The 144,179-nt window shown below is 44.0% G+C and overlaps 2 protein-coding genes across 2 annotated transcripts in view; both read right to left on the bottom strand.

Moving 5' to 3' along the window:
- The window catches only part of LOC137520779 (vitellogenin-A2-like), a 68,716-nt gene extending 65,545 nt beyond the window's left edge, over positions 1 to 3,171 (bottom strand). Inside the window, exons 1-2 of the mRNA XM_068239133.1 lie at positions 3,116 to 3,171; positions 2,852 to 2,872 (exon numbers count right to left, since the gene is read on the bottom strand). Of these exons, the coding sequence (XP_068095234.1) occupies positions 2,852 to 2,872; positions 3,116 to 3,155 (61 nt within the window). The 5' untranslated portion in view covers positions 3,156 to 3,171. The remainder of the gene's footprint in view (positions 1 to 2,851; positions 2,873 to 3,115) is intronic.
- Positions 3,172 to 66,932: 63,761 nt separating this feature from the next.
- On the bottom strand, positions 66,933 to 136,259 carry LOC137522037 (vitellogenin-A2-like). Its single transcript, XM_068242056.1, has 34 exons — positions 136,208 to 136,259; positions 132,318 to 132,484; positions 128,354 to 128,605; positions 122,990 to 123,151; positions 122,769 to 122,905; positions 119,479 to 119,629; positions 116,707 to 116,864; positions 112,588 to 112,753; positions 108,215 to 108,346; positions 106,067 to 106,285; positions 105,762 to 105,985; positions 100,528 to 100,625; positions 100,323 to 100,447; positions 98,030 to 98,131; positions 94,402 to 94,521; positions 94,119 to 94,308; positions 89,946 to 90,039; positions 89,646 to 89,831; positions 88,573 to 88,720; positions 88,280 to 88,487; positions 88,013 to 88,185; positions 87,296 to 87,889; positions 81,596 to 81,646; positions 80,724 to 80,810; positions 80,419 to 80,631; positions 80,179 to 80,321; positions 78,565 to 78,703; positions 77,577 to 77,712; positions 77,305 to 77,491; positions 74,348 to 74,448; positions 74,154 to 74,251; positions 73,199 to 73,358; positions 69,169 to 69,324; positions 66,933 to 67,192 (listed from the first exon to the last, which is right to left on the bottom strand). The coding sequence occupies exons 1-34, from the start codon at positions 136,257 to 136,259 to the stop codon at positions 67,077 to 67,079; spliced, it is 5,445 nt and encodes a 1,814-aa protein (XP_068098157.1). The 3' UTR covers positions 66,933 to 67,076.
- Positions 136,260 to 144,179: the final 7,920 nt, after the last annotated feature.

Raw genomic sequence — 144,179 nt, 5'->3', positions numbered from 1 at the left:
AAAAACGCAAAACGCTACGCACCCGCTGGGCAAAAAAATACAATGTTGCAAAACACGACCAAAAACGCGCATGAATCTGCTTGCAAACCGCTTAGACAAAACGCTAGCGGTTGCGTTTTGCGTTTGCTGATTTCAGTGGGTTCCAGGCCTGATTGTGAAATGCTCAGATCAAGACCCGTTGGCACCTTCCTTCAATCCATTCTATTTAAAGAGCAAATGAAGTGGGAATAATTGGAGGCTGCCATATTTATTTCCTTTTAAACAATACCATTTGCCTGGCAGTCCCGATGATACTCTGCTATTAACCCCTAAACAAGCATGCAACAGTTCAGATGTTTCTGACATTATTGTCAGATCCGACAAGATTAGCTTCATGCTTGTTTCAGGTGTTATTCAGACACTACTGCAGTTAAATAGATTAGCAGGGCTGCCAGGCAACTGGTATTGTCTAAAAGGAAATAAATATGGCAGCCTCCATATTTTTCTCACTTCCAACAATAACAATAACCTTTCTATAATGCTTTTCTCCCATAGGACTCAAAACGCTTAGGCTCTCTTAGATTCAATATTGTTTTTGTAGGATGAAATATTAATACAACAAAAATGTCTGAAAATGCCAAACTGAAAAGGTGGGTTTTCAGTCTGGATTTAAACATATAAAGAGATGGAGCTGTCCTGATCTGCTGAGGTAAGGAGTTCCATAAGCTAGGAGCGGCATGACAGAAGGCTCTGGGACCAAAAGTTTTCAGGTAGACTTTCAGTTGTCTTTTAAGGTTCCTAAGCCTACCTACAGCTGAGACTTGATGTCACAGCTCAGCCTATAAGATATATTATGTTCTATGAGGATAGAGTAACTTTCCTTTTCCTAGTTAATTGATAATGATTAACCATAACATGAATGAAAGTGGAAATAGGGCCACAGTGATTTAATTGGGAGGGCACCAAAAGCACAGTTTGCACTCATTAATATAAATGTTGCAGCATGAGGCTGGGAACAGGTTCACTTGAAAGTTAAATGCCAGCTAAAAACTTTTCTTATTCAGGACAGTTTATTCCCGAATCCCTATACATTTTCTATTGTTTCCCTATAACTTCTTTTTTTTTTTTTACTGTTGTCTACACCCCTTGCACCCCTTTGGGGACAATTTTACTTACTTCCTGTATCAGAGCCCCACCCAGGAAGTTAGAGTAAATTCCCCAAAGAGAGGGAAGATCCTGTATTTGATACTTGTCAGTGAACCAGATGTTTCATTAGAAGATTAAGCTTTGAATCCTGTTCTGGTGACATGACAGCTATAAAATTTTGGAATACCCTTTTTATTGATATATTTAGGTCGCATTCGCAGTGGGACGTTATGGTCACACGTTATAAAGTCTTATAACGCAGCTTTCCGAACTGCAATGCTAATCCTATGGGCCGTTCACAGTGCAACGTTAATTGTCGCGGTAAAAAAAATGTTGCGTTGTGGTAACTTACTGCTTGCAGTGCGTTACCTCTTAACGCAGACACTTTGCGACTTTAACGTCGCATTAAACCGCAACGTCCCACTGTGAATATAGCCTAAATGTTCCAGAGATGAATCTCACCGTGTGAAGATCGTTACAAAAACCTTACGGAGTCGGAGCATGTAATTATTCTCCATGTTAAAGGTCAACTGTTGCAAGAGGGCATGAGGGCTGCCATCTTTATTTCCTTTTAAACAATACCAGTTGCCTGGCAGCCCTGCAGATCTATTTAGCTTCAGTAGTTTCTGAATCACACCAGAAACAAGAATGCAGCTAATCTTGTCAGATCTGACAATAATGTCAGAAACACCTGATCTGCTGCATGCTTGTTCAGGGTCTATGGCTAAATGTATTAAAGGCAGAGGATCAGCAGGACAGCCAGGCAACGTGTATTGTTCAGAAGGAGATAAATATGGCCGTGGCAGCCACCATATTCTTCTCACTTTAATTGTCCTTAAGGGCTGGTGCACACCAAAACCCGCTAGCAGATCCGCAAAATGCTAGCAGATTTTTAAACGCTTTTTTTTATTTTTATGAGGCGTTTTGCTAGCGTTTTGCGGATTGCTGCTGCGGTTTTCAGTATAGTAGATTTCATATATTGTTACAGTAAAGCTGTTACTGAACAGCTTCTGTAACAAAAACGCCTGCAAAACCGCTCTGAAGTGCCGTTTTTCAGAGCGGTTTGCGTTTTTCCTATACTTAACATTGAGGCAGAAACGCACCCGCAATCCAAAAAATGCCTCACCCCGGCATTTTTCGTTTCTGCAAAACGCCCCCCGCTCTGGTGTGCACCACCCCATTGAGATACATTGACCAAGCAGATCCGCAGCCGCAAGCGGATCTGAAAACGCCCAAAAAGCCGCTCGGTGTGCACCAGCCCTTAAAGGGGAACTGAAGAGAGAGGTATATAGAGGCTGTCATGTTTATTTCCTTTTAAGCAATACCAGTTGCCTGGCAGCCCTGCTGATCCTCTGCCTCTAATACTATTAGCCATAGCCCCTGAACAAGCATGCAGCAGATCAGGTGTTTCAGATTCAGTCAGATCTGACAAGACTAGCTGCATGCTTGTTTCTGGTGTTATTCAGATACTACTGCAGAAGGGAAGACGAGCAGGGCTGCCAGGCAACTGGTATTGATTAAAAGGAAATAAATATGGCAGCCTTCGTATAACTCTTACTTCAGTTCCCCTTTAAGCTAAGAAAAACGTCTGATTGGAGTTTTACTTGAACCCCATACTTTATATCTATAGGGTAAAATTAATATAACATTTTAAAATATTTTATGCTTTACGTCTGTGAAATAAAGCACCATATAAAGAAAATTATATTAAAAAAAATGAACTCACCATTTTGTGACTTTTCACTACCTGTTAAAGAGAAACACAACACAGTTAATCCTGTTTATTTCAAACCTAGTACATTCAATCATTTAAATTTTGGCATAAATGCAAAATATATGCGAAAGAGAAATTAAATAAAATAAAAAAAACAATAATACTTAATAAAAAATAAACTCATTACTATAAATTAAATCTAACTAAAATATAATTTAATTATTAAAGATTGATAGAAGATTGATAAAAAGGCTATACTATCGCACAATCACTTACTCGCTAGTGCGAGCAGCAGTGCTAGGATGATTCCCCTCATGATGATGGTGAATACTTGACTGGGATCCGTCCACAATATTTATAGTGAATTTTTCCTGAATACGTCACGCCGGGTGCTGCCAGTTCTCATCAATAATTAACTTTCATGTCAGTTTTCAAACTTGTTTTTCTTTAAAAAAAATAATATTTTGCAGTAGTACAAAATTTGAAATCTTCAACATGCATCCAACATGAACATCATAGCCTATGTCAACTTATGTGTATAATTAAATATTTTTAGTAGTCTTTAATTTTATTGTAGTTTAATATCAATAGTTAATCATCGGGGAGGTCAGGATAACTTTGTTTGCCTTTGGTCACTGTGACAGAATCTATCAGATCTAATCTTACAGATAAGGATGGCAGATGATTCGGCCAAAGGATTGCATTATTTGTCCTACTTTTGTCATATTATCTGTGATTAGTAATATAAGAAATTTGGTGGTTTATATTCTAAATACTTACAGCCATAAATTACAAACCTAGTAATCAATGGATTACTGTGAGTTAAATATACCATTAACCTATTTTACCAGTACCCTGTATAAAATTTTAACAATATATTTTCTGCTCTTAATTAACTAACTTTTTACCCCAACTAGTTATATAGGTTTTATCATTTTCTAATCCACTAAACTCTGAGGGCTGGAACCCACTAGAACAATTTTTGAGCGTTTAGGGAGCGTGAGAAATCGCTAGCGATTTCCCTAAACGCTCTGCCAATGTAAATGGATGGTGCAAATTACACAGAAACGATTGCGATTAGCAAAATCGCAAACGCAGGACATGCAGCATTTTGTTAGCGTTTGCGCTTCAATGTAAAGTATATAATCGCTGGCGTAATCGCTAATCAAAACTTGCACGGATCGATTTTGCCAGTGTTTTAAAGTTACTGCACACTGTAACAAAATTACAATTAATAGAAAGGACCAATCAGACTTTAAAACACTAATTGCTACACAACCGCTGGCAAATTGATACACTTTTTAAAATCGCTCCCTAAAACGCTCAAGGAATCGCTTACAAACTGCTCATACGAAACGCTAGCGATTGCAATTAGCGATTACGTTTTGCAGTGAGTTCCAGGCTTGAAGCTGGGTTCACATTTGACATAGCGTAAAAAAGTAGCGTGGTAGGATGGTGCGTTTGGGATTATCTATCGCAGATGTGTTTTTCATGCATTTTGCGTGTGTTTTAATGCGTTTGCGGTTCGCTAATGTAAAATGCATATGCGTTTTCTATGCGTTTTTAATTTAAATTTATGCAAATCACTAGGAAGACAACAGGAAGTGGAAACGCATCAGAGATCTTTATTTGTTAATCAAAAAGGCATTAAAAAACATATGCAAAATGCTATGCATATGCATTACCATAGACTTTCATTATGTGTGTTTTTGGCAACCATCCTGCATAATATGCAAAACTACCAGCATTTGCGAAACGCATACCGTAAAAACGCAGTGCAACGCAGCTTCTTCTTCGTCCCATAGACTAACATTGCTGCATATGCAGCATATGGGGACAGCACAGTGGCATAGTGGTTAGTGCTCTCGCCTATTTAAGATATTCACAGCTGCGCCACTTGCAAACGATTCTTCAATAGGTCTCACTCCAGCAGAACTAGGAGAAAACACATGAAGCCGCCTCTCATGGCATAAAATCTTTTTTTAATATGGCTAAAAAAGCCCCACATTAAAACTGCGTACCAGATAAAAGAAAGGTAATAACATATCTCACACATCCAATAGACGTCCGCCAGGTTCCCCGCTGCGGTGCCGGCAACCCTCGTCTCTGGTGTGTTTTCCTGGAAGCGTGCGTGTCCAAGGCTCCGCCCTACTGATGTGTCACGCTCTCTAATGACGAAACGCGTACCAGGAAACCAGGAAAACACACCAGAGACGAGGGTTGCCGGCACCGCAGCGGGGAACCTGGCGGACGTCTATTGGATGTGTGAGATATGTTATTACCTTTCTTTTATCTGGTACGCAGTTTTAATGTGGGGCTTTTTTAGCCATATTAAAAAAGATTTTATGCCATGAGAGGCGGCTTCATGTGTTTTCTCCTAGTTCTGCTGGTGAAGTCTATGTCTGATACGCCTGTTTGAAAGAATATCTTTGGTGAGCAGGGGGTTTAGGGGGGGGGAGGGTGACCCCCGTCCTGCATGCGGTGGAGGTTTCCTAGCACAAAGTGGTTTCATACACAGGGTGTACTAGTGCTGGAAGTTTACCCGCTATGTGCGTATATGTTTTATTGCTATTATAGGACCTGGAGTGAGACCTATAGAGGAATCGTTTGCCAGTGGCGCTGCTGTGAATAAGTTAAAGGAGAACTGCTTACTCTTTGGACAGCTAGCAGCAGACTGGACATTTAAAGGTGTAGGTGTGGTGAGCGCTGAATCATATTTCTCGATTAGTGCTCTCGTCTTGCAAGCGTTGGGTTCCCAGTTAAAATCCCAGCCAGGTCAACATCTGCAAGGAGTTTGTATGTTCTCCCCGTGTCTGCGTGGGTTTCCTCCGGGCACTCCGGTTTCCTCCCTCTTCCCAAAAACATACAGATAAGTTAATTGGCTTCCCCCCAAAAAAATTGGCCCTAGACCATACATGCACTACACGCTACATACATATGACTATGGTAGGGACTAGATTGTGAGCCCCTCTGAGGGACAGTTAGTGACAAGACAATATACTCTGTACAGCTCTGCGTAATATGTTGGAGCTATATAAATACTTAAATAAATAAATAAAATATGCGCTAGCGTTTCTGCTATGTGTGCACCCAGCCTTAGGAACCTGTTTGCAAACGGTTGTGATCGATGTAGGGAATGGCTGTATTTTTCCTCCACTTCTTAAAGGGGAACTGAAGAGAGAGGTATATGGAGGCTGTCATGTTTATTTCCTTTTAATCAATACCAGTTGCCTGGCAGCCCTGCTGGTCTATTTCTCTGCAGCAGTATCTGATTAAAACCAGAAACAAGCATGCAGCTAGTCTTGTCAGATCAGACTTATAAGTCTGAACCACTGAAACACCTGATCTGCTGCCTGCTTGTTCAGGGGCTATGGCTAATAGTATTAGAGGCAGAGGATCAGCAGGGCTGCCAGGCAACTGGTATTGTCTAAAAGGAAATAAACATGACAGCCTCCATATACCTCTCTCTTCAATTCCCCTTTAAATTCTTTTTGTCATTTTTTTTTTAAAAATACTCCGTGGCCCTGACCCAATTCACTTTTTCTCCTATGAGATATTTCTGCAATATAAATAAAATTAATTTTAAGACACCATAAAGCAAGAGAATGCTCAGGATAATGTTGACAGTACTTTTCCACCCACTTTTTGGTACTTTTTAATGTGTTTAGTTCCTGGACGTAGTTTCTACGTCCAGGAACCATGCGCGTTCCCGCGGCCGATCGCGCACGTGCACGCACGCTCCCGGCCCGTGGTTCGTTAGCCAGGCAATCAGTGAATCGGGCTATGGTGCCCGATCACTGATTCCTCTCCCCCGCTGAAAAAGCGACAGCTTCTCTCGGAAGCTGCACTTTTTCTGGCTGTAGCGTCCCCCATGCGTCCCTCTAAGCGTATGTTACGCTTAGAGTGACGTCATGTAAACAAACTCATGGCCGCCATCTTGTGGCCAAAAAGTAAAACTACAACTAAAAGTAAAAAAAATAAAATTCAAACACACATTTACATTATAAATCTCTTGTTTACATCCCACCCTCCCAAAACTACCCAAATAAAATGTTTAATATAAAAAACAAAAAACATTACAATAAAAAAAAACACGTAAATATTTACCTAAGGGTCTAAACTTTTTAAATATCAAGATTCAATGTAAAGATGAAATATTTCTATATTTTTTTTTATTTTAAACTTGTAAATAATGATAGATGCAAAACGGAAAAAATTCACCTTTATTTCCAAATAAAATATTGTCGCCATACATTGTGATAGGGACATAATTTTAACGGTGTGATAACCGGGACATATGGGCAAATACAATACGTGAGTTTTAATTATGGAGGCATGTATTATTTTAAAACTATAATGGCTGAAAACTGAGAAATAATGAATTTTTTCAGTTTTTTTCTTATTCTTCCAGTTAAAATGCATTTACAGTAAAGTGGCTCTTAGCAAAATGTACCCCCCCCCCCCCCAAAGAAAGCGGTGGCGGAAAAAAACAAGATATAGATCAGTTCATTGTGATAAGTAGTGATAAAGTTATAGGCTAATGAATGGGAGGTGAACATTTCTCAAGTGAAAACGACGGAACGGGAATGGGTTAAATTGCAGAGTACAAAAGTTATTTTAAACAGAAGATGAAAAAATTATCTCATAGGTAAAAACAGGAATTGGATCAGGTCCTATATACTCAAATGTGGAAAAAAGTAATCTTAAGGCCCGGTTCACATTAGCGTTCGCTGTCCGGATTCGCCTGATCGGATCCGGACCATATACTGTACAAACGGAACGTACGTTCCGCATAGCAATGCAAAGTCTATGCGGACGTTCACATGCGTCCGTTCCGTACAGAATGGAGCCGGATCGGATCCGGACTCCGGACAGTTTTCCAACATGCGCTATTTTTCGGGTCCGGTCATCCGGCCCACGCACCTGGGCCGGATCCTGACCCTTCGCATGCGGCCATGCTGTGCAATGAGAAATGGATGTTTCTCATCACACTGGCAATAGGACCGGATGCTTCCAGCACCGGTCCTATGCCACTTGGGGGGCCCGGACTACACGCCGGTATCCCCCATGCTTGCGGTGCCTTTCTGGCACTGCAATGTATCTAGTTACGGCTACTTTATTGTAGCCGGAACTGATACATTCCGGATCCGCAACTGGTGGCAACTTGTGGCCACCGCAGAGACCCGTATGGTCTCTTTGCGGCCCCCGGACACCGGACACTTGCGGACTCGAACTGCAAGTGTGAATGGGGCCTTATTGAAATACACTGAAAATAAAAATTAACAAAGTGTAAAAAAATGAAAAGTGAAAACAAAAAGAAAAGAAATTCCATCAATTCACAGTGAAATAGCCAAAATATAAGATTAGGCCCATATGCAATTCACTTTTTCACCTTAGTTTTCTCCAAGTTGACATTTTCACATCTTGTGATAAAATCCCTATTAAGCCACCAGCGGTGCGGATGCTTATGCCTTTATGCGGAGAAATGTCCGCAATAATCCGCAAGAAAATTCGTATGCGGACGCTCATGCCCTTATGCGGAAAAATGTCCGCAATAATGCGCAAGTAATGCGAAAATGACGGGCATTAGGTGAAAATTAACGTGAAAAAATTCAATCGAAAATTCGCCTGTCAAAACAAAATGAGGCGAAAATTCGGCGAAAATTTGGCAAAACAAATTAATGTGTCTGTTTTCTCTACAATAGCACATTTTATTTTTAAACAACAATGGATGAAAGCTGAGAAAATGTAATTTTTTTTTTTCATTTTTTTCTTCTTCTTCCCTGTCAAATGCATATAAAATAATATAATTCTTAGAATAAAGTACTGCCCAAAGAAAGCTCCCCCCCCCCCCGCATACATTACCTGCTCCACCGGCGCGACTCCCCCTGGTCTCCGCTGTCTTCTTCTCCGCTCTGGTCTGGTCTCCGGATCCAGCAGGCTTCACTTCTTCCTGTCTGGGGGAAGTTTAAACAGTAGAGCGCCCTCTACTGTTTAAACTTCCTACCGGGACAGGAAGAAGTGAAGCCTGCTGGATCCAGAGCCCAGCGCGGAGACGGAGCAGCGGACGGTGACCTGGGGGATACGTGCCGGCCGGATCAGGTAATGAATTGCAGCTGTATTGCGTCGGTCATCGGGCACTCGAACGCCGCTAGCGACGCGCTCCCTACCCGCGGGCGATCGACGGCAATTTCCCGCACTGAGCGATTGACGGGACCGATCTATTTCGGGCCGAAATAGATCGAAATTTAGCGTTTAGTGTGAACGATGTGACAGCAGATTCGACCCCTGTAATCGAATCTGCTGTCGATTGGCGGGGAATCGGCCTAGTGTATGGCCAGCTTTAAGGACACATCCGAGCTATGAAAAAAAACGTAGAAGACGGCCTGGTGAGTGGAAGACGAGTAGAAGCCGGCCTGGTGAGGTGCCGAGAGCCAGCGGCAGAGAGTGGAGCTGCGGCATGGGAAAGATCAGCTGCTAGGGGCTGGAGGAAGCCCCGTGTAAGTAGATTTAATTTTAATTCATAGCTCGGACCTTGCCTTTAAGTGAACCCCTTTGTAGTAAAGTTACTTCCTCTGTAGTTTAGTTACCTCCTCTGTAGTTATTTTCACATGCAGTTAATTAACAGCCTGTCTTTAACTTTAGAATTCTGCAGTTATTTAAGGATTGAAGAGTTAACTTTGGAGATCACACCTTAACTTAAAGACAGAAGAGTAGAAACTTTATTAAAAACAGGAGATAAGCTTAGTGAATTGAGTGAATCCAAGAGCCGAGGCTGCCATACTATGGCACCACCAGTCTCACTTTGTGTCATCTATTATCCCTAAGGAGACATTGGGGGGGGGAGTTGAAGGTTCAGCAGTGATGATCCAGTTCTTCATGAAATAAATCTGCGGTGATGGCTGAAGCTGCTGAGGATCCCGATTGCTGACATCTGGCAGTGCCGGCCAAGGTGCTCCAGTTCAAAAGGTGCAGTAGTGTTTATTTCTGTGGTGGGCCCCAACTCCTGGGCAACAATCAGCAGTGCAGGTCAAGATAATCTGGCTGTCACAGAAGCATTCGGCCTCAGCGGCCCTTACTTCCGGATTAAGCAGCTGGAATCATGGAGGGGTTGATCCAAAGGAGTCCCTGCTACGGTGGAGCAGCAGCAGCCGATGGATGGATGGATAGATAGATGGATGGAGCAAGGCCATCCAGCAAGGGCAAAGGTGTCCCAATCGCGCGGTGTCTTCCAACCTCAGTGGAACCCTGACCTCTTGGGTAGCAGGGGTGAACTGCACAGTACCTGCACAGACAACGAACCCAGGCGGCGGCAAGCAGGGGCGTAACAATAGACCATGCAAGGGGTGCAGCCGCAGGGGGGCCCAAATGCCACAAGGGGCCGGCCTGAGAGACTGACAACTAAGGGCAAGGAGAGAATAAACGTTCTCCTCTCTGCACAATTGTTCTAATGACTGCATCTGCTCAGCCACTGATAACGAATCATACAAAGTTTTGTAGACAACGATTTGTAGACAGTCCCTATTTAGTGTACAGGGGGAGGGCGCCCCATCCAAAGTTTTGCAGGGGGGCCCACTGATTTCTAGTTACGCCACTGGCGGCAAGACAGAAAGAACTCCAGGTCTCGACTCCCACTACCAGCACTAGCGTCCCAGGCTACACTAGACCACACTGCACACCTTCAGGGGGGGGGGGACAAGGTGAATTGGTAGGGAAAATGGAAGAAAAACAAGAAAAGGCCAGAATACTCTGGCCATGGCTGCCAATTAAGGTGCCATCTCCCTGAATGGGACACCTTTGGCCTTGCTGGATGCCGGCTCTAAAATAACAATAATAACTATTATAATTTTGTCGAAGAAGAAAGGGTACAGATGCAAAAATGTAAATAACCAGCAGATGGCACCATAAGACTGCTTCAAATTCAGCTACAGGAAAAGTATCCAAGGTCTCCTCATTTTTTTTAGTGATACTGTTGAGGATTTTTTTTGCAATCATTGATTTGTCTGATGAGATAAAACTCTCAGAGGTCTAACAGAAAAGGGGAAAACACATTTCTAGAACAGTTCTGATGGGATTAATCTCCTACATTCAAATCTGCAGAGGAGGAAAAAAAGAGATTACCGTAATCACCAATACTTCTGTTATCCAGGTTATCATTTATATATTAAAAAATACAGCTTCAACTAAAAATCTATCTTCTGATCAAGAAGACATATAAATGCTGCTGGACTGCGCTCTCCACCTCCTAGAAAATGACAAGAAAACTTCACATAGCGTAACTCTGCAAGGCCCAACTTTTACACACTACACCCGTGTTTCAGTGAAAAAGTGCTCCACACGTGATCACACACTCTTTCCAAGATTGCGCTCACCAACTCGTAGCCACCTCAGACAACAGGTGGGTCTAGCGCTCAAAGTAATATCCACAGGCACTTGATACTGTTCTTCACCTTTTTCTTTAATGTTAAAACTTCTGTGATAAGCCTGTGTCTCCCTCCTGGTGACAAGCAGGGATGATGATAATAATCCTTCCTTGGGTGATAAGGAGTGGCAGAAGTAATGATCCCGGCAGCCGAGCTCTCTCTCTATCTCCGCTGTGCTCACATGAGCAGGATGCCGGTGTGTGGCTGCAACAGCCTGGAGGTTAGGGACAAGCCTCTAAGGGATGGCCAGCGGAGATAGAGAGAGAGCTCGGCTGCCGGGATCATTACTTCTGCCACTGCTTATCACCCAAGGAAGGATTATTATCATCATCCCTGCTTGTCACCAGGAGGGACGGGAGACACAGGCTTATCACAGAAGTTTTAACATTAAAGAAAAAGGTGAAGAACAGTATCAAGTGCCTGTGGATATTACTTTGAGCGCTAGACCCACCTGTTGTCTGAGGTGGCTACGAGTTGGTGAGCGCAATCTTGGAAAGAGTGTGTGATCACGTGTGGAGCACTTTTTCACTGAAACACGGGTGTAGTGTGTAAAAGTTGGGCCTTGCAGAGTTACGCTATGTTAAGTTTTCTTGTCATTTTCTAGGAGGTGGAGAGCGCAGTCCAGCAGCATTTATATAACTTTAACTGGAAAAGTGACAGCGATCCCATTGTTGTGTTGTAAGGACTTTAATTGTGGTGGACATTGGGTTTGTGACAGCGCAGCCTATTCGTTGAATATTGATCAAGAAGACAGTTCATCACTCCTACTGAGTAACTTCCACATAACTTTTTGTGGCCCTTGCATCAGGAAATTCCCCCGTCCCAAACTGTTACCCAAGATGATGTGTAACAATTATACTCAGTGTCAGAGGTGGGACAAGGTCCTTCAGCACCCAAGGCTGAGACACCAAAGTGCGCCCCCCCATCCCTCCCACCCCAGCCGTCACACACTGATTGCTATTAGACTAATAGGTGCCCCAAGGCCCCCAACCTCCCCAACACCTTAATCTCTAGTTATCTGGCTTGCAGTCACTGTCATATATCCCCTCTTCTTATTTCTTTCTGCTTCAAACACAATTGGGAATGACAGCTGAATGAATTGTGCGCCCCCTCCTACACTGCGCCCTGAGGCTGGAGCCTCTCCAGCCTATGCCTCGGCCCAGCCCTGCTCAGTGTGTATTTAGCTTTACTTATGTTATAGACAGTATTATGTTATGTGTTATGTTATAGACAGTACATTGACTGGCAGAAAGCTAGGTGACTCCCATATCAGATTCAGAGCCTCTGTTAGGAAGACTGTGAAATAACTTGGGTTAAAATGCGTATTTTGCCAGCTTCCATGAATGCAAGCTGAAGTAATGTTTGCTAGTTATTGCTATAATCTATCGAGCTGAACTACAGAGAATAGCTTTTTCTCAGCAATTTTTCAGCTTCATTTTAAAGGACGTGTTGTGATAAGAATATGGAAGCTGCCGCATTTATTTCCTTTTAAACAATACCAGTTGCCTGGTAGCCCTGCTGGTCTTTTGGGCTGCAGCAGTGTCTGAATAACACCAGAAACAAGCATGCAGCTAATCTTGTCAGATCTGACAATAATGTCAGGAACACCTGATCTGCTGCATGCTTGTTCAGGGTCTGTGGCTACAAATATTAGAGGCAGAGGATCAGCAGGGCATCCACGCAACTGGTATTGCTTAAAGTGAACCAGTGACGAAGCACCCTCATGTATTTTACCATATATATTACTGGGAACATTAGAGAAAACACCTACCCTGCTGTCTGTTTCATTCTGCACTGCACTGCACAGCTTGTTTCTTATCAGACCTGATAAAATCCCCGACTGAGCATTCAGTCTGGATTTGCTATAATGACTCAGCTATAATGATTCCTGAGCAGAGCCAGCAGGGGGCAGGCTTGGACTTGAAAAGACATGAGAGAACACAGACTGAGCTATAAATATTCCTGAGCAAAGCCAGACTGAATGCTCAGTCAGGGATTTTATCAGAGCTGATTAGAAGCAAGCTGTGCAGTGCAGAATGAAACAGAAAGCAAGGTAGGTGTTTTCGCTAATGTTCCCACTGATATATTTGGTAAAATACATGAGGGTGCTTTGTCTCTGGTTCCCTTTAAAAGGAAATGAACATGGCAGCCTCCATAGGTCTCTTCTTACAGTTGCACTTTAATCTCATTAATTGGGGAAAACTTGAAAAATCTGAAAAAAAATTAAAATTTTTTATTCAGTTCCCTAACCACTTCAAACCGCTCATAGGCGTCAGAAACAGGGCAGGTTCTTCTACACTTTTTGCTGCCTGAGGCATACTTCTTTGTATCCCCCCCTCCCCCCCCCCCCCATTTGGAATGAATGCACAGTAGCCGACAATTTACTTTGTTTCATTTAATTCACATGGCATGTTGCAGCTCGACACATAGCACACTGGCTAGCTGTGAGTTTGTAACAAACAAACTGCTCACCCTCAGCCACTCCATTCCTCCTCAGTCAGGACAGCAGTGCCACCTCCTCCCTTCTGCTGTGCAAGTCAGATGGAACACTGCTGCTCTCCAGCCTCCTCCCTCCTCACTCACTGTCAGACTCCTCACACAGCACAACAAGCTGCTTTTCCCCAATGATGACCTCTTTACCTCGCTCTCCTCTCGCTTCTCCTACTTATCTGACTTCATGCTGTAAGCATAAACACAGTACAAACATGCTGCCCCAGTAATCTCTGCACCTGATGCAAATGTTCACCTTGCTTCATGAGAGAACTGGCCCTGGCTGGAAAGTGGCCGAACACGTGTGCACGCAGGCACATATACGTGCACCCCACACTGAGGCACCCGTAGTTGTATCTCAATCGTCTGCCCTGCAAAACGGATCGTTTTAAAACGTCCGTTTGCAGGAAGTGGTAACATTTATTGGATAGATATTGAAAATTTAAGAACTTTATTGTCATTGTGTAATGCAACAAACATACACATATATATTTTTGTCTAGGAAAAACTGTTTTTCCTTTGGGAAGTTTATGACAATTTCCATCACTTCCTGTTCAGGGAGGAAGTGAGAAATTCTCCCCTAGAGAGGTATCCCAGAACAAACAAACAAATATATATATTTGTGGCAGCACAGTGACGTAGTGGTTAGCACTCTGGCCTTGCAGCGCTGGGTCCCCGGTTCCCCAGGTCAACATCTGCAAGGAGTTTGTATGTTCTCCCCGTGTCTGCGTGGGTTTCCTCCGGGCACTCTGGTTTCCTCCCATGCCCGAAAAACATATAGATACGTTAATTGGCTTCCGCCTAAATTGGCCCTAGACTAGAATACATGCACTAGGTCCACTGCCTCTGTTAATGCACACATTATGGGCTAATGCACACGGATAGTGTAGGGTGTTGGGTCCACTTTGAACATTGCATAAATGACTTTCTGCATTAAGATGCCCACAATAAAGTCGCTCCATAAAGCATAACTGTGAACATAGCAAAATTGCTTTAAAAAAAAAAGGAATTCTCAGTATTACCTTTATTCTTAAGTACTCCTTGGATGGAAACTATACAAAGACGTCGACCAGCTTGCCTACTTATTTGCAGCACAGTGGCGTAGTGGGGAGCACAGTGGCGTAGTGGGCAGCACAGTGGCATAGTGGGCAGCACAGTGGCGTAGTGGGCAGCACAGTGGCGTAGTGAGCAGCACAGTGGCATAGTGAGCAGCACAGTGGCGTAGTGGGCAGCACAGTGGCATAGTGGGCAGCACAGTGGCGTAGTGGGCAGCACAGTGGCGTAGTGGGCAGCGCAGTGGCATAGTGGGCAGCACAGTGGCGTAGTGGGCAGCACAGTGGCGTAGTGGGCAGCACAGTGGTGTAGTGGGCAGCACAGTGGCATAGTTGGCAGCACAGTGGCGTAGTAGGCAGCACAGTAGCATGGTGGGCAGCACAGTGGCGTAGTGAGCAGCACAGTGGCGTAGTGGGCAGCACAGTGGCATAATGGGCAGCACAGTGGTGTAGTGGGCAGCACAGTGGCATAGTGGGCAGCACAGTGGCGTAGTGGGCAGCACAGTGGCGTAGTGGGCAACACAGTGGCATAGTGGGCAGCACAGTGGCATAGTGGGCAGCACAGTGGCATAGTGGGCAGCACAGTGGTGTAGTGGGCAGCACAGTGGCATAGTGGGCAGCACAGTGGCATAGTGGGCAGCACAGTGGCGCAGTGGTTAGCGCTCTCATCTTGCAGCGCTCAGTCCCCAGTTCATATCCCAGCCAAGGGCACTATCTGCAAGGAGTTTGTATGTTCTCCCCGTGTCTGTGTGGGCACTCCCACACCACAAAAACATACAAAGTTAATTAGCCCCTACTTACTTTCATTAGCCAAGCGGGTTTCCCCCTGCAACGCTTCAGAACTGCTCTGGTGTGCAACAGCCTTTCAGAGCGATTCCTAGGCATGTTTTTGGAGCGTTTTTGTGTAGCAGATTTCAAAATTTTGTTACAGTAAAGCTGTTACTGAACAGCTTCTGTAACAAAAACGCCTAGAAAACCGCTCTAAGGCCCAGTGCACACCAAAACCGCTAGCAGATCCGCAATACGCTAGCGGTTTTGGGAGCTGATTTCAGAGCGATTCTAGGTATGTTTAGAGAGGTTTTCTAAACATACCTAGCGGTTTTGGGTGCGTTTTTGTGTAGCAGATTTCATATATTGTTACAGTAAAAGCTGTTACTGAACAGCTACTGTAACAAAAATGCCTGGCAAACCGCTCTGAACTTGCGTTTTTCAGAGCGGTTTGCGTTTTTCCTATACTTTACATTGAGGACGAAACGCTTCCGAAAACCGCAAATGCGCAGCAGGAGGCGCGTTTGCGGCTTGGCAAAAACCGCAAACCGCCGGTGTGCACCATCCCATTGCAATACATTAGACAAGCGTTTTTAGAGGCGGATGTGGCCGGCGGATCGCTCCAAAAACCGCTCGGTGTGCACTGGGCCTAAGGCCCAGTGCACACCAAGCGGTTTTAGGAGCGATCCCTCAACTGCATCCGCCTGTGAAAATGCTTGGCTAATGTATTTCAATGAGATGGTGCACACCGGCGGTTTGAGGTTTTTAGCAAACAGTAAATGTGCCTCCTGCTGCACGTTTGCGGTTTGCAGAAGCATTTCTGCCTCAATGTAAAGTATAGGAAAAATGCAAACCTTTCTGGAAAACACTACTTCAGAGCGGTTTGCCAGGCGTTTTTGTTACAGTAGCTGTTCAGTAACAGCTTTTACTGTAACAATATTTGTAATCTGCTACACAAAAACGCTCCCAAAAACGCTAGACATATTTAGAAAACGTCTCTAAACATGCCTAGAACCGCTCTGAAATCAGCTCCAAAAACCGCTAGCGTTTTGAGGATCTGCTAGCGGTTTTGGTGTGCACTGGGCCTGATCTAGCGTTTTTCAGAGCTGTTTTCCACTTTCCTATACTTAACATTGAGGCAGAAAAGCCTCAGAAATCTAAAAATCGCTGCAGGACAGCAGTTTGCATTTGGGGAAAAAACGAACCGCTCTGGTGTGCACCATCCCATTCACTTTCATTAGCCAAGCGGTTTTCTCCTGAAAGCATTTTTAAAAAAGCTCAGAACTGCTCTTGGTGTGCACCAACCCTTAGGCCCAGTGCACACCAAAAACCTCTAGCAGATCTGCAAAACACTAGAGGTTTTTGAAGCAGATTTTCAGAGTGATTCTAGGCATGTGTAGAGAGGTTTTCTAAACATGCCTAGAGTTTTTTGGAGCGTTTTTGTGTAGCAGATTTTATATTTTGTTATAGTAAAGCTGTTACTGAACAGCTTCTGTAACAACAACGCCTGGGAAACCGCTCTGATCTAGCGTTTTTCAGAGCTGTTTTCCACTTTCCTATACTTAACATTGAGGCAGAAACGCCTCAGAAATCTAAAAAATGCTGCAGCCTCTGAATTTGCGTTTGTGGAAAAAACAAAAATCAATTAACCCTTCGCACTCTCACATGCAAATGCTCACACAAATGCATTCACAGATTCACTCATCCAGGCACAACTGTTATCCCTACAGCTAAGTTAAAAGCCAGGGATTTAGTTCACAGAAGAATGCATTCTCTTATGCTTAGTCACCTATACTGCGTAGAAGTACCCAGGTAAACATAGGTGTCCCAACTCTGGCCCTGTAACATGCACAGTGCAGACATGCAAACACATTCATTGCATCAAACCTATCAATGAATTAGGAGCACACATCCTGACGTCCTCTCCTGGGACAGATAGTGCATCTTGCCAATCGCACAAGGGAGCTAACGTTATGTGTCCATGTGCACCATGCGCATACACCAGCATAAGCTGTGTGCATGCTGACAAACACATACAGGGGAAGGAGGGAGTGCACTGCTTATGCTGTGTGTATGCGCATGGTGCACATGCACACATAACGTTAGCTCCCTTGTGCGATTGGTAAGATGCACCGTCTGTCCCAGGAGAGGACGTCAGGATGTGTGCTCCTAATCCATTGATAGGTTTGATGCAATGAATGTGTTTGCATGTCTGCACTGTGCATGTTACAGGGCCAGAGTTAGGACACCTATGTTTACCTGGGTACTTCTGCGCAGTATAGGTGACTAAGCATAAGAATGCATTTTTCTGTGAACTAAAACCCCGGCTTTTAATTTAGCTGTAGGGATAACAGTTGTGCCAGGATGAGTAAATCTGTGAATGCATTTGTTTGAGCATTCGCATGTGAGAGTACGAAGGGTTAATTGATTTTTGCTGTTTCTAGCCACACCTCCTTCAGCACCTCCCTTTCCCTAATAATTTATTTAATGTCCTAACTAGAGGCGATGTGCCTGGATATATGTATTTTTATTCTTGTGGAAAAAACGAGCCGCTCTGGTGTGCACCAGCCCATTGAAATACATTAGCCAAGCGATTTTCAAACAGCTAGTGTTTTTAAAAACGCTCCAGAACCGCTCTGTTGTAAAAGTGCTAGCGTAATGAAACCCTATGGGCCCGTTCTTACGCCAAACGCAAAACGCAAACGCGTAGCCTGCACCATTTTCAGGCAAATTCCAGGCGAACGCGTTTCAGTGCTATAGAAGCGCAAAACGCGATCGCGCCAAAATCGCCGCAGCGTTCAGTGTTTTTTCCACGTGAAATCACGGAAAAATCACTCCTGCAAAACGCAGGTGTGAATAGAGCCTCTATGTACTTACAGGGTGCATTTCTATATGTTTGCCTTCCGTCCTGTGCAAGAGTTTAGGTCCACTTTAATATTTTTAGCCATAGATCCTGAACATCCAAGCAGATCAGATGTTTCTGAGGCCCAGTGCACACTGAGCGGTTTTAGGTGCGATCCGCCGGCCGCATCCGCCTGTAAATACGCTTGGCTAATTTATTTCAATGGGATGGTGCACAACAGCAGTTTGAGGTTTTTTCATGTTTGCGGTTTTCTGAAGCGTTTCGTCCTCAATGTAAATTATAGGAAAAAGGCAAACCACTCTGAAAAACGCTACTTCAGAGCGGTTTGCCAGGCGTTTTTGTTACAGAAGCTGTTCAGTAACAGCTCTTACTGTAACAGTATTTGTAATCTGCTACACAAAAACGCAGCCAAAACCGCTAGGCATGTTTAGAAAACGTCTCTAAACATACCTAGAATCGCTCTGAAATCTGCTCCAAAAAACGCTAGTGTTTTTTGTATCTGCTAGCGGTTTTGGTGTGCACTGGGCCAGACTGAAGTCTGATTGTATTAGCCACATGCTTGTTTCTGGTGTTATTCAGACACTACTGCAGCCAAAGATACCAGCAGGGCGCCAGGCAACTGGTATTGTTTAAAGTGAAACAAATATGGCTGCTTCTACATCCCTTTCAGTTCAGGTATCCTTTAAGAAATAATATGCTGCTATATGTGGTGATGGCTGGCAATCGTACAGTGCTTATACAGCTGTGTTGCAGAATCAAGTTGGTGAACAATATGTCCAGTCCGTGACACGTGAAATTTCTCGAAATGTTATGAAATTCCTAAAACTGCTGTGATTTTTGGAACACCAGCTCCTGCCAAGCGGGTACACAAACCCTGTTTATCTTTCAAGATCATGACATGCCCACAGGACAGAGTGACCCAGCACCTGATGGCACAGGTCCTGACTGAGGGGATGGAATAATTATTGATGAGAAAACATAATGTGTAGTCAAACACCAGGGGGGCAGCGTGCAGAATGTTTCAGATAAAGGAAACTGGTTCAGAGCTACTAATTCCACAACTGGATTTTTTATTACATAAATTCATATTATTTTTTACTTATAAAGCACTAATATCTTCCATAGGGCTGTACGTAGTACAAAAACATACAATAATGAGGAGCATAGATACATATTTTACATATTTCAAGATACATATTTTTTAATAATGCAATGCGGCCCTGGATTTATTATGAAGGCTGTAAGGCTTGGTGGTGTATTCTCCACAGTCAGCATGCAACGCATGAGCTGGCGTGGAGGAGGTACACACACTAGCACCAGGAAACAGGCTATCCCTAGTATAGTGGAGGGGAGGACTGACTCCAATAGGAGATTGTGGCGCACAGAGCCGGTGCAGATCTGACAGCCACAAACAATGCTTTCGTTATAACGTCTCAGCGCAAAGTAGCGCTGAGCGCATAAACCAGAACTGAGGAGATCAGGACAGGTAGTCAGAATGAACGCTTGCTAGCTAGCGGCTACTTAGCGACAGCAAGCGTCCACAACAAGACAGACTGGAATGAGGCAGCCAATGCGCTGCGGCAATGGCGTGCCTCACAAAGACAGGACAGGACAGTCAGAAAATAGCAGGATTAAGATAGATGAACGTAACACAGATAAATATACAATAAGTATGTTTTCCTAGCGTATTACAATTACAGCTATCAATGAAACTATTTGTAACTTCTGACTAACATATGTATATGTCGGCAATGAACCGATATATGACATAAGCAGGAACGCTGACTAGGACTGGAGTAATACAGGGAACAGGACTCAGAAGGATTCGCTATCTCTTCGCAGAGATGAACGCAATCCACAAACAGTAACAGAACAGGATTCAGAAGGATTCATTATCTCTTCGCAGAGATGAACGCAATCCACAAACAGGACCAGGAACAGGATAACTAGCTCACCACGGGTGATCACGGTACGCGCAAACTACCAAAACGTGCTGGAAAACTGACTAACTGAACACAGGAAATAAACAGTTCGTGTACGTATATATCAGCAACACTGATATATCAACGTAACACAAATACAAGGAAAATAATAAACGTGCTGGTATGCATATATATTGGCAATGAACCAATATATGATGCAAAGACCAGCAAAGTATCTTTAACAAGAAACACGATCGGGGGCTGAAGCGACAGCAAGGCAGGCTTAAGCTGAAGCTATGAAAACCCAAGGAAACCCTGCTGGAAGCAGATCTTTATACTGAGGTCATCCAATGGGAGCAGACATGCAGATTCCCACACAGGTGAATGATAATCAGTCACAAGCTGACAGCAGGGAAAGACAGACAAAGCTATGCAGTTTGCATGGAAATAGATCAGAACTGCCTGAGCTGCAGCACTACTACTTCCAGCAACAGCTGCTGCAGCAGCGATCATCACAAAGGCATGATGGATTTATTATGATGGCCACTGTAAGCATATCCTTAGGCTTCTCTCTTTACAAAGCATTACCTCAGGGGCGTAACTAGGAATCGCCGGGCCCCCCTGCAGAAATTCTGAGTGGGCCCCCCTCCCCCCTGGGGCCCACTCAGGACCATTTTTGGGGGGCTGGAGAGGTCGCAGCATGAGGGGAGAGCTTGGTGGCACGTTGGTGGGGAGGGGGGACGGTCCCCCCCTCCCTCACCTCGGGCTCTCCCGTCTGTGCTCCCCTCCAGCATTGAATAAAGTGTATGCAGGCGGCGGGGCAGCGGCAGATACATACCTTCCGTGCGCTCCAGCGCGGACGTTTCTCCCTCTAGTGTCTGACGCGACTTCCTGTTTATACAGGAAGTCACGTCAGAAGCTAGAGAGAGGAACATCCTTGGAGCGCACGGAAGGTATGTGTCTGCCGCTGCCCCGCCGCCTTGCCACTAAGCTCTCCCCGCATGCTGTGACCCCTCCAGCCCCCCAAAACGGTTCTGAGCGGGCCCCAGGGGGGCACGGGCCCCCCGCGAGAGCATGGGCTGCATCCCCTATTGTTACGCCCGTGCCTTACCGCATGCAGTAATGCAGAAAACAAGTGGCTTTACCAAAACATATTTTTGTGTGAAAAAGGCTGTTAACTCATGGAAAACTAAAATGACTGACTAGTGAGGTAAACAGCTCATAAATGTCAACTCACAAAGAATCCAACATGTGGTGAAACAAATGAGATGTTCTGTATTTATCTCCAGCCTGGAGCTATAAATAACAAACAGCCATTGGGAAGGTTATAAAGAGGAAACAGAGCAGAGAAAAGGGGAAAGCACCTGAGCGTTCCATAACCGCCGCGGTGGATTGCTCATCCCCTGGTGTACTGATTTGCATAATTTTTTTTTTAAAACACGCAGCTAGCACTTTGCTAGCTGCGTGGTTTACCCGATCGCCGCCGCTCGCCGCCGATCCGCTGCTACCAGTCGCGAAAGAGGGCCCCCTCGCAGACCCCTTGCGCAGCCTGGCCAATCACCGCTAGGCTGCGCTATGGGGTGGATCGGGACTCCCCCTGACGTCATGACGTCAATGACGTCATTCCGATCGTCACCATGGCGATGGGGGATGCTTATACAGGAAATCACGTTCAGGGTATGATCGCTGACGGCGATCGGAGGGGTGGGAGGGATGCCACAGGGAGGGGGGAATCATGTAGCTAGTGCTAGGCTAGCTACATGATAAAAAAAAAATTAGGTAAAAAAAAACACCCACGGTCGTGCGCCGCAAAAAATCAGAACGCCAGGGTGGTTAAACTATTCAGGAAATTAAGAAAGTTAATAATAAAACATAATTTTCTCATTTTTACAAAATTGTTATGTAGTAATTAAAAACTGCTAAAACAAGACTAATGGTTTAGAGTTGAAACAATTTTTTGTGCATTTTATGTACCTTGGACTTGCACTTGGACTTGCCAGTATCATAAAGTAATTATATTTGTATCACATTTTTCTTGTCAATTACCCTTTAAACCACCAGCAAACAAGAAAATACTCAAAATAATTACTTTAGGACCTTTTGACATACTTTTTGGTACTGTAAAATTGCTGAAATGATATTTTAAATAGAAGATGAAAAATGATCTCCCAAGAGAAAACTCAGGAGAAAAAGTTAATTGCATATGAGTCTGAGTTATTTGTTGAGAGATAATTTTCATATTTTCTTTAAAATAACTTTTTAAGCATTTTGCAATTGAAAAAAATACCCAAACGTTGGTGAAAAATTACTATCATACTTATTTGGAGTACTTTTTTTTGCTTACTGATGGTTTAAAGGCATTTAATGACAAGTTGAAAATATCACTCAGGAGAAGAAGTAAATTGCATATGGGCCACTATGTTTTAAGATGATCCAGGCAAATGTTTTCTATTTTAAAACAATGTTTTATTTTAAATAAACAATCTGGTCTTGGTCACTTATGATCTCTAGACAAAAATCAACCCCAATATTTGTTGTTTTAAGTAGGAATAATAAATCCTAAATGTGCATCTTCATCTTCATGCAGAGGCTCATTTTCTCATCCAGGTTTAAAAAATGTCATATTTTTCTCTCCGGGAACAACATTATGGCCCATATGCAATTCACTTTTTCTCCTTAGTTTTCTCCAAGTTGAAATTCTCACACCTTGTCAATAAAATGCCTTTCATACCCCCAGCAAGCAAGAAAATACACAAAATAATTTTGACAGTACTTTATCTACTACGTTTTGATACTTTTTCATTTGCAAAGACTGAAAAGTTATTTTAAAGAGAAGATGAAAAATTATCACCTAGGAGAAAACTTGGGAGAAAAAGGAAATTCCTTTGGTATAAAAGATAGCGCTCCACACAATTTTTTGATCTTATATATGTGATCAAAAAATTGTGTGGAGCGCTATCTTTTATACCAAAGGAACTCTCGACTAAGGTGAAGCTGACACCATTAAGAAGTGCATACCAAAAGGAGGAGTGTGTTTATAACAGACTTTTTTAGCTAATTTCTAAACCTATGGTGCTGATATGGAACTTTGTAAAGTGAACTTTTAGCCTATGTTTGGCATATTGACTTCAGGGCCGGGCCAAGGCAGAGGCAGGAGAGGCTCCAGCCTCAGGGTGCAGTGTAGGAGGGGGCGCACAATTCACTCAGCTGTCATTCCCCATTGTGTTTGAAGCAGAAATAAATAAGAAAAGGGGATACATGGCAATGACTGCAAGCCAGATAACTAGAGATTAAGGGGTTGGTGGGGTTGGGGGCACTCGGGCACCTCTTAGCCCAATATAAATCAGTGTGTGACGGCCGGGTGGGAGGGATGGAGGGGAGCACTTTGGTGTATCAGCCTTGGGTGCTGAAGGACCTTGTCCCGGCTCTGATTGACTTAACCCGCTTATAGAAAGTGGAGTGTGTGGAAGTATTTCATATGTCCTATTGTGTGAACACCTATCTGTAGCGCTTATATTATATCTTTGCAGAAAAAGGAAATTGCATATGGGCCTATATTCAAGTTACATTTGTAAAAACAACATTTCAGGCCAATTGGGCCCATATGCAACTGACTTTGGCCTATATGCAGTTCCCTTTTTTCCCCTGAGTTTTCTCCTAGGTGATATTTATAAATGTGTCAATAAAATGTCTTTTAAACCACCAGCAAGCAAAACAATACTCAAAATAGTTTTGATAGTACCTTTTCACCTACTTTTTGGTACTTTTTCAATTGCAAAGTGCTGAAAAATTATTTTAAATAGAAGATGAAAAATGAGCTCCTAGGAGAAAATACAGGTGAAAAAGTGAATTGCATATGGGCCTTTTTTCTCCTAAATTTTCTCCTATGTTATATTTTCATATCTTAGCAATACAATACCTTTTAAACCATCAGCAATCTTTGCATAATTTTTTGTTATTGCACGCAGCTAGCACTTTGCTAGCTGCGTGCATACTACGATCGCCCCCGCTCGCCCCCGATACGCCGCCACCCGCCGCGCCAACCCCGACCCCTCCAGACCCATGGCGACCGGGGATGCCCAGCAGGAAATCCTGTTCTAAACGGGATTTCCTGCTTACTCTGATCGCCGGAGAGGGAATGCCGGGTGAGGGGATGCCGCTGCTCAGCGGCTATCATGTAGCGAGCCCTGGGCTACATGATTAAAAAAAAAAGTGGACTGGCAAGGGGGTTAAACAGAAAATGAAATATGATCTCCTAGGAGAAAACTTAGGAGAAAGAGTGAATTGCATATGGCCCCAAGTGTCAAAAATAGCAGTTTTAAAAATTAAACACCCAACTTTTAAAAGGTCATCTGTAATAGATAGCGGAGATGCCGCCGCAGCGGTGAGCAGCTTGGCGGCTGTCTCCGCGTCTCAGCTGGCGGCCTCCGCCGCGCTATTACATGGTGGAGTTTTGCCTGGTCCTTCAGTTGCACATAGACTGAGGGCCAGGCGACAGGACCTTTATGCGAATAGAAGGGGAGTCAGCTGATCGGCCGGTCAGCTGACTCCAGCAGTGCTCCTGATTGGCTGAGTGACTGGGGCAGCGCTACGGGGCGCTCTCAGTATATATAGGACCTGCCTGTCAGTAGCTCCTTGTCTGCTGTTGCAAATGCTACGTGTTAGCACTCAGACCTTAGTCAGATTCCAAAGTGTGCTAGAACCAGCAGGAGCTGGGGATCCACACTTAGTCAGATTCTGTTGATAGCTAAAGTACTAATTGAATTGTATTATTTGTTATGACCTTCTGCTAGCCTTGACTACTCTTCTGCCTACTGATTCTGTGCTTCTGCCTATCTGATCCTGTTGCCGACTCAGCATGAACACTACTCTGATTTAGCCTTCTGTCTTTGTACCAAATCTGTCCGTTTGTTGCCGAATCTGCTTGTCTGACTCTCCTGCCCTCACCAGTAAGCCTAGTCCCTGGTGAGGGATTCTCTGTACAGCTTAATCACCTGCTCCTCAGGTGACCAGTAGCTGCAGCACAGTCTGAATCACCTGCTCCTTAGGTGACCAGTAGCTGCAGTACAGTCTGAATCACCTGCTCCTCAGGTGACCAGTAGCTGCAGTACAGTCTTAATCACCTGCTCCTCAGGTGACCAGTAGCTGCAGTACAGTCTTAGTCACCTGCTCCTCAGGTGATTAGGAGCTGCAGTACAGTGTTGATCTCCTGCCCCTCAGGTGACCACCGGCTGCAGTGCAGTCTGAATCACCCGCTCCACGGGTGATCAGTATACGTTGTATTACTGTTGCACCAAACACCTATCTTTACATCTGGTTGTCCTGTGTCTCGCTATACTCGCATTATTGGTGATTCAGCAGATCACTACATAATCAGGTATAGCATCTGTATTATTGGTGATACTGCAGATCATCAATAATCAGAAAATCTGTTCTTGCTGACACCAATCGTTACATCATCATACACTGATGCACTGATCCCCTTGATCAACCTTGGAAAAAAAAGGTCTCTCTTTTAAAAATATGGCGGTTGTAAAGGGTGATCTGATGTTTTTTTTTAAATGGTCAATGGTCAATGACAATGAGATCCTGCTCATTTTCAAGGGATGCTGAATCTATGCAAATGTTATGCAAATTTCTGCAGCTTTCAGCTGCATATAGTTAGTCCATTTTCAAACTGCACAATTTTGCATTTAGCTTTTCATTTGCTTCACCTCTGAAATATTAGCATTGCACTGATCATCCCTAGTGGTGGTGACCCATTCTTTGCACATGGGGTTATGTACTGTATGAGCCCTATCCCACTTTTTTGCACTGGAGATGTTCCAAAACATACCAGGTTGTATGTTACAAAGCTTTTTTTTCCCCTCTCAATAAATACATGACCCCGTAAAATAATTTTTGTTGGACCTGATGGGGAACTGCCATGTACGCATAACAAAATCACGTGACGAGTAAAAACATACGCATAAATAGTATTCCAACACGTAAGAACATGTGGATGATGTGTAAAAACGTATGCATGAATACTGGCAATTTAAACACGTGTAAAAAACATGGGAATGGCGTAAACAAATACGCAAAAGAATTTAAAACAGACAGTGCATAAATTTGTATGCGAAAAACGAAAAATGTAAGCCAAAAACGTAAAAAGTCACAATATTGAAATGCTTAAAATTGGTCACTCCTCATAAATACAAATACAGAGCAACTAATCACATCAAAAATATAGACAAATACAGAAATAATCTTAAGGAAAAATGTCATCTCAATGTATAAATACTAGATACATCCTATAAATTATCCCTAAAAAATGCGGAAAATACCTCTACCTATTGTACACTGACCCCAATGACCACACAGACCTGACCATCATCAAATACAAAAGGATAAGTCATACTCCCTATTTAAACCTCCTCTACCTACAGTTCCTAATCACCTAATCCAACTTGCTTCACATTTTAAAAGTGCTTTCAATCTATCTCCACCACGTAATGTCCTAGGTACACTATCTATGACTTGGATCCTGAGTTGTGAAACTGAATGCCTGAACTCGACAAAATGGGATGACACTGCTTGTTCCTGATTTTGACCACGGATCGCACACTTGTGCGATGAAAGATGCACGCGTAAAGGTTGTGTCGTCATACCGACATAAGCGAAGCCACAAGGGCATTTGTGGAGTCTGTAAATCAGAATGTGTTAACAGAAAAAAATCGACAGCCTCTACACCCCCATCATGTGGGATGGAGGTGTAGAGGTTCTCAACATCCAACGTCACAAGAAAAACCTCCTCATTCCCAACATCCAGTGAACTAAGTTTACTAAGGAACATAGAAATATCCTTCAAATACGAATTCAGCCCAGTTACTAAAGGCTGTAGGAGTCTATCCCAAAAAATGGTTAACGGTACAAACACAGAATCCACGCCGGCCACAATGGATCGCCCCGGTGGCCGGTGTGGATTCTTGTGAATTCTGGGAAGAATATAGTAAGTAGGAGTAGCTGGATAATATTTTTAAAGAATTTTTCTCATTTCACTATCAATGATGTCCTGTTGGATAGCTTTATCAAGCAGGTGATCAATTCTTCAAATAATATTGGCTAAAGGATCACCACTAAATCTCAAATAGACCTCTTGTTGAGCCAACTGACTCAAGATCTCCTCTTGATAATATGATGTATCCAGCACCACCACCGCACCGCCTTTATCGGCTGCGCAGATAGTGATAGCATCATTGTGTTGTAAGGCTATCAACACCTCTCTTTCCTGTTTGTTCATATTAAAGCTGACTTGAGTTTGTTTCTGTTTGAAATCTTGCTCCACTTTCTTAAGATCGTCCATAACATTCTTGGAGAACAATTCCACAATAGGATGATTCGGTGGCATAAACGAACTCTTGTTCCTAAGTCCAAAGTCTCGAAGATGTAAAGAATCGTCATCACTTGGGGAGAATGTATTCGGTATTGGATTGTTGGAAACAGGGTCGGACTGGGACACTAAGGGCCCACCAAGGAAGTTTTGGCCCCTCTCCTCCTCTTCCTCCCCCCCCCGAACCCCTCTCATCCTCCCTCCTCCCCCATTTTGGGCTCACATACACATGTACTCTAGAAATTTTGCATGACTTTATGGTAGGGAATAGATTGTGAGCACTTCTGAGGACAGTCTCCAATAGGAATATGTCCACATGTGGTGCGCGCAGCGCGCTGCAGCAAAAATAAATGGGTGTCACCACGCACTGGAACATCAGCGTGGTCATGATGAGTCATGGGCAGACTTAAAAAAAATAAAATAAATAAGTAGCGGTGTTATTCACAGAGATTAGGTCTGACCAGATACATTTTCGATAAAATATTCAAGTAGTTACATGCCTCATGATAATTCATCAAGTAGTCAAATGGCAGCAGATTTTCCAACACAATGCAATCAAATTTGCGGCAGATATCCCCACAAAATGCAATCAGATTGGCAGCAGATATCCCCCCACAAAATGCAATAAGATTGGCGGCAGATACCCCCACAAAATGCAATCAGGTTGGCGGCAGATACCCCCACAAAATGCAATCAGGTTGGCGGCAGATACCCCCACAAAATACAATCAGGTTGGCAGTACATACCCCCACAAAATGCAATCAGGTTGGCGGCAGATACCCCCACAAAATGCAATCAGGTTGGCGGCAGCTACCCCCACAAAATGCAATCAGGTTGGCGGCAGCTACCCCCACAAAATGCAATCAGGTTGGCGGCAGCTACCCCCACACAATGCAATCAGGTTGGCGGCAGATACCCCCACAAAATGCAATCAGGTTGGAGGCAGATACCCCCACAAAATGCAATCAGGTTGGCGGCAGATTCCCCCACAAAATGCAATCAGGTTGACGGCAGATACCGCACAAAATGCAAGTTCCCCCCAGCATGGATGGGGGGGGGCAGCGGGCACAGATCAGTGGGGAGGGGGGTAAGCCTCCCCGCCCTCTCATCTAGGACCCCCCCCAATTAGGTAGGCAGCCGCAGGTCTCAGCCCCCCATGCTGGAAGGGGGGCAGCGGGCACAGAGCGGCGGGGAGGGGGGAAGCTTCCCCCCCTCCCTCACCTAGACTAGGGCCCCCCCTTCTGCGCTCCCCCCTGTCCAAAATAGCAGCCAGCAGTGGCAGCGAGCACAGGAATCACTTACCATCCGAGAGTCAGATCGATAGCTCTGCGTGCCGCTGCTGGTCTGGGCTTCTGCACAGCACTGTCCAATCACGCTCTCACAGGAAGTACTGCGAGAGCGTGATTGGACAGTCAGTGCAGAAGCCCAGACCAGCCAGCGGCATGCAGAGCTATCGATCTGACTCTCGGTCGGTAAGCTATTCCTCGCTGCTGCCGCTGGCTGCAATTCTGGAAGTGGGGGAGCACAGAAGGGGGGGCCCTAGGTGAGGGGGGAGGCTTTCCCCCCTCCCCGCCGCTCTGTGCACAATTTTTCAATTTCCCCCTTCCTGCGTTGAGCCCCCCCCCCCTTTTCAGCATTGGGGCCCCCAGGAGGTGGGGCGGCCGGGGCCCACCGATGGGACCATCGGCACTTCGGAGGCTCAGTACGAGCCTGGTTGGAAAAAAATACTTTCAATTTGATAGATCTAAAAAATCGGAAACACTCCTGTTCAAGTTGGAAAAAATTGGGTAATCTTGTAGGACAATAGGACAGTCCATGACTGAGGGCTCGTATCTCAATATCAGTAAGAGGGTATGAAGAAATATTAACCACTAATTCTTGCGTTGTCTCAACACTCTCTTGGGGGGTTGCTGCGCACCTTTGCTGTTGTTGGTGCTTCCATCGGACCCTCTTGCCCCCTCGTCGTTTTTTCGTTGTGTGGGGCTAGGGGAAGCATCTCTAGAGGATGATTGACCCTCGCTCGAAGATCCACCCGCACCAGATGCAGAGGAACCATCACTGGGTTGGCCCGGCTTCTTGGGCTTGTGTGGTCTACCTCCAGGGAAGCGTCTACGGCGTGAGCCCGATGTCTTTTGCCAGGCATATACATATCCGGAAAACTCGAGTTCCTCCTCGATGTTTTGAATTTAGTGTCCAGAATAGGTAACTCATGTTTAATTCTGGCTGCAGTATGAACCAAGGCATCAAAGCTTGCTTTATTCCATATACGCTCCCAGATATTAACAAAGTCAGTATCTTTAGGGAAGAGCAGAGGGGCTACATTGGCCCTAACATGACGAGGAATGCGTCCAGCATGAAAGTATTCCACCAGAGCTTTCGCATGCAAATCCAGATCGATGCGATGCCGCTTTAAATATTCAAGATCCCTCATTAAAGGCTTGGGATCTGGTTGAGAGATTAATGAAGTGGTTCCTTCAGTTCTGGTCATGATCTGTGCAGCCTCGTCGCCAGTGTAGGCAAAAGTAAGAACCGATGTGTTTTTCTCAGCGTCAAGCTGTAGTTGCCCTCAGCCTATTCTTGACATGTGATTTTATTGCACAAATAAAAGAGCTAATTTTTTCCCTATAGCGGTGCTGCTGACATTTCTTTTTTGCTACTTTTGAACTTGGTGAGCAACGAGTTCTAATCAGCTATAGCACGCTGGTCTCCATTTTAAGTGCTGGGTCTAACATTTTTTGCATTACTACATTGCTCGAAGACCATTGGCACCATGCCAATGGTCTTCGAGCAATGTAGTAATGCAAAAAATGTTAGACCCAGCACTCAAAATGGAGACCAGCGTGCTATCGCTGATTAGAACCACATGTCACATGTCAAGAATAGGCTGAGGGCAACTACAGCCCGCTGTTTTGAAGCGACATGCTTCTTCTTCAAGTTGCAAGCTCATTCTGACAATGATTCTGCAAGCTCATTCTGACAAACAGTGCTCACATACATCCCTTTATATGGCTACAAATTCAAATGTCAACCAATCCACAAACAGGAGTTTGAAAAGCGACCAATCAAAGACGGTCAAGAGCAAGAGGACCTGATGGGGAACTTCAGTACATCCCACAAGTGACATCACTGTCAGGAAGCACTACCATGGGAAAAATGGCTGCAAAACCACGCCCAACAGGAAAAAACAGACCTGATGGGTCGTTTATGCCACCAAATCATCCCATTGTGGAATTGTTCTCCAAGAATGTTATGGACGATCTTAAGAAAGTGGAGCAAGATTTCAAACAGAAACGAACTCAAGTCAGCTTCAATATGAACAAACAGGCAAGAGAGGCGTTGATAGCCTTAGAACACAATGATGAGATGGGCCAAACCTCCGATTTTCGGTTCACGAACACTGTTTGCGAACTTTCGTGGAAGGTTCGGTTCACGCAAACTTTTGCGAACCGCAATAGACTTCAATGGGGAGGCAAACTCAAAATTTTAAAAAATGTCTGCTGACTGGAAAAATGATTGAAAAGATGTTTCATGGGGTCTAATACCTGGAGGAAGACATGGTTGAGTAAAATACACATCAAAAGTCCCAGAAAAAAAATCTGGATTTAATACAAAGCAGTGTTTTAAGGTCAGAAATCTCATTGAATTCAATAGGCCTACACTGCTTTATGACATCAAGAATCTCCCTCTCCTTCCTTCCTTCCTTCTCCCTCTCTCTCCTCCCGGAGGGAGGAGGGTCTCATCTTCCAGGGAATTGTAGTATTTCAAAAGCCAGCTTACATACCATGGCTGGGCATTGAACCCAGGCTGGGCATTGAACCCAGGTCTCAGTGTGCAGCAGGTAACTCATTTATTGATGGGGGTGTAGAGGCTGTCGATTGGTTTCTGTGAACACATTCTGATTTACAGACTCCACATGGAAAGTTCACTGTTGAATTATTACGCATCATTTTGGAGGAAAATTATTTCTTTTTTGGGGGTCATTTTTATAGACAGCTGAGAGGTACGGCAATGGGCTCTAACGTGGCCCCCTCCTATGCCAATCTCTTTATGGGTTTCTATGAGGAGGCTTTTGTGTATCAAAGTCTGTACTTCTGCTGGCATGTTTTATGTTGGTGGAGGTACATTGACGATATATTTTGCGTGTGGAGGGGGCCATGTTTGGAGCTCGATTTATTGATACGGGAATTGGGCAATAAGTGTCCATTTATTAGATTAACTGCTCATTCAGACTTGGAACGTGTCCCGTTTTTAGATACAATGGTGATCCGTCAAGGAAAGCATTTTATCACTGACCTTTATGTTAAATCAACTGACCGTAATTCCCTCTTAGAATTTACGAGTTTCCATCCCCGATCTGTGAGAGAACACATTCTATGAGGACAATTTTCTAGAATTTCCAAAATCGTTTCAGATCCTACTATGCGTGACCAACGACTTCAGGAGACTGTCTCTAAATTTAAATAACGAGGTTACCCTGACCATACTTTTAGGGAACGGGACAATAGACCTAGGTGCCAGCAGGGCCTTAGACTCCCCTTTGTTTCCACTTATAATGCCTGCAGCGCTCAGCTGGGGTCCATTATATGGAAACACTGGGGCCTCTTAAGCCAATCCTTCCCACAAGTGCATGAATTTAGATATCCTCCACTTCTGTCCTTCAAAAGATCCCCTACGATTAGGGATAAATTGGGACGAGACAAATATGGGACGACTACTGCAGTTGTTGACTTGGCGAGTAAATTTGGCACTTATCCATGTTTAAGTTGCCATGCTTGTAGCCATATTGTGAAGGGTGATAGCTTTAATCACCCATCTTTGGGAACTGAATTTAAGATTCATAGACGCTACTCTTGCGACTCAACGTACGTTGTATATCTTATCAAATGCCCTTGTGGATTAGCTTATATCGGTATGACGACACAACCTTTACGTGTGCATCTTTCATCGCACAAGTGTGTGATCCATGGTCAAAATCGGGAACAAGCAGTGTCATCCCATTTTGTCGAGTTCAGGCATTCCCTCACAACTCAGGATCCAAGTCATAGATAGTGTACCTAGGACATTACGTGGTGGAGATAGATTGAAAGCACTTTTAAAACGTGAAGCTAGATGGATTAGGTGTTTAGGAACTGTAGGTAGAGTGTAACGATCGGTGTCAGCAACCAGAGAGAGAATCTGATCCTTGGCGATCCGCAGTATCCCCAAGAATACAGATATACCCGATCATTGAGGATCTGCGGAATCGTCAATAATCAGATATGTCTAACCTCTAGACATCAGAGAGAGTGTAGTGTTTGGTGCAACAGTAACAACTCTGAGTAAAGACCACCAGAGGAGCTGGCGGCCTATACTCCTGAGGAATTCACCCCTGAGCGGTGGGTGATATTCCTGTAGCCTGTGGACCCCTGAGCAAGGGACCAAGGCTGGGACGCAGGGAGCCCTGCTGCTAATATGTAAGGATTTGCCCTGAACTGGGCTAACGTAACACAGTAATAACACAACCTAGTCTGGGTGTGAGGTCCGTATTCACAACACCCTGGAACTAGTCTGGAGTATAACATAAATGATAATACAGTTCCCTAGTCTTGGGTGTGAGGTCCGTATTCACAACACCCTGGAACTAGTCTGGAGTATAACATAAATGATAATACAGTTCCCTAGTCTTGGGTGTGAGGTCCGTATTCACAACACCCTGGAACTAGTCTGGAGTATAACATAAATGATAATACAGTTCCCTAGTCTTGGGTGTGAGGTCCGTATTCACAACACCCTGGAACTAGTCTGGAGTACAACATAAATGATAATACAGTTCCCTAGTCTTGGGTGTGAGGTCCGTACTCACAACACCCTGGAACTATGCTAGAGAATACACAGAAGATACACAGTATTCCTAGTCTGGGGTGTGAGGGCCTTGATCTCAACACCCTGGAACTGGTCTAACAAATAATACAATTCAATTAGTACTTTAAAGGGATACTGTAGGGGGGTCGGGGGAAAATGAGCTGAACTTACCCGGGGCTTCTAATGGTCCCCCGCAGACATCCTGTGTTGGCGCAGCCACTCACCGATGGTCCGGCCCCGCCTCCAGTTCACTTCTGGAATTTCTGACTTTAAAGTCAGAAAACCACTGCGCCTGCACGCCCGTGTCCTCGCTCCCGCTGATGTCACCAGGAGTGTACTGCGCAGACACAGACCATACTGGGCCTGCGCTGTGCGCTCTTGATGACATCAGCGGGATCGAGGACACGGCAATGCAGGCGCAGTGGTTTTCAGACTTTAAAGTCTGAAATTCCAGAAGTGAACTGGAGGCAAGGCCGGAGCATCGATGAGTGGCTGCGCCAACACAGGATGTCTGCGGGGGACCGTTAGAAGCCCCGGGTAAGTTCAACTTATTTTCCCCTGACCCCCCTACAGTATCCCTTTAAGCTATCAAGAATCTGACTCAGTGTGGATTCCCAGCTCCAGCCGGTTCTGGCACACTGTCGGGTCTAGCTAAGGTCTGAGTGCCTTCACGCAAGTGTTAGCAATGGCAGACAACCAGCAACTGACAAGCAGCAGAATATATAGTTGCTGGACTCAGTCGCCCCGCCCGAGCCATTCAGCCAATCATGAGTCCTGCAGGAATCAGCTGATCTTCCTGATCAGCTGACACTTCCCCTGCTGGTATAAAGGTCCTGAGTTCAGGCCCGCACGCGCGTAGCTCTCTGTCTGCCTATGTGCACTAACAGACCCAGCCACACCAAGCGCATGCTGCTGCATGCAAACCGCCGCGTTGGACGTGGTAACAGCCGCTTTGCTGTCAGGACATGTGGCGGCTTTTCCGCATTCCACCATACTACCAGACGCGTGCCCATGCATGCAAACTGCCGCTTTGGACGCGGAATCAGCCGCCTCGGAACCATTCGAAATAACTGTACACTGTCCTGCTTTTCCTGTGACCTGTATCCTGGTTTTATCCACCTCACCCTTCTTTAAACAGTGCTCATGACAATGAGCTGACCAGTTCAGTAACTGTCCTGAAGCCCAGTCAATCAGTGGAGAGTGGAGTTGAAACCAGGGCATACCGAGAACAACAGCAGACCCTTTCATCGGCAGAACCAGGAACTGTAAACTCTCTTCATGCACTGCCCCTAAACAACATGACAGTAGGGGGGTTTGGGAAAGAAACTGGGCACTGCGCAATGGAGAGTCGTCCACTGCAGTGACCGAAATCTGCCGGTCGGGTGCAGATAACAGTATCCCCAGACTTTTGGCAAAATCGTAATCGATGAGGTTCGCTGACGAACCCGAGTCCACCATGGCTTCTGCGGACTTGGTCTGACCTTCCCACGTAACCGAACAAGGAAGGATCAGCCGACCATTGTTCAGGGATGAACCCTGCTCACCTATGATTTTGACTAATCCTAGGCGATAGCTTTTGTCTGGCCTAGTGGAACCATGTAAAGCGTTCTTCTTTGGGCTCCTGTGACTCCTTACCCTCAGACTCAACCTTGTGTACCCAATTTGCATAGGTTCGCCTGGAGGTGAGGGAGACCGAGAAGAGTCGTGTAAGATAGACCTTCTGGCCACTCTACAACGAATCTGTCTCTGGTGGCGCAAACGGCGATCTATCTGTATGGCCAAAGAGATTGCCTCATCCAATGATTCGGGCTCAGGATGGCCTATCATTACCTCATGAATATTATCTGACAATCCGGCCAAAAAACAGTCTAGGAGGGCGAATACGTCCCATCTAGCCGAGACTGCCCACCTCCTGAACTCCGCAGCATAATTTTCCACCGGACCTTTGCCCTGACGCAGAAGTTTGAGCTTCCATTCAGAAGTCGAGGCGATGTCTGGGTCATCGTAAATCATAGCCATAGCCTCAAAAAATTCATCGACCGAGGTCAGGGCCTGATGCCCAATAGTAAGACCATATGCCCAGGTCTGGGAATCCCCTGACAACAGAGTCTTAATGAACGTAATTCTCTGTGCCTCGGTTCCAGACGAATTAGGCCTTAACTCAAAGTATGATAACACTCTATTTCTAAAGTTCCGAAAATCAGATCTGTCGCCAGAAAATTTTTCAGGTACAGGCATACGTATGTCTGTGCTAAGAGGAGATCGCACTGATTGAAGTCCTGAAATAGCCCCAAATATCTGACATATCTGGGTCTGTTGGTTCAAAACTGCCGCGGAAAGTTGGTTTACCGCGGTGGTCAGGACTTCAACATGGCTATACAGTGCGTCCATCTGCCATTCTGTAACGATCGGTGTCAGCAACCAGAGAGAGAATCCGATCCTTGGCGATCCGCAGTATCCCCAAGAATACAGATATACCCGATCATTGAGGATCTGCGGAATCGTCAATAATCAGATATGTCTAACCTCTAGACACCAGAGAGAGTGTAAGTGTTTGGTGCAACAGTAACAACTCTGAGTAAAGACCACCAGAGGAGCTGGCGGCCTATACTCCTGAGGAATTCACCCCTGAGCGGTGGGTGATACTCCTGTAGCCTGTGGACCCCTGAGCGAGGGACCAAGGCTGGGACGCAGGGAGCCCTGCTGCTAATATGTAAGGCTTTGCCCTGAACTGGGCTAACATAACACAGTAATAACACAACCTAGTCTGGGTGTGAGGTCCGTATTCACAACACCCTGGAACTAGTCTGGAGTATAACATAAATGATAATACAGTTCCCTAGTCTTAGTTGTGAGGTCCGTATTCACAACACCCTGGAACTAGTCTGGAGTATAACATCTATCTATATATATAATAGACTAAGTGCCTCAACCTTCAAACAAGAAGAAGAAGTACTTTGCATGAGAAAATGTATGCGTGCTCAAACACCAAGTTTAAGGCCTCTTTTCCACGGACTGTTGAGCTGTGTGCTCAGCAAGCAGTTATCAGTCAGCAGTGAGCAGATACCAGGCAGCAACAAGCAGTTACCAGGCAGCAGTGAGCAGATACCAGGCAGCAACAAGCAGTTACCAGGCAGCAGCAAGCAGATACCAGGCAGCAACAAGCAGTTACCAGGCAGCAACAAGCAGTTACCAGGCAGCAGTGAGCAGATACCAGGCAGCAACAAGCAGTTACCAGGCAGCAACAAGCAGTTACCAGGCAGCAGTGAGCAGTTACCAGGCAGCAGCAAGCAGTTACCAGGCAGCAGCAAGCAGTTACCAGGCAGCAGCAAGCAGTTACCAGGCAGCAGTGAGCAGTTACCAGGCAGCAGTGAGCAGTGAGCAGTTGTGAGAGTTTGAGAGGAATTTCACTGCCTATTCACAGTCCATGGAAAAGAGGCCTTACCCTAGCAAGTCTGACATTGCAAATCTGGCCTAATTGGCTATTCATGAGGCAATGCTCATGCAAATGCATGCACAAACCAATACCACAAAGCAGTCACCCTGCTACATGCTACATTAGCACTATCTGGCTTAGTGCACACCAGAGCGGTTCGGCAGCGTTTTGCGATCCACTTGCGGCTGCGGATACGCTTGGGTAATGTATTTCAATGGGCTGGTGCACACCAGAGCGGGAGGCGTTTTGCTGAAACGCATACTCCCGAGGTGAGGCATTTTTTTATTGCGGAGGCGTTTCTGCCTCCAATGTAAAGTATAGGAAAAACGCAAACCGCTCTGAAAAACGGCAGTTCAGAGCGGTTTTGCAGGCGTTTTTGTTACAGAAGCTGTTCAGTAACAGCTTTACTGTAACAATATATGAAATCTACTACACCAAAAACGCTTTACAAAACCGCAAAATGCTAGGTGAAATGCTACAAAAAAATAAGAAAAAGCGTTTCAAAATCTGCTAGCATTTTGCGGATCTGCTAGCAGTTTTTGGTGTGCTCCAGGCCTCCAGGAGCGCCACGGGGAGGATTCCCAAGGCCCCCTTTTTATACAACTGGGGGGACCGCAGGGTCCCAGGCTCTCTCACTGCCTGGAAACCACAGCGGCACCCCGGAGGGGGAGGCTGGGTGGCGTGGACGACCCCCCCCCCCAATTGTGGCCAGCGCCGGGGAGAGCCGTCTGCACCCACCTCCCAATATTAAAAACAGGCACTTACCTTAACATCCATTGCGTTCTGCTACATGCGCATAAATTTGGGGGCACCACATGAGAAAGGAGAGAAGCATGGGTCACCCCGAGCTTTAGAGCTCAGGGCTGGCTCACATACAGCACTCCAGAGGGGGGGGGGGGAGAACAGGCGCACTCACTCCAGGGTTCACACCACCGGAGCAAGCCATCCACAACCTGCCTCCAAAGGATACAAACTGCACAAAATGCTTTCCATGAGAAAATTAATGCGCATGTAGCAGAACCCAATGGACGTTAAGGTAAGTGGCTGTTTTTAATATTAGGAGGTGGGTGCGGACGGCTCTCCCCAGCGCTGGCCACGCTTGGGGGGGGGGGGGGGGGGCGGCTGCGCCACCCAGCCTCCCACTCCGGGGTGCCGCTGTGGTTCCCAGGCAGCGAGAGAGCACTTTGCAGTATTGGTTTTTTGACCCTGCATAGTTTGGCATGCGAAAGCAAATGCATATTTGCATGAGCATTGCCTCATGAATAGCCAATTAGGCCAGATTTGGAAAGCCAGACTTGCTTGGGTTAAACTTGGTGTTTGAGCACGCAAAATTTTTCACATGGAAAGCATTTTTTGCAGTTGTATCCTTTGGAGGCAGGTGGTGGATGGCTTGCTCTGGTGGTGTGAGCCCTGGAGTGAGTTGTCTGCGCCTGTCCTCCCCCCACCCCGGAGTGTTGTATGTGAGCCAGCCCTGAGCTCTAAAGCTCGGGGTGACCCATGCTTCACTCCTTTCTCATGTGGTGCCCCCAAGTTAATGTGCATGTTGCAGAACGCAATGGACGTTAAGGTAAGTGCCTGTTTTTAATATTGGGAGGTGGGTGCGGATGGCTCTCCCCGGCGCTGACCACACTTGAGGGGGGGGGGGCAGCTGCGCCACCCAGCCTCCCCCTCCGGGGTGCCGCTGTGGTTCCCAGGCAGTAAGAGAGCCTGGGACCCCGCAGTCCACCGGTTGTATGGGGGCATTCGAAATCCTCCCCGTGGCGCTCCTGGATAGTGCTAATGTAGCATGAACTAATACCCGCAGGGCGATCGCTTTGCGGTATTGGTTTTTGGACCCTGCATAGTTTGGCATGCGAAAGCAAATGCATATTTGCATGAGCATTGGCTCATGAATAGCCAATTAGGCCGGATTTGCAAAGCCAGACTTGCTAGGGTTAAACTTGGTTTTTGAGCACGCATACATTTTCTCATGGAAAGCCTACTTCTTCTTGCTTCAAGGTTGAGGCACGTACTCTATTAGATAGATAGATGCGGCGTATGCTACGACGCGGGTTGGCTAGTAAATGATAATACAGTTCCCTAGTCTTGGGTGTGAGGTCCGTATTCACAACACCCTGGAACTAGTCTGGAGTATAACATAAATGATAATACAGTTCCCTAGTCTTGGGTGTGAGGTCCATATTCACAACACCCTGGAACTATGCTAGAGAATACACAGAAGATACACAGTATTCCTAGTCTGGGGTGTGAGGGCCTTGATCTCAACACCCTGGAACTGGTCTAACAAATAATACAATTCAATTAGTACTTTAAGCTATCAAGAATCTGACTCAGTGTGGATTCCCAGCTCCAGCCGGTTCTGGCACACTGTCGGGTCTAGCTAAGGTCTGAGTGCCTATGCGGCGGCTTTTCCGCGTTTTCTCACATAGAGGAGGTTTAAATAGGGAGTATAACTTATCCTTTTACATTTGATGATGGTCAGGTCTGTGTGGTCAATGGGGTCAGTGTACAGTAGGTAGAGGTATTTTCCGCATTTTTTAGGGATAATTTATAGGATGTATCTAGTATTTATACATTAAGATGCCATTTTTCCTTAACCACTTCGCATCCAGACCTTGTTTTCAACTTATTGACCAGAGCAGTTTTGACAGTTTAGCTATGTCCCTATTTAATCAGAAATAACTTTATCCCTACTTATGACACAGAAATGAAATATATATTGTTTTTTTCAAGACAAACTAGGCTTTCATTGTATGTCATTTTTTTCCCTCAAACAATTTTGTTTTCTATGAATTTTAATGGGAAAACAAAGAAAAACATAGAAAAAAACATGTATTTCTCAGTTTTACCAATTCCAGTTTAAAAATAAAAAGTGCTACTGTAGATAAAAAACACAGATTTTGTTTGGCCATTGTTACGGCTTATCACAAAACTTAGATTATGTTCCGGTCACAATTTATGATGAAGATATTTGATTCTGAAATAATGCTACAGAGTGTATTTTTCACTATGAAATGAGAAAATAAAAGTATTTTCAATAGTTAAAATCAATCTCATTAGCTCAGGAAACATATATTCCTGTTCACCAATTAGTGCTGCATCAGATATTGGCAGAAATGTGCACAGGAGCAAGCCCAATCCTGCACAGTACTGCTTCTGCTACAAGACGTATATCTACTGACTTGTGGCTTAGATGAAGTCACAGAAGACGTATATCTACTGACTTGTGGATAAAGTGGTTAAGATTATTTCTGTATTTTTCTATATTTTTGATGTGATTAGTTGTTCTGTATTTGTATTTATGAGGAGTGACCAATTTTGAGCATTTCAATATTGTGACTTCTTACGTTTTTCGCGTACATTTTTTCTTTTTTCGCATACAAATTTATGCACTGTCTGTTTTAAATTCTTTTGCATATTTGTTTACGCCATTCCAAGGTTTTTTTTTACGCGTGTTTAAATTGCCAGTATTCATGCATACGTTTTTACGCATTATCCACATGTTCTTACGTGTTGGAATACTATTTATGCATACGTTTTTACGCGTCACGTGAGTTTTTGGCTATTATAGTTTGAAATTAAAATACGCTACCGTAATTAAAACTCATGTATTTTATTTGCCCATCTGTCCCGGTTATTACACCGTTTAAACGACATCCCTATCACAATTTATGGTGCAGATATTTCGATTAGAAATAAAGGTGCATTTTTTCAATTTGTGTCCATCACTATTTATAAGCTTATAATTTTAAATAATATAATAACATATTCTCTTGACATGCATATTTAAAAAGTTCAGACCCTTGGGTAACAATTTATGTTGTTTTTTTTTAATAAAAAAAGTGTATGTGGGTAATTTTTGGTGTGGGAGGGAAACTGCTAATTTTAAATGTTAAATAATATTTTTTTTTTATTAAAAATGTATGTGGGTGCAGTTTACTATTTGGCCACAAGATGGCCACAGTGAAAAAAGCCCTGGATGCGAACGATCTCGCATCCAGGAACTAAAAGGCTGGGGAGAAGTTTCCTGGGGGCAGAAATACTGCGCTCTCTGGAGAGAAAGCGTCGGTATTTCTGCGGGGAAGTTAGATCGGTGAATGGGAATTATATTCCCATTCACTGATCGGGGGGCTAGCGGCAGGCAGCGGGAGAGCGCACGGGGGCGCGCCCGATCGCGCGTACCAGCCGGCGGCAGCATGAGTGCCTATCTGGACGAGGAAGCTCGTCCAGATAGGCCGAACTGGTTAAAGGAGTTATCAGGGCACAGTCCGCTCCGGCCCACGTGGAGGGGATTGACAGCGCCGATCGTGCAGGGGCAGTACAGAGCGACCTCCGGGTCGCTCTGACGTCATCGCCGGGGACAGGGCCGGAGCTCCGGCGAACAGCTGCAAGCAGAGCTGCGGCGAGGGAGTTCCTGGGAGCTTGGGGCTGGAGGTAGCCCCCGGTAAGTACCATTCATTTTACTCTCTGTGCCCCGATGACTCCTTTCAATGTTACATTTAGAAATAACAACTGAGCCTTAAAAGTTTTATGCACAGCATGCTGTGGCATGGTACACAAAAACGGGGCCCCTCCAATGACTCTCTTAGATTTTAGAGCTGTCATGCTTTGTTTTTGTGTGCAGTTTCACTTTTATTACTCCTCTACAGATGTACTGTAAGTGGATGAGCCTTCTGAGCAAAGCATAATGTACATCATTTCTAATAAGGGCTCACTGGGACTACGTTCCTATGAAGATCCCCAGGCACCTTCAGCGAGGATGTCCTAAGTCAACAACATGGACAGGATTGCCTTCTTGTGCAGGGAAACTTTCTGGGTGCTTTCAATTCATTATGGCGTAGTGTGTTACCAATGGCATCCTTGATGACTGTGGCCCCAGCTGCCTTTAGATCATTAATAAGCTCCTACCATGTAGTTGGGGGTTGATCCCTCCCCATTCTCATGATCATCCACGCCCCATGAGGCAAGATCTTGCATGGAGCTCCAGACCGACAGTGAACGTGGTCATTTTATATTTCATCTATCTCTGAATAGTTCCACCAACAATTGTCACCATCTAACCAAGCGTCTTACTAATGGTCTTGAAGCCCATCCTAGCATGGTGCAGGTCTACAATCTTGTCCCAGACGTATGTTATTCAACAGTTCTTTGTTCTTACCTATGGCGGTGGAGAAGTTGTAAAGGAAAGGATTCTGTGGACAGGTGAGCTTTATGCACATAATAAGATGAGATCAGGCGTATCTGTAATTGATTGATTGTAATCTGTGTGCCCCATGGGCAAATGTAGGATGATGTAGTTTGATTGGCGATATAATCATACCTTATCAAGTTGCAAGTGATATTGTATATACATTTTAATACATATAATATAGTGCCCATTACCAGTATGTGAATAGATAGTTCTGCCACTGCAGAATTAGCCATTTCCTTATACGGAACATCCCTTTACCTTCTTGGGCAAATGACCATAGCAATATAAGGGAAGATGTCTGAAAGACGTCTAGGATTGGCTTTCGGACTGTCCTTGTTTGTATGGGTATGAAAGGGAGCCAACACCCTATATTGATAAGGCACACAGAAAAAGTAGGAGGCGCTCAAAAAGGTCGAAAATATTATGACTCTAAATGCAAGATAGAAAATAATGGTCCTACCTTAACCTATTTTGGTTCCTGGACGTAGAAACTACGTCCAGGAACCATGCGCGCTACCGCGCGCCCCCGCGGCCGATCGCGCGCGTGCACGCGCACTCCCGACCCGCGGTTTGTTAGCCAGGCATTCAGTGCCCGATCACTGATTCCTCTCCCCCGCTGAAAAAGCGACAGCTTCTCTCGGAAGCTTCGCTTTTTCTGGCTGTAACGTACCCCATACATCGCTCTAAGCGTGTGTTACGCTTAGAGTGACGTCATGTAAACAAACTCATGGCCGCCATCTTGTGGCCAAAAAGTAAAACTACAACTAAAAGTAAAAAAATCAAATTCAAACACACATTTACATTATAAATCACATGTTTACATCCCACCCTCCCAAAACTACCCAAATAAAATGTTTAATATGAAAAAAAAAAATTACAATAAAAAAAAAACAACATGTAAATATTTACATAAGGGTCTAAACTTTTTAAATATCAATGTAAAGATGAAATACTTCTATATTTTTTTTATTTTAAACTTGTAAATAGTGATAGATGCAAAACGGAAAAAATGCACCTTTCCAAATAAAATATTGTCGCCATACATTGTGATAGGGACATAATTTTAACGGTGTAATAACCGGGACATATGGGCAAATACGTGAGTTTTAATTATGGAGGCATGTATTATTTTAAAACTATAATGGCTGAAAACTGAGAAATAATGCATTTTTTCCGTTTTTTTCTTATTCTTCCTGTTAAAATACATTTGCAGTAAAGTGGCTCTTAGCAAAATGTACCCCCCCAAAGAAAGCCTAATTGGTGGCGGAAAAAACAAGATATAGATCAGTTCATTGTGATAAGTAGTGATAAAGTTATAGGCTAATGAATGGGAGGTGAACATTTCTCAAGTGAAAACGACGGAACGCGAATGGGTTAAGAAAGGATGCTCAGTACAAAAACAGATCAACTTTTATTTAACACTTTGGCCAATGCGTTTCACGGCGTAAGCCGCTTCTTCAGGTCATGTAATGTGCCTATAGCTGTAGTAGGATGAATCCTGGGCACCTTTTCTAATTCTAAAACTTGTTTCCAGGGTTGCTCATCACGACCTAGTGATCAAGAGTGACTCGTGATCACGAGTCGTTTTTTGCAATCACAAGGTCATAATCAGCATTCGTGATCGGCTATCGATCAAGAATGCCGATCTCGAATGCACTCGTTATTGCACTCATTAACCGACTCGTGATCACTAGTTACTCGTGATCACTAGTCGTGATTAAAAACCCGCCAATTTTAACAGTTAATAGCAAAGCCCTCTTACATGCTAGAAACACCAAATTTTCCAGATATGTTAAGAAGAACAGAGGGAACAAGAAGAACATTTTTTTTTTCAAAAAGACCTGTTATTTGAGAAAAAAAATACATTCAAATGCAGTAAATGACAGTTAAAGAGACTCCGTAACAAAAATTGCATCCTGTTTTTTATCATCCTACAAGTTCCAAAAGCTATTCTAATGTGTTCTGGCTTACTGCAGCACGTTCTACTATCACCATCTCTGTAATAAATCAACTTATCTCTCTCTTGTCAGACTTGTCAGCCTGTGTCTGGAAGGCTGCCAAGTTCTTCAGTGTTGTGGTTCTGCTATGAACTCCCCCTTCCAGGCCCCTCTATGCACACTGCCAGTGTGTTGTTTAGATTAGAGCAGCTTCTCTCTTCTCTCTTATCTTTTACAAGCTGGATAAATCGTCCTCTGAGCTGGCTGGGCTTTCACATACTGAAGAATTACAGACAAGGGCAAAGCTGTTTGCAGGAAGAAAAGAGCAGCCTAAAACTTCAGTGCATGAGAGATGCAGGGGAAAGAAACACACAAATGATCTCTTGAGATTCAAAAGGAAGGGTTTATACAGCCTGCTTGTGTATGAATGTATTTTCTATGTGTGGACATACTGTACATCAACCTACTTCCTGTTTTGGTGGCCATTTTGTTTGTTTATAAACAAACTTTTAAAAACTGTTTTTAACCACTTTTAATGCGGCGGGGAGCGGCGAAATTGTGACAGAGGGTAATTTGAGATGTCCCCTAACGCACTGGTATGTTTACTTTTGTGCAATTTTAACAATACAGATTCTCTTTAATGTATTTACCGCATTTAAATGCATAATTTTTCCATTGAAACTTTAAAATCGATTTTCTCAAAAAATATAAGGTCTTTTTCTTGTTCCCACTGTTCTTCTTAACATATCTTGCAAATTAGTTTTTTCTAGCAGGTAAGGGGGCTTTGCTATTAACAGCTAAAGTCAGTGGGTTTTGGCGGGTTTTTTTTTTTTTTTTTTTAACATAATTTTTATTTTCGTTTTTTAGATGCTTTACAACAGTTTATCCATACAATTATTATTAACTTTCCTCATACACGTTCACTTGACTGTCTATGTGCTCATATATCCAGAAATTAGGTTTCAACAGTAACATGGACAAAACTCTTCTCAATATTAAAACATCTTTTTTCCCCCTTTGAGAGTGTGGGCTTGCTTCTTCCAATATGTGTTATCTAATTTTGTGTAGAATCCCATTAACTTATGATAAACATTGCTCTTCTACCCTCCCCCATCCCCTCCCCCTCCCTTCCCCCCTACCCCCGGATCACGGGCTGTTGGACTGTGTTCATTATTACCTGAGATTAGCATTTGTATCGAAGGTCCCTACCGTGCTTATAAATCAAACTCATGTAGGATTCATCCCATATAATTTCTGTATTCTACTGAATCTTTATAGTCGATCCATAAGGCCCAGGTTTGGTAGTATTTTTTGTATTTATTTTTGCTGGTTAGCACTGTCTCCTCAGTCATCTGTATCTGGTTAAGTCTCCGGAACCAGTCTTTTACAGTGGGGATGTATCGGGATTTCCAATGTAAGGGGATTAGACCTTTGGCCGCGTCTAGCATATGAGGGACCACTGTTTTCCTATATGATTTGCTTTTAGATAGGTGTAGGAGGACTACCCACGGATTATCCTCAATCTTACGACATGTTATTTTTTCAATTACCTAAAGCACCTCGTCCCAGTAATTTACTAATTTGGGGCAATTCCAGAGTAAATGCAACAGAGTACCCCTGTTGCCACATTCTCTCCAGCATTCATCACTCTTTGTACTATCTATTGTTGCCAGCCTTGTTGGTGTCATATACCACCTGGTCAACATTTTATAATTGCTTTCTTGTGTTCGCGTGCTTATTGAGGACGAATGAATGTTGTCTAGAAGGAAAGGCACCTGTATGGGTTCTAGGGGGATACCTATTTCTCTTTCCCATGCTCTCAAGAATGTTAGTCGGAGAGCTACTTATCTGCTCTAAGAGTATCTGATACAGTTTTGAAATTGAGTGATCTATTTTATCTTGCTTGATATATAGCCCTACCCATTCAGAAATCCTTTCTTCATCATTGAAATGCAATGAGTGGTCCGCACACCACGCTCCCACTTGTCTAAGTCTCCAAAAGTCAAAGGGTAATTGCCCATAGTCCTCCCGTAATTCTGGCAGTGTCTTTAATCGGTGTTCATGCCATAGGTGCCCTAGACATAGTTTATCTCCTCCTCCCCAGGATCCAAAAAATCCCTTCTCCAGGCCTGGTGTGAATAACGGGTATCCTGTCATTGGGGACATTAATGAGATTCCTGGGAACCATTTGTGCTTTTGGTTTATGTTGTCTATGATTTTAAGGGTATTGTGTGTCCAATCTGGGCACATGTCTGATAAACCTCTGTTTGCTTTCGGAACCCATTGGGCTGTAGCCAAATCTCTACCCCCTAAAGTTTTCTCTAATCTAACCCAGCTTTTCGTCTCGTCCCCAAATTTCCAGTCTAGGGCTCTATTTAATGCTACTGCCTGATAGTATGTTTTAATATCGGGGAGGCCCAGGCCTCCTTTCTCTTTTCTTCTGATGAGGATGTTGTAAGCTAATCTGGGGTATTTACCTTTCCATATGAATTTAATAAATTGCGTCCTGATTTTAGAGAAAAATTCTTTGGGGAGGGGTATGGGTATCATTGACATGAAGAAAAGAACTCTTGGCAACACATTCATCTTCAGAATGTTCTTTCGCCCGAACCAGGTGAAGCTATCCCTATCCCATTTCCCTAAGTCTTTCTTCAGAGCCTCCAGTAGAGGTAAGAAGTTTAGCTTATACAGTGTCTTAAGATCCGAAGGCAATTTAATCCCTAAATAACGTATTGCTTCCTGTTTATACGGAAAAGGATAGTTCTCAGAGATTAGTTTGATTTCCCTTGGATCTATGTTAATTGCTATAAACTCTGATTTGGACATGTTTATTTTAAAATTAGAAATTAGGCTGTACTCTTTCAAGATTTTAAGGAGGTTTGGGAGCGTGGTGTGCGGGTCTCTTACATAGAAAAGAATGTCATCTGCGAATGCTGACAGTTTGTATTGTTGAGAGCCTATCTCTACCCCTTTGACCTCCCGGCTCTCCCTGACTTCTCTTAGTACTGGTTCCAGAGATAGCACAAACAGCAGAGGAGACAGTGGGCAACCCTGCCTGGTGCCATTGCTTATTGTGAACCTTTCTGACAATATTCCGTTCACACGGACCCTCGCATTAGGCTTTGAATATAATGTCATTATCCAATTTTGCATTCTTGGCTTCAAACCAATGTGTTGTAGAATTACTCTTAGCAAGGTCCAGCTCACCCTATCAAACGCTTTTTCCGCGTCAGTGGATAATATCATCAAGGGCGAGCTGGACCTCTGTGCCCAGTGGATTACATTTAATGCCTTACTTGCATTATCCCTGGCCTCTCTTCCTTGTATAAAGCCTGTTTGATCAAAGTCTACTAATTTGGGGATTACTTCTTTTAGCCTATTTGCAAGTATCTTTGAAAAGATTTTTACATCTAAATTGATGAGCGAAATCGGTCTGTAGCTTTGGCACCAGGCAGGGTCTTTCCCCTCCTTAGGAAGTACTACAATATGTGCCTCTAGGGTTTGTGGCTGAAAATTATCTTCATTTGCCAGTTTGTTAAAAAAGGTGAGCATGGGATTCATGAGAGTATGAAGAAATGTTTTGAAATATCTTTTAGTGAGACCGTCTGGTCCCGGGCTTTTACCATTGGGTATGTTTTTGATTACTTCCCCAATTTCTTCCGCCAGGATGGGTGCATCAAGCACTTCTGAGTCATCTACCGACAATTTAGGCATGGCTACCTTGTGTAGGTATTCTTTTATTTTTTGTATGAAAGTTGATTGTTCATGGGGTGTCCTCTGTGTCTCTATATTATATAGTGAGGAGTAGTATTGTTTAAAAATCTCTGCTATTTTCTGTGAATGATTTATCATTTGCCCCTGAGGGTTCTTTATTTGGCTTACAAATGCTTTTTCTCTTTTTGCCGCCATGGCCCTAGCCAGGATCTTCCCCGTTTTATTGCCATATTCATATATCTTAGCTATCCAGAGTCTCTGTTGTCTCTGCACCCTCTGGTTCATTAACTCTAATAACTTATACCTTTCTGTTTTTAATGCTTGTATTCCCTCTCTGGTTTGGTTTCTCTTATGTATCTTCTCCATATTAGTTATTGAGTCAATAAGTTTTTGGTATAATGTGTTATATTCTCTTTTTTTTTGTGTGCCTATTTTTATCAATTCTCCTCTTATTACTGCCTTATGGCATTCCCATACCGTGCTCGATGCTACCTCATCCGTGGCGTTTTCCCAAAAGTAGTTTTTTAGGGTTTTTTGCAAAGATTTAATTGTCTCCTCATCATCCAGAAGTGACTCATTCAGGCGCCAGTGCCATTGTTTTCTAGGAATGTCCTTTAAGGTAAGTTCAAACCACACTGCTGCATGGTCAGATATTGTTTGACACTCCATTCCTGCTTTTAGTACCGCCCCTAAAAAATATTGATCTATATAACATCGATCTATTCTTGTATATAGATTATGAACTGGGGAATAGTAGGAATAGTCTCTGTTTAATGGGTATAAGTACCTCCAACAGTCTACCAAGTGTTGCGCTCTTAAAAGTTGATTTAATCTCCTTATTGCGGAAACTGGCGTTGATGAGACCCCTGAGGATGAGTCCAGAGACGGATTACTTAACATGTTGTGGTCTCCTCCCCATATCAGACATCCCTCACGAAATCCCCGCAATTTGGCTAGAACATGCCTAAAGAAGGGGATCTGTCTCTGATTGGGGGAATAGACATTCACTATCGTATATTTTTGTCCTGCGGCTTCCCCTTTGATCATCACATATCTCCCTAGTTTGTCTATCAGGCTTTCTGTTATCTGGATTGGACAGTCTTTACTAAGAGCAATAGCCACACCTTTCGCTCTCCTTATTGGAGAAGAGCCCAAAAACCATCTATCAAATTGTCTTGTTGGTAAATAAGGAGGGAAGCCTATTTTGAAATGTGTTTCCTGCAAAAGTAGAATTTGCGGCTTTAACCTCCTCATCTCCACCCAGAGCTTCGATCTCTTGTTTGGGGAGCTTAGTCCCCTTACGTTATATGTAAGAACCTTTAATTTGTCACATTTATTTTCCATCTCTATAGCCTTTGGCATAGTTTAGTCCCTTTAGCCCGTGATCCCTATATTGTGTCTCCAGTCTAACCCATTTAGTACTAGAAGTGTATGAGCTTATCGCTCTCATCCACCCCGTATATCGGGGAGACCTACTGGGGGTATATGACCGCATGGTGAGGAATCTGTCCCTCCCGTCTCGGAACCTCTTACCCATCTATATTTAACACCTTGTTTCCTATCTTACAACTATAACATATTTAGACACCTGTGTACATGTACCACTCTACATATGCAACACACAACATTTATATGCATAAAAACCAGAAAGTTCTTAACATTGAATTTCTTACCCTATGCCCGCACGGATGCCTGGGTATTATATTACAGGTCATCCATGTTTGCCTAGAGTTTGTCAGCGTACCTTTATATTGATTGTCCGCTTGTTACTGAAAAGTCCTATTTGTTACGCGACTATGTGATTTCTTATGATGTTCGTAACAAACAGATGTACCAACTCATAGTCTGACCTTAAGCGTCTGAATGTACGCTCTTGCTCCTTCTAATCTTTTCCTGTTCGCAGGCTTTGCCATGTGGTTATCCTTATGATCCTTGCTGAGAGTTGCTCTCGGATCTGCTCTTCCTTTTGTTTTGGCCTTGTCGTTGCCATCTTTCTCTCTGGGCCATTGGTGGTAAGTCCCCTGTTTCTCTCCAGTCCTCAAAATCAACTTTAGATAGATCAAGTTTTTCTAAAAATTCTTCCAGATCATCCTTGGTGCGAAGTGTGGCTGTCTTACCCGCCACCGTTGCGATGAGTGCAAACGGGTGTCCCCATTTATACACACCTCCTGATTTCCGGATCTCCTCCAAGAGAGGTTTTACCGCCTTTCTTTGCAGTAAAGTGCGTCTGGAGATATCCGGGTAAAAATAAAGCTTGGCCCCGTCAAAATCTAAATGATCTCTGTCTCTCATTTTTTGAAATATCAGTTCCACTTCAGTAAACCTCAGTAGCCTGCAGATGACGTCTCTGGGTTTTGCTGGGTCTGTATTTCGCGGCATGAGGGCTCTATGGACCCTTTCTATGTCTATAGGGTTTTGTGCCGGGCGTTCCAAAATTATGTTAAATATATCTGTAATTGTAGGCTTTAATTCTTCTGTGCCTGTTGCCTCTGGGAGACCCCTGATTCTTATATTTTGTCTCCTAGCTCTGTTTTCTTGGTCATCCATTTGTGTGCGTAGCAAGTCCAGTTCTTTATCTTGCTGCGTCACTTTCTTTCGGACGGCTTCCATGTAAGTGTGGGCCTTGTCTTCGTTTTCTTCCAGGTTCAGCACTTTTTGCCCTATGTAAGAGATGTCCTTATGTAGACTATCTAATTCCCTTCTAAATGATTTCTCGATGCGGGCAGCGAAGTTCTCTAGATCATTTAATGTGGGGAGACCCTGTATGCATTCTCTCAACTCTTTTACTTCAGAGGCCAGATCTGTCCCCTTACTTAGTCTTCTCCCGGAATATGCCTGCTCTCTGTCATGTCTTGGGGAGTCACCCACCTCAGAGCTGGGTCTCTCATAGTCCTCCTCCGAGTCAGTGCGGTATTCCGGTGAGTCTGTATGCTGGCTGCAAGTTGGTTGTGTGTTCCTGGATTTTCTTGTTTCCCCGCTCTGTTCTCTTTCGTTGCGCTGCGAGTTCCTGTCGGGCGCCATCTTAGATGAGGATGCTCCGGACTCTCTTTTATTGTCTCTAAAGAAGGTGCCAATCCCCGGAGTATTAGCCGTTTTTTTCCCGGTATCTGTGTTCCCCTTCTTAGGTGGCATCACTCCTTCGTATCAGGGCTCTCAGACTTGCTTCGATGTCAATGCTGCTGCTTAATTTCTCGGCTCCGGGACGGGAGCGATCACAAGCGCGTCTTCACTCTCCCATGTCCGGACACGCCCCCTTGGCGGGTTTTTAAACACAAATACTTTTTTCCTTTAAAACTTCAAAATCAATTTACTCAAAAGCTATAAAAATATTTTTTTCATGTAAGGTTGCTTTGCTATTAACCGTTAAAGTCGGCGGACGGCGGATCACAAGTCAATTCGTAAGTGGGTGAAGTCGAATTCGTGATCACTTGAATTCGAGTTTGGGGGTATCCGAGCATCACTGCTTGTTTCAGTTATTTAGTTATCTTTCTTTTTACAAAAAACATTTTTGTTTTTTCTACTCACATATTTTTGTTGTTTAAAGAGAACCCGAGGTGTGTTTAAAGAATGTTCTCTGCATACAGAGGCTGGATCTGCCTATACAAGCCTGCCTCTGTTGCTATCCCAAACCCCACTAAGGTCCCCCTGCACCCTGCAATCCCTCATAAATCACAGCCGTGCTGTGAGGCTGTGTTTACATCTGTAGAGTCAGTCTCAGCTGCTCCCCCGCCTCCTGCATAGCTCCGGTCCCTGCCCCCGTCCCTTCCCTCCAATCAGCAGGGAGGGAAGGGATGCAGGCGGGGACTAGAGTTCTGCAGGAGGCGGGGAGAGCAGCAGACTGACACTATAGAGATAAACACAGCCAGCTCTGACAAGCTGTTTGTCAGCAGCGTGGCTGTGATTTATGAGGGATTGCAGAGTGCAGAGGGAGCTTAGGGGGGTTTGGGATAGCAACAGAGGCTGGGCTGTATAGGCAGATCCAGCCTCTGTATGCAGATAACACTCTTCAAACCCACCTCGGGTTCTCTTTAAGGTCCACAGGATTCTGTCTGCTTTTGACCAACAAAATGAGCCCCAAAATATACAAAGTTGCGTTTATTCTATTTGCTTTTGCTCGTAAGTGTTTTCCAATTCCTAGGTGATTTTTCACATCTTCTTAAAATACCACCAGCAAGCAAGAAATACTAAGAATAATTTTGCCAGTACTTTTACACCAACTTTTTGGTACTTTTTCAATGTGTTAAAAAAAAGTCAACCTAAACAGAAGACAAAAAATTATTTCATAGGAGAAATCTTAAGAAAAAAAAAGTAATATGAATAAGGGCAAATATGTGAATACATGAGTAGATCAGGAATGCTGCTTGGAATGGGGATGGGGCACTGGCCCATATGCAATTCACTTTTTCTCCTGAGTTATCTCCTAGGAGATACTTTTTATATTCTCTTTAAAAGAATTGCTCAAAAGTTGGTGAAAAAGTACTACTAAAATTACTGTAATTATTTTTTTGGGTGCATGAAAAAAGGGCACCAGGAAAAAAGGGCCCATCTGGATAATTAAATGGCGCTGGTGGATAACGAAATCTCAACAACGATAAACATCGTTGATTAACGATAAATACAGTTTAAAAAAGACAGGAGTTGATAATGAGAATATATTAACGTTAAAAATTGTAACGTAATGCAACAATACAGCTTAACCCAACCCTACTCTCCCACAGAACCCTCCCCTGGTAGTGCCTAACCCTAAGACTTCCCCTGGTGGTGCCCAACCTTAACACCCCATGTGGTGCCTAACTCTAACCACTCCCCCTGGTGGTGTCTAACCCTAACACCCCAGGTGGTGCCTAAGCCTAACCACTCCCCCTGGTGGTGTCTAACCCTAACACCCCAGGTGGTGCCTAAGCCTAACTACTCCCCCTGGTGGTACCTAACCCTAACTACTCCCCCTGGTGGTACCTAACCCTAACTACTCCCCCTGCAGAAACACCATTTTACACATAGAAACGATAATATATTTGATAATGTAAAGTCTGTACATACAAACTAAATAATATGACAAAAACTATAACATTGCAAGCTTCCAAAATGATAACATAGTTCAAAAACTTTAATGTTCTAATGTTGTTAACGATATTTATCGGGCGCCCTTTTTTCTGCTTTTTTCACCATATTAACAATAATGGCATTAGAGTCTATGGCGGCGCCCTTTTTGTGCACCAGCCGCCGGCGCCCTTTTTTCCTGCTACCATTTTGTTGCTTGCTGGTGGTTTAAAAGGCATTTTATGGCAAGGTTAGAAAATATCACCTAGGAGAAAACTCAGGAGAAAAAGTGAATTTCAAATTGCCCAGGAGGAGGCTTTGCACTATATTTTGGAGGTAGTATAATGTAAGTGGGGGAGCGATTTATGAAGCATCCATTATAAATTAGGAGCAGAATGATGGGGGCACTACATAGGGACATGTTATCCAGGGACACTGTACATTTTAAGGATTGGCAGCACCAAGGGCCTGATTCACAAGCGGTACTAACAGTTAGCACGCTAGTGAAAAGCCCTTTATCACGCCTAAACTCAGTTTAGGCATGATAAGTTTAGGTGTGATAAGTTTAGGTGTGATAAGTTTAGGCATGATAAGTTTAGGTGTGATAAGTTTAGGTGGTGTGATAAGTTTAGGCATGATAAGTTTAGGTGTGATAAGTTTAGGAGTGATAAGTTTAAGAAACAACGGGGTTAGCACCGCAATGCACAGCTGATCAAAAGTTTTGCGCTAGCAAAGTCTGGTGCACTTCGCATATAGTTTAATGGCGCTGCTTTGCGTGCGGGACTTGGTTCCAAAATCCGGATTGGATCCGGATACCCAGATAGCCGATCCGGGTCGGATATCCGAGTTCAAAATTTTCCAATTCGGATTCGACCCTAGTATCCGAGGTATCCGTATGGATTCAGATATCTGGATAGAAAAACTGTAAGTGGCCTTTAAATTGCTTTAAAAACGTTTTTTAGGGTAAATGAGGCATGTAGCATTATTATTTTGTAAAGGGGAACACTAATTGTTGATGTGGGGACTTTAACACCCCCCCCCCCCCAAAAAAAATGGCTGTCAATTAACATCAGGCCTAGGTTCCAGACAGCGGTTGTGCAGCCCACATTGTGTCCAAAGTCCAACCGCACAACTGGGACATGGCAATTTTCAGCCCAGCCACCTCCAAAAAATTACGCAGGAATTCTGTTTTGGGTTAAATATAGGTGGCATCGGCAAAGCAGCAGTGGCCTGTGGCACCCTGGAGGTGGGAGCAGCAAAGGCAGCAGGAGCAGGGCAATGCAGCAGCAGCAGCAGATGTAATGTCTGCCAGGAGCATGCCGGACGTGGCCCTTAACATGTAGCACTTGGCTCGTGGCACTTGGCATTTGGCACGTAGCACTTGGCACTTGGCATTTGGCACTTGGCACTTTGCATTTGGCAAAGTGCCACGTGCAAAGTGCCACGTGCAAAGTGCAAAGCCACGTGCAAAGTGCCACGTCACATGCAAAGTGCAAAGTGCCACATGCAAAGAGCAAAGTGCAAAGTCACGTGCAAAGTGCAAAGTGCCACATGCAAAGTGCAAAGTCACGTGCAAAGTGCAAAGTGCCACATGCAAAGTGCAAAGTCACGTGCAAAGTGCCACGTGCAAAGTGCTACATCACGTGCAAAGTTCCACATGCAAAGTGCAAAGTCACGTGCAAAGTGCCATGTGCAAAGTACCACGTGCAAAGTGCAAAGTCACGTGCAAAGTGCCATGTGCAAAGTGCCACTTTGCATGTGACTTTGCACGTGGCACTTTGCACTTTGCACGTGGCACTTTGCACTTTGCACGTGACGTGGCACTTTGCACGTGGCACTTTGCACATGACTTTGCACTTTGCATTTTGCACATGGCACTTTGCACGTGACTTTGCACTTTGCATTTTGCACGTGGCACTTTGCACGTGACTTTGCTCTTTGCACTTTGCACATTGCACTTTGCACATGGCCCTTTGCATTTTGCACTTTGCACTTTGCACATGATTTTGCACGTGGCACTTTGCACGTTGCACTTTGCATGTGACGTGGCACTTTGCACTTTGCACGTGGCACTTTGCACTTTGCACGTGACGTGGCACTTTGCACTTGGCAGTTTGCACGTGGCACTTTGCACGTGTTTGCATGTGGCACGCGGCACTTTGCACTCGGCAAGTGCCACGTGCCGAGTGACAGTCAGACAGCAGAGGAGAGGACACTAACTGTCACTGTTCAGCAGCACAGCAGTTCTGTAGTAAGCTAACACAGTAGTACTACTCTAACAACTACTAGCACTGACTGCAGTACTAAAGTACTAACTAGTAGTAACTACACAATTACACAGTAATGCTATTCCCTAATCCCTAACCTAACCTAAACTGTAGCTAGCTAATAGCTAGCCAGCAGGCAGCAGCTGGCCTGGTCTGTGCACAGCACACACACACAGACACATAGCAGCTGCAGCAGCACTGGAGCTCACACTCTGTCTGTCACACAATGAAATCAAGCTAATTAACGATTTAACAATAGTGTAGTGATAGTGAAGGGGTTAATCACTGAACAGCTTAGGTTTATCACTGTGACTGTGTATGTGTACACACTTGGTAGGCCAGAAGCACTGGAGCATGTCTCTCAGTGAGCATTTCTCAAGCAAGGGACGCTATTTCTCATCATGGCAGCCCTCCTTATTATACAGGGGGGCTGGCCAGTGTTTCTTTCTGTGATTGGGTGCCAGGGTTTAGGCTGGGAGCCCTCTGATTGGCTCAATGAGGTCAGGTGGAGCTGGCCAATGTTCCCTTCTGTGATTGGTTGCTAGGGCTTCTGCTGGGAGCCCTCTGATTGGCTCCAGGAGGTCATCTCCTTGGTTACAGTATTTCGGATCCGGATATCCGCCTAATATCCGCGGATATCCAGGTTATGCGCCCAACTATCTGCAGATAGCTATCCGGATTTGGGCCCAACTATCTGGAATCCGAATCCGGTCGGATAGTTGAAAAAAGGTCGGATATCCGGAATCCTTATGAGCAGCCCTGACCACAACCACTATTGAGAACACACCCCTTACATGATAAAATAACCAGCTATACTCCCAATTAACCGCTTTTTTTCACCCATTTTTACATTTTTTTTAACTATTGGCACAGTACAAATAAAATGAGGCATGATGTAGAAAAAGAGCTCTTTATTCCAAAATTCAGTACTGTCATCATACATTGTACAAGTAACATGATACAGTGCAAATACCCCTTGTAGAGGCGGAGATAGGCCCATTCAGGACGTTCAGACGCACAAGGGCCCCATGTTCTCTAGGGCCCATGCAGCTACACCACGGTCAGGGCCAGATTATCCTCTTGGTTCATGTATGTGTCAGCCCCCCACTCTATGGGGTTGATTCACTACAACAAATAACATGCCTTATCAGAGTTAACACGCCTTTTCAGAGTTAACATGCCTTATCAGAGTAGCATAGAGAGCGTTACTAACTTATGCTGCTGAGTGGCAATGACGAGAGCTCCACTCATTCTGCCCTGAGCCTCTGCGGGTCCAATCACTTTAAAGGACATTATCCTTGCACCTTGATTGGCCCAATAGACTGCCACAGTATAGGTTAGGCAGCTAAACATGCCCCAGTATAGGTAAGCGAACTATAGGTGGCACAGTATAAGTTAGCTAGCTATAGATGCCACAGAGTACAGGAAAGCCAGCTATAGGTGCCACAGTATAAGTAAGCCAGCTATAGGTGCCACAGTATAGGTGAGCCAGGTATAAGTGTCCCCAGTATAGGTAAGCCAGCTATAGGTGCCACAGCCCACAGTATAGGCTAGCCAGCTATAGATGCTACAGTATAGGTTAGCCAGCTATAGATGCTACAGTATAGGCTGGCTAGCTATAGATGCCACAGTATAAGTTAGCCAGCTATAGGTTCCACAGTATAGATAAGCCAGCTATAGGGGGAACAGGAAAAAAGGGCGCATTGGCTAATGGACTAAAATGGCACACCATAGGCTCCAATGCAAAATATCAGCTACTGGGCGCCAAATAAGAAATTAGGGCACACAATAAATAACGGACGGTAGGACCGTGAAATCAAAATTTTTCATTTACAGAATAAGTTTTGTGACAAATACTGTATCATTCACAAACCCATTTTAACTATGGTTTTAACTTATTTTATAATTTTTACATTGTTTTTTAGACATATGATGCCTAAATTATAGTTTTGAAACTTATTATCTTACAAATATACCGCTTTTTGTATTAACCTTGTTCTCAGAATTATAATGCGTAAATTATAGTTTTGACATTTATAATCTTACTAATATATTGCTTTTTATACTGCCCCCCCTTCCCGGCATGGTGACACCCAGCGGATTGTTCTTGCCACAAGCCCCTCTGTACACTACTGCATTAGACTATGACTATGAGAGGAAGCTAGCAGACACCAGCAAAACATGTCAAGGCTACACATGGCCTTGTCTCCCTCTGCCTGTGGACCTGCACAGACCAGAGCAATTTGCACATAACGCTTCTCCCATTCATTCACTAATAACTTTATGACTACTTATCACACTGAAACGATCTATATATTATTTTTTGCGGGACAAACTAGGCTTTCTTTTGGCAGTACTTTTTTGCTAAGAATTATTGTATTATATATGCATTTTACAGTGAAGAAGAAGAAATAAATTGCAAAAATTCACCATTTCTCAGCTTTCAGCCATCGTAGTTTAAAAATAAAATGTGCTATTGTAGATTAAACAGACACATTTTATTTGCCCATTTGTCCCAGTTAGTACAATGTTTAAATTGCATCCCTAGTACAATGTATGGCAATAATATTTTATATGGAAATATAGGTGCATTTTTTCAGTTTAGTGTTTTTTTATACTATAAAAATAATTATAAACTTTTATTTACAAAAGCAACAGCAATATATCTTCATAACAAACATATTTAAAAATTCCCGAAGGTAACTATTTATGGAGGTTTTTTTTTTTTAATGTTGTAATTTTTTTTTTACAAGTTTTATTTTGGTAACTTTGGGGTAGGGGTGGAAGCGGTTAAAAATAATAAATATTTAATAAATGTTTGAATGTAAAAGTCTCTTATGGTATATTTATGTGTTATTGTGTGCAATTTACTTTTTAGCCACAAGATGGCACTACACTAAGGTTACCGTCTGCTGTTTACAGCAGATAGAAACCAAAGTGTGTGTAATGCTGGGCATACATGGGTCGATCTGGCGGCCGATTAGCCGCCGGATCGACCCCCGCCGCGTCCCTGCTCGTCCGCGCGTGTGCGTGGATCGATTCTTGCTTGTCCCCGCCGGCAGTCCTTATCAGCCGCTCGTATCCCTGCCATTGTCCGCCGGCGGGAATCGAGCAGGCGCGGGTCGAGCGGCTTGATCGGGCCAGCTGAATATTATCAGCTGGCCAGATCAGCTGGTCGATACACGGTACAGAAACTTACCGTGTATCCCCAGCATAACAGTTTCCTTGCGGTTATGTATGAGAGATGCAGCTTTCTCCCATTCATAGCGGCACAGTGATCGGGGCTGAGAATGGACGGTTCTCATGCTCTGATCACAGAAGAGCAGGGATGCGGTGATGGCGAACGGAAACAGCGTAGGAATCGCAAATGGCGGTGGTAAGTAAACAGTGCGTATATATACGACCCTGATCTGGTAGTGGTAAACACAGGGGCGTAAATGTACGTACCAAAGATCTGCAAGTGATTAAAGGGGCACTATGGCGAAAAAGTTTAACATTTAAAATATGTTCAAACATATACAAATAAGAAGTAAGCTTTTTCCAGAGTAAAATGAGCCATAAATTACTTTTTTCCTATGTTGCTGTCACTTACAGTAAGTACTAAAAATCTGACAGAAGCGACAGGTTTTGGACTAGTCTATCTCTTCATGGGGGATTCTTAGGGATTTATTTATTTTCAAAGCACTTACTGAATGGCAGTTGCTCTGTCCAACTGCCAAAAAACTGTGTAGGGAGCAGGGAAGCTGGCCAGCATCCTTGTTTAAATCCTTTTTAGGGAATATCTTTATAAAAAATAAAAGCTTTGCTGAGAATCCCTTATGAAGAGATGGACTAGTCCAAAACCCGTCGCTTCTGTCAGGTTTTTACTACCTACTGTAGTGACAGCACGGTGGCGTAGTGGTTAGCTCTCTCGCTTTGCAGTGCTGGGTCCCTGGTTTGAATCCCAGCCAGGGCACTATCTGCAAAGAGTTTGTATGGTCTCTCCGTGTCTGCGTAGGTTTCCTCCGGGCACTCCGGTTTCCTCCCACATTCCAAAAACATACAGATAAGGGGGGATGGGTGAGTTCTGAGGGCATCAAGCTTTTTAATGTTTATATATGATGTATCAATAAAATTTGAGTTTATTTTTTACATTTAATATTTGTGTGTGTAATATTGGTACTCCCCTCTATTTATTTACCTTCCTACCGGTTTACTTATGATAGCCTATCAGATAGGATTAGACTGTGAGCTCCCCTGAGGACATTCTTTGACATGGCTATGTTATGTACTCTGTAAAGTTCTGCAGAAGCTGACACTGCTTTATACAGGCGAAACTCGAAAACATTTGAATAATATTATTAATATTACTCCCTAAAAGGTGTGTGTGTGTGTGTGTGGGGGGGGGGGGGAGCGTGAGGGTGCCTGTGGGTGGGGAGGAGGGGAGAAAAAAAACTGATCGAGTTAACTGAACCTTACCTGAAAAAAAACATGAGTTTCACTTACCTGGGGCATCTACCAGCCCCCTGCAGCCATCCTGCGCCCTCGCAGTCGCTCACGGATCCTCCGGGCCCCCGCTGCCAGCTAGTTTCGTTTTTGCCGACTGGGAGTCGGCTGCCCTCCATGCGTACCTTTTTACGCATTCCTGCTGGTGCAGGAAGCTATCGCGGCCAATAACAAGTACTTTTTACGAGTTGTGGATGCAATGCGTAAAAATGTATGCATTGCACCCGTAACAACTAAAAATGTACTTGTTATTGTCCGCGATAGCTTCCTGCACTAGCGGGAATGCGTAAAAAGGTACGCATGTTGGCCGGCCGACTCCCAGTCGGCAAGAACAAAACTAGCTGGCAGCGGGGGCCCGGAGGATCCGTGAGCGACTGCGAGGGCGCAGGATGGCTGCAGGGGGCTGGTAGATGCCCCAGGTAAGTGAAACTCATGTTTTATTTTTCAGTTAAGGTTCCCATTAAATGCGCAGAGGAGCGGGCTGTAAATCTTACCATTGCCTCTCCGGGCGTACCGGGATCTCATCTGGTCTTCTCGCTTCCTGCTTCCTGTGACGTCACAGGAAGCAGGAAGCCGAGAAGAGCCAGATCCTGGTACGCACGGAGAGGCAATGGTAAGATTTACAGCCCGCTCCGCTGCGCATTTAACTCTGCAGGAAGGGGGGGGGGGGCTGGGGCACATTAGGAGGGAGGGAGGGAGAAATAGCGGAAACCCATCACGCATAGCATACGGCATCCCCGGGGCTGGTGCCTTGATCAGTTTTTTTCCCCTCTCTCCCCAGGTCCTGGGACATCAGGGGGGGGGGGGGGGGGGTTGGCAGCGCAGGATGGCGGGAGGCCCCCCCCCCAAATCGCTATAGTCCTGACGAAAACGGGACGGTTGGGGAGTATGTAATTCTGAACCAGACTGAGAGACCATTTAAAGCAGGGGTCTCAAACTCGCGGCCCGCGGGCCATTTGCGGCCCTCGATACAATATTTTGTGGCCCTCGCCGGCAAAAGCTTCCTTATAGTTCGCTTTAGCGCTCCCAAGTAATCCGCCGCATCCCCGCCGGTAAACGAGGACTGCAGAGCCCCCAAATCGCCCGGGGGGCAATCCGCTGGCATTTCCTGGGAGGGGCAGAGCTTTCAGCTTCAGCTCTGCCCCTCCTGACGTCAATCGCAGCACGGATTGCCGCCTCTCCCCGCCCCTCTCTGTGAAGGAAGAGTGAGAGGGACGGGCAGAGGCGGCGATGCACCACGATCGTGAAATTCGTTATGCGGCCCAGCCTCATCCTGATTTTGCCTCCTGCGGCCCCCAGGTAAATTGAGTTTGAGACCCCTGATTTAAAGGGTCAGGAACCCTTTGCAGGTGCTTTGGATTAATTAGCTGATTAGAGTCTGACACTTTAAGCCTAGAATATTGAACCTTTTCACAATATCCTAACTTTCTGAGATTTTGAGGTTCTCATAAACTGTAAACCATAATCCTCAAAATTATAACAAATAAAGGCTTGAAATATCTCACTTTGCATGTAATGAGTCTATTTCATATATTAGTTTCACCTTTTACGCTAAATTACTGAAATAAATTGAGTTTTGCACAATATTAAATTTTTTTTAGTTTTACCTGTAAATCCTATCTAATAAAACCTCTGTGTCGCTGCATCCTCCCCCTGCTGTCCCTGTGTCCGTGGTTTTGCCACATGCACGGCATGCAGGCAGACTTTAAAAAAGGAGAAGGACGGGGCCAGGGGGCAGGTGCACGTGGACAGGTGCGGGTGCGTGCGCATGAGTGGTGACATGCAGCCGGTGATGGGCGGGCAGGAGGGGAGAAGGTTTTGAAGGTGGCCTAGAGCCCGTTATTGTAACGGGCTTAGGTCTACTAGTAAATAATAATAATATAGTAGGACATTAGTCTATGACTGTGGTGGGATTAGATTGTGAGCTCCTCTGAGGACAGTCAGTGACATGAATATGTACTCTGTAAGGTGTTAGTGATACATAATAATAATAATAATAATAGTTATTTATAGAGGTTGGGTAGAAGGGAATTTTCCTGTGCCCAACAGCTATCCTTGTCAGATAGACAGAAATGGTCAGTCTGCACACCTCAAAGTGCTAGCGAAATTGCAAACACACAGCGTTTTTTGAAGTGATTTTTTCGAAGTGATTCTAGGCATGTGCCTTATGATTTTCTATTTATGCCTAGCGATTTTTGGAGTGTGTAGGTGTAACTTCTTTTAATTTGTTTTGTGCAGTAGAGCTAGAAGTGTACAGCTTTTGTAGAAAAAAAAAAAACGCCTCAGGAAATCACTTGGAAAATCGCCTAAGAAATGCTGCAGGACCCGCGTTTGGTCAAAAATCACATCGCTCTGGTGTGATCCATCCCATACAAATACATTAGTCAAGCGCTTTTCAAAGTGCTAGCGTTTTGAAAAGCACTCAGAAGCGCTCTAGGGGCTGGATTCTCTAACCAGTGCTAACTCAGTTAGCACGTGGTAAGGCTTTGCACGTGCAAACTAGGGTGCTAAGTAGTTTGCACGGGCAAAGCTGTTACTGTTCACATGCTAGCGTGCGTTAAAGTTTAGCACGCGCAAAGTTTTAGCATGCACCGCTTCGCATGCAAAGTATGCTTATCACGCTACTTAGCACACGAAGCGGCTGATTTTGCACATGAAGCGGTGCGCGCAAAATTTTTAGGCGCAAAAACTTTATGCGTGCTAAACTTAGCTGTGAATCAAGCCCTAGATGTGCACCAGCCCTCAGTGTGTTTAGTTTCCCAGTTAGGCATAATGCGATGTCTACTTATAAATACTTCTAACAAAGTTCAGCTACTATATATACTCCCATATAAGCCTAATTTTTCAGTATAACAAATGTGATGAAAAGTTACCCCCTCGGCTTATATGTGAGTCAGTGGAGTAAAACAGATGGTGGAGCAGGTTTTGTTACTGGCAGAGGAGCGTAAGGCTTGTGCACTAGTGATCCTGCTGTTACCAGCTTGCGCCCTGCTGTGTCCATGCCCCGCATCCCCTGCAACATGGTGTGCAGAGTGCGCTGCTCAAGATTACCTGTGTCCCCCGCCTTGTGGAGTGGAGCGTGCAAGCAACGTGTCAGAGGTGCAATGATCGGGGATTCTTCCTGTGTGGCAATCACTGTGGCTCTCTATGACGCCATCTAGTCGCTTCTTGAGACACAGCTGTATCATCCTGGGGCACATCTGGATATGGGGAGGGGGGCTGACTTGTAATGGTGGGGGCTATACTGTGGAGGGGACTTATACACGAGTCAATCATTTGTCCTGGTTTCTGAGGGAAAGTGGGTGCCTTGGCTTATACACGGGTCGGCTTATATTCTAGTATATACAGCTAATTAACTACTTGCCGACTGCTCCACGCCAATTGGCGTGAGCAGTTCGGCAGCCCCAGGACCGCTCCACACCGATTGGCGTGAACAGTCTTCTATGGGGCTAGCAGGAGATTGCGCGCAGGCTGCACGTGCATCTCCTGCTTGGGGGGGGGGCGGAGCTCTGCCCAGTCTTCAGTCTCTGAGCGGTGACCTCTAGTTACCCCCTACAGCGCTGCGATCAGCAGCAGCACTGTACAGGGGGCAGCCGTGTGACACGGCTGTCCCCTCCATAGGCTGGGGAGTGATTGGCTGTCATAGGCTGAAGCGATCTATCTATGTATTAGCGATCAGACCCCACTATGTATGGAGCGATCAGACCCCACCAACAGAGAGCTCTGTTGGTGAGGGGAAAAGGGGGGGGGGGGATCACCTGTGTGCTGAGTTGTGCTTGGCCTTAAAGCTGCAGTGGCCATTTTAATAAAAAATAGCCTGGTCACTAGGCGGTTTTAACACCATGGTCCTCAAGTGGTTAAATAACAATCTTTAAACCTGGTACACACATCCAATTTTGATTGGCCAATTTTACCACTTCCATGTAGTATGAGAACTTACTTACATAATCTGTTCATAGTATGCAGAATCTGTTGGTCCTCGTACTATTAGCCAATGATTTGCCAATCAAAATTGGATGTGTGTACTTAAGCCTGGCACACACCTGTCGCTGAGCAGTTTTACCACTCCCATGTAGTATGAGAGCTTACCAACAAAATCTACTCATCATATTCAATATCTGCTGAACCTCATACTACATGGTGGTGGTAAAACTGGCCGATCATTGGCCAATCATAATTGGATGTGTGCACTGAGGCATTAAAGGGCAACTGAAGAGAGATATGGAGGCTGCCATATTTATTTTCTCTTTAGCAATACCAGTTGCCTGGCTATCCTGCTGATCCTCTGCCTCTAATACTTTCAGCCACAGCCCCTGAACAAGCATGCAGCAGATCAGGTGTTTCTGACATCATTGTCAGATCTGACAAGATTAGCTGCATGCTTGTTTATGACATTATTCAGATACTGCTGAATCCGAATAGATCAGCAGGGCTTCCAGGCAACTGGTATTGTATAAAAGGAAATAAATATGGCAGCCTCTATATATTTCTCACTTCAGTTGTCCTTTAAGCCTGATACACACTTCAAAATCTATCAATCCCTTTCTCAATTGGAAGCAGACTGGACATGGTGGAAATTATTGAATCACAGGAAATTAGTATTGGTAAAATTAGTCAATCATTGGCCAATCAAAATTGAAGGTGTGTACCAGGCTTAAAGGGCCACTATCGACAAAATTCTAAATTTAAAATACATGTAAACGCATACAAATAAGAAGTATGCTTCTTCCAGAGTAAAATGGGCCATAAATTACGTTTCTCCTACGTTGCTGTCACTTACAGTAGGTAGTAGGAATCTGACAAAACCGCTTTTGGACTAGCCCATCCCCTCATGGGGGATTCTCAGGGTTTTCTTTGTTTTCAAAAGCACTCAGTGAGTGGCAGTTGCTCCGTACAACTGCTAAAAAAAGTGTACGGTGAGCAGGGAAGCTGGCCAGCATCTTTGTATAAGTCCTTTTCAATGAGTGTCTTTATAAGGAATAAAGGCCATGCCAAGACTTCCCCCTGAAGAGGTGGACTAGACCAAAACCTGTCAGTTCTGTTAGATTTCTACTACCTACTATAAGTGATAGCAACATAGGAGAAAAGTAATTCATAGCTCATTTTAATCTGGAAGAAACGTACTTCTTATTTGTATATGTTTACATGTATTTAAAATTTTATCATTTTTTGCAATAGGGGTCCCATAAGGTTAAAGGCAGAGGTAGTAACACCCACCAAGGTGTTTGGCATTGTCTTCCAATGTAATGACTAGAGATGGTCAGTGAGATACTACCAGTTCCAGCCTGTACATTTAAACAGAACCCGAGATGAGAGACATATGGAGGCTGCCATATTTATTTATTTATTTTTAAACAATACTAGTTGCCTGGCTGTCCTGCTCATATTTCTGGCATCGGTAGTGTCTGAATCACACACCTGAAGCATGTGGCTAAGCCTGTCAGACTACAGTCCGAAACACCTGATCTGCTGCATGCTTGTTCAGGGTCTATGGCTACAAGTATTAGATGCAGAGGATCAGCAGGACAGCCGGGCAAGGCAATGTGCATTGTTCAAAAGGAAATAAACATATCAGTCTCCATATGACTCTCACCTCGGGATCCCTTCAATGCTGATTGTATACAGCTTGGAATTGGGGTAGGCAGAATTGGTAGGATGTTAATTAGATTGGCCTAATGCCACTTAACCGCTCTAAATGATTTGGGGATGTGTAAGAGAAAACCTAGAGAACGCCACAAAGGTGGAGATGATACAAACTCCATGCAGCTAGTGTCCAGACCCAGATATAAACAGGGGACCCTAGTACTGCAAAGCACTATCCACTATATGTACCATCCACTGCACCACCATGACACCCACGTGGCAAATCTTTCTCATTATAGAGTCACTAAGGCCTTAGAGGACAACTGAAGTCAGAGGGATATGGAGGCTGCCATTAGGGATGCTCAAGTACCGAGTTCGGATGAAATCTGAATAGGTGTTATTCAGATTTCCTCCAGTTAATTAAAACACCTGTGCGGGTGGGCGAGGGGGGGTTAATCTTACCCATGAGGCGTCTTCTTCGTTCTGTCCCTTGGCGCCTCCCATGATGCGTTCCAATCCGGCATCACGTGACTATACACTTCCTCCTCCAACCCGGAAGGAGGAAGTGTATGTAATCATGTGACGCTGGATTGGAACGCATTGTGGGAGGCGCCGAGGGACGGAATGCAGAAGACGTCTCATGGGTAAGATCAACCCCCCCCCCCCCCCTCGCCCACCCGCACAGGTGTTTTAATTAACTGGATGAAATCCGAATAACACCTATTCAGATTTCATCTGAACTCGGTATTTGAGCCTGCTTGGCTGCCATATTCATTTCCTTTTAAGCAATACCAGTTGCCTGGCAGTCCTGCTGATCATTCCAGCATCAGTAGTGTCAGAATCACAAACTTGATACAAGCATGCAGCTAATCTTGTCAGATTTTTGTCACAGCACCTGATCTGCATGATAAGGGTCCATGGCTAAAAACATTGGAGGCAGTGATCAACAGGACAGCCAGGCAACTGATATTGCTTAAAAGGAAGCCTCCATATCCCTCTCACTTCAGTTGTCCTTTAAGGCTTTTTTTGGCCCTTATTCAAATAGCTGTTTCATTTTGAAAGTTTAAAAAAAAATGAAAAAACTATTTTTTTTAAATCATAAATGAGCAATCTCATGTGTTTATAATGGCCCTTATTAGATTCACTTTTTCTCCTCGATTTACTCCTAGCAGATAATTTTTCATCATATGTTTAAAATAACCTTTCAGCATTCTACATTTTTTGTTAAGTACCAAAAAGTGGGTGAAAAAGTACTGTCAAAATTATTCTGAGTATTTTCTTGCTTGCTAGAATCTTATTGATGTGAAAATTTTAATTAGGAGAAAACTTAGAAGAAGTCAATTGATTGCTTAGTGATGTTTTCCCCTAAAGCGGACCAGGACTCAGAACTTCCTCTCTGCTCTAAAAGATAAATAACAGCATAATAAATTTACCATAAAAACCTTTCTTTGTTATAGCGTACAGAGCTCCTGCAATAAATCTGCAGTGTGTCTACTTCCTGGTTTCATGGGAGAAGAGAAAGGGTTAACCTCCTGTGTTTACATATTAGCTGTGCCAGCCGATGACTGCTGAATTTCTGTGCGGAAAATTACTCTTGTGATTACGTGAAGATGAGGGGGAATTAGAAAGGCTCTTCTCTCTAAAAAGTAGATCAATATTTGCATCTCAAGTTCATGATCAGACATAGAAAGGAACTCATAACAAAAGTATTTTTCGGATGCAAAGTTTTTATTGGGTGTGACATACATTACAAATAATAGATTACTTCCTGGGATACCCCTGAAGTGAAAATCATGTTTTTATACAAGGAATTAAAGTATCTTCCGGTGATAAAGTGATGGTGTTGAGTCAGATTAAGACGAACATTGGGAGTTCTCACAGGAGCAAGATGTGTGGGTTTCTACAAGCTGAGAGAAATCTACGGGTTTGTTCATGTGGGTCTGACCCTCAGCCAAAGTTACTTCTGTTTCTAGAGAGGGAAAGAGAAAATAAAATAAGGATTACACATCAGCAGAAAGAAAGCAGGGATTGGTACAGAGACAGAGAGGCGGAGTCTGATGAACAAAACATTACACAACAACTTCCACAAAAATCTCATCTTTCATCTGAATAAATAATTTTCAAGTGCAGATTTTTTTTTTAATATACGTTGTCTTCAATTCACTAAGGCCCGGTTCACACTTGCATTGAGGAGGCAAACAGGTCAGTGAAAAACCGGATCTGATCACCAGTCGATCGGATCCATTTTCACTCCATTTCCGTTCCGCTGCTTCCATTCCATTTCCCCACATCCCCCCTCCCACCCCCAAAGTGTATTTTTCTATTTAGAACGGTCAGTTTCTTCACTAGTGTGAGGAATCGTTCCATTTTCTCATTGCCCCCAATGCAGAGTTTCAGCTTTCGTTTCTGTTCTGCTGGGCTCAGCGGTCTGGAAAAATTGGTGCTGCAGGAAACTTGCGGTCCGTTCACCGGATCGTGCAGAACGGATCAGTTTGAACGGACGGATGTGAACCGATCCATTGGATCTGCTCTGATAAAGGGTCGATAAAATACCACATTCTATGGTTTAGACTTTTTTTTCCCCCAAACTCATTTTTCGCACATGTGGTAATTGTTCGGTAATTTACCAAAAAATGACAGGAAAATTTGCTAAGATTTTTACCTCATGCAGTCATTCATTCAGTATTTTAAGGAGTCATGCGATATTTCATTTTTTGGTATTTGATGGATTATTGCAGTGCGTGATAATTGGATGAAAGATGTGATATAGGTAGTATTTTTTCATTTTATGACAAGTAAAGTTCAAGTCCCAAAAAAATTAATGTGAAATTTGTTCAAAACCATAAGGCTCTTATGTTCAAAACCATAAGGGTTACTCACCCAGCTCTCAGCATTCCACTATTGAGATCTCCCCTCAGTCAGAGGCACCTCTAACTACTTAATACTGAGGTTCCCCTAGCTATCTGATACTTGGGGACACCGATAGCTACTTAATATTGAGGGTACTTTTGGCTACCTAATGCTAAGGGGCACCTGTAGCTACCTATGACGGGCAAGGGAAGTAAGGGCCAGCCAGCACACTTGGGGGGTGGTTTAGTGGAGCTTTGTAGGTTCATATAGGGCAAAGTCGAAGGTGCCAGGACATCTGTGCCTATAGGATCCTGTGAGGTAAATCCAGGCCTGTTGCTAGCATTGTTTTAAATGCCCAGCTGAGAAATATAGGAGTGTTTTTAAGGCACAGTGCCTCATTTTCTCTCCCATTCCTCTTAGTACAGTTCTGAACATGAAAGTGACCAATAACAAGTCAGCAGACTCTTACTGGCATTTGATAACTATGCCCCGAAGGGTCAGTGTCCACTCTGGCCTGTCTTTGATGTTTTGTGAGGCCCAGTCCACGCTGGCACTAAAACAAGGACTGTTATCCGGCCCTAACAGAACAGATCCGAGCAAATCCAATGTTAACCTATGGATCCATTGGCATTAGTCTGTTCGAACGGATCCGTTCCGCACGATCCACTGGATGGGCCGCAAGTTTGGACCTATAAGGATGACAAGAGTGAGAGATGGCTGGCAATCGATGTTGGCTAGTGCACATCAACCTGTTACTGGGACCGTCATGTGCTACCAGCTAATCAGCAGTAGTAGAACAAAAACACTGGGCACCAGGACGCCTGCTTCCAGTGTTTATTTAACAGGTTGCCACACAGGGTTACAAACAATTAGGGAGAAGCTGGTCTAAGAGCCGTTTCGTGGGATAGCCCGCTTCCTCAGAGACCAAGTTTGGATCTGCAGTCATTTTTGACAGATCAATGGAACGGAGCGTCAGAGATGGAAAACTGATTACCATCTGTGCCAATGTGAACCGGGCCTAATGCACATTGTAGTTTTTTTCTGTAAACAAACTATGTTTTCTTTACATCCTGTAATAGCACAGGGGACACCCACCTGCGGGGAGGCAGTGGAATCCAGTGGTCACTTCGGCTGTCTTGATTGGAGAACATCCTTGGTTACAGCGCAGAACTGGGTGAACGGAGTAACACTTGGCTTGTTCACCATCAATTTCCTTCTCCATTTTCACAAGGGTCTGTTTAACGTTGCAACCTTAGCAAAAAAGAAAAAAGGAGAAGGAGAACATTACTGTCGTTTCAGCAGCTTGCTCCAGTGGTCATCGTTTCCTACTCCTAATAAGATAAACCAGAATCCTCAAAATGTTATCTTTCAGCAGCCCTAATCTAGAATCTGCTGTGACATTAATCCGACTTTAGCTCATTAGGTTCGGACAAGTGACATCTGTGCTTCAGAGTGGTTACTACCCTCAAGCCTAATCTAATAGTCTTTTAGCAAATTGTCTCACAACCTCCAATTTGATTATAATCTATCCAAAGCCATACCCTAAACCTTAAAGGATACCTCAACTGACATGTGACATGATGAGATAGACATGGGTATGTACAGTGCCTAACACACAAATATCTATGCTGTGTTCCTTTTCTTCTTTATCTGCCTGAAAGAGTTGAATATCAGGGTATGTAAGTGGCTGACTCAGTCCTGACTCAGGCAGGAAGTGACTACAGTGTGACCCTCACTGATAATAAATTCCAACTATAAAACACTTTCCTAGCAGAAAATGGCTTCTGAGAGCAAGAAAGAGATAAAAAAGGGGAATTTCTTATCAGTGAGGGTCACACTGTAGTCACTTCCTGTCTGAGTCAGGACTGAGTCAGCCACTTTCATACTTGATATTTAACTCTTTCAGACAGAGAAAGAAAAAAAAAGAACACAGCATAGTTATTTGTGTGCTAGGCACTGTACATACACATGTCTATCTCATTACGTCACATTTCAGTTCGGGTATCCTTTAAGTAAACCTGTAAGATAGAAATGTGCTCTAAGACATACATGTCAAACTCTGCCAAATCTGGCCCTCAGAGCCATTAAATTTGGCTCTAGAGTGGTTTCCTCACTTTGCATTATGTTTGGCCCGTTCTAGACCATCAGGGAAGCTATATTGGGGGTAATGCCCTAGATCACCAGGGAAGGCATATGAGGGAAGGAGAGGGGCACTAGACACAGTAATTGAAACTGTATAGGGGAGGAAGGAAGGGCACTAGACATCAGGGAACTGTATAGGGGAGCAAGGGGCCCACTAGACTTTGAAGTTGGCCCCTGACTTGGTCCCAATGTTTAATTTCGGCCCACTTTGACTTTGAGGCACTTGCCCTAAGGGGTACTTACCTAAGGAGGGGGAAGTCTCTGGATTGTAAAGAGGCTTCCCCCGTCTTCCTCGGCAGTCTTATTCCATCACTAGCCCCCCTGAAGAGTGGCCTCCCTGCGTATGCATGCTAGCTCTGTTCCACTTGGGTTCTTGCGTCAACAGCCGAGCCGGATCGAGCCTGTGCTACAATGCAGGCGGCTTGTGCCTGGGCAGTAGTTCAAACCCGATACGGCCCGGCTATTTCCAAAGAAAGCCAAGTGGGACAGAGCTAGCGTGCATGCGCGAGGCACAGGCAAAGGCTGACAAGTAGGCTTTCGAGGAACGAAACTGCAGAGGAGGATGGAGGAAGCCTCTTTAGGATCCAGAGGCTTCCTCCTCGCGAGGTGAGTATCCCCTAGATACACTTTAAGCCTAAAATTGTGCAAAATCCTTCCGATATCACCGGGGAAGAATTCAGCGAATTACGTGTTTTCACGAACAATCTACGATGATTCTCATGCGTTTCAAATGACCGTCATGACAAATCACATTGGCACATAGTCGTTCCTAGTCAAGTGTGTACAGAGCTATGAACGATTATTAAACAAAGTGTCTGTGAAATCTACGGAATTTGTTGCATGTTCCGCATCATTTAACAAACAGATCGTTTACCGTACCTCCCGTCAACGCATCAAGTCGCGTAGATATCATGAAAGACAGATCATGGAAGGTTCGTTTCGTCGGGTGAATCACACATTCTATCTTTCAGTGGGTGTGTAGCTTTAGAGGTGGATTCCACAATGTAACAAATAAAAGCATTTCCCAAGTTCTAAGAATTACTGCAATTCTTTTTGTATACCTTTTCCCCCTGCTTATTAGGGATGGCAACGAGAAGCTAATGATTCTGAATTGATGTCTATTTTAAGATGATGTTAAGCTTGGAGGTGTAATCTCCACAGTCAGCATACAACACATAAGCTGACGTGAAGGAGGTACACACACCAGCACAAGGGATCAGGATATCCCCAGTTTAGTGGAGGAGAGGACTGACTCCAATAGGAGATTGTGGTGCACAGAGCCGGTGCAGATCTGAACAGCCACAAACACTTTCGTAATAACGTCTCAGCGCAAAGTAGCGCTGAGCGCATAAAACAGGACTGAGGAGATCAGGACAGGTAGACAGAATGAATGCTTGCTAGCTAGCGATTACTTAGCGACAGCAAGCGTCCAAAACCAGACAGACTGGAATGAGGCAGCCAATGCGTTGCGGCGATGGCGTGCCTCACAAAGACAGGACAGGAGAGACAGGAAATAGCAGGATCGAGAAAGATGAACGTAACACAGATAAATATACAATAAGTATGTTTTCCTAGCGTATTACAATTACAGCTATCAATGAAACTATTCGTAACGTCTGACTAACATATGTATATATTGGCAATGAACCGATATATGACATAAGCAGGAACTCTGACTAAGACTGAAGTAATACAGGGAACAGGACTCAGAAGGATTCGCTATCTCTTCGCAGAGATGAACGCAATCCACAAACAGGACCAGGAACAGGATTCAGAAGGATTCGTTATCTCTTCGCAGAGATGAACGCAATCCACAAACAGGACCAGGAACAGGATAACTAGCTCAGCACGGGTGTTCACGATACGCGCAAACTACCAAAACGTGCTGGAAACTGACTAGCTGAACACAGGAAATAAACAGTTCGTGTACGTATATATCAGCGACACTGATATATTAACGTAACACGAATACAAGGAAAATAACAAAATGCGCAAGTATGCGTATATATTGGCGATGAACCAATATATGACACAAGACAAGCAAGTAGCAACTTCTAGAACAAGAGCAGAACTAGGAGGACTCGCTGACCCCTTCGCAGGAGTCAGCGCAGTCCACACGGACCAGGAACGAGGTGGGGCACGAGCAGAGTAACAGATAGAGTCTGAAACTATGATAGCCCATGAGGCATTGCAGGAAGCAGTTCTTTATACTGAGGTCATCCAATGGGAGCAGACCTGCAGATTCCCACACAAGTGAATGGTAATTAATCACAGGCTGATAGCAGGAAAAGGCAGACAATGATATGCAGCCTGCAGGAAAGGGACCGCCCCTCCACTGCAGCAGACAATGTTTGTTTACACAAAAGCATATTAAACTGTCATAAACTTCAGAGCGACTGCAGATGGAATCAGCAACTAGTTTAAGTGCAAACCAAACTATGCAAGCAAATGCATGTAATGACATTAGAACTGCTTGGTTTGCAATACCAGTGCAGTCAGCAGTAAACGCTACAGAAGCGATCATAACAGATGACGACATGCAAGTTTATGCAGAGCAGCTTATAACAGAACCAAGCCAATGCCCCTTCTGCTTACTTGGATTGGCCAATTCCAATCCCCGTAAGATTTGTGTTTGCATGAAAGGTTGAGTTTTTAGCATCTCGTTGAACTTCTCTTCTAGCAAAGCTGTTACTCTTTACCGGGTTTTTGAGACGGGTCATGTGATCATGTCCTAGAACCTCCCCCTCATCGGAAGCAATCGTCAAGTTGATTGAAGTTCAATCGTCAAGTTGAGTGGAGAGTGTTAATCATAGATCAATCGTCAAGTTGAGTGGAGAGTGTTAATCATAGATCAATCATCAAGTTGACTGGAGAGTGTTAATCTCAACAATGTTGTTTTTTTTTCACCACTAGCATCGTGTCACCATTCAACCGATAAACATGAAAACCTTCCATTATCGCAACTCTAATGTTTGAGATGTACCTTGGGCACAGGTCTGGGCAGGGAGTATCCAAGAATGCAAATGAGCCATCTCATCCTCAGCGATGGATCCATCGGGTCTACGGAACTCCTTCACGGTTTCGTCATCATTGGTCCCGCACGCACCACAGACAGAGCCTTTCATGTGCAGTGATGGAATCATCTGGAACAACAAACATATTTAAGATGGTAAATATCTTCAATTCCCACTCTCACATTTGTTTTTTGTTTTTTTTTTGCGTTACATTATCTATAAATTAAAGGACTTCTATTTGCAAAAATTGTAAAATTTAAAATACGTTTAAACCCATACAAATAAGAAGTTTGTTTCTTCCAGAGTAAAATGAGCCATAAATAACTCCTCTCTCTCCTATGTTGCTGTCAATTACTGTAGGTAGTAGAAATCTGACAGAACGGACAGGTTTCGGACTAGCCCATCTCTTCCTGGGGGATTCTCAGGATTTGGCAGTTGCTTCATCCAACTGCTAAAAAAGTGTGCGAGTGGGGAGGGAGGCCAGTATCTTTGTATAAATCGTTTTTAGAGAGATTCTTTATAAAGAATAAAGGCCATGCTAAGGACCCCAAAATTAATACATTTGTTAAATCAAATTTAACATTTTTTTGTGAAAATTAATAAGAAAAGAATATTTGCTTGCATTTCCACGCATCAATGGTTCAGACTGTTGACTTTATTTTACAATACACTGAGCCGTAGAAGACAATGGCACTATAGAAATAAAAAAAAAATTATAAAAATTATAATTGGGGAAGGGTTGCAAATGTTGCAATCCATTAGAGAACAATTTTTTTTAATACATCTAGGCCAGTTTTCAGGAATATTTTTCTTCTTGTGATATCATCCAATGAGAATCTAATAAGCCCAATGCCCAAAGTAACAAAAAGATAACAAAAAATGCTTATTCTGTATATTTCCTGAACATTTTCCTAAACCTGATACCTGAACAGTTTCTCCATTAAAGTTGAGTCTCTCGATACCAAATTCTGGAGCCAGCAGAGACACACCAGATTCTGTCTTGACAATCTCTACTGTGGGTTCTAAGATGGCAAGAAACAGTTTAGTTTCAGACTGCAAAACAACACCCCTATGTTTTCCTATAGATTATTTTTTTTATTTGGCCAAAGAGTGCCCACCTGCGAAGGATCTGTATGGGAGATGCTCCTCTGTCAGGGCCTGGTCATTGATGGTCATTTCTGCCAAACCTGTCTCAGGATTGTGGAACATTGCAATTTCACTGAAAGAAATAGAGGAATATACTGAATGAGACACCAAATCTTGTATTTTAATGGGAAATAAAAATCTCAAGAACCTTATCATATCTATATCATGGTCCATATCAAAACTAGAATCAACTGCCAGTCCAATAGAAATAAATAATGGCCACAAAATTAAGAAATTCTTACAAAAAAAGTCCTGTATTTAATTGTCTGCAGTTAAAACTGCAAAGACAAAACCAGTAAAACACCCATAGCCATAAAGACAGAGGCGTAGCTGTGGTTTTCAGTGCCCTGGGACAAAGACAAATTTTGCGCCCCCCCCCCCCCACCCTGACAGGAGTGGACACACATCAGAATGTGGGTGTGGTCATGGGTGGAGACAGATGTACAAATGCTGTTTAGAAAGCCACATGTGCCCTCTTCCCCATAGATAGACAGATGTGCCCCCTTCCACATTTAGATTGCCAGATGTGCCCTCTTTAAACAGCCAGGTGTGCCCCCCCCCCCCCCCGTTTAGATAGCCAAATGTCCCCCCCTTCCTCCTGTTAATATAGCTAGATTTGCATTCCTTCCTCCTGCTTATATAGACAGATGTGCCCAATTTCTGCTGCTGTAACGTTTCTGCACTCCTCTGCAGAGGGAGGGAGAGAAGCAGGGACACTTCGGGCAGCCAGCGCGCCGCCTCTCACGTGTGTGTGTGGGGGGGTGCAGCAGCTGTGCTGAGCGCCTTCACAGTGTTGCGCCCGAGACATATGTCTCCCCTTGCCCCCACATAGCTACGCCTCTGCATACAGAAGCAGTTAAGAGGGGGAGAGGGTGGGCCAACAGCTGATTTTTGCTCTAACATGAATGTTGTCTGGACAAATCACTTCCCTTATAGAGTACCCTTTAATATCCTTCCCATATCTCATGCAAAGTTGGCACCAGGCGCGCAACTTTAAATCATAGGCACCCTCCCAGGAAATCTTTGATAGACCACCCAGTGTTCACACCCTTTCCCTTGCCTACCCCTTGTGACCCTCACAGCTTGGAAGCCCATCTTCCCACCCACAAGTGTAGCCTCAAAAACATTTAAAGGGTGGACCATTTTATCAGAGGAAGTGAAGTAGTAGGTGGTGCTCGTGCTCCCTTACAGCTCCGCCCCCTCTGCAGTCACAGGAGCTGTTCCCTTGTAGTTATGCCCCTGGTTGGGACATCGGGGAGAGTGAGGACAAAAGTCTTTATGTACAGTAGATAGACAATTGTGTGTGTGGGAAGGGGGGGGGGGGGGGGGCAGTAAATATATGTGGGCTACCTACCAGATCTTACACGACTGAAATTTGAGCTCATGGAGAATGGCTGGTCGCCTACTCAGGTCCCTGAAATTGTCCGTCCCTCTCTCAAATCATCTTGGTTGTGTTAGAGATTTAACAACATTATTACCTTAAATTGCAGTATAATAAAAACAACCACAAGATGTCACTCTGTGTAAAATGTGTTGATGATTTTTATGGGATTGTTATTTCCTGTATTCTCTGTTGTTCCTCTCTGTTCTAAGTAAGCTGCATTTCCTGATGGTGGTGTATGATATATATCTACATATTTTTCTTCAGTAAACAGTTCTAACTTGTTATACTGGGTGCCTATTTGCATGTAGAGAACACTTTGCTCCATCAGGGGGAACAGTGCTAGTATAGACTGGGTAATCAAAGCTAAAAGCCCCGGGGTGGAGGCACTGGGGGAGTAGAAGGTTGGTTAGAACAATTGAAAAGGAGACTAAGCAAGCAGTATACCCCCTGCCTATTTGGCATTAGGACCAGGCCCAGATTTACATCACTGGAGCCTATAGGCACAAATGTCCCAACCCTTTAAACTTTGCCCTCTATGAACTTACAAAGCCCCACCGAACCGCACCGCAAGTGTGCCGGTTGGCCCAGCTGTCACTCCTCCCTTACTTCCCTTGCCTGGTGTAGGTAGCTACAGGTGCCCCTTAATACTGAAGGCACCTCTGGCTACCTAATACTAAGTAGCTAGTGGTTCCCTCAGCTGGAGGGAGATTTCGTCAGTGGAATGCAGAGAGCTGGGTCAGTAACCTCTCATTTACGCTCTGCATAGGGAAGGAGGCACTAGGGGTGGGGAGTGAGACGCCTTTCCATCATCAGGCGCCTGAAGGCGCATGCCTACAGTGCCTTATGGTAAATTCGACCTTGATTGGATTATACACAGATACAACTTTTTATCTCATTAGTTTATTTTCAGTTCAGGTTTGCTTTAAAGAGACACTGAAGCGAAAAAAAAATTATGATATAATAAATTTGTATGTGTAGTACAGCTAAGAAATAAAGCATTAGGAGCAGAGACATAAGTCAAATATTTGTTTCCAGTACAGGAAGAGTTTAGAAACTGCAGTTGTTATCTATGCAAATAGCCATTGAGCTCCACGACTTTGAAAGTCACAGAGAGCTCTGACTTCTGATTAGGTTATCTCAACTGTATTGTGTTTTTATTTTGCAGAGAACAGTTCAGGACAGTTTAAAAGTTCACTGTCTGTTCTATAAAAACATTTAGAATGCTGAGTAATGTGTAAACTGCAAATATTAGAGAATGATGCAATGTTATAAAAAAAAAAGTTGTATAACTGAAAATAAAAACATGAGAATATTTTTTTGCTACCAGTGTTCTAGTAGTTATCCATACTACACAACCAATTCATTATATCATTTTTTTTCACTTCAGTGTCTCTTTAAGCAAATGTCAAAGGGTATCCAGGAACAGGAACAGTTTTTGCTAGTTTTGCATTTGGAGTACCAATTGCAACTAAAAAAAACAAAACTCCAGTGATTGAGACGGTATGATGTGAGAATACGGAAACGTTTTAACCTAGATTCACTTACTAGTGACCAAGTTTGATATTAAGGTCTTTGCGTTTGGAGTCCAATTTGGCCTTTCTTGCCATCACCATGAACTTGAGCTCGTCGCTGCAATCTTGGGCCAGGATGTGGTAGCAGCTCTGAGGCATAGCATAGGCCAGATTCACCCCATTGAAGGTTGTCATGCGGTTTTCTGTCAACTCGCATTGTCCTATCAACAAACAGATTGGATCAGCACATGAAAAGCAGCATTGCCATAATCCAGTGTTACATTTTTCAGATTACTATCACCCAACCTTGTATAGATTCCTTTAGCATGTCAGGGATCTCAGCCAAAACGTTCCAGGTTGGTGCCTGTAGGATTCTTGACGGCGGAACTGGTCGAACCGGGATTGGCAGAGGCAGTCTGAGAGCAGGGAAGTACAGTGACATCTGTAGACAGGCAATAAAAACAAAAAAGGTATAAAGGTTAGTGTTTGTAAAACAAATCATATCAGAAGCCACTCATTAAAAAATGTTGCTCACATTAATAGTAGCTTTTCACTACATGGCCATAGAACATACATATCAAATGCTGGCCCACGGGCCAAACCAGGCCATCAAATTTGGCCCACAAGTGTGCTCCCCACTATACACGAAGTACATTTGGCCAACAAGTATCTGAGTGCTAAGCCTATATGGCTAAGCGCTGAAACTATGAAGCCATTTGGCGAAGAGAGAGGGGCCACTAGACACCAGGGAACTATATAGGGGAGGGAGCACCACTAGACACCAGGAACCTGTATGTGGAAGGGAGGGGGCACTACTCGACACCAGGGAACTGTATAGGGGAGGGGGAAGCACCACTTGACACCAGGGAACTGTATGTGGGAAGGAGGGAGTACCACTAGACACCAGGGAACTGTACAGGGGAAGGAAATGGCCACTAGACATCGAGGTTGGCCCACAATTTGGTCCCAGTATTCAATTTCAGCTCACTATGTATTTGAGTTTGACACCCCTGCAGTCCTTAGGCTGTCTCTATTCAGAATGGGAGCTGGAAGAGTCCGTTAATATGGTCATACAGGACAGGAGCAGGAACCTAGATCCTGGGTTTGGGTGAAGGATCTAAGCCAGAAGCTACGGCACGGTTTTGAGATTTTTGGAATGAATAAAATCCTCTTACAGAACATGGTAATAAGAAACTTGGTAAGTGCTATTTGTGTTGGGGTATTTTTATTGTTCACTTTCTACCTGTGGTGGAAATTTAAGGTAGCAACAAAATATGTAAAGTTTTATACTTACCGTTGGCAACTTGGCCACGAAATCAACAGTACGTGGAGAGCTGAGAGCCAAAATGACACGTGCTTCACGTGCACTGTTCTTCTTATACGACTCTGAGAACCCAAACATGTAAGCAACTCCTGGGATGACTTGGCCAAGGCTGCAACAAAGAGCAAACTATTTTTAAACCTATCTTTATTGATTTATTTGGTTAATAAAAAACAAAGTGTACAAACGAGGTTTGGGGCAAATTGCAAATGTTTCACCTTGCTTCATCAGAGAACCGGCCCTGCGTACATGTGTTATGGCTGCCTGTGTTTTTTGGCTCGGGATACTGCTGAAGTTCCTTTTTTTGGAAATATCTCTTCTTATTCCCTCAGTCCTCTTTTCTAACACTAAGCCAAGTGCGCCCTACATACATAAATTAAGTAGCCATGTTTCCCAGATAACAGAATGAATCTGATCTGAGGTCTAAATCAGGGATGCTCAACTCCGGTTCGGATGAAATCTGGATAGTTGTTATCTGGATTTCATCCGGTTAAATTCAAATCACCTGTGCCGGGTGGGCGGGGTTAATCTTACCTATCTAACGTCTTCTTAGGTCATTCCCTCGGTGCCTTCCATGATCCGGTCCACGTCCGTCGCGTGACTACAAACACTTCCTCCTTCAACCCCGGAAGGAGGAAGTGTTTGTAATGACGTAACTGCCGCGTGGACCGCATCGTGGGAGGCGCCGAGGGCTGACCTAAGAAGACGTCAGATAGGTAAGATTAACCCCGCCTACCCGGCACAGGTGATTTAAATTTAACCCGGATGAAATCCAGATAACAACTATGCAGATTTCATCCGAGCCGGAGTTGAGCATCCCCGGTCTGATTGATGGGGAGGCACAGGGAGCACATTGAGGGTCGAGTCCTATTGAGAAAGTACCTTTGCATTGGATTCATAAGGAGGTGTGATGGACCTCTTGGCCTGACGAGACTCCCCAGCATATACTATTCATCCCATAGGCGGGCAGATACACTTTAGATTGTGAGAGGCACAGGGAGCAGGCATGGGGGAGCAGCACAAAGGCAGGCATTGCACCCAGACAAGCAATTTCAGTATTTGCCATAAGCTCTATATTACCTAAATATGCCCCTAAGTGCTTGTGCTATAGATTACATTTAAAAACAATAAGCATACCATAATAAGTCAGAGCTAATTAGACTGTCATCCAGGTCCGGATTTACATCACAGGAGCCTATAGGCACAGATGTTCTGGCACCTTAGACTTCACCCTCCATGAACCTACAAACCTCCACCAAACTGCACTGCAAGTGTGCTGGCTGTCCCAGCTGGCACTTCTCCCTTACTTACCTTGCCCATCATAGGTAGTTACAAGTATCCCTTAGTATTTGGTAGCCAGAAGGACCCTCGGTATTAGGTAGCTAGAGGAACTTCTCATTTACACTCTCATAAGGAAAGAGGGAGGGAGGGAGGAACTCAGGGAGTTGAGTAAGCCGCCTTTCGATTATCAGGCGCCTGTAGGCACGTGCCTACAATGCCTTATGGTAAATCCGGCCCTGCTGTCAGCCCCAAACAATAATAAAAAGAAGAAACAACAACTACAGTAAGATCAGACTAGAAACTTACTATGACATGACATATTTTAGCTTGGATGGGACCTTTGGCCATTTAACGCTCACGCTTACGGCTGGGTGAATGCCCAGGCGCCCAGTTTTAGCTGCGGCTGAGATCCTGTAGTCTTGACAGTTCAGTCCCCATTTCAGACTTGCCTAAATTGTCCAAAATTAATTGGCAACGTTAAGGTAAGGTACAGAAAAACGGTGATGTATAATATTTATAGGTAGTACGCTGAAAAGGCAGTCCCACCTCAGCTTTGTGAGCGCTCGGCACCCATGCGTTGATGCAAGTTCTCCACCTGCTTGTCTTGGTTAGGTCCACAATGAAGGCCTGGACACGGGGCCTGCCAGCAGAATATCCTGCATAAACGATCACCTGGATGCCTTGTTGCACGTTGTCATTTCTGACAAACTTGACGGTGACAACCGCTGCTGGAGGATGGGAGTCACCCATGAACTTAGCCTAGGGGGAAAAGCAAAACCATCGAGTGTAAGAAGAGTCAATCCAGCTCTGAGCAAAAAAAATGATAGATATATCGGTGGACACCACCGCACCTTGCGTGGAGAAACGCTGCTGCTGCTGCTGGATGAAGAAGAGGAGCTAGAGGACGATGATGAAGATTTCTTGTGTTGGGCGCTCGCCTAGAAAACAGTTCAGCATATTGTGAGGATTCTACCCTTCTTCACAACATCATAACACCATATCTGTGGCCAGGGCCGGTTCTAGCTACAATGTGGCCCTGGGGCACAGGTTACTTTGGGGGCCCCCTGACACCCCTTTCCAACCAAATCACCCCCAGGGCTCCTGAGACGGCTTCCAGGCCTGATTCAATCCACCACCCCCGACACACGTTATCAATAGGTGTCCTTCATATGTCCCCTAAAAAGCATTTCCATTATTCACCTCCTCCTTTCCCTATACATACAGAGTAAACACACAGCATCCCCACTGTCATGGGTCATCGTAGCTGGAGGGGAGGAGGGGGAAACACCTTGGGGGCCCCTACAGGCCCGGGGGTAATTTCCCCCTTTGCCTCTATGGAAGGGCCGGCCCTGTTTGTGGCCTGCTAACTGATCCATTTGAATGGAAACAACCGTGGCATCTCACAACAACCAGTGGGGTATCAACAGATGTCTACTGTAACTGATATTAACAGCAGAGCCATAGCAACCAGCAAGTGGTCAAGAAGCAAAAAAACAGGACATTATTTTAGTGCAGTGGCTGGAGCCATGCCAATCATTCTCTTCTACCACTGTAGACCAGATGTGCATCCAGCACCACTGGTTTATAGCACACATATATCATTATTAGTTCTTTTATTCATCCTATATAACTAAACTCCTTCAGCAGACAGCCTTTCTACATATAATGTAAACAATAGAGGTTATTTTTTCTTAAAACCAATGTTCTTTGAATGGGTACTTACTCTGGCGCTTCTAAGTGTCTTGAAAGCGAGGTTATAAAACTTCTTGTGTCTCTACAAGTGAGGAGGAGAACACAGCAGAATTACAAACAGTTTACATAAAAATACCTCTTTTTTTGTTTTTTACAGACAACTATCAATGACAAAGATGGAGCACAATGGCATATAAACCTAAAAAAACAAAACAAAAGTAAGGTAGCACCAAAAGCCAATACAGATTAGTCTAAAGGTAAAAGCATTTTACACAGAAATGGATTAAGATGAAATGGAACCCTTGGCAAGATAGTAACTTTGATTTCTGCTCATGGTCCTTTTGGTAATCTAAGCTAGAAGTAGTTTTGCAATCTTAAAACAGAAGGCAGAGCTGGGACAAGTCCTCCAGCATCCAAGGCACCAAAGTGCGCCCCTCTTCCCTCCCTCCCACCCCAGCCGTCACACACTGATTGTTATTAGAGGCACCCCAGGGCCCCTACCCCCCCCCCCCCCCCAACCCCTTAATCTCTAGTTATCTGGCAGTGGCTTACAGGCACTGCCATGTATCCCCTTTTCTTATTTATCTCTCCTTCAAACACAATAGGGGAATGATAGCTGAGTGAGTTGTGCTCCCCCTCCTACGCTGCGCCCTGAGGCTGAAGCCTCTCTTGCCTCTACCTTGGCCCGGCCCTGACAGAAGGGCCTATATGCAATTTGTTTTTTCCTCCTGAGTTTTTTCCTAGGATATAATGATTTCATCTTCTATTTAAAATATATAGGAGAACAGAGGCGCCAAAAGGATAAAAGGGGTTTTAAAGGAGCTTAAAAGCCAAAAAATTGGTAATTAGAGGAGGCAGTGGTGGACTTACCTCCTCCAAGCAGACACACCACGACTGTACATTCAGTCTATTTATTAACAAACTCCAGATAAAACAAAGCAACGCGTTTCACGGGTCAGCGCCCACTTCCTCAGGCAATAGAAAAAGGAGTTACAGCATCACAGAGGTGCCGTGTTGTGTCTGCTTGGAGGAGGTAAGTCCACCACTGCCTCTGTCGCCTCTGGCGCCTCTGTTCTCTCCTATATAATATTGTATCCACCCTTGGTGGAGGGTTGCGACCCTTTTTTAGTATCTGCAGAGAGCGACTTCTTATTCCTGAGTGGGGTCAGGATAATCTCCCCACCTGCCTTTACAGTGGTTGCCTATTGGTGACCCATGCTTGTGAGTATAACAACTATTACTCTTTGTCATTATCCCCTTTGTCAATACATACTACACTATTGGGGCTCTTGGTGTTCCTCTGTTTATCTCTATTTAAAATAACTTTTCAGCACTCTGCAATTTAAAAAGTACCAAAAAGTAGGTGAAAAGTACTATCAAAATTCTTTTGAGTATTTTCTGGCTTGCTCGTGGGTTAAAAGGCATTTTATTGACAAGTTTAAAAGTATCACCTAGGAGAAAAAGCGAATTGCATATCGGCCAAGGGGTTTTAAGAAGGCAAAATTACATTTAGCATGTCTAGAGAGCTTTTTGTTCTCTTTAAACGTTTTATACCTTCCAGGTGGTTCTGGCTCACCATGAGCTGTCTGGGTATGAGCTGTCTGGGTAGGTGGTAGCTGGGCCCCGTGACACCCACTATGCCCCAGGTACCTGCCTCGGATGCCTTGTGGATGATCTTGGTTTCATTTTACTCACACTGACGGTTACTAAGCACATACTCAAAATAATTTTGCTAGTACTTTTTCACCTAGTTTTTGGTACATTTTCAATTGCAAAGTGCTGACAAGTAGTGATGAGCAGAAATGACGCCCATGCGTAATTACGCATCGTAATACGCAATTACGCATCGTAATGCGAAATTTCGGGAGAATAGCATAATTAATTTCGTAGTTAAATTTTACCATTCGTAATTACGCATGAATTTACACGTCATTTATGCATCATTTTGTGCTGATTTTGGCGGTGAATTGCAAAGTCCACATACATGCTATTACTACCAAAATTGCTACATATGTTAAGTAGCATAGTGGGTACAAGTCACAAAAATAATTGTTTAAAAAGACCTTGTAGTTTGTGAGAAAATCGATTTTAAATATACAAAAAAAATAGTTTTTAAACCATTTTTCTTTGCATTTTTAAAATCGATTTCCTCAAAAACTACATGGTCTTTTTGAACAATTCTTTTTGTAATTTGTAGCCACTATTCTCCTTAACATATGTAGATATTTTGGTAGCTATAACATGTATGGGGGCTTTGCAATTCACCGCCAAAGTCAGCACAAAATTATGCATAAATTACGTGTAAATTCATGCGTAATTACGAATGGTAATACAAAGTCAATTGAATTAGGAATTTGTAATTATGTATATGCGTAATTGCGTAAATTTACGTGTAATTTTGCGTAATCGTAATTAGCAGATTACAATCATCACTACTGACAAGTTATATTAAACAGAAGATGAAAAATTACTTAAAGTGGATCCGAGATGAAAAACTAACTATAACAAGTAACTTGTCTATATATCTTATCTACAGTTTAGATAGTTTACACAGCAAATCTAGCTGCAAACAGCTTCAATAGAATATGATTATTTCTTCCTGTGATACAATGAAAGCAGCCATGTTATTTGTAAACATTACACAGAGGCAGGCTTATCTGTATCTTGAGCGAAAAAAAAAACCTAATCCCTCCCCCTCCTCCCTCATCCCCTCTGCCTCTGAAATCTCTGGCTAGTAATACCTCCCCCTCCTCCTGCCCAGACTGAGCTCCCATGAGCCCTTGCTACTGTCTGAAAGTGCCTTGGCTCTCTAAAAACCTGTGGGCGTGGCTTGTTTAGTTTATAGGGAATTAGAGTATTAAAACAAAAACAAAAAAGTATTTGGCTTGAGGAATGCCCTATAAACAATAGGAAAGGAACACAATTATGCAATGAGTAAAAGTTCATCTCGGATCCACTTTAGGGGCTTGCTCACATCTAGGGTGTTTTGTGGGTTTTAAGCACCGGCGATTTTCAAAATCACCCTAAAAGCGCTTGTGCAATGATTCCCTATCTTTCCTGCTATGTATCCTCTTAGCAGGAAAGCAGAGCCACAAGGGGGCAGACCTGGGCTTGAAAAGACATCACAGAAGACTGACTCCACTATAATCATTCCGTTGAAAGCCAGACTAAAAGTCGGGGATTCTTATCAGGGCTGATAACAGGCAGACTGAGCAGAGAAGAATGAAACAGAGAGCAGAGTAGGTGTTACTTATATATATGGTAAACTACATGAGGGTGCTTCGTCTCTGGTTCACTTTAAAATAATTTTTCAGTTGTAAAATGCTGAAAATGTAATGTAAAGAGAAGATGAAAATAAGAGATAACGCCGGAGAAAAGGGAAATTGCATATGGGCCAGTGTGTCTGAAATAAAAAATATATATTCCTTACAGGGAAGTGAAAATAAACTTCTGAGATAATGAATTGAATGTGTAGTACACCTAATGCTGGGCACACACGGTAAGATTTTCAGTTCAATTTTGCGACCCAATCGTTTTTCCTGAACGATTCTGCGCTTGATTCTTTTATCTTCATTCGTTTTTCTTATCTTTTTCTTTCCTTATCTTTTTTCATTCACCGCTATGAGAAATCGAGCGCGGAAACGATCGGGAGCAACATCGGACACGACGGATTTTATCTATCGGATCCATCTATCGCACGGAAAATCGTACCGTGTGTATTAGGCATTAGAAATAGAAGATTAGCAGCACAGATAGGAGTCTCATGTTGTTTCCAGTACAGGAATAGTTAAGAAACTTCACTTGTTATCTATGCAAAAGAGCTTCTCTGAGCTCTCTGACTAATGTAGTCAGAGAGCAGTGCTGTTTTCTGAAGCACTTATACATCAAAGAAACAATGAAAGGCAACTTCAGATGAGATTTTACTGGGGAAGTTCAAAGGGTCATTAGCTCTGCTCTGTTTCATACTTTAAAATGCAGAGTGTCATCTGTAAACTGCAAATATTACAGAATGATGAAATTCTATAAAAAAAAAAAAAAAAAAAAGGCTGTGTACCTGAAAAAACAAATATGTCACTTTTTTATTTGCTACTAATGTTCTATTCATTATTCATACAACACATACGATTCATGATATCATATGTTTTTTTTTTGTTTTTTTTATAGCTTCAGTGTCACTTTAAAGGAGAACTACCATAAAAAATTTAAATTTTAAATACTTACATTTAAGATGTATATTCCTCAGTAAAATGCACTAGAAATTAAGAAATTACTCCCCCCCCCCCCCCCCCCATGTTACTGTCACTTACAGTAGGTAGTAAATGGTTGACTGATTTTGGACAAATTCATCTCCTCATGGGTGATTCTCAATATTACCTTAAGGCCTCTTTCACAGTGCGACGTTAAAGTCACACGTTAGAAAATGTTCTAAGTCTAACGCAGACTAACGCACAGCAATGCAAAGTCTGTGCGACAGTCACAGTGCACACGTTGCGTTGTGTGTAACGTGTAGCAAAATTTAGAAAGGCACAGACTAACCAGCAAGCTCATGGTGACCCAGAACTCATTGGAGTGTGTAAGGGACTACAATGGTCCTAAAAGCCTCCTTACTGAGATGTTAAGAAAAACAAAACTTTGTTTTCCTAAAACAGAAAGAATTTGCGATAATTCAGGTTGGAGTGAGCTTGAGATGTCTCCCAGTGCAACACTGCTGAATATATACATCTTAGTAAGGGGGCTTTTAGGACCATTGTAGTCCCTTACACACTCCAATGAGTTCTGGGTCACCATGAGCTTGCTGGTTAGTCTGTACCTCTCGGTGTTACAAGCCCTACTGCATAGAGCCAAATTAATCCATGCCATGCACTGATGAGGATCAAACAATCCGAAACAGTCTGTATGCATGTTGGATTATTATGACTCTGTACAAATTAACAAGCTGACACATCATTGCATTCCAGCGGTTCTGGAGGCGTGTTTAGCTTCTAAGGGTAACAATGGTTAATTTGCATATATTCAGCAGTGATGCACTGGGAGACATCTCAAGCTCACTCCAACCTGAATTATCACAAATTCTTTCTGTTTTAGGAAAGCAAACTTTTGTTTTTCTCAATATTTAAAAAGTGTTGCATGCTGTGCGTTTAGCAGTGAATCTGCTTCGTTAGTTGTGTTGTACATGCTCAGTAATGTTGTTTTTTTTAAATGTAACGCATGCGCCGTTTTTGTTCCATCACTGTGCGATGAAAACGGCACACCAAACGCAGGGCTAAAGAATGTACTAGAACGTCAAAGTTATAGTCTTTCAATGCATTAGAGGCACGTTATGCGACCTTAACGTTGCATCAAACGCAACGTCCCACTGTAAAAGAGGCCTTATTCTGTAAAAAAAAAACATTTCCTAGTAAATATCTATACAAAGATGATGGCCAGCTTCTGTACTTGTTTGCAGGCAGTTGGACTGAGCAACTGCAGTTCAGTAAGTGCTTGTATAAATAAAGAAATAACTGAGAATCCCCCACAAGGACATGGACTAGTCCAAAACCTGTGAGTTCTGTCACATTTTCACTGCCTAGTGGAAGTGGCAGCAACGTAGGAAATAAACTACATTTGACTCTTGGAGAAATGTACATTTACATGTATGTATTTTACATTTTACAATTTTTCATGATAGTAGCTCTTTTATTAATAGATACTTGTTTACATTTATTGCATAGTTATTTTCAACAGTAATTACCTGGCCTGTAGAATCCAGGATGCTACTGCTGCTGCTGCTGCTACTGCTGCTGCTGCTACTGCTGTCGGCTTGCTTGTTGTCTTGGCGTGGTCTTCTCTGCTGCTGATGTTCTTTGTTCTTGCTGTGTACCCAGGCGCTGCTACTGCTGCTCTGGCTATTGCTACTTCTGCTGCTACTGCTGCTGCTACTGCTGCTGCTGGAACTCCTGGAGCTGCTGCTACTGGAGCTGCTACTGCTTGAGCTGCTAGCCCTAGATTTCTTATGACTTCTGTTTTCATTGGGATGTTTATGCCTATTCTGTCTACTGCGGCGGCTGCTACTGCTGCTGCTGCTACTGCTACTGCTGCTACTACTACTACTGCTGCTGCTGTGTCTTCCCCTGTTAGAGGTTGAAGAAGTAGAAGAAGAAGATGATGAAGAACTAGAAGACTTAGTGGTTGGTCTGCGGACAAGTTCTGTTTCATCTTCGCCAAGAGCTATGTTACCATGTCTTCTTTTCTTCTCATTCTGATTAGAGTAACGGTCACGTGCATGTTGCTGTTTCTCATGGCGACTATATTTAGTAGCTATTTTGCTTAAGGTTAAATTGGAAGCCTGGGTTTAAAAAGAAAAAAAAAAGAAAAGAAAGAAAGTATGATAGAAAAAAAAAATATGAAAAACTATTTTGAAAAAAAACAAAACAAACAATTCAACATATCCTTCCCATAAGAAACTTACAGCAATTTCATCATCTATTCCAAGGATGACCTTCAGCCTCTTCTGAACCTCAGATTCTTCAACCTGTTCACCGTCGTGTTCTTCGACTTTGACCAGCGCAATGACTTTGGCGCCAGCTTTTTGTCCAACAGTGATTTCTACCTGAACTTTATCAACGGCTGGACCTGAGTGATCTAAAGATATAGAAAAATCAAATAAAAAACAACCCTCAGAAAGGTTGCCTTGATGAAGCCAACTCATCAGAAGAAGGTAGCTTGAAACTCTTACCTGGTTTAATTGTGAGACGGGCATCATGCTCTCCGATAGCTTGGTACAACAAGGAATGCTTGCGTCCTCCAGCATTTTTGGACTTTTTACCTGCGCAAACTTTGATAGGGCCTACTTTAATGCACACACTCATCCTAGGTGAATAATGGCCATTGGGTGATTTGCTAAGACCCACAAATCTTCTGTTTCCGGCTTCTGCTGAAGTGTCCTATGAATGTAAAAGAGCAAGATGGTCAAGCAATGGAAGGTTTAGGAAACTTTGCTTCAGGGCTGCGAAGATAATGATTTGTTACCATCACACTAGCAGTTTGTGGTGCCTCCCCTTCAGTTGCTTCAAAATTCTTTTGCAGGATGTTCTGGCTGACTGAATTTGGCACAACCGATACTTTCTTTGTGACTTCTTGATCTTCCAAATTTCTTGAAACAGCAATTGTCTGTGCACTGGAGAAATACATTGATTATTACAGATCAACTGCATCTCAAGACACCCATTGACTCTTTCATGGCTTTAAAAAAAACAAAGCCTTGTCCTTTACCCCAAAACTCTGCATGTGTCATAGACAATTGCATGCCTGCCACTTTGACTATGGTCATAACTTAATACCTGAGACCTGGGCTGGACGGCAAACACCGCCTCTACCCAGAGGAAGGCCCAGCAAAGACTATTCCTCCTTCGCCAACTGGGAAAAATTCAGTGTTGCCCAGGAGCTTCTGTCAAGCTTCTACACTGCCACCATTGAATCTGTGCTCATCTGTCTTGGTCTGATATGCTGACGTCTCGGCCAGGGACAGATACAAGCTACAGAGGGTCATCAGATCAGTGGAGAGAACTATTGGGGTCCCCCCACTTGACCTTCTCTATAACTCCAGATTGCGCTCCAGAACGTTGAAAATCGCCAATGACCCATCACACCCAGGCCACAGCTTCTTCAGTCGACTCCCATCTGAAGGGAGATTTTGGACCAACTCCATCAGGACCGCGACCGCTAGGCATAGGAACTGCAGGGCCCGAGACATAGGCAGGTGCTCCTGATAAAAAACTATTGAAACACTATCTTGTCTTGGAGCGCAACTTGTTAAAGCTGCTTTTGTGTTTCTGTGTAATTATATCTTGTCAAAGCTGCTTCTTTTATTGTTTACTTGTTTACTGGTCTACTATTGATAATTTTTTGTTTATTCTTCCTTTGTTTATGTCCATTCTGAGCTATATTGTGTGCCAAACCCAATTCCAAGTCGTGCTTGGCGAATAAATCTGATTCTGAATACCACGAAATTTGGTGAAGGAACTAAGATTTCAGCATGCATAGGACGTCATGCCTCGACATTTTCCCCAAAAACGTACTAAAAAAAAAGTATCTAAGAATACCTGAGATGAACAATGTCAATTTCTTGTTGGCTGGGTTGTGCTTCGATCTTAATATTGCCTTCCTTGAGGTTTGCGTTGATGCTTATCTTTGCTGGGGTGTTTACAAAGCTCTTAGCATGGAACTCAATTGCATGTTGGAATAAGGGAGTGTTGATTCCCATGGTGGCCACCACATGAACTAAAGCACTGTAGGGGAACAGAAAGAACACAATGCATTGGTAAATATGAATTTTGTTTCTCATACAATCAACCGTACTGGCAAAGTTTGCAATGATAACTGTACATTTCTTATCACCTCACCTGGGGTTGATGTCTGCGTTGATCTGCAGCTGAGACTGCAACAGCTGGCTGAAGCTAAAATCCGAGGAGAAGGGTTGGGCCATCTTCACGTTAACTGAGGATGGACAAATTTTAAAAAATTACACATTTTTACAGAGACTATTGGAAAAGCTATCTGTTTACTAAGGAGGGGCTTGGTTCATGTCAGCAGTGAGGTATGTTATGTGTGGTCCTGCAGCATAGCGCGCCTTTCTTAGTTACGTGCGCTGCTTACATTAGCAACGAAGGTTCCTATAAATGTCGGGTGCTGCTGTGCCACTACTATGTTAACTGACATAGTTACTACCTAGTAACTAAGTTAATTAACATAGTAGGTGGTGGGGAAACTTTAAGCAGCGGCAGGCATTTAAAGGCACGTAAGTAGCGCACGTAACTAACTCCCTGACTTTAGGTTGCGCTGCTGTCATGGAGATCGCGCTGCTATAGCAGCTTGGCTTCATGAATCAATCCCCAGATTTCAAATTATTTCTTGTCTTGTGATACCTTTTAGCGAATGGAATTTTCCAAATAGGGAAACAAATAGCAATAAAAAAAATAAAAAAAAATATCAAGAGATCCCTAAACCATCTCCACTAGAAAAAAATGTTTTAAAGGACCACAATCGCGAAAAAAGTAGGCAGTTAAAATCTGACAGAACCGACAGGTTCTGGGCCAGTCCATCTCCTCATGGGGGATTCTCAGGGTTTTCTTTCAACAGCATTTCCAGGACAGCAGTTTAACTACCAAAATAGTAAGATACCAGCCAGCCTCTCTACTCGCTTGCACACTATTTTGTCAGTTAGACTTTTTAACTGCTCTTCAGGAAATACTGTTGAAAACAAAGAAAACCTTGAGAATTCCCATGGGGAGATGGACTGGCCTAAAACTTGTCAGTTCTGTCAGATTTTAACTGCCTACTTTTTTCGCGATAGTGGTCCTTTAAGGTTTTTTTTTTTTTTAAGTTTAACTGTTGAAGTGATTTTGCATCTCCTTTGTAAAACCCATGGAAGCCCCCGGAGGTGAGTGACATTCTCTGGACTTAGGCTGGGTTCATACTCGGATGCACATCGGAGCGTTACATTGTATCCGGAGCGGTTGCGCTGTGCCCCGTTACAGCGTCCAGTGAGTGTATTCACACTACTTACCATTGTGCATCCAGCCAGCTGCTATTGCCGCCGTCATCTCCGCCGCCATTCAAGTCCTCATGCCGCTGTCACCGCTGCTGGGCTTGTAACAGAACAGGATCATCCACCAGGCAACCTAGGAGGGTACTTGGGGCCTAGTGGGTGTCAAGGGGCCCACCTACCACCTTCTTTGACCTCTCTTCACTTCAGCTTACCAAAAGGACCACAAGAGGGGTCCCAAGTCTACTACCTTGCCTAGGGCCCCAGGGCCCCATTACTTCTTAATGCGTCTCTGGGGGGCCAGAAAGCTCAGAGCCCCAGCAGAAACATAGGGCTGCCATTGGCTAGAACGTGGGTGACAGTGTTTCTGGGCATGAATCACTGCTCCAGTGAAGAAGGCCTGCCATACAATGGCAGATTAGCAGTCGACATCTGATCAGAGAGAGATCGATTACTGCAACACACTGCACATCGATTTTTAATACAGTTCAGCATGAAATCCTTTAAAATAAATTGTATCGCCAATCCCCAAGAGCCGGAGATGGGCCCCTCTTTGTCTCAGTACTCAGAGACACGGCAGTGTTATAGGACACCCGAGGCGAAAATAAACTCATGAAATAAACGATTGTATCTCTCTTCCTTCTCCTAAAAATGATTTTTTAAAGATATTCCACAGTTTTATTTTATGTTTAAATCTACTTTTTAAGTTTTAACTGTTTTATTGTTTTTGCTCAATGACACATTCATTGAAGTATGCCAGAGCTAAAATCTAGGCACTATTGGCCCTTTTTATCTCTTTCCTGCTCTTAGAAGCCATTTTCTGCTAGGAAAGTGTTTTATAGTTGGAATTTCTTATCAGTGAGGGTCACATTGTAGTCACTTCCTGTCTGAGTCAGGACTGAGTCAGCCACTTACATACCTGATATTTAACTCTTTCAGGCAGAGAAAGCAAAAAAGGAACACAGCCTAGTTATTTGTGTGCTAGGCACTGTACATTCACATGTCTATCTCATCATGTCACATGTCACCTCGAGTATCCTTTAAGTGAACAGCTGCATTACGGGCCTTGGGGGCTGCAGCCCAAAGGGGCACCTGGACATGAAAAAAGGGGTTGCTGCATAGGAAAGAGGAGGCTGAAAATAGGGAGCAACACATGAAAAGGGGAAACTGATGCTGTCCATGAAAGAGAGGCAGGGCCGGTGCTCTCATGAAGCAAGGTGAAGCAGTTGCATCAGGCGCAGAGATTACAGGGGCAGCATGTTTTTACTGTGTTTACACTGTAACGCAAGGTGTATCTGCCTGCCTCTGGGATCAATGATTATGATGGGGAGTCCAAATCGAGTAAGAGGTCCATCAATCCTCCCTTCTAAAGTCCAGAACAGCCAAAACAATCCCAGTTAGGACTGGACCCTCAGCAGATGTATATCCAATCAATTTTATTGCATTTCACTTGCGGTAGTACAAAGCATAAAAGCCACCATGACGTTTCGGGCCAAGTGCCCTTTATCAAATGCGCATTCGATAAAGGGCACTTGGCCTGAAACGTCATGCTGGCTTTACTGTGTTTACACTAAAGGTGGCCGATACCGATCCAATGTCTAGCGAAAAATCGTTTGAACGATCAGATAATTCAGATCGGAAGAAAAATTGTTCACTACACCATCAACGAAGCAATCTTTGCTTCCTATCTATCACAACCAACTAGAAAATCCAAATTTTAGTTTGACCAAAATCCAATCAGACGACTATTTTTTTATAATCATTCGTAATCGATTGAAGATTATTTACAACCAATTTGATCAGAATTTCTGATCGCTCAAATGATTTTTCGCTAGAAATTGGACCATTCGCGGTCATCTTAACAGCATGCAGTCAGAGCAGGAGTAGAAGCAAGAGGACAGTGGGGTGAAGAGGTCATCATTGGGGAAAAGCAGCTTGTTGTGCTGTGTGAGGAGTCTGACAGCGAGTGAGGAGAGAGGAGGCAGGAGAGCAGCAGTGATTCATTTGACTAGCACAGTGGAAAGGAAGGAGGTGGCACTGCTGTCCTGACTGAGGAGGAATGGAGTGGCTGAGGGTGAGCAGTTTGTTTGTTTTTGATTTTATGCCCGGCAATTACACTTTAAGAGTGTCAGGAGAAACAGTGTCAGGAGAAAGAGTGTCAGGAAGCAGTCAATGAATTTCAAGAAGCAGTCTCTATCCTCTGACCTTTCAGCTTTCCCTGTTGATACCTTAATGTGGATGGCTTTAATGACCACCAGGGAAACTCAGGGGTCAGCTATATATATATAGATATAGATAGATAGATATAGTTTATATATAGTATATAGTTTATCATCAGTATGCATTGTCCAACTTCACTTCCGGTTAACTATAAAAGGAAGTGGCAATTAGTAGCTCTTTCTGATACACTTTACTAAGCTGTCAAATGGTCTATTCGTAATTATGTCAGTGTTTTTAGTGTCACCTTTTTACATCATCTGAATGTCTAATTTTGAGTTCCGTGTTCCACGTACCTCCCATGAGCATTATAAGGTCTCTTTGGCGGCAACCCCGAGTCAGGCTTGGGGTGGAAAAAAGAAGCCAGGAGCGGTAACCCCGAGCTTGACTTGCGGTAGCCACCAAGAGGTATGCAGACACAGTGCAGAGTGGCGTTGTTTCTAACTCACCTCCCCCAGGATCTGGACGCTGGTACCCGTTCTCCTTCTGGTCCTCGGAGGCTTCCGATCACCCTGGTGAGATTGACGTCTGCCGTCATAACGACAGACGGGGATCTCACTTTAGGGGTTCAGCACCACCTGGAGGATGGAGGGAGAATTGCAGCGCAGACTCCCAGGGAGGTGAGTGCAAGGGCTGCCACAGATCTCACTGTGGTAAGATTTTTTCCCCCTGGTTGTAGGGTCTAAAAGCTCATAAAAAATTCCACCGCTTTTAGACCCTAAAATCTGGAAATAATCATACCGCCAGGGGGGTTAAGAAATGTAAGTTACATTACATGGTGGGCACCAGAGAGAATAAAAACTTTGGTACATACTGTTGACAGGGGCATTGGCCACAGCAGTGGTATACCAGCCGTACTCCATTGGCAAACCAACGGTGGTGGGCTCGATGTGGCGAACCTCAAGAGGCACAATAGCGCGGACATACTGGCCAATCAATCCGCTCAGCAGCTTGCTGATGATGTACTTCACTAGGGTATGGCGTTCTACTGGATCATACATTAGCTGAAAAAGAACGATCAAGAAGAGGACACGTGAAAAAAGAATGATGGCTAGGAGATACATATGGATTGCCATGTTCCCTGCCTCAAGCCTTACTCGAGAAATTGCCTGGAGGGTGTCTTTGTTGATCTGGCTGAAGGAAATTTCCTGGTTGAAGGTCTTGAAGTACACAGACATCAGTTGACTCTGAGTAGGTAGCGTTTTGAATCCCTTCATCTGTTAAGTTAAATATAAAGTAGTTTTGAATACAGTGCACCACACATTAAATATGCAGCGTGAGTTATAAATTTAAGACCATGAGATAGACTTGAAAATGGAAGAGATGGGTGTCATGCCCTAAAGGTCTTAAAGTGGACCAGAGACAAAGCACCCTCATGTATTTTACCATGTATATCAATGGGGACATTAGAGAAAACACCTACCATGCTTTCTGTTTCATCCTTCACTGCTCAGCCTGCTTGTTATCAGCCCTGATAAAATCCCCGACTGAGCATCCAGTCTGGCTTTGCTCAGGAACCATTATAGCTGAGTCATTATAGCAGAGCCAGAAGGGGGCAGGCTTGGGCTTGAAAAGACATCAGAGAAGACAGACTCAGCTATAATGATTCCTGAGCGAAGCCAGACTGAATGCTCAGTGGGGGATTTTATCAGGGCTGATAACAAGCAGGCTGAGCAGTGAAGGATAAAACAGAGAGCAGGGTAGGCGTTTCTCTAATGTTCCCACTGATATATATGGTAAAATACATGAGGGTGCTTTGTCTCTGGTTCACTTTAAAGTGAGATCACACTCAAAATGTTTGCCAAATGCCTTACACACAGTTAAATATGAATATGAAACTCTATAAGACTGCTCTGATGTCATTTCGATGCATATTTACACCTGACAGTAGCTAACTGATATTATTGCCAGCTGCAGGACAACTTATCACGTTGCCTCCTAATTAAGTAATCAGTGAGCAAATAAAGGAGAGAAAGCTATCTGCTTTCCCACTGGATAAAGCAGAAAATGTTCTACCTAGTTTACACAGGTTATTACACTTCCAAAAGAATCTAGCAAAGGGCCAAAGTTAGGCTCTAAGGAACTCCGCCTCTCCAGAATGATCCTCTCCATAGCGGATCCGAGATGAAAAACTAACTATAACAAGTAACTTGTCTATATATCTTATCTAAAGTTTAGATAGTTTACATAGCAAATCTAGCTGCAAACAGCTTCAACAGTATAGGCTTATGTATTCCTGTGATACAATGAGGGCAGCCATGTTCTGTTTGTAATCATTACACACAGGCAAGCTGCTGTGCATCTCCAGCCCTCAGCCTGTGAAAACTGCACTCCTTTCTCCTCCTTCCTCCTCCTCTCTGCCTCTGATTTGAGTATTTGAATATAATACCACTTTAAGATACCTACGCACTACATACATATGCTTTAGATATTCCTCAGCCAAACCAAATGCTTGTGATCAACTTGGCCAAGGATCCACAGCGTATGCTGGTTGACCTCCCCACCAGCAATCTGGCAGGACAGATCACTCTTGCCTGAATTTTATTTCTGCAGCATGAACATAGCTTAAATTTTCCATAGTGAAGGGTTCCTCGTTTTTTCCGCCCCCTTCCATTGAACAAGACACTCTGCAAGGCTGGAAGGTGAGCAGAGTGTCTGTACAGTGCTCATTCCTAATCTGCCATCAGAAACACTCTCCAATGGTCATTCAGGTTGACTATAATTCAAAGTGTTTTTTTCAGGGGGCCTCGGTCAGAATTTGTTGTGTCTCACATTGATCTATACTGCCACCAAGTCACCCTAGACTCCGCCCTCCATGAACCCACAAACCCCCGCCGAACCCACTGCAAGTGTGCTGGCTGGCCCAGCTGTCACTTCTCCCTTACTTCCCTTGCCTGTCATAGGTAGCTACAGCTGCCTCTTAGTATTAAGTAGCTAGTATTAAGTAGTAGCTTGGACTCCTCCAGAAAAGTGGCACTAAACCACTGTATGGTCAGTACAGGAGACCATACCTTTTTGATGGACAGTTAGCAATGTAAACTGTTCATTGTACTCCCTAAAATTCTGTGCCACAATACTAATAATAACAAAAATGTATTGAAAGCTGTACTAAAAGAGTACTTTGTAGGCCTCAAAAAATCTGGAGACAGAGCCTTCTGTCATGCTGCCCCTACTCTTTGGAACTCCCTGTCACACCCAGTAAAGACAGCACCATCCCTGGAGCTATTCAAATCCAGACTGAAAAGCCACCTGTTTAGCCTGGCATTTCCAGACTTATAAAATTCTTCCTCTGTACCACGATGGTCTGAGCCATGCTTATGCGCTTTGAGTCCCATGGGAGAAAAGCGCTTTACAAATGTTTGTTGTTGTTGTTGTTGTTGTTAAAGGGAACCTAACCTGAGAGTGATATGGATGTTTTCTCTTAAACAATACCAGTTACTTGGCAGTCCTGCTGATCTCTTTGGCTGCAGTAGTGGCTGAATCACACACCTGAAACAAGCATGCAGTTAATCCAATCTGATTTCAGTCAGAGCACCTGATCTGTATGCTTGTTGAGGGGCTGTGGTGGAAAGTATTGGAGACACAGAATCAGCAACTGGTATTATTTTAAAAGGAAAAATCCATATCCTTCTCAGTTTAGGTTCCCTAAATATAGTTGTTGAAGGCAATGCATTGGGAATAAAGACAACTAGTCTTCCAGAAACAGCTCTTTTTAGACTGTTGGCTCCTCTGCCATGGGAACTGTAGAAATGGTCCAGTGTACAGTGCTGTTGCAGGTACTCTTTAGTCTTAAGGGCCCTTTTCCACCAGCGCGTTTGCGCTGGCTGAATCGGAAAGACGCAAACCGCTAGCGATTTTACAATCGCTACGGTTTGCTTTTTAACATAGGAATCGCGATAGGTCATTTCCATTACCGCGATTCGTTTTTGACGGGAACGCGAACGCGCGGCGGAGCGATATTTGCCGCGATTTTGCTATGCAGTGCATAGCATAGCAAAATAGCGGCCGCAAACGTCGGGGAATCGCCGGTAATTGCGATTATGCAATCGCTAGCGTTCAGCGTGAACGCTAGCGACTGCTAGTGGAAAAGGGCCCTTATTACAGACATAAAATAACCCAGTGCGTAGCAATAGGGGTTGCAGAGGTAGCAACTGCATCGGGGCCCTTGGGTCAAGCACAGTATTAGCTCTCTATTGGCCCTGTGTTGGTAATAATCAGTTCTATAGATACTTTGAATAGTGGTAATCACTAACAAACTTTTCCTCATCCCCCTCTTGCACCTCTGACACTGCAGTTGCCATTGTCCGGTTTTGGTGCACCGTATCAATTGTTATGTATAGAGTGCAGAGCAGTGACAAGGCCCTCCAGCACCCAAGGCTGAGACACCAAAATGCGCCCCTCCATCCCTCCCACCTCAGCCGTCACACACGGATTGCTATTAGACTAAGAGGGCCACAGGGCCCACAACCTCCCCAACACCTTAATATATAGTTATCTGGCTTGCAGTCACTGCCAAGTATCCCCTTTTCTTATTTCTTTCTGCTTCATACACAATTAGAAATGACAGCTGAATGAATTGTGCGCCCCCTCCTACACTGCGCCCTGAGGCTGGAGCCTCACCAGCCTATGCCTCGGCCCGGCCCTGATAGAGTGCTTGGGGGGCCCCATGTAAAACTTGCACCGGGGCCCACAGCTCCTTAGCTACGCCGCTAACATAACCCTTACCAGTTTTACTACTTGGAGGATCTTCTTCTGCATCGGCAGTTCCGCAAATTTAATGTCTTGCCTTCTCAGCACCTTTTCGAGTCCTTCTGTTCTGATACCAACCTATACAAACGGAAACAAAAAACATAAAGACTGTCACTTGTATGCTCAGGTAGTCTCGTACACTTGCCATTAGAATGCTGCGGGGGCTGTAATCTTAAAGCGCATACAGTAAAAGCTCTTTGTCTAAATTATCAACAGTTACCATAGCTCCCAACTGTCCCTTTTTCGGAGGGACAGTCCCTTTTTGTGAGCCCTGTCCCTCTTTCTCCCTCATCTGTCCCTCTTTCAGGACTTTGTCCCTCTTTCTATGTAAATATATATATTTCTATACTAAAAATGTGTTTGATTGACTCTAAACTTTATTCCCAACCTTTAAATTGATATTTTACTAATTTTAAAATGTTACTATGAAGTAAAATGAACCAGGATAGAAAGGACCAGTGTGGTTTGAATGATAAAACAACATATGTTTCTTATGAAATCTTTGTGGTATGTATGACTAGAGGCGTGGTGAGGGTGAGGCCAGGGGCGTGGCTTAAGTGTCCCTGTTTCACATCTCAAAAAGTTGGGAGGTATGAGTTACTGAGACAGAATGAAACAAACGTAGTAAGACATTGAAGCTATCATTCACATGAAAATGACCAATGGGATTGCTTGAAAAAATATAGGGGAGGAACTTCCTCCTAGCACAGGGGAAACTTCCTTTTGACTAAGGATGGTCAGTGAGATGCAAATCGTGCCCCGTTGATGGGAAGTATGCTAATTCTGTATGCCCATTTATACAGCTTAAAAATAGACCACTTGAATTCCACCTCGGCATAATCCGATTGGCCCGCCGACAAGCTCTATAAATTAGCATAATTTTCTTGTTTTTTGCATAATCCTGCATCACCTCGGAACGATTTGCATCTGGTGGACTATCCCTACTTTTGACGTACTATTCAAAAGCTGTTTCTGTGATCAGGTCCTGAGATCAAATTCTGAACAGCCATTTTCTATCAATGATGTTGAATGCTTTCAGATTGAAAGAAAATAGTAAATGAAACATGAGGTCCACTCAAAAAATCGTTGGAATTGAAAAATAAAACTAAGGTTACAACTTTTTGTTGTGCCATGGAGAAGCATGTGATTTCTTTGATCAGCTGATGGATTTGCAATGCTCTGATTTGCTGTCATTACATCCTGCTTTATCACATGATCATGACTAGCAAATCAGAGACTTACACATCTGTCACCTGACCACACTGATCACATGCTCCTCCGTGAGTCTGCCTAGACATGACCATCTCTGGGAAAAACCTGACTTCCTGTTCTACTGACCTAGTAACTACAAAGGCTCTAAGTAAGGTCATGGCATCAAAAAGGAAGCAATAAGGGCCAAAAAGGAAGCAATAAGGGCCAAAAAGGAAGCAATAAAGGCCGTTTGGATCTGAAAAAGAATAAGGACCCCTCCAGCGAAAAAAGCAGGACGTTAAAATCTGATAGAACCAACAGGTTTTGGACTAGTCCATCTCCTCATGGGGGATTCTCAGGGTTTTCTTTGTTTTCCAAAGCATTTCCTGAATGGCAGTTAAACTGCCAAAATAGTAAAGATACCAGCCACCCTCCTTACTCGCTTGCAGACTATATTTGTAGTTAGACTTAGCAACTGCCATGCAGGAAATGCTTTTGTCAACAAAGAAAACCATGAGAATCCCTTGTGAGGAGATGGACTAGCCCAAAACCTGTCATTTCTTTCAGATTTTAATTGCTTATCATTATTATAATTTTTTTTTTTTTTTTGCTGTAGTAGTCCTTTAAAGAGGAACTGCAGTGAAAATAATGTAATGAAAAAAGTGCTTAATTTTTACTATAATTATTTATAAATGATTTAGTCAGTGTTTGCCCATTGTAATCTTTCCCCTCCCTCATTTAAATTCTGAATGTATCACAAGGTGACATCTTTACTGCTGGCAGGTGATCTCTGTGGAAGGAGATGCTGCTTTTTTGGCAGTTGGAGACAGCTGTTATTTCCCACAATGCAACAAGACTCCCACAGAGTGATGTCAGTACCTAGGTGCTGACATCACACTGTGGGAGGGGTTTCACCATAATATCAGCCATACAGAGCCCCCTGATGATCCGTTTGAGAAAAGGTAAAGAGTTCTCATGGGAAAAGGGGTATATCAGCTACTGATTGGGATGAACTTCAATCCTTGGTTACAGTTCCTCTTTAAATTCTCACAAACTCTGGAAAACAAACTCTCTTTACCTCCGCCACATCGGTCGCAGCACCACCAACGTAGCCCCGAAGTTTTACAAGAATGAATGTCGGGAACATGGTGTTTGGACTGTTCAACAGAAAGACCTTTAATGCAGCCCCAGCCATGACGGGATCTGTAAAGTAATGTACAATTTTAGCACACTAGGCAGCTGTTATAGATTGAACCATCCAGACGGACCTCCCAAATACTTACAGTTGTAAGTGTCCAATCGGATGACTTTGCTGAAGCGGTACCCGAGATTGTCAATGTTGCGATTGAACAGTTTCAAGGCAACTCTGGCAGCAGCCGCCCTGTTGGAAACACGTCTAGTTAGTAATGAAACTTTCAACCATGGTGAAAAAATGTAAAGCTCACATTAAAGAGGCACTCTGGCGAAACTTAGGTTTCTGACATAACCCTGGTAGCATGCACATAACATTAGGAGCATTATATACTAAGCAGTTTTTGTTTTTTTAAATGCTTAAAAGGTTATAGAGAGCACATGCAGAGATCCTGCCCATACCTCCCCCCCCCCCCCCCCCCCTCCCTCTGCTGACTCGGGCTGCCCTGTTAAATCTCTCTCCCTGCTGAAGCTGGCCCTGGAATCTGGAAGATCTTAGACAAACAAATAAGCAAGAGGGGCACTATGGCGAAAATATGTGCAAACATAGACAAATAAGAAGTACGTTTTTTTCCAGAGTAAAATGAGCCATAAATTACTTTTCTCCTATGTTGCTGTCACTTACAGTAGGCAGTAGAAATCTAATAGAAGCGACAGATTTTGGACTAGCCCATCTCTTCATAGGGGATTTTCAGCAAGGCTTTTATTCTTTATTAACCACCCTGGCGTTCTATTACCTGCGCCAGGGTGGCAGCGCAGCAGTTTTTGTTAATTTTTTTTTTTGAATCATGTAGCTAAGCTAGCCTAGCGCCAGCTACATGATGCCCCCTCCCTGCGGCGTCCAGCGCATACTGGTGATCGCCGCCGGCGTGTAGCCACGTACGGAAATCCCGTTCTGAACGGGATTTCCTTAAGGGCTTCCCCCGTCGCCATGATGACGATCGTGATGACGTCATCGACGTCGTGATGCCATCCGGAGTTCCGATCCCCTGATTGGCCAGGCTGCGCATGGGGTCTGGAAGGGGGGCTCTATTGCGGCGCGTAGCTCGTCCATACCACTAAGGAGGTTAAAATATTCCCTAAAAAAGGATTTAAACAATGATGCTGGCCAGCTTCCCTGCTCCCTACACAGTTTTGTGGCAGTTGGACGGAGCAACTGCCATTCACTAAGTGCTTTTGAAAACAAAAAAATCCTTTAGAATCCCCCATGAAGAGATGAACTAGTCCAAAACCTGTTGGTTCTGTCAGATTTCTACTACCTACTGTATGGTGTGTACCTAAATGTACTTTCTATTTGTATGCGTTTACATATATTTTACAATTTTTTGTGATAGTGGTCTTTTAACCAGATCAGGACCGACGCAGTTGAAATCTACGTCCTGCATGTGGCTGCGCCGATCTGACAGGACGTGGATTTCAAAACTTGTTGCCACGCGGTTCCGCCGCTCCCGCTGCTGTCACCCCGCCGCAGATCACTCACTCTGCCGTCTCTATGAGGGCACAGCTGTATGAGCCGGTCAGGAGCCGCTTTCATTGGCAACTGACCCTTTCATCACTGTAAGCCAATTCCATTGGCTTACATTCATTGACAGCGTCAGGAGCCAATGAAAGCAGCTCCTGACCGGCACACAGCTCTGCTGTCATAAAGACGGCAGAGAGAGGGACCTGCGGCGTGGACAAAACGGTGTGACCGGCGGGAGCGGCGGATGATTGTGGCGATTTGTCGGGAGGCGGCGTTTTACCGTGCCAGCAGTCTCTGGTCCTTAAAGTGGAACTGTCGCGAAAATCTTAAAATCTTAAAATTTAAAACACATACAAATTAGAAGTACATTTCTCCCAGAGTAAAATGAGCCATAAATTACTTCTCTCCTATGTTGCTGTCACTTACAGTAGGTAGTAGAAATCAGACATTACCGACAGGTTTTGGACTAGCCCTTCTTCTCATGGGGAGTTCCTTGTGTTTTCTTTATTTTTAAAGCACTTAGTGAATAGCAGTTGCTCTGTCCAACTCCCAAAATACTGTGCAGCGAGCAGGGAGGCTGGCCAGCATCTTTGTATTAATCATTTTCAGGGAATGTCTTTATAAAGAATAAAGGCCACGAAGAGATGGACTAGCTCAAAACCTGTCAGTAAAGATTTCTACTACCTACTGTAAGTGACAGCAACACAGGAGAGAAGTAATTTATGTCTCATTTTACTCTGGGGGAAATTTTAAGATTTTCGCGACAGTTCTTCTTTAAAGCGAACCTTAAGTCACCTAAAAAAAATGAGATGAACTCACCTGGGGCTTCCCTCAGCCCCCAGCAGACGATCGGTGCCCTCGCAGCTCCGCTCCGATGTCCCAGGACCCGCCGGCGACGACTTCCGGTTTCGCCGTCACCGGCCGACAGGCATGGGAACGCGAGTGATTGTTCGCGTTCCCAGCCTGTATATCGCCCCCTATGCTGCTATTGCCTGTCGGCCGGTGACGGCGAAACCGGAAGTCGTCGCCGGCGGGTCCTGGGACATCGGAGCGGAGCTGCGAGGGCACCGATCGTCTGCTGGGGGCTGAGGGAAGCCCCAGGTGAGTTCATCTCATTTTTTTTAGGTGACTTAAGGTTCGCTTTAAGGGGGCAGAGGATGCTGGTACGGAAGTGGTTAAAGTACAGATGATATTCATTCTGTTTCTAAGAACTGGTTGAGGTTACACAAAAACATATTGCACTAAAATCCCATGCAGTACTGTTTTCAGGAAATGGAATACCCCCTGCAGAGTTAGAATATCCCAATCCAGGACACAGCTAATTCCCCTCCTCTTGAAAATTCAGTTAAAGTGAGATAAAGAAGAAGATAGTTGGCTGGCACCATAAGTATATAGGGGGTATAGGAAGAGATAGGTGACATAGATAGTGATGAAGCATTACTAGTCACTAGTTTCTACATACCAACCCAACCTCAATCTCAGATCTGCACATAATCTTTTATCATCCTCTAGAATCACCTCCTTGCATTCAGGTATACAAGACTTCTCACGTGCCTCACCCCCTGCTCTGATAATGCTGTAACTCTCTCTCCTACTTGATGGTCTGTACCTGTTTTTTAATGTTTTTTTCAATAAATTTGGCATTTTTTTATACTGGTTGTGCTCTCACACATCCGTCACTCGCCCACCTTTGAAATATTTAAACACTCCCTCAAAACTCACTTTTTCCGTCAAGCCTATGCTCAAAGTTAGGGCACCTCCCCCTTCAACCTCTCGTCAAGTTTTACTCCTTACTAGATAACCTAAACACGCACTGCCTGTAGGTATACTGCATACTTTTCCCAACTCTTGTTTCCCCCACCCCATTTCCTTTAGATCAGTGGTCCTCAAACTAAGGCCCGCAGGCCGAATGCGGCCCGCTAAGGCTTTTTCATTGGCCCCCCAAAGACAAAATGTATAACATAGATGCGGCCCACTGTACCTGTAAATATCGTCTGCTCTCATATAGAATAACAGTGCTGGCATCACCCATCCTCATACTGTAGAAGCCAATTCTGCATCCGGTGACTGCTGTCCAACTGGACGGCAGGTTGTCACCTGGGTATGCTTCACTGTCCGATGCACAAAGGCGTTCTTTGAGTGCCGCATGACTGAATGGCTGCTGCTGGGAGCTCTCCTCCGGGCATGATGGGGGGAATCAATACCTAGATTCAATGTAATGTTTTTCAACATCATTCATAGCTCCCAACTGTCCCTCTTTCCTCCTCATGTATCACTCTTTCAGGACTTTGTCCCTTTTTCTATGTAAATATATGTATTTTTCTACAAAAAAATGTGTTTGACTCTAAACTTTATTCCCATCCTTTAAATTGATATATTACTCATTTTAAAATGTTAAAATGAAGGAAAATGAACCAGGATAGAAAGGAACAGTGTGGTTTGAATCATAAAGCAACATATTTTCTTATGAAATCATATGGTATGCGTGACTAGGGGTGTCATGGGGGCGTGATAATGGGTGTGGCAGGGGCGTGGCTTAAGTGTCCTTTCTCATCTCAAAAAGTTGGCAGGTATACATCATTTTATGTACGTTCCGGGCGTATGTTGACCCGGCCCTTGACTGAAAAAGTTTGAGGACCTCTGCTTTAGATTGTAAGCTCACAAGGGCAGGGCTCTCTCTCTCACTCTTTTGTGTCTTGGAATCAGTTATTCGTTTCATAGCTTGCACTCTGTTATACATTTTATTCATCGTGTTACATCTGTCCTTGTAATCACCAGTTCTGTATTTTGTACCATTGTCCATATTTGATGTATATCGTTGTCTGTATCATTATGTTCCCCTTGTTTGTTTTCCTACTTTGTACAGCGCCAATTTTAGGGATGCTCATTCGGATTCCGCGGAAATGCAATTTCCGAAATTCCGATCGGAAATTGCATTTCCGCATCGGAATGTGGAAATCGGTAATGCAAGTGCCGTAGGCGGATTTCCGCCGGAAATTGCGGAAATTCCACCTGGCTTCAACATTGATTTTCTCAAAAACTATAATGTCTTTTTGAAAACTTTTTTTTGAATCTTGTTCATACGATTCAGTTAAATAAACCCTGAAAATGTAGTGTTTCTAGGACTTACAGGGGCTTTGCTATTAACCGCTAAAGTCGGCGGATTTTTACTGTAATGTAAAATGCAGAAAATCTGCTTCTGCCTATTTTCTGCATTTTACATTACAGTAAAAATCTGCCGAATTTAGCGGTTAATAGCAAAGCCCCTGTAAGTCCTAGAAACACCAAATTTTCAGGGTTTATTAAACAGAATCTTCTGAACAAGATGCAAAAATAAGTTTTCAAAAAGACCTTATAGTTTTTGAGAAGATCGATGTTAAAGTCGGGCGGAGTTTCCGCGATTTCCGGCGGAAATTCCACATGGAATGCGGAAATTGGTACCGGAAAACAGAATCGGTAATTGGCAATGGCGGAATGTGGATTTACCGCGGAATCTGAAATTGGCATTTCCGACCATCCCTAAGCGCCATGGAATATGTTGGCACTTAATAAATCAATAATAATAATTTATTTATATTTATTGAAGTATTTATATAGCGCCAACATAGTATATACCGTAATAATAATAAAGCATTAGCTATAGGTGTTACAAAAAAAGCTACAAGCAATGCTGCCATTGATAATGGCAAGTGGCTGGATTTATATGTGGTGTAGGGGGAGCCCCTGAGAATAGGTGAACCTCCATCAGTACCAGGCACATGCAGGTACCTACTGTGCTTTATGGAAAATGCAGCCCTACTATTATTTTTATTACTAAAATTCACTAACACTAAGTTATGCTTCATATTGGCTCTTAACACTTACAGTGGTGTCAGCCGGGGGACGGAACTCTTAGCCAAGGCTTTCAATTGAGAATAGACAAAGCTGGAGAGCTGCAGGTTGACTTTGCTTTCTCTAACACCTATGTTGGCAATGTTGGTGACCATGGCAAGGCTGGGTTTGGTCTCAAATAAGGCCAGAACAGACATCATCCTCACTTCAGTGGGGACATCTCGGCTTGCGAAAAGCTGCAGAAGGATTTCCTGTACCTAAAACATACACAAGAGTCAACAACAAGGCCAAGCCGTGGGACAATACTTGGAGCATGTAGAGTGAAGACTGCAACTCACTTTACGTGGATCCTCTCTGGCAATGTTCCTCAGAGCCATCACCGCATCAACTATAACCTTGGTTGAGAGATGAGCAGCACTGGAAGAATAGAGTGGCAGGAATTTCTGGACAAGTTTGATGCTTTTAGGCTGACCTGCGTTACCAATGGCCTTCAAAGCCAAAGCCATGTCCTCATCGTGGGCCTTGCTGAGGGCTTCAACAACAAAGGTATGGATGGGCTGCAAAAACATAAAAGAACCGCTTTTTAGCCAAACCAAGAACAGTCTTATTTTTGCTTTGCTAATAGTGTGGTCTTGTGATTGTATGTAATGTGGATGGGCCTATTCCAGAGGCTCCTCTGGCCCTAACACTGCAGCAAACCACAAAAATTATAGCTCTACAAAGCCACACCTCTCTGAAGCCCCTCCTCTCTTATCAGCACGTTGAAAGTTGGTACAGAAGGTTTTATGGTCATGATCAAAACATGTGGCAAAAATATAGTATTACCTATCTGCCTCAACAAGCTCCACTGCAGGGGCTGGCTAGAGTACTGGTCAAGAGCTCTGCCTGTGACACAGGAGACCAGGGTTCGGATCTCGGCTCTCAGTAAGCCAGCACCTATTCAGTAAGAGACCTTGGGCAAGACTCCCTAACACTGCTACTGCCTATACAGCGCACCCCTAGTGGTTGCAGCTCTAGCGCTTTGAGTCTCCCAGGAGAAAAGCACAATATAAATGTTCTGTGTCTTGCCACTCTACTCACATCCTTCTTCTGTATTGTAAACTAGTACGAACACCACCCAAGCCCACTCTGAGGACTAGCAAGTGGTGATATTGGAGACAGGTGACACTATAGCATCAAACATTCAAAGAATGCTCCGGAGTTTTTCACCTGAAGCAAAATCAGTATTCAGTGTTTATTATGAACTCCGTAGGATACAATATAATTGCCCACTCACATTCACAAAGTTATAGTTAGTTTGGGTGAAAATAATACACCCATTCCATCAAGTTCAACCACTTGCAATATTTCTCAAGAGGTTCTCCCCTGCTCTGTAATTCCCTTCCACAAAAATCAGATTACTTTCCAACCCTTTAAACTTGTCTCTTGTAGCAAGAATCTAATCTTTTTCTAGGGTATTTCTGCCATCCACCTCAGCTTCCTCTAGACCATGCATGTCATGATGAGCCATCAAATTTGGCCCGCAAGTGGTTTTCCCACATTGCATTATGTTTATGCGGCTCCAGGCCACCAGGGAAGCTATAATGGAGGTGAAGCCCTAAATGACCAGAGTAGCCATATGGGGGAGGGAGAGGGAAAGTACTAGACACCAGGGAACTGTTTTGGGGAGGAATGGAGGGTCACAAGACATCAGGGAACTGTTTACGGGTGCGACGGGGAGCCATTAGACACCTAGGGAACTATTTAGGGGTGGAAGGGGGACTACTAGACACAAGGGAACTGTATGAGGGAGGGGGGAATAGATACCAGGGAACTGTATAGGGAAGGGATGGGATGACTAGACACCAGGGAACTGTATAGGGAGAGAAGAACTAGATATCAGGGAACTGTATAGGGAGGGGGGACTAGATACCAGGGAACTGTGTAGGGAAGGGAGGGGATGACTAGACACAAGGGAACTGTATAAGGGAGGGGGGAATAGATACCAGGGAACTGTATAGGGAAGGGATGGGATGACATCAGGGAACTGTATAGGGAGGGAAGAACTAGATATCAGGGAACTGTATAGGGAGGGGGGATTAGATACCAGGGAACTGTGTAGGGAAGGGAGGGGGTGACTAGACACCAGGGAACTGTATAGAGGAGAGAGGGAGGATCACTAAACACCAGGGAACAGTATAGGGAAGGGAGAGAGAACTACTAGACACAAGTTAACTGTATAGAGGAGGGTTATTAGACACAAAGGAACCTTACAAGGGAGGTAGTTTGCCACTAGACATTGAGGCTGGCCTATGACTTGGTCCTAGTGTTTATTTTTTGGCCCATTTGTATTTGAGTTTGACAGCCCTGCGTAGACTGTGACACAATAACTCATGACCACCTGATATACCCGAGTGCTACTTTTTGCCTTACCACTAGTGTCCTTCCCTATCAGATAAGACTGTAAGTTTGCAATGGCACGGCTTTATAAGGCCAACATTTCTCACCTCCAAAGCACTCTCAATAGAAGTAGAAGAAGAAGTGTGAGCGGAGAATTTCTTCACCAGTGTAGCGTAGCCGAGGAAGGTCACCTTGAAGAGGGAAGACTCTTTCCGGATCTTAGAGCTTTCCAAGAGTTCCTGGAAAAGAACAAAAAAATGCAACATCCAGTTAATCCTGTATAGGTGTCAACTTTGATGTTGCATCTCTCATATGAATGCTTTGTGCTCTACTTTTTACTTGCAAGTCTGTTTGGTAGGACCATTCTATGCAGGGCCGGATTTATTCTCTTTTTCGCCCCTAGGCTAAGTATATTGAGGCTCCCCTTCCAAGCGCAGCTGCGCCCCTCCCATTCCATCTTCCAGTCAATTAATATATGTACTGCAGACCCTCTCTTTCCTGCCCTGATTCTATGATTATACACACTGACCAATGAAAGAGGCACTGTAACGACATATATATTAGAATGTAATGCATTATTTAGGATCCTGGTTTCAGCATAAAAAATGCTTCCTATATGTATACAGTATATTGGTATAAATTGCATTAGAGTAACCAAGCAGCTCGGGGTGAACCAAAAAACCTGGTGCATTGTGGGTAACCACAGATGTTCACTGAATTATCACAAATACCTAGAGATGAGCGTAATGACTTAATTACGATTTCGCGAAATTTTGCGTAATTAGTGTAATTACGATGATGGCCGTAAGTACATAATCGTAATGAAGAAGGATTTCGTGAAATCCCGCGTAAGCGTAATTTTCGCATTACAGTGGGTATCGCGAAATTACGTTTGCCTTGCATGCAACCGTTTGTAAGCGTAGTTACATAACGTAATTTTGCGATAGTTCATATTACTGTAAGCGTTAATTTTCGCGTCGTTTTCACGTTACGGTGGGTATCGCGAAATTACGTTTGCCTTGCATGCAAACGTTTGTAAGCGTAGTTTACACCCTTGAACTGCGCATGCTTAGTTTTTACATTATTTAAGGCGAAAAAGCATTTATATGCGAAAATTTGTTAGCGTTCGTCTGACTACCGCTGATTCGCTTCTGATTGGCTAATGCGAACAAGTAATTTTTTATAGCTAACAAGTAATTACGAAATTTGCGAAATTACGAAGAAGTGCGAAATTACGGGATGGTTTAACGCGAAATTACGTTATGGTTTAACGCGAAATTACGTTATGAACGAAACGCGAAATTACGCGTTGAAAATTACGCTTACGTTATTTTCAATTACGATTTTAATGGCAATTACGCTACTATAATTTCGCATTGTAATAGCAAATTTCGCATGCGTAATTATAGTAACGATAAATTTTGAAAATTTCGGCTCAACCCTACAAATACCTTCTGTTTTAAGAAGGCAAGCCACATTAAATTACGATGTAACCCTGCTCTCCCACTGATGTTTAACCCAGGCTATGATGTAACAGACTTCAGCCCCAGAGCAACCTGGGAGACCAGGTGTTATTTCTGCTGACTTCGGAACAAGCAATAAACAACCATTGAGCAGTGATGCTCCTTGCCAGCAGTAAAGAGGTCGCCACCTGTGATAAATGGAAAACTGGCAATCGGCAAACATTGACTAATTCATTCATAAATGAGTATTGTAAAATATAAACCATTTTAATCATTAAGTTACATTCAAAAAAGTTCCTTTTTAAAGGACCACCATCACAAAATAAATGAATGAATTTAAAATCCATGCGTACAATGAGTAAAACTCCCTATAAATGACTTTTCTCCTATTTTCCTGTCACTTACAATAGACAGTAAAGATCAGACAGATCTGAAAGGCTTTGGACTAGTCCATCTACTCATGGGGGATTCACAGTATCTCCTTTGTTCTTTACAAAAGCTCTCACTGGAAAGGATCTATACAAAGATGCTGGGCAGCCTGCCTACTCACTTGCACACTATTTTGGTACTTAGAATGAACAACTGCCATTCAGTAAGTACCACTGGTGTATAGTCAGCCTACAGCTTAACCCTTTGGGGACCAGCCGCCTAGCCTCTCTTAAGGACAAGGCATTTTTGCATGGGGGGGGGGGGGGGGGTTAGGCTGCCGGATCCCTCTTAGGGCTTGCTGGGCTGTGTGTCCCCGTGTGGCCAAGTGTCCCCCCTGTAGCTGGCTGCCTTTACTCACCTCCCAGGCTCCAGTGATGAGCCGCTGTGGAGCCCTCTGCTCCGGCGGGCATCCCCGCTCGTACTGACTCTCAGTTCCGATTTGTGGCTTGATGACATCATCAAGCCGGGACCCGGCACTGATGTCAGAGTGAGCGGGGATGCCAATCAGAGCAGAGGGGAACGACGATCATCGTGGAAACGTCAAGGAGGTGAGTGGATCCTCTTCTTCCCCCCTACTGCCGCAGCTGTCACAGTGATCACTATGATCCGCCGGCAATCATAGTGATCATGTGATCAGAAGCCATACGCGATGGCTTCTGATCACTGAGGGGAGATGTCAGCTGTCATGTGACGGCTTAATTTCTCCTCTTGGGTGCACACGATCACGTCAGGAGTGGAAAGGGCAGGTGGCGCAAATCCTACGCCGCATCAGCCTAGAACAGCCACAAGTGCGGTGTAGGATCTCATAGAGGCGGTCCCCAAAAGGATAAAGGACACCCTTGGCGAAAATAAACTAATGAAAAGGGGGGAGGTTGTGCATCCCTAAAAACATGCTGCAATTGACTGGTTAATCGCTCAGGCATGCACGTCCTCTATTAGGCTGAAAATGCATGCCCTGCGTCCAAAACAAATGCTACATTTATTATACTATGGAGGAACTTTGGCTTCCACTATAGTTTGCATGCAAAGTATAATATACTGGACACTTGCGCCACGGTGAGGCAGACCTCTGGGCAAGTGGCCTAACCTAAATTAAAAACAACATATGTATAACCTTGGGAGCAGCTAAGCATAAATGTGTAACTTACATTTTAATGGACAGCGAAGAGAGGGCCAGCGCATACCACAAAGGCTGCATCTGAAATGACAAGCAGCTCACATGTGCAGCACCTATAATAAGCTGTTGGTCATTTCAGATGCAGCCTTTGTGGTATGCACTGGCCCTCTCCTCACGGAAAATAAACAAATGAAATAAATGATTGTATCTATCTTCCTTCTCCTAAAAAAAGAATTGTAAGATATTCCACAGTTTTATGTTTAAATCTACATTTTAACTGTTTTATCGTTTTTGATCAATGACACGTTCACTGAAGTATGCCAGAGCTTCAATCTATAAACTATTGACCCTTTTTTTTATCTCTTTTCTGCTCTCAGAAGCCATTTTCTGCTAGGAAAGTGTTTTATAGATGGAATTTCTTATCGGTGAGGGTCACACTGTAGTCACTTCCTGTCAGTCAGGACTGAGTCAGCCACTTACATACCTGATATTTAACTCTTTCAGGCAGAGAAAAAAAAAAGGAACACAACATAGTTATTTGTGTGCTAGCCACTGTACATACACATGTCTATCTCATCATGTCACATGTCACCTCGGGTATCCTTTAAAGTTCTACAGAACAGAAAACCTCCTAAAGTCCTACAGAACCACATCAACCCAACATCCAAACAGCCTGTTTCAGACTTTCTGGTCCTTATCAGTGCATGGCATGGATTGATGTGGCTCTATGGGATAGGGGCTTGGACCAGTACAGCAGAGTACCCAGACAGCTCACGGTAACCCAGAACCACTAGGAAAGTATAAAGGGCTAAAAGAGACCAAAAAGACCCCCTACTAAGAAGTGATGTGAATTTATTACTGTCTTCTTATAGAGCCCTCACCCTTTCAGGGACGTAACTACCATGTGTGGGCCCTCCCCCCTCCCGCAATACAAGATTGCATGGGCCCCCCTAGGTTCATAGGTAGCCCTCCGCCCAAGGGACCAGGCAAGCAGCCGGTGAACGGCCATCCACTCCAACCCCTCTCACCATGCAGAGTAGCTTCCGGCACTGCAAATCTCTGTGCATCACAGCAGCCTCACTTTCTGCTGCCAATCGCCGAGCTCCTGATCACATGACTCGCATCAGTCATTTGATAGGGAGCCACTGAATGGCAGCAGAGAGAGAGACCTGCAGCACTGGAACAGGTAGCGAGTGTTACATTACCTGCTTCCAGTGCTGCTGCACAGAGATTTGCAGCAGGTAAAATAACCCCTGCGCTAGTCTGCATGCAGATGGGAGGAGGAGCATCTAAAGCCCCCAGGCCCCCCTGCAATTGCGGGGGTCGCAGGTGCTATTGTTACGCCCCTGCAGCCGTTCTGTTGATGCTACAAGTGCACTAAACTGTCTATGATCTTCTACCTTCCTCTGGTAAGAAATGTAAAACTTGAAGGCACCAGTAGACAGTACAAAGGTAGCGCATAGGTACGTACCTTGGCAACATCCAATGCCTGCTGGCTGCCTCTGGTATTAAGCAAAATAAGGGGAAGTAAAGTCAGCATTTCGGCATAAGTGAGTTCGTCATCGTGAATGAGTTCTTGAGCTGCTTTGAGGGCGTCTGCAGTTCCAGCCGCAGGGAGAGCTTGCAAGAACCAGTTTCTGAGGGAGGAAAAAAAAATGGTTCATCACACATAACCGAAAAAGTGGTTAAAGAGACTCTGTAACAAAATTTTCAGCCTTATTTCTTTTATCCTATAAGATCCTATACCTGTTCTAATGTGATCTGGATTACTGCAGCCTTTTCTAGTTGCACTGTCTCTGTAATATATCTAATCATCTTTCCTTTGTCAAGCTTTGTCGACCCAGGGAGGAATATGCTGCCTCTGCTGTGATAGGGAGAAGTTATGCACGCCCCCTCCACACCCCCTGCAGGCTCTGTGTGTGTGCTTTGTTTATTCCTCACAGACAGGTCTCTGCTCTCGGTTTTCAGCTTGTCTGAGGGGGGAGGGAGCTGCCATGCTTAGAAGCTGTGAGAATCCCTGACTGGAGTGCAGATAATTCTCTATGCAATAAACACTTGTAGTATACTGTAACATGATATATATACTGTATATACACAAACATCACTTCCTGGTTAGCGGCCATGTTTTTTGTTTGTAAACACTGCCTGCAACTGGTGATTAAAAGCCAGGATCGCGGTGGAGAGCCAGGAGATCACAGTGACTCGATTGGTATGTTTTTTATTGTACAAATCGGACAATACAGATTCTCTTTAAAACCAGTTGAAAGAGCTACTGGTACTGATGAGCAGAAATTTTGCATAGATGTAATTTTGCATTGAAATTCGCAACTACATGCAAAATCTTAATGCCAAATTTGGGAAAAGTCGTCTTTAATTTTTGCGGAAATTGTAATTTTCGCGTAATTTTGTGCCAACTTTAGCGCTGAATAGGAAAGCCCCCATACACGTATATTGCCACCAAAATTGCTACGTATTTTAAGGAGAATAGTGGGGACGAGTAAAAAAAACAAAATAATTTTTCAAAAAGACTATAGTTTTTGAGAAAATTGATTTTAAAAATGCAAAGTAAAAATGTTTTTTAAACTGTTTTTTCTGAGTTTAAAACCCATTTTTCTTTGCATTTTTAAAACCGATTTTCTTAAAAACGACAAGGTCTCCTTGAAAAATGACAATAACATGTATGGGGGTGACAATAGCATGTATGGTAGGGGTTTTGCTATTCACCTGTCTGCACAAAATTACACAAAAATTTAGGAGAAATTAGGAACGATTATACGAAATCAATTGAATTTACAAATCATAATTACGTACATGCGTAATTGCGAAAAAGTACGCAAAATTTCAAGTAGTCGTAGTTAGCTGATCATCACTAGCTACCGGCCTAAAGCTATGTACACACTTACAAACACTGATGCCAGAGAAAATTCTGGGAACGATCTTGGTAGAGACACAACACTTGGTAATCTGTTTAGCCCTATGGAAAGGGGTGGGGCAAGATTGTGCATGCACAAGCTGCAGTGGTAAAGAACAGTAGTAGCTCTTAAAGGGATACTGTAGGGGGGTCGGGGGAAAATGAGTTGAACTTACCCGGGGCTTCTAATGGTCCCCGGCAGATGTCCTGTGCCCATGCAGCCACTCACCGATGCTCTGGCCCCGCCTCCGGTTCACCTCTGGAATTTCAGACTTTAAAGTCTGAAAACCACTGCGCCTGCGTTGCCGTGTCCTCGTTCCCGCTGATGTCACCAGGAGTGTACTGCGCAGGCACAGACCATACTGGATTTGTGCTATACACTCCTGGTGACATCAGCGGGAGCGAGGACACGGAAACGCAGGCGCAGTGGTTTTCAGACTTTAAAGTCTGAAATTCCAGAGGTGAACCGGAGGCGGGGCCAGAGCATCGGTAAGTGGCTGTGACAGGATGTCTGCGGGGGACCATTAGAAGCCCCAGGTAACTTCAACTCATTTTCCCCGACCCCCTACAGTATCCCTTTAAGAAACCCTTTACCCACAATGCACCGCTCCTGAGGAAGTGGTCCTTTGAACCACGCCACACGTGGAGCATCCTGTGTGCCTCCCTCCACCCTTACTTCACAGCTGCTTGCATATCTAGTCCCGGGATACGTATGTTTATACTTCTCTTAAGGTGGTCACTAACTGTCCAATTTCTAGCGAAAAATCGTTTAAGCGATCAGAAATTCTGATCGGATTGGTTGTAAATAACCTCCGTTGATGGAGACAATCAATTATGAACAAGTGAAAAAAATGTCGTCCAAATTAATTTTCGTCGAACCAAAATTTGGATTTTCTTGTTGGTTGTGATAGATTGGAAGCAAAGATTGGTTCGTTGATGGTGTAATGAACGATGTATTACAATATTTCACTTCCAATCAGAATTTCTGATCGCTCAAACGATTTTTCGCTACAAATTGGATCATTAGTGGCCACCTTTACACTTGCATTGTTGATCCTTATATGCACTATCCATTCATTATCATTGCACTATATGTTCTTTGAGCATAACCTGGATGCACCATCACTTGCATTGTTTGCACCATGGTTTTTCAACCGACTACCTAAGGCATTTGCACTTTACTTTAGTATTATTAGACCCGGATCTGGCATTCCTCTATATTGGGCTCAGAATTTGAACCCAATTGACAATTTATGCAGCTTGTAGGGTTTATCATATATTGAGGTAGTGAGGCATTTTTGATTCATATCCCCACATTATATTGTATTGTGGTGAGTTGCTGTACTCTGCCAAAGACTCTGCAGAATCCCTGGGGAGCAACAGTTAAGATGGGGAGGGACACCTTGGGGGCCCTTACAGGCTCTGGGGCCCTGGGGCAATTGCCTATTTTTTACTACGGTAGCTCCGGCCGTGGGCTTGCACACCACTCCTATATACATAAGGAGTGCAGATTCACATGCATGCATACGAAAAAAAGAACAGTAGTAGGATTGACTTGTTCAACCACCAATGAACAGTCTGCGGACGTTGGAGGACATCTGAACATACTCGGAAATTATCATGAATCATCATGTTGGGCAACCAAAGCAAAATGTGTGTATGAGCCATTTTTAATCCCAATCAATAATTGTAGTAGCAATATTATAGTTTCAGTTGTACTGAACCAACATAAAAAAAGTGCTGTACATTCAAGTTGGAATAAGCGCACACTTCCCTCTCTTCCAATTGCAGGCCCTAATGTGAAATTCCCGATGTGCAGGTATCCTGTTCCTCTGTCGTTCCTTCCCATGTTCAGCATCCCCCCCCCCCCCCCTTTCTATTCAGCATTGCTGCTAAACTATGGCCATGGCAACCTTCATAGACAACCAATGCTTATAGCACCACGAGGAACCAGTTGTTTGTTGTATTCAGAGCTCTTCACTTGTTGGAAGAGGCGTTAAAGTGGGAATGTCAGCCACAAAATCAAATTTCATGTACCCACTGCTCTCTGTTTATTAGGTAGTCTACATTACAAGCATTCCAGTATAATCATAAATGTTTCTGCTGTAATTGATCTTATCTCAGTCAGCCTGGCTCTATTCTGGTATAGTGCCAAGGAGAGGGAAGCTTGTTACCCCCCTTCCCCCCCCACACACATTCCAGCAACTCACTGATTGGCTGAGGGCAGTTCAGTGGGAAAGGCTGAAAAGGGAAATACACCTCATCCCACTGCAGAAGCTGCTGAAATCCACAGTGCTCATATGTCTTTACAAAGCAAGCTAGATATGACAGTGCAGTTTCTAGAAGAAAAAAAGAGTAAGGGAGGAAATTACATTAGGATTGGCTTCAGTCAGAGTAAAGATGGAAAATGCCAGAAACAGCGTTCTCTTTATTTACTATAAAAAAAAGTAAAATTTTGAATTCAATGAAATCAAAATGTGGACAGTACAATACATATGTAAGTAGAACCAGTATTTATCTACTTATATATGTGTTTTTTTTTCTGGTGATAGTATGGCTGTCCCTGCTACTTTAACTAAAGATGACCAATGTTTTGTGGGTAGCCTGCTCAGACCCAAGCCGCATCAGAAGTGGAATTTGTAGGTTATGACGTAGGGATATAAATCAAAGCTTGCTGACCTGTGCCTGGGTTTTGAAGAGATTTGCTTCCAGACGGATTTCAGGATGTAAGGTCCAGAACGACGTTTAGTGTCAACCAGCTGCAGGAATACCAGTGAGGCATTCTTTTGAAGTTTGTCCTCATTTTTCTCTACCAGGAGGTCAAGTAGCTTCATCATCTGTTGGGAGTAAAGCACAAATTGAAGGTCACACCGCACAACTGGAGGAACATCAATCTGTTTCTAAAAGGTGCACATCAATGATACAACCTTGATTATACAATGTTGCCAAATCTACGTAGAAGATGGGTAAACTGAGTGAATATATGTGTGTGTGTGTGTGTGTGTGTGCGTGCGTGCGTGCGTGCGTGTGTGTGTGTGCGTGTGCGTGTGCGTGTGTAATTACTATGAACATAGTGTGTCCTACTACCGTAAGTAGATGACAATTTTATAGTGCACAGTGCATGTAGGTGTGAAAATGATTGTAAGGAAAGTCCCTAATGGTTACTGAGTTAACATAAAACTAAGGATAGCCCGGTCTAGGAGAACTCACAGAGAAGCATGTGACCAGTTTGATCAGCTGATAGATTTGTAAGGTTCTGATTTGCTGTGATGACTTCCTGATTTAACACATGATCATGACCAGCAAATCAGAGCCTTACAAATCTATCAGCTGATCAAACTGATCACATGCTTCTCTATAGGTTTTCAAAGGCAGGGCCATCCCTACTTAAAGCAAGAATATTAGAGAGGAGTATTCTAAAGCTGTCACATGTACTGTATTTTTTGGACCATAAGACTCACTTTTTCTCCCCCAAAGTGGGGGTAAAAAGTCAGTGCGTCTTATGGTCCGAAGATTTTTCCCATAATTGTCCCCTCTGTCTCCCATTGCTGCCCTGTGTCTCTGTCTCACTGGCCCTGTGCCATCCTGTGTCCTAGCTGCCCTCCTATGTCCAGTGTCCCCTTGTGCCTCTCCGGCACAGGGGGGCAGATGGGAAACAGGATGAAACAGGGGACACCAGTCAGTGGGGAGACGGGGGCACAGCGGGGTAGATAGGACACTGGGGACACAGGAGGATACAGGGGGACAAATACTGAAAGGAGGATACAGGGGGACAAATTACTGAAGGAAGCAATCATCAGGCCTCTCCTCAAAAAACCCTCCCTGGACCCAGATGCAATGACCAGCTACAGACCTGTCTCTAACCTCCCCTTTCTGGGCAAGCTAATTGAAAAAGCTGTTTACCTCCAGCTAGAAGCCAAAATCCTACAAAACAACAGTTATGACCCATTCCGGTCTGGCTTCAGGAAACACCACAGCACTGAAACTGCCCTCATCCAAATATGCAACCACCTGCTCATGGCAAGAGACAGAGGAGAGTGCTCGATCCTCATACTGCTAGACCTTTCTGCAGCCTTTGATACAGTTGACCATGACATCTTGATAAACAGGCTACAGGAATACTGCGGCATTGATGGCATAGTTCTTCAGTGGTTCCAATCCTTCTTGAGTGGCAGAACCCACAAAGTGTCTATGGGGCCCTTCCTGTCCACCCCGGTATCACTTAAGTATGGGGTGCCCCAGGGCTCAATCCTCTCTCCCCTGCTTTTCACGATTTACATGTTACCGCTGGGAAAACTAATCCAAAAACATGGCCTGACATACCACTGCTATGCAGACGACACCCAACTATATCTTTCCTTCAAGCCTGGTGTGACAGACCCAACTCTAACTATAAACGCCTGCTTACGTGAACTACAGCAATGGATGAATGACAACTGGCTGAAACTAAATGCAGACAAAACTGAAGTCCTTCTGATAGGAGGGCAGAGCATGATAACAAAACAACTTAACTTGCAGTCTTCACCACTGGGAATAGGAGGCACGGATCTACGCAGCTCTGATCATGTGCGTAGCCTGGGAGTTCTAATTGATTGGGATTTAAACTTCAGAACTCAAATCTCTGCTGTGGTGAAATCATCCTATTTTCACCTGAAGAACATTGCAAAAATCAAGCACCTCATACCCCCAGAAGATCTGCCAACCTTAGTCCACGCCTTCATCACATCCCGACTGGACTACTGCAATGCTCTCTACACTGGCCTTCCAAAAAAGGTCTTGTACCGACTACAGCTGATACAGAATACTGCTGCCAGACTGCTAACCAACCAACCCCGTCACTGCCACATAACGCCAGTCCTGCACTCCCTTCACTGGCTACCTATAGAATGGAGGGTCCTATTCAAGATCGGCCTACTGACATTTAAATCCCTGAATAATTTAGGCCCTGGATACATGAAAGATATGTTGCAGCTGCGTAGCAATCCCCGCATTCTCAGATCAACAGGTTCTAATAATCTAGCCATACCCAGAGTCCACTTGGAAACTTTTGGTCCCAGAGCCTTCTGTCATGCTGCCCCTACGTTTTGGAACTCCTTACCTCAACAGATCAGGACAGCTCCATCCCTGGACGTGTTTAAATCCAGACTGAAAACCCACCTGTTCAGTTTGGCATTTGCAGAAATATAACTTTTGTTGTGTGAATACTTCATCCTACTAATTACTGAATCTGAGAGAGCCTAAGCGCTTTGAGTCCTATGGGAGAAAAGCGCTATAGAAATGTTATTGTATTGTATTGTATTGTAAATAAATTGGGGGGGAAACATCTACAAGACACCCCTGGACCGTAGACACACCAGGTTAAATATATATATTTTTTCCCTGGTTTTTGACCTCTAAAGCCTTATAGGCCGAAAAATATGGTAAATCTGGAGTTTTTAGACTGCAAGTTACCTGGAGCGCAGGACTTTTGGTATTTTGAAGAATGGGGGCCATCTGGTACATTTCATCAGCAAAGTTGTAGTGGATATCTCCCCGGTTCTGGTAGTGAAGTGGGGTGGGACTTGACTGACTGCTTCTGGTTCCTATCAGGGTCAGAACTTGCCTGAAAAGCAAATGAATAGAACAATTGATATTAGTGTAAATACAATTGAACAGTAGGAATTGGGGCTTTCAGACATGCTGAACTTTGCATAACTAATAGGACAATAGACACAGATATATGAATGTAACTCTAGGACATGAGTATCTTAACAAGCAAATATGTTTTAAAAGGACAATAATGTCTGTAAACCACCACGGCAGGCTTTTGCAATACCAAACTTGTTTCAAAACTAGAAAAAATAGTGCTTTCGTAAAACTCTTATCCGAGAATTCAATCTTCATGGGTACATCAATAATTTTCATGAGTTTAATTTAATTTCAGGCAACGACACATGTTCGTTTCGGGCAACCTTTGCCCTTCATCAGGGCTTTGTGCAGACAAGGTCCTCCAGCACCCAAGGCTGAGACACCAAAGTGCGCCCCTCCATCCCTCCCACCCCAGCCATCACACACTGATTGCTGTTAACTAAGAGGCGCCCCAGGGCCCCCAACCCCTACAACAACTTAATCTCTAGTTATCTGGCTTGCAGTCACTGTCATGTATCCCCTTTCCTTATTTCTCTCTGCTTCAAACACAATAGAGGGATGATAGCTGAGTGAGTTGTGCTCCCCCTCCTACACTGTGCCCTGAGGCTGGAGCTTCTCTCGCCTCTGCCTCGGATCGGCCCTGGCTTTGTGTACACAAAATTCTCATAGGCCCAATCAGCGATGTAACCAAATAGTTTGCACAATGATGTCATGAAACAGGGGCATCTGAGCCTACCAGATGCAATCACACCATCCCCTCGGCCGGTGTCCAAGAGCAAGCATGCAGCAAAGAAGGGAGTGAACTCCCTTCTCTAGTAGGCTCAGATGCCCCTCTTTTATGACACGTAACACATTAAAACATATTACTATCAAATATGGGTGTGGTGGATGGATCACCCTTTGAAGGACTAAGGCGCTGATTCACTAAAGGAAATCTCCTGGTACTCGCACTATTTCCACAGTGTGCTTTAACTGTAATGTGCTGCATGCCAAGTGCGCTATTTGCCGCGTAGTGCACATATATACAGCAGCGCAGGCTATGCTGTGGGTAGTGCAGCATAGCAAATGCTATTACCTTAAGCCTCCGTCCAGCAAATAAGGAGCACTATTCTCCTCCCGCCCTGAGCCCCTTCGCATCCAATCTCTATAGAGGATGTGAATCCTGCACTCTGATTGGCCCAGTAGGCTGCTTGTCAAGTGACAAGCACGGTCAAGCACATTCAAAGCAAGAGATTACTTACGCTATTTCCTTTAGTGAATCAACCCTTCCCATTGAAAGGCGCATTCTCAAATATATATATATATATATATCTTACTAATATTATAAATGCGGACGTTTGGATGTTTGTTACTCGATCACGCAACAATGGCTGAATGGAATTGAATGAACGTGCAACACACAAAGTTGATTACCTGGAATAACATATAGAATACTTTTTATCCCCATAACCAAAAAGTGGGCGGAGACAAATACAATTTCACTGGGAAAATGTAAACTGCAGCCATTCTTACACTGTTAATGGCAGGGTTCTCAAACTTTGCACAGTTGGTTTCTGGGTGATGGGAATTAATATTCAGAAAGTGGGTGGAGCCTACAAAAGCCAATCAACATTCACTTATTGATTTTCAAGGGTAATATTTAAATGCTGTCATTCTTGCACAAGCCTCAAACCTGGTACAGTTGGTCACTGCACTTGTGTTCATTGCATTTGCGCTGCTCGGCCAGGTGCGCTCTTCCGCCGTGCTCCAGTCACCGGGGGGGGGGGCATTCTGCGCAAGCACAGAATGCTTGCAGCCATGGGAGAAAGACAGGGGAGTGCGCCTGGCAGGACCACGCATGCACAATGAAGTGCAACTAGGCCAGGCTTTCGGGCTGAATTGCAAGTGACAGGAGCCACCCGGGGAGACGGCAGGGGACGAGCGACCTTAAGAGAGCTTTACCTCCTTAGCGGTAATCCCGAGTCTGAGTGAGTTATATGGAGAAGCTGCTGCAGATCTCTCTGTGGTATATATTTTTTTCTTACTTTTAGGGTCTAAAAGCTTGTGAAAAAATTGCATGGCTTTTAGACCTTAAATCTGGAAATAATCATAACGCCAACGTTAAGGAAGCCCAAGACAAGTAAGGGACCTGAGACGCTTCTCATCTCAGGTACATTTTAAGCCCTAGGCAGGGTGTTAAAAAACTCGCTTGGGCAATATTATCGCACAGCGAGTTCTTTACACCCTATTCTATTACACTTTTCATACTGCTGTTAAGCGACGCTTCCCGTCAGACATGAACGTTAGCTTAGACCTGCAAAAAGAAGGTCTAAACACGCTAACGCACGTCCTCTGCCGCTGCATCTGGAGTCTCCTTTAATAAGGAGACCCCCTAGAGCTTCCCATCGGTCCGTTCGTGCCACGCCGAAGCACCCACCACTGACCCAGGCAACCCTTTACCTGCAGCGCCTCGAAATATCTGCCGCCCCTCGCCTGAACGTAATACTGCAGTCTCTGAGCCCCAATAAAAGCATCTTTGAAGCTTCCTCCGGGGCTCTCCATTGGTTCACTGTCTGGACCAATGAGGATTTTCAGATGGCAAGGTGATAAGTAGCTCACATTTGCAAGCTACTTATCATCTGGAATAGAATTTGGCCCCAGGGCCAGATTTACCATAAGGCTCTATAGGCACATGCCTACAGTCGCCTGATGATAGAAAGGTGGCTCACTCCTCTCCCTGAGCACCTCCCCCCTGCCTTTCCTATGCAGAGTCCTGATGAGAGTGTAAATGAAAGGTTACTCACCCTGCTCTCAGCATTCCCTCAGTCAGGGGCACCTCGAACTACTTAATACTGAGGCTCCTCTAGCTACCTAATACTGGGGGGCACCTTTAGCTACTAAAGATTGAGGATACTTCTGGCTACCTAATACTAAGGGACACCTGTAGCTACCTATGATGGGCAAAGGAAGTAAGGGAAAAGTGACAGCTGGGCCAGCCAGCACACTTGCAGTGCAGTTTGGTGGGGGTTTGTAGGTTTATGGCGGACATAGTCTAAGGTAAAAGGAAATCTGTGCCTGTAGGCTCCTGTGAGGCAAATCCAGACCTGAATGGACCAGTATCATGTTCTACTCACTTGTTTTCCATGACGGCGCTACCTTGACGCTCATTCAGTGGGTAGTAGTTGATGATCTGCTCTGACACGACCTGCTGGATGATTCTGTTCTTCATTTTGATGGTGGCTGATGCTGCATTACGGATCTTCTTGTACAACTAGCGAATAAAAGAGAGGCACTCAATCATCGATCAACAGCTGGCTATATTCCCTGAAGCTTTATAAAGAGACAGAGACTGTACCCGTTCAGAAGGCTCACTGTAATCCATCAAACTCATCCCGATATTCTTCGATACTTTATTTATACATTTGTTGTAGTCTGTGACTTTCACGATAACTGCATGGCCGCTGTTGCTAATTTCACGGATCACGTATCTGGTGTGGCAGACGCCGCCAATACTGGACTGTAACACAGGAAGAATCAAATAAATGGTTTGTCCGATCATTAAAAGGCAAAGCAAAAACTCTCCCTATGATCACCAACGTTATCCAATTGTAGTGATTGCAAAGAGTCATGTGATCAGTGACAACACGGATTGGTTCCTGATCACTCTCTGGAGGCTGACAACAGAAAAGGATTAAGATGAAATGGGGTCTTAGGCAAGATAGTAGTTTAGGCCCACCGATGATGGTCATCGGCCCTTTTTTTTTAGTAATATGTGGCCGGGAATAGCATCTGCTAGGCCCCCATACTTCCTTCAGGCCCTAGGCAACTGCCGAGGTTTTCCTTGTGAATGAGGATGATGACTGATGGGAGGCCCGGTGAAAAGTGCCTGCAGGAAGATATGCAGAGACACAGAACGGGGATTAGTAGCTGTGACGCCGGGCGACGCCCAGTCGTCCGAGGATTCGCGGCCGAGTGTCCGATCGCAACCATGATCGGAAAACTGACATTCTTTATTTTTAAAATAGAAGTTTTTCCTTCCTGCCTTCCCCCCCCCCTTTTGCCATGAGGGCTGAATGGGCCTGCGTTAGCATATGGCTAAAGCAACCTGGTTTAGCAAGAAATCCTGTTAAGGCTCCCGGAAAAGCTCTGGTGACACTAATGTGCTAATTGGGCAGAGCTGAAATACCAACAGAGTCTATTCAACAGGGGAAGCTAGCACAGCATGAGGTCTATTGACACCTACATTCCTCCCAGTCTTGACGGCACCGACTAAACTGAGTATGGAATGCATGGTGTTGATAACTTTGTCACATTTTGCAAATACCATCCATGGGAGGAATATGAAAATTACATAATTTTGTTTCCCTAATTCTGTAGAATATGGTGATACTAGACATAGCCAGGTAACCCGAGCAGGGGCTGAGATATGAATAATGGGGTCCCCGTGCGCCCCAAATATTGCAAGTTTGATGTCCTATGAACGTGTATTCTCAGCCCAATCTGAATATGAAATCGGTTTGCATGTGCGACAAAACCCCGGCGGGGTATGAAATTGGACATATTTTGTGGATGGCTGGAAGTTCCTCCCCTGAGAACTCACTGCCTGACACGCCCCTGGGCTGAGCTTGAGACTCCGCCCAGAAATGTCAGTGCTCAAAACTGATTGCATGAGGACCCCCAGCCAATTCCCCCACTTTCCATCATACCGAAAAGACTGCCACTGCTTGGGGAAATAGCAGTGGCCATCTTGCAGGCGGAGCAACGGCCATGTGGTTCGGCCATATTGCGAACTAACTGCAACAAAGGAACTTTGTCTTTTCCCGAACGGACTTTCCACAGAATCATAAGTATTCGTTCTTTTTATCCCTTTTTCTTTTATGTACTGTGTTATCACTGTCTCTCATCGTTTAATTGTTCACGATTGTCTGTATATATTAATTATTTATATTGTAACAAATAAAGGCTTTTTAAAAGGTCTTTACCTCTCAGTAAAACCTTCTATTCAGTATACACAGACGAGACCTAAACTTCCGAAGGGACGCTACTGTTTTGATAGATAGATAGGAATTGCACAGTTTTAACCGGTTGTTTGTTTCACAGGTCTATAGCCAGTTAGCAGTTATCTCTGGGCTGATAGAAAACAGAGATGGTGGCAAATCTACCCCTGGGTTGGAGTAAAAGTGTATTTTCGTAACCTCACAGGCTCCCTACTGCGTCGTGACGCTCAAACTCCGCCAATTCTACGCAGATTGCGTCCATAGCTCTCAATCTGTGTGCTAGAATCGGATCGGACGGTTTTGCGTGTTCACGGCCAGTGGGGCTCGTGTGACAGTAGCACAGAGATGTTAACTTGCTGCCTAGTGGCCGAGGAAGGATTTTTTTGCCTAGGAAGGGGTTCACGTCAAACCTTACTGTTATTTCAGTTCATCTAGGCAATACATGTCAAACTCCGGCCCGTGGGCCAAATCTGGCCCTCGGAGCCATCAGATTTGGCCCTCAGGTGGTTCCTACACTTTGCATTATGTTTGGCCCACTCTAGACCACCAGAGTAGCTATATTGGAGGGTGAGCCCTAGATCACCAGCGAAGCCATATGGGGAGGGGGACAGCACTACATACCAGGGAACTGCAAAGGAGAGGGAAGGGGCCACTAGACACCTGGGAGCTGTATAGGAGAGAGAAGGGGTCACTAGACACTTGGGAACTGTATAGGAGAGGGAAGGGGTTACTAGACACCAGGGAACTGTAATGGGGAAGGAGGGGGCCACTAGACACCAGGAAATTGTATAGGGGAGGGAGGACCACTAAACATCAGGAAATTGTATAGATGAAGGAGGGAGGACCAGTAAACACCAGGGAACTGTATAGGGGATGGAGAGGGGCTATTAGACATCAGGGAACTTTATAAGGGAGAGAGAGGTAGCCACAAGACATTTAGATTGGCCCGCGACCTGGTCCCAGAGCTCAATTTCGGCCCACTTTGTATTTGAGTTGGACACCCCTGATCTAGGCAATGGAAATATTCTCACATGAAAATCTCAATTGACCCACAAATGCAAAAGAATCTAGCAAACTAAGGGCTTGTTTCCACTGTTGCGACGCGATTTCGGCCGCATTCCGACGCTTGTAAAAACGCATGCGGATTTTTTACCCGCGATTTCGCCTGCGATTTCGCATGGCAGGGTGCCATGCGAAATTAACCATGACACTGCCAGGGCTAAATAAAATAGAAAAAGGTGCGAAATCGCACGCGAAATCGCGGGTAAAAACGCATGTAACAAACGCATGCGTTTTTACTATTAAATACATTAGCGGCGATTCGCACGGATTCCCGACGCAGGCGAAATCGTTGGCTCTTTTGTGCGTTTTTTTCACGCTGAAAAAAACGCACCTCAACAACGCTACAGTGGAAACAGGCCCATCCACTTGCATTACATGTGCGGATCTGCATGCGTTGGACGCATGCAGATTCGCGATAGTGGGAACGAGCCCTTAATCCACTCTCTTCTCACTAATTAAAGGAATCCTGAAGTGAAAATAAACTTGTAAAATAAAATAATGCATATGAGACACTGATTCTTATTTTTGGTTTAAAGAATATAAATCTAGGTTTGAAATTCAAACAGCAGGCAGCAGCCATGTCATTGTATTCGCTTCATTCAGCTCCCTCACAAAGCAATGATGACCTAAGGAACGTTATTACTGTTCTTGCTGTCATAAGTTTATCCACAGCCACACAGAGGTTTTATGACCTCTAGTTAGTTTTCAGGAAGACTGCACCTGCAATCTCACTGCTCCAACTATAAAGATAGAGCACTGGTTTATTAACCCTTGCAATCAGAATAATAGATAAAAAGGGAACACAGGCAAAGTCGAAGTAGGATTGGTAATTTATGTACTCATTTATCTCTTTATGTCACATGTCACTTCAGGTATATTTTAATAACCAGCTGTCAGGCATTGGATCACCAGGAGCTGGCTTAAGGCTTTGATTCGCTATATTTGTTTGCCCTCTTTTTGTCCTGGTGGAAATTCACTTAATTAAAGAGACACTGAAGCGAAACAAAAATGATGATATAATGATTGGTGTGTGTAGTACAGCTAAGAAATAAATTATTAGGAGCAGAGACATAAGTCTAATGTTGTTTCCAGTACAGGAAGAGTTAAGAAACTCCAGTTGCTATCTATGCAAAAGAACCATTGAGCTCCACGACTTTCAAAGTCTTCTGAAGTTTGTTATCTTAACTGTATTGTTTTGTTTTTTTTGCACAGAACAGTTCAGGACAAGTCAAAAGTTCACTGCCTGTTCTGTAAAAAAAACAAACATTTAGAATGCTGAGTAGTGTGTAAACTGCAAATATTAGAGAATTATGCAATGTTTTATAAAAAAAAAAGCTGTATAACTGAAAATAAAAATATGAGAATATTTTTTTTTGCTACTAATGTTCTAGTAATTATCTGTCAATTCATTAAGTTAGTTAAGAGATTCAATTTTTTACTTTTCAAAATTACATCTCCCTTTGAAACTCCATGATTCACCCCTACAATCAGCACAACTAAAAATTCATAAATTATGACTTGTGCTGCTTTCATTTTGAAGATAGTAGCTATAATTTTTTTCCTAGACAATAACATCACCCAGCCCCTTTACAACAGCGTATGCACATGAAACTTGTATGGTTCAGTAGTGTTGTGTTTGTTCTCATTTGTGCTGCAAAAAAATAATCTATAAAAACTCTATCTTTAAAGGTTTTTAAGATATTCAAGTTTTTATAACGGTCAAAACTTCACTCAGCCCCCCTACATTGGTGCAAAGGCTGAGGGAACTTTTGACCTTTATAAAAACTTGAATATCTCAAAAACGATACAAAATAGAATGATTATTTTTACAGCGCAAATTAGCACATTCACAACCCTACCCAACCATATCCATTTCCTGTCTGTAGGTTGTAGTACAGAGGCTGGGTGATGTTATTGTCTGGAAAAAAGTCCTATTATCTTCCAAGCTTTTACTGTTACTTGATTAATTCTGAGAATATTCCTAAAGCAATATGGGTCAAGCAACTGGGCCTAATGCGGGCATAGTGGATTCAGAGCTATTTAAAGAGACACTGAAGCGGAAAAAAAAATATGATATAGTGAATTGGTTGTGTACTATGAATAATTACTAGAAGATTAGCAGCAAAGAAAATATTCTCATACTTTTATTTTCAGGTATATGGTGTTTTTTCTAACATTGCATCATTCTATAATATGTGCAGATTACACAACACTCAGCATTCAAAATGAGTCTTTCAGAGCAGTCTGTGAAGTAATGACCTCTCCTCTAGCAGAGGAAAAGTAAATAGTCCAGGAACAGTTGAGATAATAAAAGTCAGATAACAGCCCTCTCCACGACTAACTTAGTCGGAGAGCTTAATGGCTTGTTTGCATAGAGATAACAACTGGAGTTTCTCAACTCTTCCTGTACTGGAAACAATTACACTGATGTATCTGATCTTAATGTTTTATTTCTTAGCTGTGCTACACATACAAATCATAATATCATCATTTTTTTCGCTTCAGTGTCTCTTTAATGTTAAGGTTTAATGAAGCTTATTCTAAAAACAAGGCACTGGATATATCAGCCTGGAGCCCCTGAAAGCAATAGTGTCCCATCTCCTTGGCTGGAAATATTTGAGACTTGATCACATGTCAGATAATGAGAAGTAGCCACATACCTCTTGCAGATCGTACACATTCTGGTTCTTCTTGTGGCTGACTTGGAACAGACTGAGAATTCCTTTGATGATGTTGATCACATTTTCAGTAACATCAACAGGGGCGAAGATGTCTCCAACACGTCCTTCGTGGTACTCAAACTTGATGGGTTTGACTAACTGATCGGACAGAGCCTGAGTTAGTTTAGTGGAATGAGTGAATGGGTCTCTGGGCCAGAAACCGTTTACTTCTTTGATGTTAATTGAGGTGAGCTAAAAGAAAGAACATTGCAGGAAATTAAATACTCATAATAACCATGAAATAAAACATATTCTGCATATAGCCAAGTCTCCTCTCACTAATCTCCTTACACTCCCACAACCCTAAACTAGTGTTTGCTACATTCAACTACCTCCTCGGGCCCCCAGCCCCCCACCTCCCACTTCCTGCATCTCAGCCGAGGACTTGTCTCCTTCTTTAGTGATAAAATCACCAACATCCGAAAAAAACTTTCCCTACATACACCACACCTTACATCCTCCCTGACAATCTTCTCAACAGACACTGAACTTACTGACTCCTCTCTCATCTCTAAATCACGTCCCACTACATGCACCCTTGACCCCATGCACTCTCACCTCATTACTCACTTATCCTCTACCATCTCACGTGCCTTAACCTCCCTCTTCAACCTTTCTCTCACCAGAGGTATAGTTCCATCCTCGTTCAAACAAGCCCTTATAACGCCCATACTGAAAAAACCTTCTCTTGACCCCTCTTCCCTGCCCAACTACCGACTTATTTCTCTCCTCCCCTTCTCTTCTAAACTACTTGAGTGCCACGTCTACACTGACTTAGTCCGTCAACTCACTGCCAATTCTCTGTTTGACGACCTCCAATCTGGATTCCGCCCCAGCCACTCAACCGAAACTGCCCTACTTAAAGTAACCAATGACCTGGCGACTGCTAAATCTAAAGGCCTCTACTCTATTCTTATCCTACTAGACCTCTCTTCCGCTTTTGACACTGTGGACCACCCCCTACTTCACCAAATCCTCTCATCCATGGGCATTCAGGGTCCTGCCCTCTCCTGGCTTTCCTCCTACCTCTCAGATAGGACCTTCAAAGTTGCCTACTCCGGCACCACCTCCTCTCCACATCCCCTCACTGTTGGAGTTCCCCAAGGCTCAGTCCTCGGACCTCTCCTTTTCTCCATCTACACATATGGTCTCGGTCAGCTCATCAACTCCTATGGTTTCCAATAACACCTATATGTTGACGATACCCAGATCTACATTTCAGCACCTGACTTGGACACCTTAACAGCTTGTGTCCCAGACTGTCTCAATGCCATCGCCTCCTTCATGTCCTCCCGTTTTCTAAAACTCAATATGGACAAAACTGAAATAGTAGTCTTCCCATCTCACAAATCAATGCCCCTGCCAGACATCTCTATTTCTGTTGATGGCACTTCCATATTGCCTGTCTGTAGCATACCCCAACCACTTATTAAAGGACCAATATCGTGAAAAAAAGTAGGCCGTTAAAATCTGACAGAACCGACAGGTTTTGGGCCAGTCCATCTCCTCATGGGGGATTCTCCGTGTTTTCTTTGTTTTCAACAGCATTTCCTGAACAGCAGTTTAACTGCAAAATAGTAAGATACCAGCATTTCTCCCTACTCACTTGCACATTATTTTGTCGGTTAGACTTTGCAACTCCTGTTCAGGAAATGCTGTTGAAAACAAAGAAAACCCTGAGAATCCCCCATGAGGAGATGGACTGGCCCAAAACCTGTCGGTTCTGTAAGATTTTAATTGCCACGTTTTTCGCGATAGTGGTCCTTTAAGTTATGCATAGGGTTAATAATTCCCAGGATAAAGGCATGTTTTCATGTTTAAATTTACACTGATCCTTCCTATTACTCCCTCAAAGGACAACTATAGCAAAACCTTGTAAAATGTTCAAATACACGTGTATTAGTAGTAACATTTCTCCAAGAGTAATTGCACTATACATTACTTCTCTCCTATGTTGCTGTCACCTACAGTAGGCTGTAAAAAGCTGATAGATCTGACAGAATTTGGATTGGCCCATCATCTCAAAGGGGAATCAACGTATAACTTTAATTCTTTACAAAAGCACTCCCTAGAAAGAACCTTTATAATGGTGCTGGACAACCAGTCTCCTTCTGGGCACACTATTCAAGGACCACTCCAGTGAAAAAAAGCAAGCGGTTAAAATCTGACAGAACCGACAGGTTTTGACTAGTCCATCTCCCGATAGGGGATTCTCAGGGTTTTCTTTGTTTTCAATAGCATTTTCTGAACAGCAGTTTAACTGCCAAAACAGTAAGATACCAGCCAGCCTCCCTAACCACTTGCACACTATTTTTGGCAGATGGACTTAGCCGCTGATGCTTTTGAAATCGAAGAAACCCCTGAGAATCCCTTGTGTGAAGATGGACTAGTCCAAAACCTGTCGGTTTTGACAGATTTTAACTGCTTACTTTTTTCACACGAGTGGTCCCGTAAGGCAGTTTGACTGTACTACTGCCATCCAGGGTGTGCTTTTGTAAATAAATGAATTTCTGGGAAACCCCCATGAAGAGATGGATCAGTCCAAATTCTGTCAAATCACACATCAAAGTCACATTTCTGCCTTCCATAAATTACAGGAGCATAGGAAAAAAAGTAATTTACAGTGCAATGTGTATTAAAAATGTTTTAACCTTTTTGTACAATATTAGTCCCGAAAGGACCTCTGTCGTGAAAATCTTAAAATTTAAAATATATGTAAACATATACAATTAAGAAGTATGTTTCTCCCAGAGTAAAATGAGCCATAAATTACTCTTCTCCTATGTTGCTGTCACTTACAGTAGGTAGTAGAAATCTGACAGAACGGACAGGTTTTGGACTAGACCATCTCTTCATGGGGGGTTCACAGGGATTTCCTTCTTTTCAAAATGCACTTAGTGAATGGCAGTTGCTGCATCCAACTGTCAAAAAAGTGTGCAGCGAGCAGGGAGGCTGGCCAGCATCAGTGTATAAATCTTTTTCAGGGAATGTATTTATAAAGAATAAAGGCCATGCTGAGAATCCCCCATGGAGAGATGAACTAACCCAAAACCTGTCGGTGATGTCAGATTTCTACTACCTACTGTAAGTGACAGCAACATAGGAGAGAAGTAATGTACGGCTCATTTTACTTAAGAAGAAACATGCTTTTTACTTGTATATGTTTTAAATTTTAAGATTTTCGCAAAAGTTCCTCTTTAGGCTGGTTTCACAGTGGGACGTTACAGGCGCACGTTAGAGCAGCCTGTAACGCAGCCCACCGCACAGTAATGATAAATCAATGGGGCTGTTTACAGTGCCCACGTTGCGTTACATTGTAACGCTGCGTCACAAGACAACGTACTGCATGCAGTACTTTAGACGCGGCTGAGCCGCGTTAGACTGCTTGCACATGCTCAGTAATGTTGGGGAGGAGCGGAGAGCGGCCAGGCACATGGCTAATTAATATGCACTGCACGTTGTGACGTGCAGTGTTTACTTCCTGGAGCGGCTGCTCTGTGCGGCGATTGGCCGGCGGGACCACGTGATGCCGCATGCGCACAAGAGTGCGCATCACGGCATCACTGACGCCAGAGTGAGCTGCACAACGCGGCTCACTCTGACGTCCAGATCCAGCACCACCAGGCGTTGGGTTAGGGGGACGTTATGCGACCTTAACGCCCCCTCTAACGCAACGTCCTGGTGTGAAATTAGCCTTAAATAACATTTGAAAATAATAAAATCTGTAAGTCAGTGGAAAATAAATAAGTACATTTGGGGAGGAGGGGGGGGGGAGAAAATGTGGGGTTACAGAAAAACAAATCTTCGTGCATCTTGACTGATGCATTTGGCTTGGGCCAAACCAATTTGCGTCATTTATGACAAGCTACAAATACCTTTAGTCTGACTGTTTTGTGTTTATTACCTGCAATAGGAACGTCTTCGGTTCACTGGGCCTGATCTCCACCTTGGCGGATATACTCACTCCGGAGCCGGCAAAGTCATTCTCTGGTGGCTTGACCATTGTTTTGGCTTCATACTGATACAGGGTGACTTTATTCTGGCTGAATGTAGGTTCTGTGGAAAATATTGCTTATGTTTAGCCCGCACAGCCATCAGATTTGGCCCACAAGTGCCCACTTTGCATTATGCTTGGCCCACTCTAGACCACCAGGGAAACTATATAAGAAGTGAAGCCCTAGATCACTGGGGAAGCCATATGGGGGGGGGGGAGCACTAGACACCAGGGAACTGTAAACGAGAGGAGGTTTATTTGACACCAGGGAACTGTATAGGGGAAGGAGGGGTTCTCTAGACACCAGGAAACTGTATGGGGTGGAGGGGGGCACTGGACACCATGGAACTGATAGTGGAGGGGGAGGACCACTAAACACCAGGGGATTGTATAGGGGAGGGAGGACCACTAAACACCAGGGAATTGTTTAGGGGAAGGAGGACCACTAAACACTAGGGAATTGTTTAGGGGAAGGAAGACCACTAAACCCCAGGGAATTGTTTAGGGGAGGGAGGACCACTAGACACCAGGGAATTGTTTAGGGGAGGGAAGACCACTAAACACCAGGGACTTGTTTAGGGGAGGGAGGACCACTAGACACCAGGGAATTGTTTAGGGGAAGGAGGACCACTAAACACCAGGGGATTGTATAGAGGAGGGAGGACCACTAAACACCAGGGAATTGTTTAGGGGAAGGAAGACCACTAGACACCAGGGAATTGTTTAGGGGAAGGAAGACTACTAGACACCAGGGAATTGTATAAGGTAGGGAGGGAGAACCACTAGACACTTTTTGGGAACTGTATAGGGAAGGTAAGAGGAATTAGACACCAGAGAACTGTATAGGGGAGGGAAGGGGTATTAGACACTGGGAAATTGTATAGGGGTGGGAGGGGGGCCCTAGACACCAGGGAACTGTAAAAGGGAGAGAGATGCCACTAGACAATTTGGTTGGCTGGCCATCTATAAAATCCTGAAAAGGGCTAAATCATTTCCTGTGCTACCAAAAACCTTAAAAAATGTTTTAACCCAAAGTGTTGATGTACCTATATTTACGTGTGTGTACAATAGTCTTAAAATGGGACCTGATCGATCAATAATACAAAATAACTGCACTGTCAATGTTACCTCCTTTTTTCAAAAGTGACTGGATAGTGTGCTGGTTTACGTCTCTCTGACACAAGAGATCGGGGTTGACATCTCAGCTCTTTCAGTAAGCCAGCACATATTCAGTAAGGAGATCTTGTGCAAGACTCGCTAACACTGTTACTGCCTATAGAGCGCATCCTAGTGGCTGCAGCTCTGGAGCTTTGAGTCCGCCAAGAAAGAAGCACAATATAAATTTAAGGCAAATATACTATAAATATGGTAACATTTTAAGGTTCTGCACCAGCCAAAACTTTTATTCAGTTTTAGATAGGTGGGTGGATCAGAATTTCTGCAGTGTAAGATACCCCTATGCCTGCTACTCACCATGCAAATTCCTGTCAGATAGATGGTTGAACAGATAATTTCTGACAGGTCCGATCTGATTTCTGATCGTTTTTCTGATCGATTTTGTATAGAAGTGATTGGAAAACCGATCAGAAATACAATCAGCCCATATTTTATTTGGCTACTTTCGGCTACAGTAGGGTGCTCCTTTGTAGCCCATATTTTTTATGCAGCTACAAGGTTTTCGGCAACATGGTTTTTGATTCAGCCGAGATTTTTGATCCGGGGTGCAGGGGGGTATCACAAGCTAGGGTCATAGGGTTAGACACCCCTGGGGGGGGGGCCTAGGGTTAGGCTCCACCATGGGGGACATAGGGTTAGGCACCACCTGGGGGGTCTTAGGGTTAGGCACCACCAGGGGAGTCTTAGGGTTAGGCACCACCAGGGGAGTCTTAGGGTTAGGCACCACCTGGGGAGTCTTAGGGTTAGGCACCACCAGGGGAGTCTTAGGGTTAGGCACCACCAGGGGAGTCTTAGGGTTAGGCACCACCTGGGGTGTCTTAGGGTTAGGCACCACCAGGGGAGTCTTAGGGTTAGGCACCACCTAGGGAGTCTTAGGGTTAGGCACCACCAGGGGAGTCTTAGGGTTAAGCACCACCACTGGAGTCTTAGGGTTAGGCACCACCAGGGGAGTCTTAGGGTTAGGCACCACCTAGGGAGTCTTAGGGTTAGGCACCACCAGGGGAGTCTTAGGGTTAAGCACCACCAGGGGAGTCTTAGGGTTAGGCACCACCAGGGGAGTCTTAGGGTTAGGCACCACCAGGGGGGACATAGGGTTAGGCACCACCTGGGGGGGGGGGGTCTTAGGGCTAGGCACCACCAGGAGAGTCTTAGGGTTAGGCACCACCTGGGGAGTCTAAGGGTTAGGCACCACCTAAGGAGTTTTAGGGTTAGGCACCACCAGGGGAGTCTTAGGGTTAGGCACCACCTAGTGAGTTTCAGGGTTAGGCCCCACCTGGGGGGGGGGGGGGTCTTAGGGTTAGGTACCACCAGTGGAGTCTTAGGGTTAGGCACCACAAGGGGAGTCTTAGGGTTAGGCACCACTTGGGGGGGGGGGGTCTTAGGGTTAGGCACCACTTGGGGGGATCCTAGGGTTATGCACCACCCGGGGGGTCTTAGGGTTAGGCACCACCTGGGGGGGTCTTAGGGTTAGGCACCAGTTGGGGATCTAAGGGTTAGGCACCACCTGGTGGTCTTAATGTTAATGACCACCTGTGGGAGTCTTTGTATTAGGCACCACCAGGGGAGGGGGGTAGAGGAGGGTTCTGAGTGAGAGTTAGGTCATAATAATCACCAGGGGCTGTCTTAGGGTTAGGGAACATCAGGGAGGGTTCTGTGTGAGAGTAGAGAGAAGTTAGGTAATAGTAATCACCAGGGCCTGTCTTAGGGTTAGGCACCACCAGGGAGGGTTCTATGTGAGTGTATGGAGAAGTTAGGTCATAGTAATCACTTCTCTCAGCTATATTTAGAGCTCTTTTATAGCCCAACACATTTTGCCTATAACAGCATCCTTTTTATAAACACTAGCTTTTTCGGCTACACCAGGCGCCCTTGGTAGCTGAATTTGGCATATATAGGCTATACCAGGCGCCCTTTGTAGCTGAATTTGGCATATGGGCTACACTGGGTGCCCTTTGTAGCAGAATTCGACATATATGGGCTACACCAGGCACCCTTTGTAGCCGAATTTGGCATATATGGGCTACACCATGTGCCCTTTGTAGCCGAATTTGGCATATATGGGTTACACTGGGCGCCCTTTTTAGCCAAATTTGGCATATATGGGCTACACTGGGCGCCCTTTGTAGCCGAATTTGCCATATATGGGCTACACCAGGCGCCCCTTTTTTAGCCAAATTTGGCATATATGGGCTACACCAGGCGCCCTTTTTTCCAGGTGCCCTTTTCGAATGTACGCCCTGACACTATCTAAAAGTTTAAAAGAGTGGTTTTATTTTCTGTATTTAATGATGCATTGGATAGACTAGGATGTAATGGAGTAATCATTTAACTGCATAGATAACAAGATGCAAAAGGTTTTACAAATAGTGGCATGTCTTACCTAAATTATCAGCGCCTGTAAAAAAACAGAAAAAAGAAAACCGATTAAAACATTGAAAAAGATTTTTGTAAAAAAAAATAAAAATATATATATATTTTTTTTTTTAAAAAAAACACTGGTATTTGTATGTGTAAACAAATATACATATAACATTAGAGTAAAAAAAAAAATAATGATTCATAAAATAAAATAATGTTTATTATGTTGCTATATTAATAATATATACAAATATTAACTAGCGCACCAGAACACTCACCCGCTATAGCGAGCAGTAGTGCTAGGATGATTCCCCTCATGATGATGGTGAATACTCAACGAAGGACAGACTGGGGTATTTATAGTAGAAAAAACTGAAGCAGTTCGGATTTTGGCCCCACCAATTTTGGCAGCATATCCTTTGCTTATCATGTTTGGCCAACAAAGACTTACATCAATTTTTGCCTTTGCCAAAAAATTAATGACACATTCCTTTATATTTTATGTTAAAGCTGATTTAGAAGAATATATTTTTCAATCATATTTTTTTTTAAATATTACATATAGCATTTGCTTAATTGGTATATTCATGAAATAGTTTATATCCCAATATTTTATGCTTTTGTTTAATCACTCTTGATAGATAACAGGTAGGTTGCGTAAATGTTGTCCTGGTCATTGTGACCTGTATTTGGAAAGCAGAAACTGCCAGTCACATTAACTGTGCATGGTCGTCAGATCAAAGTATAGAGACAGGTTTCTCATTCCAAAAGTAATTTAATTAACTATTATCATTTTACAATCTTGTAATTATTTTCAATAATCATTGAAATATGTATTGACGTTATTTTCAATTTATTGATAACTAGCAGACCTATAGAAACCAAATGACTCACCATCTGTCATAAAGACAAAGTGATAACCTGCCTGCAAAAAAAGAAAAAAAAAGGAAAAGAAGAAAAAAAGAAAATTAAAATAAAGAAATGAAGCAGTAACCTGTAGACTTAATGGACTAAATAGGGAGCGAATTCACTGGTTTTGAGGCTGGCAGTTGAGTGAATATATAGGAGATCTATGGGGGAAAAAAACACTTTAAAATTATAATTGTGGAGTTTTCTGCCATTCAAGTTCATATCAATAACTCTGTAGAAATCTAAAGATGTGTGTTTTTGGAACTCAAATTCTCCTGGTCCCCTGTGCCTTTTCCCCGGTCCCCATGTCCTCTCCTTGTCCCACTGTTTACCCCAGGCCCCGCTGTCCCTAACCCCCCCCCCCCCCCCATGTCTCCTCCACTCCCTGTTTACAATGAAATAGTGTGGCTTATCTTCCTAGCGCTTCCAGTGCTGGGTGGTCTCCTCTGTCCCCGCGTCATTAACAAAAGCCTTCACTAGAGGAAGCCACATGACACAGGAGATGTCTGCAGATTGCCAGCACTGGAATCGCCGGCTGGGGTGAGCCACTCTGCCACTATTCTATCTTTGACAGGGAGTGGAGAAGACTAGCCTGGAGCGGAGGAGATCAGCCAGGGACAGAGGAGACCACCCAGTGGTGGAAGCGCTAGGAAGGTAAGCCACACTGCCGCTATTTTATTTGAAACAGGAGAGCAGAGACCAGCGGGGGACAAGGCAGGGAATCCCAGACGTCGCGGTGGGTGGGCGGTTCATATCTGCAATTCCCTGCCTTTGGAATAGAAGACGCAGGGACCTTTTCTCCCCATTTTTGGGGGAGAAAAAGTGTGTCTTATATTCCGGAAAATACGGTAATTTCGTGCCGAATATGGCAGTGAACAGAAAAGACCCCATTCATGCTATTGCTACATATGTTAAGAAAAGTAGTGGGAACAAGTCAAATCCAATTTAGTGGTTCTTTTTGCAGTACCCCTTATTATAATGTGCTCTATTATACTTCACCCACAATGGGGGAAAATGCCAGGGAACTGTGAGAGAACGCGGAAAAGCCGCCGCGTGTACTGACAGCAAGGCGGCTGGTTCCGCGTCCAGCGCGGCGGTTTGCACGCAGCAGCGTGCATCTGGTGTGGCTGAGTCTGTTAGTACACATAGGTTTAGGAATACGCGCGCGCGCTGAAAGAAAGAACTTTTATGATGGCCAAGGGGGGATCAGCTGACCAGGCTGGTCAGCTGACCTCAGAGCTGGTTACCATTGGTTGATCACTTAGGGGTGGCGCCAGAGAGCGCTGCTCTATATATAGTTACTGCTGGCCACTCACAAGTTGTCTGCTGTTGCGAACACTTACGTGGAAGCACTCAGACCTTAGTCAGATCCAAGAGTGTGTTTGAACCAGGAGGACCTGGGAATTCACACTGAGCCAGATTACTTGTGTTATCATTCTGTTATACTTCAGACTAGTTCCAGGGTGTAGAGACCACGGACCTCACACCCAAGACTAGGGAACTTGTGTTATCATTCTGTTATACTTCAGACTAGTTCCAGGGTGTAGAGACCACGGAACCTCACACCCAAGACTAGGGAACTTGTGTTATAATTCTGTTATACTTCAGACTAGTTCCAGGGTGTAGAGACCACGGACCTCACACCCAAGACTAGGGAACTTGTGTTATCATTCTGTTATACTTCAGACTAGTTCCAGGGTGAAGAGACCACGGACCTCACACCCAAGACTAGGGAACTTGTGTTATCATTCTGTTATACGTCAGACTAGTTCCAGGGTTTAGAGACCACGGACCTCACACCCAAGACTAGGCATTGTTTGATATTTGTTATGACCTATTGCTTTCCTGACTGCCTGCCTTGGATACCGAATCAGCCTTTTGTCTTTGTACTTTATCTGTCTGTGTGTTGCCGACCTGGCTTGCCTGACCTCGAGAGCTATCTCTCCCCTTTAAGAGATAGTCTCCAGATCAGTCAGTGACATCCACCTTCAGGTGTCACTCACTCTCTGGTCCTTCCTACCTTCAGCCTGACTCCACCCCTTGGAGAGTCTCAGGCTGCTGGAAGGTTTCTATACTCTCTATAGCAGTATCTCCTGTACTGCCTAGGGCCACCTGCTCATCAGGTGGGTTACTCAAAGTCATACTGTTACACCAAACACTCACTATATACAGTATATTAAGAGGTGTCCAGAGGTTAGCACTATATCTGTATTATTGGTGATTCTGCAGATCATCCATAATCAGGTATAGATCTGTATTCTTGGTGATTCTGCAGATCGCCAATAATCAGATTCTCTCTGTGTGCTGACACCGATCGTTACAGGAACTCCTGCAGAGTACTCAAGGAACCCTGGTTGAGAAACTCTGTTCTAACCATACCCACACTAGGGTAAGAAAATCAATTATGTCTGAAGGTTCTCTGTAAAGCTTAATCACTCAAGGACCAAGCCAATTTTTATACTTCTGCATGGTGAAAGTGATGAGGAAGCTGCCATATTGATTTCCTTTTAAAAAATGCAAGTTACCCGCCCGTCCTCTTGATCCTGTGAATCTAATACTTTTAGCCATAAACCCTGAAAAAGTATGCAGATCAGGTACTCTCACTCTGACTCAAGTCTGACTAGATTAGCCACATGCTTGTTTTAGAGTGATTCAGACAATACTGATGCCAAAAGATCAACAGGACTGCTAGGCAACTGTTATTGTTTAAAATGACACTGAAGTGGACATTTTTTTTTATGATACAATGAATTGTATGTGCACTACGGATAATGAATACAACATTAGCAGCAAAGAAAAGATTCTCATGTTTTTATTTTCAGTTATATAGCTTTTTTTTTTTTAAATACATTGCATCATTCTATAATAAGAGAAGTTACTGTACAAACTACACTCTTTATTTTAACCACTTCACCACTGAGGGGTTTTACCCCTGGAGCACCAGAGAAATTTTCACCTTTCAGCGCTCCTTCCATTCATTTGTCTATAACTTTATCATTACTTATCGCAATGAAATGAACTATATCTTGTTTTTTCGCCACCAATTAGGTTTTCTTTAGGTGGGACATTATGCCAAGAATTGTTGTATTCTAAATGTGCTTTCATGGGAAAATAGGAAAAAATGTGGGAAAAATTCATTATTTTTCAGGTTTCGGCCATTATAGTTTTTTAATAATGCATGCTACTGTAATTAAAACCCATGAAATGTATTTGCCCATTTGTCCCGGTTATAAAACCGTTTAAATTATGTCCCTATCACAATGTTTGGCGTCAATATTTTATTTGGAAATAAAGGTGCATTTTTTTTCAGTTTTGCGTCCATCCCTAATTACAAGCCCATAGTTTATAAAGTAACAGTGTTATTCCCTCTTGACATAAATATTTAAAAGTTCAGTCCCTAAGATAACTATTTATGTATTTTTTTTAATTGTAGTTTTTTTTTTTCATTCCAAAAAAAAATAATTGGGGAGTGTGGGAGGTAATGAGTTAATTTTTTGTGTAAAACTAATGTATTTGAATATGAAAAATGCTTTAGGGTGTCGTTTTACTATTTGGCCACAAGATGGCCACAGTAACTTTTTGTTTATGCGACCTGCAAGCGTCAGAAGGATGCTTGCAGGAAGTGCTATGAGGCTGGGAATTTTTTTTTCACAATGATCGCGCTGCTTCTCATAGAAGCAGCAGATCATTGCCGGGCTTAGATCAACGAACGGGACGATTTTTCCCGTTCATTGATCTCCAGGCGAGCGGGCGACGGCGTGCACAAGAGCGGGAGTGCGCACATGAGCGAGCGGGAGCGCGTGCAGCGGCGGGAGCGTGGGAGGTACGGATATCTCCGTCCCTGGGGGTGAAAGGATGGAAAAAGGGACAGAGATATCCGTACAGCTGGGGGTAAAGTGGTTAAACTATGAAACAGCGTAACTAATGACCATTTGAACGTCCCTGCAATAAACCCTTATCTGAAGTTATCGTTCACTGCTTCTTTGATGTATAAGTGCTTTAGAAAACAGCCCTGTCTCAGACCCAAGTTAGGTCTGAGAGCTCATAAAAGCTCTTTTGCATAGATAAAATCTGAAGTTTCTTAGCTCTTCCTGTACTGAAAACAACAGGAGACTATTTTATTTGCTACTAATGTTCTATTTCTTAGCTGTACTGCACATATAATTCACTATCTTCTAAGTTTATTTTCATTTCAGATTCCCTGTAAAAGGAAAAAAAACCATGGCAATCTCTATATCACTCTCACCTCAGGTTCCCTATAAAGCTTAGCTGAAATGTCATGTGACATGATGGGATAAAAATGTAAACATTTACTACCAATCCTACTTAGAACTTTCCTGTGTTCCTTTTTTATTTTTCATTGCACAGGTTACTAAACTGGTGCATTATCTCTGCAGTGGTAGTTCTCCTGAAAACTGATAATAAGGCTATAAGGGCTCTTTCACAGGCTGTTCTCCTGCACGTGTCGTCGGGATGCTGCGGTGCGTCGCAATCAGTGATGGTGGCTATTATTCACCGGACAGGAAAACGGTTCAACGCTCCAGGGTGTGTCGAACTGCAATGGACCGAAACGCAGCGTCCGGTGTGAAAGGTAAAAGGAAAGTCTATGGACTTTCATTTTACCTTGGTTAATGCAAAGTTTGGACTTTGCGTTAAAAAGCAGGAAAAGAGCCCCAATACCTCCTGTGTCTGAGCCTTTGTCATTATTTCTTGGTGTGGGAGTTGAATAAACAGTAGCCATGTCAGTGTGATGTTATATCTGACTGAGACTTCAGACCTAGATGTTAAACCCTCCAAATAATAGGAATTAGGAACTCCAGGAAAGGCCTGCTTAGAACTAGGGAAGGGAAATCTTGTGCTAGTGCTGGAGAGGATCACTGGACACTGGAATAGTTGTGCACACTTGAGCTGCTCCTTAATGCCTGGCTGGATGGCACACTTGAAAGAGGTAGACAAAAGAGGAGGAGGAGCGCTCCATTTTAATGAAAAATCGCACAAATAAAAATGCACTTACTGCAATAGAAGAAGATAGCGCCTGTAAGTGGGCAAAGCCCTAGTGAGTCCGCAGGAGGCAGCCTTCTGACCGCTGTGGCCTGCAGCAGTGGGGTCCGTCAGGTGGTCGTGGGACTGTACTGCTTCAGACGATGTGGACTTGATTGACAGCAGCGCTCGCGCAGACGCAGTAGAGGACGACCTCACGAGGTTGACCTCTGCACCGGCAGGAACCCCGGGCCAGCGGCTGAGAGTGGAATGGCGGCGTGGGACATGTCGGCTGCAAAGGGCTGGAGGAAGCCCCGGGTAAGTAAATGTTTTTATTTGCTTGGATATTCCCTTTCATGACATTAAACGTTTGAACTGTGAAGTGCTGTGGTATAGGTCAGCACAGTAAAAATAATAGTAATAATAATAATAATGGCCAGCACAGTGGTGTAGAGGTTAGCACTTCGCCTCGCAGCGCTGGGTCCCTGGCTCATATGCCAGCCAGGGCACTATCTACATGGAGTTTTTATGTTCTCCCTGTGTCTGTGTGGGTTTCCTCTGGGCACTCTGGTTCCCTCCTACATCCCAAAAACATACAGATAAGTTAATTGGTTTCCCCTAAAATTTACCCTAGACCACAATACATACACTACTCTATACATACCGTATTTTTCGGACTATAAGACGGGGATCGGTTGAAAAGGGCGCCCGAGCTGCCTGTATGAAAAGGGCGCCGCCATAGACATCAATGTTATTTCTGGAAATATGGGCTACAAGGTGTAGAAAAGGGCGCCCGAGTTTTGATATAGGCTACAAGTGGGCTCCCCTTTGTAGCCCATATTTTTTCAGCTACAGTAAGGTGCCCCTCTGTAGCCCATATTATTGACTTTTTTTGTAGCCGAAGTTTTTATATGGGCTACAACACTGTAAGCCGAATTATTTCATTCCCCCACTATCCATGGCGGCCTGGAGGGGGAATAGTAATTAACACATCCCGGAGTTTTTTTCTAGCCGAAGTTTGTATATGGGCTACAAGCGCTGGAAGCCGAATTATTTCATTCCCCCACTATCCATGGCGGCCTGGAGGGGGAATAGTAATTAACACATCCCGGAGTTTTTTTGTAGCCGAAGTTTGTATATGGGCTACACCAGGCGCCTTGTTTTTTTTGTAGCCCAAGTTTTTATATGGGCTACACCAAGCGTCTTTTTTGTAGCCGAAGTTTATATGGGCTACACCAGGCGCCTTTTTTGTAGCCGAAGTTGGTATATATATGGGCTCCACCAGGCGCCCTTTTTTACCGGCGCCCTTTTCATGTAGACCCATAAGACGGTCCTGACCATAAGACGCACCCAGGTTTAGAGGACAGAAACCAGGGGGAAAATATATATACTAAACCTGGTGCATCCATAGTAAAGGGGCATCTTGTGGATTATGTCCCCTTTGTACCTCTTGTGTCTCCCTGTGTCCTCCTCTGTCCCCCTTGTGTCCTCCTGTGTCTGCTTCAATGGCCCTTTGTGTCCCCGTGTCCTCTGTTTGTCCCCCTGTGTCCTCCTCTGCATGGGCACAGTACAGGGAGTCCCCATATTGTGGAAGGTTGGAGGTTGGTATTGGCAGCGTTCACAAGTCAGGAACTCCCTGCATTTGCACTGTAAGACGCAGTGACTTCGCCCCCCCCACATTTTTGGGGGAGAAAACGTGAGTCTTACAGTCCAAAAAATACAGTATATAGACATATAACTATGGTAGGGATTAGATTGTGAGCCCTGCTGAGGAACAATTAAGTGACAAGACAGTATACTCTGTACAGCGCTGCAGAAGATGTCAGCGCTATATAAATACTAAATCATAATAATAATTTATTTTTATTTTCCTTCTTACCTCATTTCCTTTCCTTCAAATAACTCCATGAAACATTTTTTTATAGAGGACAGTATTTTGCTTTATTATATATGTTGCTACAAGCAGCTGGGCCGATGCCATCCTCTGCAGCGCTTTTACAAAGCACATTGTTATGTCACTAACTGACTCTCAGAGGAGCTCACAATCTAATGCCTGCTGCCGCCATGGTCTAATATCGCTACTATGGTCTTAGGACGATTTACAGGAAGAACCAATAAACTTATAAGTATGATTTTGGGATGTGGGAGGAAACTGGCTTACCTGGAGGAAATCTACACAGATGTGGGGAGAAATCCATGCGGATCGTGTTCTGGCCCAGATTTGGACCTTGGATCCCAGTGCTGAAGGTTGAGGGTATTATTCATTATACTTCCATCCTGAAGCATCACATTTCTTAAAGCAAGTCTGCTACCTAAATAAAAATAAAAATCAGATACTCACCTAAGGAG

Source organism: Hyperolius riggenbachi, chromosome 6, assembly GCF_040937935.1.
Source record: "Hyperolius riggenbachi isolate aHypRig1 chromosome 6, aHypRig1.pri, whole genome shotgun sequence".
Classification (NCBI taxonomy): Eukaryota; Metazoa; Chordata; class Amphibia; order Anura; family Hyperoliidae; genus Hyperolius; species Hyperolius riggenbachi.
This window is presented reverse-complemented; position numbering and strand designations above follow the sequence as displayed.

Bases quoted from the DNA above. Each gene is read 5' to 3' on its own strand.
- LOC137522037 (XM_068242056.1), bottom strand. From the start codon at position 136,259: ATGAGGGGAATCATCCTAGCACTACTGCTCGCTATAGCGGGTGAGTGT. The intron at 94,522-98,029 runs GTAAGGGTTATG...TTAACTTAACAG, and splicing joins TCCTCCAAGTAGTAAAACTG to ATGAAGGGATTCAAAACGCT. The intron at 69,325-73,198 runs GTACATCTCAAA...TTTTTTGCTAAG, and splicing joins TGCCCAGACCTGTGCCCAAG to GTTGCAACGTTAAACAGACC.